The 111,548-nt window shown below is 34.8% G+C and overlaps 5 protein-coding genes and 1 non-coding gene across 8 annotated transcripts; 2 read left to right on the top strand and 4 right to left on the bottom strand.

Annotated features, from left to right (window-relative positions):
- Positions 1-9,382: 9,382 nt before the first annotated feature.
- LOC133881463 (uncharacterized) lies at positions 9,383-14,973 on the bottom strand. 2 transcript variants are annotated; one of them, XM_062320396.1, is made up of 8 exons: positions 12,540-12,685; positions 11,477-12,362; positions 11,053-11,297; positions 10,719-10,952; positions 10,517-10,609; positions 10,301-10,402; positions 9,788-10,208; positions 9,383-9,680 (listed from the first exon to the last, which is right to left on the bottom strand). In XM_062320396.1, the coding sequence occupies exons 1-8, from the start codon at positions 12,555-12,557 to the stop codon at positions 9,508-9,510; spliced, it is 2,172 nt and encodes a 723-aa protein (XP_062176380.1). In that variant the 5' UTR covers positions 12,558-12,685; the 3' UTR covers positions 9,383-9,507. The 2 variants fall into 2 exon arrangements, with proteins under 2 accessions (XP_062176380.1, XP_062176381.1); XM_062320397.1 differs by lacking the exons at positions 9,383-9,680; positions 9,788-10,208; positions 10,301-10,402; ... (1 more) ...; positions 10,719-10,952; positions 11,053-11,297 and adding exons at positions 13,282-13,387; positions 13,473-13,730; positions 13,823-14,973 and having other exon boundaries at positions 12,224-12,362; positions 12,540-13,186.
- A 13,764-nt stretch (positions 14,974-28,737) lies between these two features.
- On the top strand, positions 28,738-34,608 carry LOC133882790 (SH3 domain-containing protein 2-like). Of its 2 annotated transcripts, none has more exons than XM_062322012.1 (10): positions 28,738-28,988; positions 30,469-30,576; positions 30,704-30,773; positions 30,867-31,018; positions 32,005-32,106; positions 32,248-32,448; positions 32,575-32,637; positions 32,769-32,921; positions 33,763-33,837; positions 34,307-34,608. In XM_062322012.1, the coding sequence occupies exons 1-10, from the start codon at positions 28,929-28,931 to the stop codon at positions 34,421-34,423; spliced, it is 1,101 nt and encodes a 366-aa protein (XP_062177996.1). In that variant the 5' UTR covers positions 28,738-28,928; the 3' UTR covers positions 34,424-34,608. The 2 variants fall into 2 exon arrangements, with proteins under 2 accessions (XP_062177996.1, XP_062177995.1); XM_062322011.1 differs by having other exon boundaries at positions 28,739-28,988; positions 30,454-30,576.
- A 1,187-nt stretch (positions 34,609-35,795) lies between these two features.
- LOC133882789 (squalene synthase) lies at positions 35,796-44,742 on the bottom strand. The gene is made up of 14 exons (XM_062322010.1): positions 44,330-44,742; positions 43,199-43,241; positions 42,319-42,408; positions 41,727-41,802; positions 40,899-40,968; positions 39,836-39,979; positions 39,640-39,744; positions 39,289-39,435; positions 38,644-38,719; positions 36,982-37,070; positions 36,510-36,601; positions 36,370-36,415; positions 36,168-36,237; positions 35,796-36,056 (listed from the first exon to the last, which is right to left on the bottom strand). The coding sequence occupies exons 1-13, from the start codon at positions 44,522-44,524 to the stop codon at positions 36,169-36,171; spliced, it is 1,242 nt and encodes a 413-aa protein (XP_062177994.1). The 5' UTR covers positions 44,525-44,742; the 3' UTR covers positions 35,796-36,056; position 36,168.
- Positions 44,743-53,168: 8,426 nt separating this feature from the next.
- On the top strand, positions 53,169-59,336 carry LOC133881519 (protein DETOXIFICATION 46, chloroplastic-like). Its single transcript, XM_062320457.1, has 14 exons — positions 53,169-53,719; positions 54,018-54,112; positions 54,461-54,569; positions 54,761-54,816; positions 55,504-55,559; positions 56,178-56,316; positions 56,453-56,590; positions 56,669-56,737; positions 56,838-56,948; positions 57,252-57,380; positions 57,956-58,033; positions 58,550-58,621; positions 58,737-58,793; positions 58,878-59,336. Exons 1-14 carry the CDS (start codon positions 53,263-53,265, stop codon positions 58,977-58,979), a joined length of 1,668 nt encoding a protein of 555 aa, XP_062176441.1. The 5' UTR covers positions 53,169-53,262; the 3' UTR covers positions 58,980-59,336.
- Positions 59,337-60,439: 1,103 nt separating this feature from the next.
- On the bottom strand, positions 60,440-86,738 carry LOC133882068 (uncharacterized). Its single transcript, XM_062321172.1, has 15 exons — positions 85,305-86,738; positions 85,123-85,224; positions 84,416-84,582; positions 68,037-68,247; positions 67,701-67,938; positions 67,241-67,388; positions 66,848-67,129; positions 66,080-66,169; positions 62,739-64,086; positions 62,527-62,637; positions 62,124-62,338; positions 61,806-62,016; positions 61,442-61,679; positions 61,157-61,304; positions 60,440-61,050 (listed from the first exon to the last, which is right to left on the bottom strand). The coding sequence occupies exons 1-15, from the start codon at positions 86,620-86,622 to the stop codon at positions 60,745-60,747; spliced, it is 5,133 nt and encodes a 1,710-aa protein (XP_062177156.1). The 5' UTR covers positions 86,623-86,738; the 3' UTR covers positions 60,440-60,744.
- A 23,489-nt stretch (positions 86,739-110,227) lies between these two features.
- LOC133882946 (U4 spliceosomal RNA) lies at positions 110,228-110,382 on the bottom strand. Its single transcript, XR_009902763.1, has one exon. It is a non-coding gene; the product is annotated as a U4 spliceosomal RNA (small nuclear RNA).
- Between the last annotated feature and the right edge of the window lie 1,166 nt (positions 110,383-111,548).

The following is a 111,548-nucleotide window of genomic DNA, read 5'->3' as shown; positions in this document are numbered from 1 at the left end:
AAACTCATCAAAATTTTTTTATTTATTTTTTTTTTTCAACTGTGGGGTGGCCGAACCACCCCCTATGGGGTGGTTCGGCCACCCCAGACTGGTCAGACCGGCCAAGGGGGTGGCTGGGCCACCTCCTTGGCCAAAATAGGGGTGGCCGGCCACCCCCATGGTGGCCGGCCACCCCCATGGTGGCCAAGGGGGGTGGCTCAGCCACCCCTCTTCTTTTTTCTTTTTTTAATTTTTTTTTTAAATTTTATTATTTTTAATCATTTTCTAAAGATTTTAATTTTTAATTTTTTTTTATGTAGTGCCACGTGTCAACCTCAGCGGTTGACACGTGGCGAGTCGTTAAAATTTGGACGGAAAATCTAACAGAGGTACCAAATGGGTTTTTACCCTTAATTCAGGTACCACCTAGGATACAAAACAAAACTGAGGTACTAAATTTAAAAACACGTAAAACTCAGGTACCAATGGGGTATTTATCCCTAAAAAAAAAATAGAATCATTTACCTTATAGTATAATTAACCTTTTAAATATGACTAAGTAAGGTGCTTTAAGCTTAACTTATACGTAAAAGAACCAATTCAACCAAAGAAAAGGGAAATTGAGAGAGAGAGAGAGAATATTCGAAAAGTAGGTGGCATGCATGCCTCACATAGAATTTGAGGGATCCGGCTTCTGTGCTGTAGTGGGAACTACAGCACAGATGCTGTAAAAATAATGGAAGGCTTAGATTTAATCACATTTCTTTTGAGCCGCACGTTGTCGTTTTTTATTCATAGTCTTCTTCTTTTGTGTTTTTACCCAAATTCCTCTTCTTCCCTTACAGAGAAGACACATTTTCCTTCTCCCTCTCACATGTCTTTTTCTCTGAAACTCTTCCCCTCTCAAATGTCCTTTCCTCCTCAAACAAGAAGTCACTTACCGGCCATTCCTTCTCCAGCAAAAAAATTATGCTTCTATGAAATTTCAAAACGAAACTTTAGAGTAAGAAATCAATAAGGGACTGTATGGATTTGATGAAGTTTTCTCTCTCTTTCGATTCTCACTCTCTCTCCCTCTCTCTCTGAAATTCCCTCACCTGAGCACTCTTTGAGGAAAGTGGGTTGTTTATTCTCTTCTTTACAAATATAATTTTGCTAGAAGACAGATCAAAAGCACACAACGCTACTGTCCTCGTTCCACATCAAAGCCTTTAAGACATGGGTGCTTTCTGAAAGTTCTTCTTCCAGAAAGATTTCTCTATGTGCTTTATTTTGTAGCTTCCTCTTTAATGGGTATGTGTAAGTAAGCGCCGAATCGATCTCTGCCTTCTTTAACCCACCAAGGCATGTTGATTTCTTGGATAGAAAAAAGGAAAAGAAAAACAAAGTGCTCAGGGGAGGGAATTTCGACGAGAGAGATAGAGAGGGAGAGAACTACCTCAAATCCATTCGGTCCCTCACTCCCTTGTTGATTTTTTACTCTAAAGTTTTCTCTTGAAATTTCACTAGTCTCATAAGCATAATTTTTTAGCTGAAGAAGGAATGAGAAGTTGCTTCTAGTTTGAAGAGAGAGAGGAGACGTGAAAGATATGAGAAAGTGTTTCGTTTGCAAGGGAAGAAGAAGACTTTGAGTTAAAAATGACGACGCGTGGCTTCAAAAATTGTGATAAAATCTTAGCCGTCCAATATTTTTACAGCATCTGTGCTGTAGTTCCCTATTACAGCACTGAAGCCGGATCCGAATTTGAGGGAGGCCACGGTCCCCACCCAACTATGCAAGCTATACATTTATGATACTTGAATTTCTTAATTTGTAAATTTAATAATCATAATTAGGTGTTAACTAATTTGATAGTGTGAAATGGCTTAGAAATTAATTTCACATTGGGTTGGTGAATAGTCTATATTGAGTGTGGATTATAAAAGGTGTTCATCAGTGTTATTTTACATTAGTTCTTATTAAGTGATTAAATTGAGCATTATAAATGATTTTAGCGAGTTTCACTTGATTCACTATATATTTTTGGAGTGGTGGCACAAATGTGCCTACCACTTTCTCATAGTCGTTACAAAGAATCTCTCTTATGGTGAGGACCACCAAATTAAAAAAGATAAAAAGTTATTATTTCTTATTGTATAATTTGTTAATTAATTAACTTCAATTGAAAAAGAGGAAATAAAAAAAAAAATCTCAAATTCTAAACTTGTTATGAATTTTCGAGTATAAATAATGTTAGAACAATTAATCGTGTGATGAGATAACGATCAGAAGCACCTGCAAGGAAAGAACTTAGTAAAAGAGTTTATTGAAGTGGGCTGACGGGAGATAACTCTGATACTTAAATCGGTATATATAAGAACACAAAGGTAGCCTGTGAATAAATAAGATGAAAGGCCCATGGCCTAGGCCTGGAATTCGTCTTGCCTCAAGGCTGGGGAACATCCAAACCATAGTCGGATGCAATGTATTTGATCACTCCCGTCCATTTCATGTAACAACCTAGGACCCACATAGTCACCCCCTTGACATTCGTCTTGCCACGGCAGGTAACCAACTGAACCACACAATATGACCTCCCATGTTGTTACCGTGCAAAACAATAATGATGAATAATATGAAATCGAAAAGAGAGAAAGTAAGATAAAATCAAGACACAGATTTACGTGGTTCGGCAATGTGCCTACGTCCACAAGAGAGCGACTATATTTCAGTATATCATTAGGGTTACAGTATAACATATTTATAAGAAAACCATAATTGTACAGACGTATTTTGAAAAACTTCAAAATAACCTGTACCATACCGCGGCTCCGCCAATTGGCCACTATACTAGTATTTTAATGTTACTCTTTATGCCTGAAAGAATATGATCCATTTGTTCCAACATCCCCGATATTTCTCGGGGGGAATCTTTCACAGTTACAACATACATTAGATAGGAATTCCCAAAACCATATCAAGAAGCAGCGGGAACAAATAATCTATATAAGGAGATGAAAAGAGTACGCTCAACCTTTTCTTTATTTTCACAACCAAATTTTCATTTTCTTTTCTTACTAACTTAAGCATTGAAAGTGATTCCGCCAATAGCTTTGGTGAGCCTTTTTGATCCTTTGTCTTTCTCCCAAGATTCTTCTGCCAAGGTCACCATATCAACAAGACATAACAATTTATAGACTGAATTAGAATAACTTCCTCCCATCCATTTTAAAAGAGAATTTTGTCCAATTTCTAATACGTAAATATCTTAGACGTCCTGGGAAACAAATTGTTAAGTATTTTCAAAATTAGTATATATATATATATATATTGGATTTTGTGAGCGTTTTAAATGGGAGATATTAAAGAGCTTAAAAAAGAGAGAGTTTGACATGAAAAAAAAAGGAGAAAATCAATATAAAAAGTCTAACCTACTTCAAGCATTTGTTTTAAAGTAATGTTTAGGCGTATACACTTATGTAAGTTGTGTATATATTCTAGTATGATGTGAAGCACTGGACGTGCGCGTGTGCGTGTGCATGGCAATGGGCATTAGTAGCGCCTTGATGGCGCACTTGGCATCAGAACGCAAAAGCAATCAGATCATGATCATTAATTCTGGATGATGGATCATTTGATCTAGTGGTTTGATCTAACTGTTGAGATTAAATGATCATTACTAACATTACGATCTAACGGTTATAATTGAATAACCATTGTCTGATGGTCAAGATTAAGTGTTTGTTAAGATCTGATGCATGCCCGGATTTTAATATTGTTTGAATAACAATTTATTATTGTTCAAGTCCCTATCTTTTGATAGAATAAAAAATTTAAAAGTATTTAAGTTTAATTTCGTTTTTACAAAACGCAATAAAATAAAGAGAATTTATTGACTTCATTATATCCCCCAACAAATATTTATTGTAACACTTTATATACCAATTCTGGTAGAGTCAGGTAATTTATTTAAGAAAATGACTTTCTAACTCCCCTTTATGAGCAATTTCTTTTCCTGCTTTCCAAATTTTCCTTTCCTCTTCTTTTTCCTCATTCTCTCTCTATCTGCTTTTCTCTCTTCCCCACGTCTCCTTATTTACACACACAGACAGAATAGTGTAGCTTCCACCCTTCGTCGGTTTCTTTTTTCTTTCTTTTCCTTCTTTTCTCATAATAGCGGCCGCCATCAATTGCTTCCTGCTTGCTTGCTGGTGGAATTTTGGCCGTTAACTTGCTTATTTTTTTTTATATATATTTTTATTGTTTTCTACTTTTTCTTTTGCAGCCTTTTCTGGATTTTTTTTTTCTTGCTCTTTCCTCTTGTGCGTACCACTTTCTCATAGTCGTTACAAAGAATCTCTCTTAATTATGATGAGGACCACCAAATTAAAAAAAGATAAAAAGTTATTATTTCTTATTTTATAATTTGTAAATTAATTAACTTCAATTGAAAAAGAGGAAATTTAAAAAAAAAAAAAAAAATCTCAAATTCTAAAGTACTTGTTATGAATTTTCAAGTATAAACCATGTTAGAACGGTTAATCGTGTGGTGAGGTAATGATCATAAATACTTACAAGGTGAGAATTTAGCAAAAGATTTTGTCGAAGTAGGCTGATGGGGTATAACTCCGATACTTAAATCAGTATAAATAAGAGAGATTAAACCTAAGGAACACAAAGGTAGCCTGTGAAGAAAGAAGACGAAAGGCCCACGGCCTAAACCTGGAACCTATCTTGCCCCAAGATTGGAGAATATTCAAACCAGGGACGGAGTCAGAAGCTCTTATGGGCAGAGGCCAGTGGCCAATTTTTTTTTTTGGTAAGGGCTAGCAGACTAAATTTTTATATTTTACACTTATATATATATATATATATATATATATATATATTTTAAAAAAATAAAATAAAAATAAAAATTCTTTTGTCCAACTTTATAATTTTTTTTTTTTTTTAGAAATTAGGGGGTGGTTGCGTGGCCCCTACTTGCCCCCTCTCCCTCCATTCCTGATCCAAACCACAAAGAATATGAGTCACTTGTTTCAACATCCCCGATATTTCTCGGGAGAAATCACTCACAGATACAACATACATTAAATAGGATTTCCCAAAATCATATCAAGAAGTAGCGAGAACAAATAATCTATATAAGGAGATGAGAAGGGTACGCTCAACTTTTTCTTTATTTTCACAGCCAAATTTTCCTTTAAGCATCAAAAGTGGTTTCCCTGATAACTTTAGTGAGCCTTTTTGATCCTTTGTTTTTCTTCCAGGATTATTCTGCCAAGGTCACTGTATCAACAAGACATATGACAATTTATAGACAAAATTAGAATAACTTCCTCTCCTCCAATTTATAATATGTAAATATCTTAGACATCCTAAGAAACAAATTGTTAAAGCATTTCCAAAATTAGTATATATATATATTGGGTTTTGTGAACGTTTTAAATGGGAATATTAAAGAGCTTTAAAAAAAAGAGAGTCTAACATAAGAAAACGATAAAATCAATTTAAAAGGTCAAACTTACTTTAATCATTTGCTTTAAAGTAATTAATGCTTAAACATATGCACTTACGTAGGTTGTGTGTATATTCTAGTATGGTGCGAAATAATAGATGTGCGCGTGACAATGGGTGCTAGGGGGACCTTGATGGCACACTTGGCATTGGAACACAAAGCGATCAGATCATGATCATTAATTCTGGATAATAGATCATTTGATCTAGTGGTTTGATCTAATTGTTGAAATTAAATGATCGTTACTAACATTACAATCTAACGGTTATAATTAAAAAATCATTATTAATAATTTAATCTAATGATCATGATTAAGTGTTTGTTACGATTTGATGCCCAGATTTTAATATTGTTTGAATAACAATTTATTATTGTTAAAATAACAGTTAATTTCAAAATACCAGTTTTGATATATAGAAAGATTATCCATTCTTATTTCTCTAAAAAAAAACATAACCCAATTTGACTTTCAAAAAACCAGCTCTACTCTGTAACAGTTTGGTCTCCATGAGAAACACCAAACTAGGTGACTTCTCCTTCACCAAACGGCGAAGAGCTCGAACTGTCTGGGGGTTCCCAAGTCCCCGGCAGTTTCAGCCCAATATACTCATTTATGTGGGCGGGGCTGGGATCCAGCCGCCACCTTTCCACCCTGTGAAGGGCCATTCAAATCTCTGAGCTTCTTCTTCGAACTAGTTCTCTGCACACTACCTTCATCTCCCACAGCAGCATCTCCCTTGAACTCTTCCCCCATCGAGCCCGTCTCTTCATACTCACCTGTGGAACTGAGAGAACGTGACTGCTTCTTCCACTTTGTTACCACCTTCGCTAAGCAGTCTGCTATGACTTTCTGTTGCAGGATGAAACCAGTTGTCTCCTTAGAGGACTGATATGTCGCAATAGAAGAGTTTGGTGTCACTGTTTGAGATGAAGCAGTATGAGAAATGGTAGACCATCTTCTGGTGTTCTCCTAATGTTCTCCTGGAATGGTATAAATGTAATTAAAAAATTACATCTATGTCCTTTTGGATAGCATAATTGTAATTTTTTAATTAAAAAAATTATATTTATGCCATTTCAAAAAAACACAAGAAGATGCTCTAACATTCCTCATGCAGTATGAAGTTGAAAAAGTTCTCGAGGCTGAGTCTATCCACAACTCCCAACTCCACGCATGGAAAATAGGAGTATGAATTTGGGTCCCTAACTAACTGGATTTCCTGGGCCCCTAAAATGCTCCATACAATACGCCCCAGGCCCAAATCCCAACTTCCAAAATATTTTTTTGGCATGCTTCCAGAACTGCCCCTTCCAGAGGAATCCACTTTAACTTCCGCACGTGAACTATTTTCAGAAAGTTCCTGCATTTTGGAATAATCGCACATCTCTTGTGCGTTATCTTTGACAGAATCAGCCGTTTTTGGAACTTAATTCCTTTTGTAACGTATCTTCGCCATAATTCCGCGCCCGCACTTCATGGCAATTTTCCAAAAAAGGAGAACTTGTCTTTGTCGTCCCCATGCTAGGGTTTAGGGCAGAACCAGTGCTGTCACCATCGCTTGAGTGTTCTACCGTCTGCATTTTGCCATACCTCCGCCCACTGGAAAGACTTGTCGGCCGCTCCTGACTCCCCGTTCCTTGATCTCTAGGTGCCCAGCCCCATCCTGTCCTATCTTCGCCAGGACCATTGCGCCAAACCGGGTGAGACACTCGCAACCAGTGTCCATAGGGGTCCTCCTCTTCACTCCCCGGATTACTATACGTCGACCACAGTTGGCAGCACATCCCTAGACACAGGGGCGGAGCTAGAATTTTCAGTGAGGGGGGGGGGCCAACTTCAACTCTAACGGCAATGTCAAAGCCGTTTCCCAAAAACCCATTTCACTATTAATCTATGCCTCTTTCAGTGTATAGTTTAGCAATGCCTTCTTTCAGTATATAGTTTAGCAAGGTAGGCAAAGAATCGTGCTAAGCAAATGGTACTACGTACCAGCATTTGAAAAAATAGCAAAAAGAGCTATCTCTCTCTCTCTCTCTCTACCTCTAATCTCTCTTCTCTTCCTGTCTGATTTGAGGAAGGAAGAGGCTTTATGAAGAAAAAAATTTCAGTGAGAAAGTGAATTTTCAGTGAGAAATGAAGAAGAAGAAGATGCACACAGAAGGGTGGGGGAGAAAGGTAACAAAAAGAAAAAAGTGGTTAAATTTTAGTTTAAAAATTAAAATTTAATAAGTGGTTTACGTGGCATGTTCTTAGCCTTATGTGTTCAAAAATTTGTAACAAAATAAGCAACTTTTGTTGCAGTACGTACACCTTGAGCAGTGCACGCCTCAGACTGCAATCTTACTTAATGAACTAGAACCCTTGTCTCTAGGCACATAAAAAAGCGAGATAACCTCATATCGGACAAAAGAAATTTGTTTTGTTTTAAAAGTCTACTGCCTCTAGTAAATAATATATTTTGGGAGGGCCAAACACCAAAATTTGGGGGGGCCAAACACAAAAACTTGCAGGGCCTTATATAAAACTGTTAAAAGTAGGAAGAAGTTCACAAATTTTAGGGGGGGCCAGGGCCCCCCCACCTCACAACGTAGCTCCGCCTATGCCTAGACACCATGCTTGATAACTCCACATGTGAAGCAAACTTCTGGGAGCTTTTCATATTTGAAAGCTACCCAAGTAGATTTGTTTTGAAAATGCAGCTTGAGACCTCTGGCCAGGGGCTTTTGTAAGTCCAGGAGAACACAAATTCTCAAATATTCCCCCCAACCAACTTCATCGTCTAAAATATCGATTTCCTCCACCAAACCAACAGCTAGAACTTCCAATCTTTATACCAATCTCCTTCCCCATGCAAGCAAGGGGAAGGATATACATGCGCATCCAAAAAGAAGCCTTGTCGAACTCCATTTGGGAAGGAGGTGTAAGCCCATCATATTCACTAAGGGAGACCAAGTTGCCATCAAACAACCACGATCGCCCTTCCAGTATCCTAGATTTATCCCACTCATGTTCAACATCTGCCAGAAAAATATTGTCGCCCAAATCTCTAAAAGACACAGAACCCGTAGGTTAAATTTCCATGCCCTAAGTAAAGGTGCTCTGAGGACCTCTTTCGCAACAAAACGGTCTGCTATTAGTTTCCCTATCAACTAGGCTCGCCTGCGCGTCACCAAAGGATTCAGCTCATCAGCCTGAATGGAAACTCCTGAGTTTTCTTCTTCAAGTAAAGAGAATTTTCCCCACATCTGCTCTAGTTCTTCCGCCATACTACTCTTCCCACCACACGTCACTACAAAAATGTATGCAGTTTGACACGTGCATTTTGACACGTGTACAGTGCTGTACACGTGTCAAACATTTAGACACGTGCACTTTGACACGCGTAAGACGCGTGTCAAATGTGCACGACATTAAGTGTACAAGTTGACACGTGTATTGAGATACACGTGTCAAATTTGACACGTGTATCTCAATACACGTGTCAAAGTGTTTTGACACGTGTATTAAGATACACGTGTCAAACCGTTTGACACGAGTATTTTAAATACTCGTGTCAAAACACTTTGACACGTGTATTGAGATACACGTGTCAAATTTGACACGTGTATCTCAATACACGTGTCAACTTGTTTTGACACGTGTATTTAGATACACGTGTCAAATTGGTTATATTTTTTTAAAAAAAATCCAAATCGAATTTTTCATTTAAATAAAATTTTAATTTAATTATTTAATTGTATTTTTAAATTAAATTAAAAATACGATTAATTAATTAAATTAAAAATTTAATTAAATAAAAAACCCAATTTGGATTTTTTTTCTTCAATTTAGTTTTGGTATTGGTTATTTAAAATTATTTGGTATAATAATTTTAATAGTTATTTCAAATTTTATTATTTCCGACCACAAATAACAAAATATTGATTTTACAGAAAAACTACACAAAATAATATTACACAAATCATAAGTTAATAACGTATTCGTTAACTAAGCAAATATTTACACATAAAAATTAATTACACAAAATATCTACAAATCTGAAGGGCGTCCCTGCGAATGAGGAGGTACCGTCCCAGGCGTGTTATCGCCAACCGGCGATTGCTGAGCAAGGAATGGTGTAGCGGGCGAAGGTGTAGCGACAATGGAATGCTGGGTCAGCCGTCGTCCAACAGGCGACAACGTACCAACCGTTGTCGAATTACCTGCAAATCATATAGACAATTAAAGTATATAATATTACTTGCAAAATTAAAGGGGTAATTAAAATAAATTGAAATTAATTTTTTCCTACACACAGTATAAATCATACCTGCAGATGCACTACTAACAGACGACGTACTACCTACGTGTGCAGGTGAAGGCGTACCAAGACATGGTGCTGATGCTCCCATGGAGGACATGAAGACCTCAACCTGTCGCAGGCGCTGCTCCAACAGGTCATTCCTCGCTCGCTCAGCCTGTAGCTCCGCTTGCATCTCTTCCATCTTCCGAGTGTTTTCGGCCCAATCCCGAGACGTGCCCTGAGATGGTCCCCCTTGTGACCGAGGCCTATATGAGAAACATGTCCCCCGAACAGGTGTGACGTTCGGCCCAACCTGCCGAACCCTCCCTGCATACTCAGGCCTCCCAACCGCCTGTTCGTAAGCGTCGTTCGGTGCCCAACGCACCGTGTCTGCGGAGACGCTTTGCGTGGCGGCTGGATCACTGGATAAACTCTGCGTCATCCTCTCCTGTACGTCGTCAACATGAACAAGTCATATATTGAATAATGACAAATCACACATAATTTTAAAAATAATAGTAAATTAAATCAGTAGCATACGCATAGGACCCGTGTACGTTCGTTCACGTGAGTGCCGTCCTTCCTTGTGTGGGTCTTCACGAACGACGCGGCGCGAGTGGGGGGCGTGCCAGATGTACATGTCTGTCGTCATGCAGTTGACATATATAAGAAACAGATAGCGATAAAAATAGTATAAATAAAAATAAAAACAATTATCAACAAATATATATAACATAAACATATATATTTTCATACCTCCTCGTGATTAAATCTGGCATAACTTTTAGATCCCGTACAATGAGGAAGGTCATTCTGCTCACGCAGCCTCTTCATCCGTTCAGAGGTTGCCTACGCATTTAACATGAAAATAAAAATGTAAGCATTGACACACTTAAATTAAAACTAAAATTAAATAAACTGTTATTAAAAAACCACAACATTTTCTTGGCCAACATACGATTTTTTGCTCACGGCACCAATCTCTCAGCAGGAACTCTACATCTTCTGCGTCATAGTTGCCAAAAAAATTGTCCGGCATTCTCGCACGGATAATCTCGGGCGTGTCACCGTCTCTAATACGTAGTTTGGTTTTGAACCTCGACTTCCACGAGCGGTGCTTACGGCCAATATCACATAAAGCCTCCTGTTGTGCCCTGCGCGCGTCTACTGATACAGGTACATAGAACTCCTCCTGCACATTCAACACATTTTTATAGGTTTAAAAACTTCAAGAAATACATTAATCTCAAGTTTAATTCAAATAAATAATTAAATTATATTCATAGACATACCATCAGCGCGTCCCACATTGCCTGCTTAATCTGCCTATTTACCTTCGCCCATTCGTCCCGCATGTGTATGTAGGACCCACTCCTGATCATCTTGCCCTCAGCCCGCCGAAATCGATTGCAGGCCCGTCCTACAGGTTGTATAGCAGCATTGTACTGCAATACAACCTTCTTACCCCTCGGGAGGACCCAGTTTCTCGCTGGGTCGTCAATCACCTCATAATAAATGGTCCCGTCTGGGTTGTACCCTAATGAAAGAAATATTCAACATTAATGTTAAAAATTTAATCATAAGATTAAAGAACATATATATATATATATATAAACAATTTCTAATCAAATATTTATTTATTTAAAAACCAAAAAAAAAAAAAAAAAAATTTGGTAAGAGAATATGAGTTTTAAGGATGTCTAAATATGTACTTACCCATCAACCGAATCTGCTCAATCCGTATGTGCTGGGTCGCTGGGTCGCCCGCAACCTCCTCCCCAACCCCTCCGGCTTGTGGATTCTGCTGATCATCATCTGAATCCATATCCTGGGGACTACCGGGGGCCAACTGATCGGTACCCAACATCGCAACGTCCTCCTCATGGGTACTCTGGCTCCCCCCCACATCTGGCATCTGACTCTCACCGGAAAGTGGCATCTGACTCTCACCGGAAAGTGGCATCTGGCTCTCACCAGATAAAGGCATCTGGCTCTCTACATGCCTCGGGCCCTGACTCGCCCCCGATGCTGGCATCCGTCTCGGCCCCGGGCCCTGACTCGCCCCCGATGCTGGCATCTGTCTCGGGCCCGGGCCCTGACTCGCCCCCGATGCTGGCATCTGTCTCGGCCCCAAAATCTGGCCAGGCATCGCCGCCTGTGCCGGTATCTGTCCCAACCCCATAGCCGGCATCTGCATCTCCCCGGTCTGTGACAGTGGAAATCCTACATCCTGCGTCTCACTATCAGGGTTACACGTCATAGGTCCACTATACGTATACGGAAAGTACGGCGCATAACCCTGTGACCCCATCCCTTCTCGCAGCCACCATCGATATGCGTTACCCGGTTGGGTGAACCCTATCTGAGATAATGTCGGCAGCTCCGACAATGGAGAGCTGCAAGGTCCAGCTGTGCTGCTCTGTCCGTGATCTGACGTGGGCACGGCCACCGTACCCGGCAACAATGGTCTATAAGGCCCGTCTGGGTGGTGTGGCCACGCTGCAGAATACAATGCCGTCGAAACAGTGGGCGTGGTCATGGGGGGCACGGGTGGGCTAGGTGCCCGATACGCATAATGAGGGGGTCTCTGGTCCATCAATACCTGCGAACAAATGCAGACAAATTAATTAGAATATGTTTTTTTAATATATTTTTAATGAACATACTAAAGAACAGCGAAATTTATACAATTAATAAAAATTTGTATTCAGTACAAGCGAATTGTACAAGCAATATATATATCAGTCAAGTGTATTGAGTTCAAGCTAATTATACTCACAACAAATACATCAATCATTGTATCACGGGAGCTTCAATAGGATCTACGTCGGGCCTGTCGTACTCGAATTCGTCATTCGTATCTGGTAGGTCAGCAGTGGCTAGTACGAGCGGTACGCACTCATGGTAGGTTGTACCATCCTCATTACTCCCATCCCCCTGTCCAACGTCGTACACGTTGCGCGGTTTGGTCCTAACCGCACAAACCCAATTTGGGTTCCTTCCATCTTCTACGTAGAATACTTGATCCACCTGAGATGTAAGCACGTACGGCTCGTCCTGAATCTGTTCTCCCCTGTGGACGAGGTGATTGAAGTTGACAAACACTAGGCCATACTCGTCTATTGTGAATCCTCTGTCCATTGTGGGGTCTGCCCAATTGCACTTAAATAAGACGTACGTAGTCCTGTCATAGTACTCGACCTCAAATATATCGGTTAACTGTCCGTAGTACGTTTCGCCTTCAACGGTAGGAACACAGACGCCGCTATTCTGAGTCCTCCTTCCCACATCATGAGCAAGCGTGCGAAATAATTTTCCATTTACCACGTACCTGTTGTACTTCACCGCTGTCTCCTTTAGCCCTCTACAACGCATAACCAACTTGTGGCCCAATTCCTCCCTACGTTGATCGTCCAGGCCATCGACCTATGTTTTAATTACAAATAGTAAACATCACATTGGGTTATAATCCTGAACCCGCATAAATTTATCCAATTTAAAATTTACAACTATTTCCTTACATATGCACGGTACCATTCGCAGAACTGCTCATGATGTTGTGCTTCAATAAGAGCCTCCGTAATGCGACCCCTAGTGCATGATCGCCTAAGCGCGTCTTTGTGCATCCTACATTCAGCGTATACAATTATGTAATAATTGTTATTAATACTTTTACTCGAATTCTGCTAAATATAAGGTTAGGACTACTTACGTCCGCAAATTGTGAAACTCTTCAGAGTTGAACACAATATAACGATGAATCTGGTGCATTATCAACCGGTTCATGGTAACACGCGTGCCCGCTCCCTTGGATCCATCAGGATTCCTCTGAGGTCTGTTGTGGAATGTTGGTGCGTTATTCAGATACCTTGAACAGAACGTTACCAGCTCGGTCGCTATGTACCCCTCCGCAATGCACCCCTCAGGAGCTGCTTTATTGCGCACATTATTTTTGAAATTCCCCAGACTCCTGGTTTAAACACATACACGACAATTTAATTGTCGTCAATTAGGATTACAATTAAATAAAAATATTTATTTACATATTACGCCGAATTTTACCTCTCTGCCGGGTACATCCATCTATACTGCACGGGTCCGCCTAGTCTACACTCGCGCACAAGATGCACAACCAAGTGGACCATGCTGGTAAAAAACCCTGGAGGGAATATCTGTTCTAGCTTGCACAAAGTGATACAGACGTCACCCTGCAGTCGGTCCATATCTTCTTGTGATAGCTTTGTTGAGCATATGCCTCTAAAAAATGCAGAAATCTCCACAAGAGGTCTAACCACTTTATCAGGCAATGACTTACGCAGTGCAATTGGAAGAAGCTGTTGCATCAGTATGTGGCTATCATGGCTCTTCAAGCCAGAAATTGTACGGTCCTTGAGCCGAACACATCGTGAAATGTTCGAAGCGTATCCGTCCGGGACCCTAACATTTCGAAGAACCTTCAGAAAATTTTCTTTGTCCTCTCTAGACATTGTGTGACAGGCAGCGGGAATATACGTTTTACCGTTGGCGGCCGTGAACGGATGCAACTTAGGTCTCAACCCCATTTCCTGCAAGTCCAGCCGAGCTGCCAAGTTGTCCTTCGTTTTCCCTTTTATATCCAAAATAGTGCCAAGTATATTGTCCATGACATTTTTCTCTATGTGCATAACATCAAGATTGTGCCGAAGCAAATTGTCTTTCCAATACGGCAATCTGAAAAATATACTTTTCTTCTTCCATATAACATCGGAACTCCCTGCACCCTTCTTCCGCTTCTTCCGTTTCTTCTTCTTACCCGCGGTCTCATCTCCAAACGCAACTCCGTCCAACTGTTGGAGAACCTCGTATCCGCATGGCACAATCGGTGCGCTGGCAAATTCTTCGGTACCGTCAAATGTCCTCCTGTTAAGCCGCCACAGATGTTCAGGCGGCAGATATCTCCTGTGCCCCATATAGCAAAATTTGCACCCGTTCTTTAAGCGTATAGAACGCGTCGATTGCATACAGCAAGGACATGCCTTCGCACCCCTGTTAGGCCAACCTGATAAATCTGCATACGCTGGCAAGTCGTTTATCGTCCACATCAACTGAGATCGCATAATAAAATTTTCCTTCTTTGAAGCATCGAATGTTCGTACCCCTACATTCCACAGTTCCAGCAACTCATCAATCAATGGCTGAAGGTAAACATCAATATCCATACCTGGTGAGCTCGGTCCAGGGATAACCAAGGAAAGGATGAATGACGACTGTTTCATGCACATCCAAGGTGGCAAATTGTACGGCACAAGCATTACGGGCCATGTGCTGTGAGATGTGCTCATGTTCCCAAATGGATTAAATCCATCTGCTGTCAAACCAAGCCGGACGTTTCTACTCTCTGCCATAAAATTTGGATGTAAAATGTCGAACGATCTCCATGCCTCACCGTCGGCCGGGTGCCTCAATACGCCATCCCTAGTGCGGCCTTCTGCATGCCATCTCATATGGGGCGCAGTATGCTCAGACATGAATAACCTCTGCAACCGTGGGATGAGTGGAAACCACCTCAAGATCTTCACCGGGCGTTTTTTTCTCGCTGATATGATCTCACCATCATCATCTACATGTGTATCAGCCCTCCACTTAGACTCTCCACATACGGTACATGAATCTAATTCTTTATTGTCTTTCCAGAATAACATACAGTCGTTACGGCACGCCGGAATCTTCTCATACCCCAGACCCATGCCACTTAGGAACTTCTTCGCCTCGTACGTGTTATCTGGCAATGCCTCATCGCAAGGAGGCAACAACTGATTGATGAATTCCAGAATGTCTGAAAAAATCTTGTTACTAATACCTCCAACGCACTTCAAGTTGTACATGTGTACAGTAGCACTCAATTTACTGTGCTTTGTACCAGGGTGAAGGGGCTTCTCGGCAGTCTTTAACAGCTCTTGGTACTTCAATGCGTCCTCGCACGACGTATCTTCATCAACTTGTTGCGGAAGAGTACTTGCGGCTTCAGGAACATCGTGCACGCCGAAGGCGTCACGCAACATGGCGTGCATGTTATCATCCTGTTCCACGGCGACACCCTCCTGTTCTGTGACTTCACCATGTTCAGTGCTATGGTCAGCGGCCTCTGTGCCACTGTGATAACTCGAACACTGACCAGGAATAGCGGATCCAGTCGTAGTCTCACCGTGCATATACCACAAATGGTATCCCGGATTCATCCCCCGACCTCCAGTCAGGTGGGCAAGAACGTAATCAGGAGTGTGACGCTGGTTATTTCGACAATACTTGCATGGGCAGTAAATTTTTCCATCGACGGCCGTACAGTTACGAACGGCAAATGTCACAAACGCCCTACACCCGTCGTTATACGTTGTCGTACCCCTAGGTGCTGACATCCAAGACTTGTCCATATTCCTCTGTATAGGGTTAAGAGGACAAGACAAATCATACGTCAAACAAATAAACGTGTAAAAAAGTTGAGCATGTCACGCAACATGGGGTGTACGAATTTATTTCCCTTTTAAAGGGTTTATGGTTAGAGTTTAGGGTTTTAGTTTTTTTGTTAGAGTTTAGGGTTTAGGGTTTATGGTTTTTTAGGGTTTAGGGTTAGGGTTTGTAAGGGTTTAGGGTTTAGGGTTTAGGGTTAGGGTTTGTTAGGGTTTAGGAGGGTTTAGGTTTTTTTTTTTTTTTTTAGGGTTTAGGGTTAGGGTTTAGGGTTTAGGGTTTAGGGTTAGGGTTAGGGTATAAATTTAGAAAGTGTAAGATTTTTTTTTTTTTAAAGGGTTTAGGGTTAGGGTTTGTTAGGGTTTATGGTTAGGCTTTTTTTTTTTTTTTTTAAAAAAAAGTGTAGGATTTTGTTTTTTTTTTTTTTCTTTTCTTAAGGGTTTAGGGTTAGGGTTTGTAAGGGATTAGGGTTTAGGGTTAGGGTTTGTTAGGGTTTAGGAGGGTTTAGGTTTTTTTTTGGCGTTTTTTTTTAGGGTTTAGGGTTAGGGTTTGTTAGGGTTAGGGTTAGGGTATAAATTTAGAAAGTGTAGGATTTTTTTTTTTTTTAAAGGGTTTAGGGTTAGGGTTTGTTAGGGTTTAGGGTTAGGGTTTGTTAGGGTTAGGGTTTAGGGTTAGGGTTAGGTTATAAATTTAGAAAGTGTAGGAATTTTTTTTTTTTTAAAGGGTTTAGGGTTAGGGTTTGTTAGGGTTTAGGGTTAGGGTTTGTTAGGGTTAGGGTATAAATTTAGAAAGTGTAGGATTTTTTTTTATTATTTAAAGGGTTTAGGGTTAGGGTATAAATTTAGAAAGTGTAGGATTTTTTTTTTTTTTTAAAGGGTTTAGGGTTAGGGTTTGTTAGGGTTTAGGGTTAGGGTTTGTTAGGGTTAGGGTTTAGGGTTAGGGTTAGGGTATAAATTTAGAAAGTGTAGGATTTTTTTTTTTTAAAGGGTTTAGGGTTAGGGTTTGTTAGGGTTTAGGGTTAGGATTTGTTAGGGTTTAGGGTTAGGGTTTGTTAGGGTTAGGGTTTAGGGTTAGGGTTAGGGTATAAATTTAGAAAGTGTAGGATTTTTTTTTATTATTTAAAGGGTTTAGGGTTAGGGTATAAATTTAGAAAGTGTAGGATTTTTTTTTTTTTTTAAAGGGTTTAGGGTTAGGGTTTGTTAGGGTTTAGGGTTAGGGTTTGTTAGGGTTAGGGTTTAGGGTTAGGGTTAGGGTATAAATTTAGAAAGTGTAGGATTTTTTTTTTTTAAAGGGTTTAGGGTTAGGGTTTGTTAGGGTTTAGGGTTAGGGTTTGTTAGGGTTTAGGGTTAGGGTTTGTTAGGGTTAGGGTTTAGGGTTAGGGTTAGGGTATAAATTTAGAAAGTGTAGGATTTTTTTTTTTATTTTTTAAAGGGTTTAGGGTTAGGGTATAAATTTAGAAAGTGTAGGATTTTTTTTTTTTTTTTTAAAGGGTTTAGGGTTAGGGTTTGTTAGGGTTTAGGGTTAGGGTTTGTTAGGGTTAGGGTTTAGGGTTAGGGTTAGGGTATAAATTTAGAAAGTGTAGGATTTTTTTTTTTTTAAAGGGTTTAGGGTTAGGGTTTGTTAGGGTTTAGGGTTAGGGTTTGTTAGGGTTAGGGTTAGGGTATAAATTTAGAAAGTGTAGGATTTTTTTTTTTTTTTTTAAAGGGTTTAGGGTTAGGGTTTGTTAGGGTTTAGGGTTAGGGTTTGTTAGGGTTAGGGTTTAGGGTTAGGGTTAGGTTATAAATTTAGAAAGTGTAGGAATTTTTTCTTTTTTAAAGGGTTTAGGGTTAGGGTTTGTTAGGGTTTAGGGTTAGGGTTTGTTAGGGTTTAGGGTTAGGGTTTGTTAGGGTTTAGGGTTAGGGTTTGTTAGGGTTAGGGTTTAGGGTTAGGGTTAGGGTATAAATTTAGAAAGTGTAGGATTTTTTTTTTTTTAAAGGGTTTAGGGTTAGGGTTTGTTAGGGTTTAGGGTTAGGGTTTGTTAGGGTTAGGGTTAGGGTATAAATTTAGAAAGTGTAGGATTTTTTTTTTTTTTTTTAAAGGGTTTAGGGTTAGGGTTTGTTAGGGTTTAGGGTTAGGGTTTGTTAGGGTTAGGGTTTAGGGTTAGGGTTAGGTTATAAATTTAGAAAGTGTAGGAATTTTTTTTTTTTTAAAGGGTTTAGGGTTAGGGTTTGTTAGGGTTTAGGGTTAGGGTTTGTTAGGGTTTAGGGTTAGGGTTTGTTAGGGTTAGGGTTTAGGGTTAGGGTTAGGGTATAAATTTAGAAAGTGTAGGATTTTTTTTTTTATTTTTTAAAGGGTTTAGGGTTAGGGTATAAATTTAGAAAGTGTAGGATTTTTTTTTTTTTTTTTTAAAGGGTTTAGGGTTAGGGTTTGTTAGGGTTTAGGGTTAGGGTTTGTTAGGGTTAGGGTTTAGGGTTAGGGTTAGGGTATAAATTTAGAAAGTGTAGGATTTTTTTTTTTTTAAAGGGTTTAGGGTTAGGGTTTGTTAGGGTTTAGGGTTAGGGTTTGTTAGGGTTAGGGTTGGGGTATAAATTTAAAAAGTGTAGGATTTTTTTTTTTTTTTTTAAAGGGTTTAGGGTTAGGGTTTGTTAGGGTTAGGGTATAAATTTAGAAAGTGTAGGATTTTTTTTTTATTTTTTAAAGGGTTTAGGGTTAGGGTATAAATTTAGAAAGTGTAGGATTTTTTTTTTTTAAAAGGGTTTAGGGTTAGGGTTTGTTAGGGTTTAGGGTATAAATTTAGAAAGTGTAGGATTTTTTTTTTTTGTTAGGGTTTAGGATATAGGGTTCGTTATGGTTTAAGGTTAGGGTTTGGTTATAGAAAATGTAGGAATTTTTTTTTTTTTTAAAGGATCTAGGATTAGGGTTTAGGGTTTAGGGTTTTAGTTTCTTAGGGTTTAGGGTTTAAGGTTAGGATTTTTGTTTTTAGTGTTAGGAATTTTTTTTTTAGAAAGTGTAGGAAATTTTCTTTTTAAGGGTTTAAGGTTAGGATTTTTGTTTTTAGTGTTAGGGTTTCTTTTTTTAGAAAGTGTAGGATAATTTTTTTTTTTAGGGTTTAGGGTTTAGGGTTTAAGGATAGGACTTTTGTTTTTAGTGTTAGGGTTTCTTTTTTTAGAAAGTGTATGATATTTTTTTTTAGGCTTTAGGGTTTAGGGTTTGTTAGGGTTTAGGGTTTAGGGTTTAAGGTTTAGGGTTAGGGTTTTTAAGTGTAGGAATTTTTTTTTTAGGGTTTACGATTTAGGGTTTAGAGTTTAGGGTAAGGGTTTTTTTTAAGAACGTGTAGGATTCAAAGTTTATTTAAGGGTTTATTATTGTGTTGGTTTTATGGTTATGATTTGAAGATATAAAGTTTAGGGTTGGAGTTTAAGTATTTCTTAAAAAGTAGACGGTCAATTTCAATATTTTTTCTTTTTTTATTCAAACCCATTTTATTGGTTGTTCCCATTTATTATTTTCAAAAGTGTCATCGTTGGTTTATAACGTTAAACTAATATCGGACATTGTTTGATTTTGTTTGACTAACAAAAAAACATTGTAATCCATAATAACACATTCAAAATATATATATATATATAACCTCTCAAATAAAAAATTAGGATAGGAAAAATTAAAAACATAAAAAACACAACATGGCAAAAAAGAACATGGCTTTCAAAAAAATAAAAATACATATAACACTAAATGACACAAAAATACAAACGCCTACACAATTTCTAAATATCAAATCTGTACTAACACAAAAATACATGCAGCATTGTTAAAAAAAAAAACACAAACTATAGCAAAAATGAAATACCTACTCCAAGAAAACCCCCCAAAAAAAAAAAAAAAAAAACAGTAATTTAAGCTTACACTGATTCAGCAAAATTGAAAAAATAAAATATAACACAGTCCAAAAATTATTACAATTATCAATCAAGAACAAATGTCCAAATTATTACAATAAAAATTATTACAATATATATTCAATCAGTATTTCATTTACATGTTGAAAAAAAAAATGAAATACAAATTTAAGGGGAAATTACTCACTGTCGACGGTAGGTTGTGGATTTAGGGCTCCTTCTTTATATATATACCTGCATATTCGGATATACATTATGGAGAAAGGAAAAAAAAGTTAGCAAATGTATATATATATAACACTAAATTTATCTGCAATATATATTAAGAGCACCGGCGACTGAACAGAGAGAGAGAGAGAGAGAGCCACTGACCCGACCGGAGGAAAGGGAACCGACGGCCTAGCCAACCCCTGCCGGAGGGACGTCCCAGTAGAGAGAGAAAGAGAGAGAAAGAGAGAGAGAGAGAGAGAGAGAGAGAGAGAGAGAGAGAGAGAGAGAGAGAGAGAGAGAGAGAGCGAGAGAGCTAGAGGGAATCGGTGAGAGAGAGACAGTCGGTGAGAGGGAGACGTGACGACGCCGGAGCTCACCACACCGGCCGGCTGAGCTCGCCGGAGAGACAGAGAGAGAGAGAGAAGAAATGAGAGAGAGAGAGAGAGAGAGAGCGAGAGAGAAGAAATGGGTAGCTTCCTCTGGAAGCTACCCATTTCTTATATATAAATATAAGTATATAATTTATATAATATAATATATATTTATATTATTAATTAGTTTTACGTATATAATATATAATGTTTGGCCAGGTGGCGCGCGGGAGAATTCCCGCGCGGCATCCGGCCAAACAGTTGGAGACGTGTTTATAAATACACGTCTCCACATGCTATATATATTTAATATTTAATATATATATATATATATATATATATATATATATATATATATATATATATATATATATATATATATATATATATTAAATATTAAATATATTATATCTATTTTATATTAAATATATATTATATCTATTTTATATAAACCCATGCAACCCTAAGTTCATGCAATGCATGTACTGCATGTACATGCACTGCATGAACTCATGTTAATTATTATTATTATTTTTTTGGGTCTACATATATGCTTCACAAAGTTGGTTTAATTATGCATATAGTACAATATGTCAATTTAGGGTTAGGGTTTACGTACTTATAAGTACACCATATATATATATATATATATATATATATATATATATATATAACTCATCATATAAACCCTAATCATAAGTGTATGTATTTTGTATAGCAAACAACCATAACCCTAACTGTATGTACTATATATAGAAAAAAACCCTAACCCTAAAATACACGTCCCCCATAGTAGAAATTGTATTTAATTTAAAAAGTAATAAATATATCTATATATATAATAAAAAATAATTATATATAGAAATAAATATATTATTTAAAAAATAATAATTTAATGGTCCAAAAAATTAAACTATAACTCTAAGTGTATATACTATATATAGCTATAAACTATAACCTTAAGGGTACGTACTATACTAAAACCTAAAACCATAAAAAATAAAAACTAAAACCTAACCATAAAATTAAACTCTAACCCTAAGTGCTAGACTATATATAGCTATAAACTCTAATCATGAGGGTACGTACTATATCTAGTCATAAACCCTAACCCTAATCCTCTATCCAAAAGTATATAATATATATATACATATATATATATATATATATATATATATATATATATATATATATAGCTATAAAACTAAACCCTAAGTAAATGTACTATAACTATAACTATAACTATATATATATATCGGAACAATCTAATTTTGAACTGCTCATGATTTAACTTATATATATATATACTTAAAAGTGTACAATAATGACACGTGAAAAATATATTGACATTATTATTCATTAAACGTAAAATCAATAAAATTATAACACATAGCCCTAAGTGTATATATTATATATACCTATAAACCCTAAAACCCAAACCCTAAGTGTATATACTATATATATCGATAAACCATAATCCTAAGTATATATACTATATATAGGTATAAACCCTAGCCCTAAGTGTATATACTATATGCTATAAACCCTAACCCTAAGGGTATGTACTATATATAGCCATAAATTTACGAGGGACTAAACTATAAGTATTTAATTCATTATGTAGCGCAGAACTCTAAAAATAATTGCATTTACTATATATAGACATAAATAAAAAGGTTACTGTATATAGTTTCTAAACCGTTTACATGCATGCATATCTATATATATAGTATTAATTATAGGTTTTTTAACTTTGTTATGTTTAATTTTTTTTTTTTTTTTGGTTTCTAAACGTAGATGGTGTACAAAACTAAACCCTAATTTAAACTATTTAGTTTAATTATATATTTAGCATCAAATTTGTATAATTATGCATATAGTACAATATGTAAATTAGGTTAGGGTTTACGTGCTTAATAGTATACTATATATATATAAATAAGGAACCTAAAAAGTATAAATTCCAACCAACAAATTTACATATAGCATATAGTACAATATGTAAATTAGGTTAGGGTAATCTACACCGTATTTTTGGATTAGATTTGTATGATTAATAATGTAAGGAGTTTTTTTTTTGATTTTTTTTTTAAATAATTAATACAACACAGAATTTTTTTTTTAATATATATTTGGCGAATTAATAAATTTTTGACACGTGTATTAATACACGTGTCCATTTGGACACGCATATGGAATACACGTGTCCAATTGGACGCGTGTCTATATACACGCGTCCAAAATGGACACGTGTATTCCATATGCGTGTCCAAATGGACACGTGTATTAATACACGTGTCCATTTGGACACGTATATGAAATACACATGTCCAAATGGACACGTGTATTTCATATGCGTGTCCAAATGGACACGTGTATGTCATACACGTGTCCATTTTGGACGGCTTCACAAATTGACACGTGTCTAAAATGACACGTGTCAATTTGGACGCGTGTCTACAGTAACGGGTACTGTAGACACGCGTCAAAATGAAGGTGTTTTTGTAGTGCGTCAAAAGATCTGTCAATTCAGAGGAATTACAAGCCAAAACTCTTAGACCTAAAAAGGACAAGAGGGCGTAGACTTCACCCCGAAGTTTTTTGAGAGAAAATTGTAAGAGGATATATGTAATTGTAAGAGGTTTTTTGAGAGAACATTTTTATTTGTTGAGTTTTTATTTAAAAAATTCCAAAAATATTTTTATGAAGACTTGGGTCATAAATGGTCAACTTGGACCTTCTTTTAATTAGGCTAACCATCTAAGGCCCTTAACTCATTTAATAGGCCTAAACTAGCCTACCACACAAGGCCCACTTGGCTTAATAAGCTTAAAACACATCTACGACTTAACACTAGGGTGTGTTTGACATTACGATTTTGTAAATAAAAAGTACGAATTTAAACCAAATCACAAAAAATGAATCGTTTGAAATTGCGTAATTTTAAAAGCTAAACTGCGATTTTAAAGGTCAGAATGAAATTTTGTCAAACGCTTAACTGCATTTTTAAAAATCATGTTTTCAAATCGCACATTTTAAAATCATTATTTTTAAATCGCAAATCTAAACGAACCCTTAGTAAAATTTGGACCAAATAACCTCCCAAACAAGTTATGGACAAAAACTTTCCAAATATTTTCTTCTTCTTTTTTTTTTTTTTTTTTTTTTTTTTTTTTTTTTTTGTTTTTGTTTTGTATTTCTCATACAAAAGGGTTATTATTTAAAATTGCTTTAACAGTCAAAAGAACCTCTTAACATGTTACTTTTGGCTATAAATTTTTTTGACCCAAAATTCATGTTCATGACTAATTAAAAAAACATTTTTTTTAACATCATTTAAAAATTATTGACTAAAGACCACCACTAAATGGACCACAATGATGTTATTCTTTTTAAAATACAAATCTTTTTACGAAAACATGCATGCCTGGTAAACTTTAATCTAAATGATATCTAAGTTATAAAAGTACCATCTTATAAAATTATGAATTTTAGCTACTATATAAGTTTACAAGTTTTCATTAAAACATAGTAATGTTCATATTCACTTGGCTATTTATAAAACATATGATCATATAAGATAAACTAAAAAAGTGATTTAAGAAGATGATGCACAAGATACATAGGTTTGACTATATATTATAAATGTTTTTTTATGAAATTGCTTCACATGCATGTGTTCTTATGGATATGGAAAGATTTAACGCCATATGGACTTGGTCATTTAATAAAGCAACAGTCACATTTTCATGGCTTAAACAGATTTTTCAATGCTTAAGCAAAATAATCACATATAGGTTTAAGCATAACATAATATGTTTTTCAATATTGAAGTAAAACTATCACGCATAGGTTCAAGTATAACACAAACGATAACTTTGAAATTGGGAAGGATAGACTACTTACAATGGCGTGGTTATGAACAAGAGAAGAAGACTTGATAAGCTTTTCCCTTATCAAATTTTGTAGTGTTCCTATATATGGTTAGTGACTTAGTGATGGTTAGAACGTATTTTGGGCCTCTAAAGAGTTGGTGTTTGAAGGGAGGTCTGAGGGAGCTTGAGAGGAGTTGGGATAGAAGAGATGAGGAGGTCGTATGGCTCATCTCCTATTGTTTAGGCTTTTCAATATAAAGAAACTTCTCTCAAAACACTAGGTGGTTCATAGCATGAAAATGTTTGTGATTCCTAAATAATTACTAAGGTTTGACTTAGTTAATTAGGGTTAAGGATTTGTAAAAATCACTTCATTAAGATTTTAAATCATATTGCCCTATGTGTCATGTGTCATGAACTAAGCTATTTTATTTTATTTTTATTTTTTTAATTCGAACTAAACTATTAAATTAGACATATCATTAGGGTTTAAATTATGTAATAAATTAGACCATGTAATTATGAAATTCATTAGCTCCTATGGTCTCCTTGAAAAGGATTTGATATTAAATTTGACATTTGGATTGCAAGTAGACATATCACCAAATGTGAGGGTGTTACATAACCATCTTGTGTCAATTAAATTTATAAATAAAAAAGCTTGTAAAAAGAGCTCAATTTGGATTATTTATACCCATTTTAGGAAGACAGAAGAGTTCAATATTCTTGGATGAAAAAAGTACAACAAATCATTTTGTGGAATATAAAAAAGAAAGGTGTCAACTTGTAGAAACAAATAGTGATCATCCTCTAGAAAACTTTTTAAATGTCTAAAAATTCAAGAGTAGATGTTGTGGCGATAGCATGTACTTTAAAAGGGGCAAAGTTTTTTTTTTTTTTTTTTTAAAAAAGTTGGGTTTGAAAAATTATTTAAATTCAACTTATTAAACTTATACGTGTTCTTAGAGCATGTGAAAATCATGCTTTTAGGACACATGTTAATTAAATAAACTAAATAAGATTAATTTTTTCTAACCCAACTTAAAGAATTACATTATCTCGACAAATAGCCTATATAGAACTTTTGTTAATGCCCACATAATAAATGAGTTGCTTAAAAAAAAATGTTATGGCATTGCCAATAAAATTGTAAGTCGGATATGTGCCACCTCAAAAAACATTTTCAATAATCTAGTTGTAATATTGTTATGAAATGTAACTCTTAAGGCGATTTTTGTTTGTAATAAGGATGATGCCTCAGGGAAAGTTAATTTCATGAGTAATGCTAGGCCTATAATTGGTTTACAACAAAAAGAAAGACTACATTGGTATTAGAATTATTGTTCGGGACAATGTAGGCTATTTTTTTGGGAGCACGCAACCTCACCCAACAAATTGAAGTGGAGTCCTAAGGTAGCTGAAGCTATTGCAACCCCTTCTGCGGTGATATTTAGTAAGGAGGTAGATTTTTTTGATGTAATTTTTTAAGGTGATGCTTTGCAGATCGTCCGAGAGGTAAATGAAAGAACCACACCATGAATAGGAGTGGTCATTTCGTGGAAGTCATCAAACAAGAATTAAGTTTTTTTAGAACTTCAAGTATTATCCATATAAGAAGGAAAACAAAGTCAGCGGCTCATACTCTTATAAGAGAGGCAGCCAATCATTTCATAGATTTTGTTTGTTTGGAAGATATTCCAAATAGCATATGTGGTATTGTTAATAGGGAACACATTTGTCCTTAGATCTTGGTTTTTGGATCATTCAGTTTTATTCAATAAGATGAGAGTTTGTTAAAAAAAAAAATACAACAGTTTTATAATTTGTTGGCATGTGTAACTATGTTAATACGTGATTAGAGCTACATAAGCCATAAAAGAAAATTAACACCCTCCAAGAACATACTAATACGTATTAACAAGTTATAAAAGAGTTGCGTGTCTAGCATTATTCTAACGTAATAATTTTGCAATTTTAGAAGGCTATAACATTGTGCTCATTTAACGGGTTAAGATAATTTTCATGTATTTTATGTGAATAATGGAAAACCACATAAAGTAATTTGCCGACTCTTGATTGAAAAACATATTAATAAACATAATAGAACAATATTAAAGTATTACATAAAGTAATGATCAATCACTTTCAATAATATAAATGAAACACCTATATGCCTCATAATAATATATAAATTTAGCATGTAAAATAAAATGCAAATTATGTGGATGACTAGTTTTTTTTTTTTTTTTTTTTTTTTTGTAAGTACGAGTTGCATTCAATAAAAAAGATTACAAACAAAAAAACAAAGGGGTGGGTTCCCCAACAATAGACCCAAATCCGAAAAAAGTAATGCCAAAGTAAGAGGTAAAATAGTAACTAAGGAGGGAATGATGAGTTTTCAGTTCCAGAAGAACTAAAAAGGTTTCGGCCCTATCTACCTTGAACAAAGCCAAGGCTTGGTCCGCGCAAAGCGGATTAGAGACCAAATCAGTAGTGAACAGGGGCATGACCCATGCAGAGGCCTTCAACCGGATCCAAAACAACCCCTTTAAAGGGGATGGGCGAGCACTGATCTGGATGTGAAATAGAACTGGCACTACAAATAACATAACAAAAAATCCAGTGAAGGGGTCTTCAAGAGAGACCAGAACCTAGGAAAACAAATTACAGGAAAGAAAAAACAAAAAGCATAAAGTAATCACAAAGTATTGGTGGTGGAAAACCACAACTAATCGGTCCAGAAGACGGGTAACAGTGATAATCAGCACGCACGGCGACCAGATCTGGCGCGTGGGCTGCATGCTCCGGCGCGAGAGTGCCGGGCAACGAAGCGGCTGATGTTGGGTTGAAGGGGAAAGAACCGAAAATCCGATGGTGTGGAGTGTAAGGTGGAGAGGCCTCCTGAAGTTGGTAGATCTAAGTTGAAAAACATCAGATCTAAAAACTTCAAGATACCGGTGGATCAACGGCCATGAGAGAGAGGAGGCACACCAGTTCGATCTGGTTGTAGGAAATCTGCCAACGATGCTATAACCCAGAACACGAAATAAAAACAAAAAAAACACCCATAATAGTGTGGGAAATCAACAGAAAGCAACAAAAACACAAAAAATAACAAAAAACCACAACACAGTGGATCGTAAGAGACGGGAGCCAACTGTGATGGCGCGTGTAGTCCACGCACCAACACAGGAAGGGCTCTCCAAGGCTGGAAACGTCAAAGTCGACCGGAAACCACCGACGACGAAGGTGGATGAAGGCTGAGAGGAGAAGCAGGGCTAGCACCCGCCGACAGACGTGGAACCGTTACTGGCGTGTGCAAGCCACGCTTTAGTGAGGAATGGACCGGAGGCGAAGCGGATGGTGTCGGCAAGACCAGAGGATGACGACTGTCATGGTGAGAAGGAGCGTGTAGGACGTGATCTGGTAGAGTATAGTAGATCTAAGTTTAAAAACGTCGCCCTTTAATCCACAGAAAATTCAGCTATGTACACTATGGGTAGCACGGTAGACAGTGAAGGAGATCCAGGAGATCTGTGTTGAGAGGCAGATAATAAAGGATAAGGCTGGGGCAAGCTCCAACAATGCAAAAGCTAGAGCAAGTTTCAGCAAGATAAAGGCTAGAGCTAGCTCCAGCAGGATAAGGGCCTCAGTAGAGGCGGAAGCATGGGAAGTGAGGGGGGAAGAAGAAGGAAAAAAGGAAGAGAACGGGGAGGGAACTCCCATAGCTTTTGGTTCAGAGGTTTAGTCAGGAGAGAGAACAGAGAAAAATAAATGTTAATTTAAATTTTCCACCCACCAACTTTGGATGACTAGCTTTAGACACCATAGAATGTGAAAATTTACAAATTCTGTGATGCTTATGTTATTTAGGCAATAGTTGACATAATCTCTCTCTCATTTTCTTTCAAATATAAGTCAAATGAAATTGTTAAATTAATATATTATGGGATTTTAACTTTCATCTTTAAACTGAAAATAATTTAAAAAGGATATCTTGTTACTTATCTCTACACTTTAACTTTTTTTTTTCTTTTTTTTGAAGGTTAATCTATTAATTGTAGGAAACAAAACCATAAACAAATATGTAAACTCACTCATTTCTCATTTTATATAATTACAGCTCACAAAATTCCAATAAACTTTTTTTTTCCCCTCTCTCTCTCTCTCTCTTTCTCTCTCTCTCTCTCTGAGTAATAAACCCATTTTTTTCAATTTCGACCGTGTCTGCACGGAGGGACCAAAAGTTCGAACTGACTCCCCCAAACACACATTTGAAAGCCTCTCTCTCTCTCTCTCTCTGTTTTGGTCCTAAAAAACTCCGTGGCTGATTGTTTGTCGGAGACCGAAACTCTGGTTTGTGCAGGGCTTCGAATCCGTTCGCTCGGGAATGGAGGCTATTAGAAAGCAAGCCACCAAGCTCCGAGAACAGGTCGCTAGGCAACAGCAGGTTCTCTCTCTCTCTCTCAAACCCTATTTCATTTAGAAAACTTTTGATCAGATCCCCTACCATTTTCACCTCTCGGGTCATTACGATTAGATCCATTTTGATGCTGAAGATAGAACATTTTTCTTAATCCTTCATTTGGGTTTCCTTCCAATTCTAATTTTTTTTATGCGTTTTGGGGTTTTCTGGGTTTAATTAGACATCGTTTTAGTGAAAGTATTTACGTATTTTGGACTCGTTGGAATATGGTAATACGTACTTTAGCCCTGTTGATATTTGATTAGGCTATTATTGTTATGTAACAGCGAGTTTTAGATCTATCAAGTTATGATTTTGAATTCGGAAAGGGGAAGAGAATGCCACAAAATTTGTTACTTTATGTTATCGAATAAGACACCATTGCTGCTGATTGATGCTTAACAAGTAAACTTTATGGGGAAATGATAAGGTGGTGGGAAATTTGTTTCTTTCAGCTCTAATCAGACGTTGGTGACCAGATACGGAACCGTTGCATATGTGGGAGTTTGATTTCGTTAGTAAAAAAATGGGTTTATTGCAAATATAATGGTTGAGGAAGAAACATTGTCTAAATAAAATAGTTATAATCTTTAAGTTTAGATGTTGTTGTAAGCTATGGCATAGGGTTAGTTGCTCGTCTTGGATGATAAACCTAGTGTGCATTTGGTCATTTTTTGTGGGAGGCGAATGAGGCCATTGTATTTTGCATAGCAATGGAAGGAACAGCTCTATTCTACGGAATTAGGCCATAGAGGAAAACTGGTGCTATTGCTGCAAATAATGATTATTAGACACTAAAATTTGTTTGCTGTATCTGTTGATGGCTGTCATTACCCATAGCAAGCCTCATTTACTATGATGGGCTTGTACGTAAGGTCATATACAAAACACAATGGGGCAATTCAATTTCCATGAGACATCCAAGCACACCCTTGAAAGTGGAAATAGACATCCAAGAAAAGTAGTTTGCATTGTATGAGAGGTCGTTACGTGTTTCATGGTTGATCATATGTGTGTTTCAGTCTTTTAAGATAATTTAGTCCTGCTTTTACTGCCTTCATTCACTGCTTGTAGCCTTCTTTTCTTTTAGATTTATTAAGTAGGCTCACATCTCCGCTCCAGTCCCCATAAGAATGGGGTGGAGGCTGAGGTTGTGGGTTCAAGATTTATTGAGTGTGTGCATAACTTATTAATCAAGGAAAAAAGTAGGCCTGGGTGCTTACTTTGACATTGATTTGATGATCCACTTGCTTTGTTCTTTGTTTCTCTTACAGCTTCATATAATTTTTGATGAAAAAATGTTTGCATGCCTTAATTAGAGAGTGCTCTTGATTTAACCTTCGGTTTTATAATTTCATTTTGTTTTATTGTAATTTTTTTTTTTTTTTTTAAGTATGATGATAACAAGTGTGTTAATTACGTTGATTTTTTTATTTTTCCTCTTTTAAAGGCTGTCCTCAAACAGTTTGGTGCTGGGGGATATGGTGGTTCTGATAACTTAGTCACTGATGAGGCAGAGCTCCATCAGCATCAGAAACTTGAGAAGCTTTACATATCAACACGTGCTGGCAAGGTATGTCTTGTCCACCTCTGGCCGACTGGCCCATCTCTAATTTCTTGTTTTCTTCAGTTTGACATTTTATTGTAAAAACATCTCATTTGTTTTCTTCCACAATTACAATTCGCCATTCATTTTTCAGCATTATCAAAGGGATATTGTTCGTGGTGTAGAAGGATATATTGTCACTGGTTCCAAACAAGTAGAAATTGGTGAGTTGTTGAAGCTTTAATACCATTTTTCTTTATATATAAATTACAAGGACTGATCGTGGTTATTCTGTCTACTATATCTTGTACAAATAGGAACAAAGTTGTCAGAGGATAGCAGGAAATATGGTGCAGAACATACATGTACTAGTGGCAGTACTTTATCAAGAGCCGCGTTAAATTATGGGCGTGCTCGTGCTCATATGGAGAAGGAGAGGGGAAATCTGTTGAAAGCTCTTGGTACACAGGTTTGGCCAAGATTTTAATGCACCAAAATATGAAATTTCTGAGTTTAGGTTGCATGAGCATGATATCTGTTCCACCCTTCACAAATCCATGGCTGAAGTTCATTACATGAGCTATTACATTTAATAAGATTGAGTAGCATGGATGATATACTACCTCTCTAGATTGGGTTGTGCTGCTCCATTTAAAGTGAGCCTCAGCCTGGCCTCATACCCACAAAGATGGTTCCCCTGCTAACTTAACAACGAATAGGGAGTAGTTTGACCCAGATTGAAATATCAACAGGGTTTTACAGTAATTCCTAGATTCACAATTTTTTTCATCTGATGTGATTCTTCCTTTTTAGTAATTACTACAGTTTTCCTTTCCTTTACATATGGGTTTATACAGCTGCTAGTTCGAGGATATTTGCGAGTGTAAACTCTCAATTTGCATATAGAGGCTTGGGATGAAATGGAGTAAGTCATGCTTTTGGATGAACAAGTAGTGATCCAATTATTAGTTGCATATTACCAACTGCTCCAGCATTTTGCTGGGTTAACGCTGAATTATTTCTTGAAAAGTACAACTGGATGCAGCCTATGAACATGGGAAGCCTACAAGAGGATCCCTAAAGGGGAGAAATGAAAAGAGAAAAAAAAGGGCTAAAAAATACAGGCAAGATATAATCTAGATTTAGTCTACCGGTCAAAGAAATTAAATAAAAAAAAGGCAGTGTCTTGAAAAAGGTCTTTCAAGAATCAAGCGAATTTGTTCAGTCCATGGTCCTCTATTAATTAATTGTCCCATATAAATAATTTTCTTGGTACTTCATTGGAGTTATATTATCCTTTTCTGAGATTCTTGAAAATTGTTGAAACACCAATATTAGGTTCTGATTACTTGAGATACAATTCTTATAATTTCTGATTCATTATGTTCCTCGCCTTTCTCCCTATAATTTGCATTTTAATATGCTTGGTATCATGTTAAATGCTTCGATTTTTAGGTTGCAGAGCCATTAAGAGCAATGGTAATGGGAGCTCCATTGGAGGACGCTCGACATCTTGCTCAACGTTATGATAGAATGCGACAAGAAGCTGAAGCTCAGGTATTCATAAATTTGGCTTCTTGCTAGGGTTTTCGGTTTTGGTTATTAGAAATTTTTGAGTTATTGACTTGTTAAATGTACAGGAACAGTTAATATTCCTCTTACACGTTTGTAATTACACTTTGTGTTGAACTTAGACAGGCTATTGAAGTTTCAAAACGCCAAGCAAAAGTGAGGGAAACAGTAGGCAATATTGAGAATATTTCGAAACTGGAGGCTGCTGAAGCAAAGCTGCAAGATCTGAAGTCAAACATGGCAATATTAGGGAAGGAGGCGGCTGCAGCAATGGCTGCTGTTGAAGCTCAACAACAGAGGCTAACTCTCCAGCGACTTATTACTATGGTAGTGCAACTTCCCATCCATATTCTATCATAGGTTCAATCGGTATAATTTTGCACTATATATTTCAGGAAATCAGATTTGAAATTTTGCCTGCCTCTTTTTTTTTTTCCCTCCTGCATTGTGAAGGTCGAAGCTGAACGTACTTATCATCAGAGAGTCCTTCAGATACTTGATCAGCTTGAAGGCGAGGTATGCAATCATGTCACCATGTCCTTAACCATTATGCTTTTTACTACTAGAGTTGAATTTATGGTAAAATGGTTTCAGTTGTTTTCTGTATCAATTTAAAATTTTTTACTGTCAATTTTTGTTATTGATAGATGGTTTCCGAACGACAACGGATTGAAGCTCCCCCTAGTCCTAGTATGGATAACACCATGCCTCCACCTCCATCATATGAAGAAGTTAATGGCATATATGCTTCTGAAACAAATAATGGATCAACAGACTCCATGGGCTACTTTTTAGGGGAGGTTAGTGATTTTGTATATCTTGTTCTTACCCATGACTTTGACTTATGAATGGTCACCATAGTTATTAAACGCAGCCCAGACATTGATCTGATAAAGTGATTGGCTTGTTGGTTCACTAGTTCAACGAGTTGGTCATTGGTTGGGCCACATTGACGAAATATTATTTTCGTTTAATTTTTAATATAAGATATGTTAAGAGTGATGAGAAAGTTGAATAACATTTATTTTTCAGCTTTTGTATGTATTACATTTAAAAAATAATCAAAATAAAATATCAAAGGAATATTGTGTGGCGAAAAATATGTATATTTGATTCATGATATATGTTTACAATTGTGTATGTATATGTATTTTATGATTTGTTTGCATTTAATATGGTAATATCTAGATATTTTTTTTTAAATATACTAATTTCTAGATATAAGTTCCTTTTCTAAGTAAAATCCAAAAGTTTTATTTGAAAAGTTCCCAGAAATTGATATTGATATTGATTGAGCATATGTTTATATAATTATTTATTTCTTGCTACATATAGTTTTGGAAATATGATTAATGCTTAGTTAAGTATAGAAGATGCTAAATGAATACACGGGTGTTACCATCGCTCGATGGATATTGGTTTGGTTACCAAGTAAGCTAGTGTTCAATTCATGGGCATTTGGGTTAGTCAAAAACCTGGATGGTTCAAATGGGTTTGACTGGATTTTGACCACATCTGATCTTATTAAAGAATCATGTTGGCCTAGCCACTGGGGCACTGGGCAGACTTAGTTTAATAACACGGATAGTTACTTGCTTAATTTGTCCTTTTGTTGTGTGTTGATATGTCATTATCTTGCAGGTCGTGCATCCGTATCAAGCTGAATCTGATGTGGAGCTAAATCTGTCAGTTGGTGACTATATTGTTGTCCGAAAGGTTTACAACTTGCTTAAACATCTTTATGATCTAAAATAAAATTGATTCTGATTAGAACTGAGTTGGTGAATGCAAACCTGAGTGCAACCCATCTGGGTTTGGACCAGCCCACTAACCTGGTCATAAATGAATATATTTATTGAAATCATTTAAGTCTAACATTGTTTTTTGAAAGGATTAGTGCTAATTTTGTTTTGAACAACAATAAATTAGAATATAGTTTGTTAATCACAGTATTTGGATAAGTTTTTTTTGGTGGTTAGAGGAAACGTTACCTTGACTGGCCTGCTTATTTTGTGTTGGGTTTAAGTCTGCCCCATATCATGTTTGGAGATTGCATTTTCAATTTCATACAAAAAGATTATGCCCTGTGGTCTCATCCTAAAGCCCTTTTCTTGTCTGATTGCTAGTGTTGAATGTGTGCTAGATCCAGTCCAAACATAATTATCATGTTCTGCGCTCTTGACAGGTGACAAACAATGGGTGGGCTGAGGGTGAATGCAAAGGGAGAGCCGGTTGGTTTCCATTTGGATACGTTGAAAGAAGGGAACGTGTTCTTGCAAGCAAGGTAGCTGAAGTGTTTTGAGCTTTCCTGTTCTGTTGGCTTCCTCGCCAAAGGATTTTGTACGTGTGTATCTTTTTGCTCCAGCCTCCAAGGTGGATCTTGTGTTCTTGCAGATAGAAGGTCGCCCATTGTTACCTACTTTGATGTGAAATAGATGTTGACTTTCCCCTCTTTGTTCTATTTTTTGATATAAGCATTTCTGTCTACTTCTTTTCGTCTCTTTTCTTTTTAGTCCAAATATGTCCTTGTTTGTTGATACTTGTTGATGATGAGTGAAGTAATTTTTTTTTTAGTTAAAACTTTTAAACTTTCATTAATATCATGAAGAAAGAAATTGCTCAGCAGTGACAATATTTTGGATAAATGCAAGATAATCTTTCATTCAAATTTGTTCCAAGGATTGGTGAACAGTCACCTTAGCAATATGATGAGCTGCATTGTTTGCCCAACGGTCAACATGCCCCACATATCACGAGTGAAGACTATTAAGCACAATCTTTCCATCATCAATAAGTTGCCTCTACTAACTCCGACAGAGACCTTTTGGCAAAGCCTGCATTATCTCCAAAGCGTCTCCTTCAACTATGCCATTTTGAAGCCCCAAATTTCTGGATAATTGCACAACCTTCCAAATTGCATAAGCTTAAGCCACTGCCGGATCAGATATATAAGGCTTTGAGAAGCACATAAATGCCAACACATTCCCTTCATGTTCTCTAACGATCACACCTATGCCATTTTATGTTTTGATCTGCCTGTTGTTGCATCCCAATTTACCTTTACCAAACCAGACGGAGGTCCTTTCTATTTTGGGGTTACATCAATTCAATTTCTTGTTATGATTCCTCTTACTAAGTGCTGCTGTGTGAAATTTTTCCACCGACTCCTTTGCACTTCTAACTAGTGGGGTGAGATGGGTAAGCTCTTCTCCAAAAACTAATGTATTTATGTGAGTCCAAATTCTTCTTGCTATGGTAACCCATATTTCTTTTTCAAACGCGTAGTATACGGGGGAGCAACCAAACCTGCATATATCTTTTTTCACGAGTTGGCAACAACTACCTAGCCGGCCAGTATAGATATTTCTTTCAATTTATGTCCCAAGAATTTCAAATTGAGGCAGGCCGTGATGTGCCAAATAGTGGAGATATTCAACCATAGACTAATAATATTTATAGGTTTCTTGAAGCTCCTCAAAAAAGTCTTTGTTATTTGCTATTGTTTCGTCTGCTTCGGCAGAGTATCCGACTCCTGGTAAGTTTTTTACACAGGTTTTGATGGGTCATTTGAATTTGCACATTTTTATGTTTTTAATTTGCATGCTAGAGTGGAGTAACGAATAAAATTTCTTATTTTTCTTTAGAAACCTTCACTATAATAGTTTAATCTAAAATTTGATTCTAGAAAAACTACTAAACAGGAATTCATTTGATGTGTTAACAAGTCCAGAATTGCAAACAGTTTAAGAGTTTTCTATAAGAAGTTGGATACTTCAGGAACAGAATTTGACACCTGTATGGTAGATATACAACCTTCAAGCATAAGTATAAAAATAATACAAACATAAATCAAGTTTCATGGAACAAAGCATGCACTTGGTAACAGCCAGCCATGAACTCAAGTTCTCCAGGAAGTTCGAAGAAACCTTCAAGTTCTGCATAAACACAAAACAAGAAAAATCAGCTTGAGGCTGTTGAAGAAAATAACAATAATTTTCTTTTGATTGTGCTATCGAATCATCAATTTTACCATTAATGAAACTTACCTTAATTCTTTGGTCGTTTGGTAGAGAGATAAGCAAAAATGATGGACAGCATAATGAACAGTATAGCAATCTGCATTGAGATCAAAGGATAATCATTAGATCTTAACATTTTCTTTTTGGGGGTGGAGTGGGTGCGTTACCACAAAGCTAATCATCAAGTTTTTGGTTACAACATCAGGTTGATAAATTAGCAGATACTTACAAGAGCCGGATTGAATCTAGGCTCGCTCCTGATTATGTAAGATTTTCTGGTGAAATCCATAAAATAGTTATCAGAGATAAAATAATTAATGACGACAACAACAAAAACAGCAATGAAACATGCAAGATTATCAGGACAACCTCTTGTTAAGGACTCCTGAATCCCTGCAGGTTTTCTGTATTGCTTCCAGCCTGCTCAACGTTTTTGTTGCATTAGGGTCATTCTCGTCAACCTACAGTAGTCCATAATGTATCATAATTAGTGAGCAACACCCTTAAGGAAAATGCAGTAAGAAACAGAAACAATGCAACTGATTTAGCAGCCTACAACTACAAACATATCCTCCATTCCAAGTTACAAACATGTCCTCAGAGCTTGGAAGCATTGACTATTTTATTGCCACACACAATTCATGTCCAGAAAATTTATTTGGCATAAAAAAATGCAGGTCGTATCTAGGGATCTAGCAGACAAATCAACACATCCAAACAGGTGATGAAAAATCTAGAAGCATAGGATATGAAAAGATAATTCCACTATATAGGCTGAACAAAATAAATATCTTGTTGCGAGCAAATATATCTTGTTTAGTCTTGAAAAAAAGCATTGTACCTTTGACTTCAACATACAGGAGAAATCAAAGAAAGCACCATAGACATCTGCCATCGTTTTTGTACGATCAATGACTTTGGCAGTAAGACCTAGACAACAGTCACAACAAATAACAGTAAGTAAGAATTCGTCACAGAACGAAGCATGAAGACATCACAATCCTTCCTATTTTTCCAACAACACCATAATTTTCTTTTACTAATATGACAAAAGAGATCAAATGTTGTACCATGTTATAGCCTACACGTAGAGCCAGGATCACAATATACAAGAGAAAATAAACCCAAAAAAAAAGGAATTGAAAATTATATTATTTTCCCTTGTTTGGTTATAAAGAGAAAGTAGAGAGAAAATAAAGAAAGGAAAATCTATTCCATGCATCTTTTATTCCTTCCACCTAACTTGCCTTCCAAATCTCATCTATTTTAAAGAGAAATTTTGGTTGGATCAGAGAAGAAAATTTTGAAATATTGTCTTCAGAGTTTCTTTTCTTCTCTCTACCCCATCACAAATGAAACATTGGAAAAGAAGAGAATTTTTAAAAAAATCACCTTCCTTTCTTTTCTCTTGGGGCCAAACATAGTGTTAGATAGACTCTCTCTCCCTCTCTCTCCAAAAATGTACATGAGTGGGCATGTGATCAATTCTCTATTGCAAGAAACTTGCCCAGTCACGGCTAGAAAAACCTTCATTTTCTGCCATCAACCATCAGTGGATCTCCTTGAAAGAAAGGATCAAAGTAAATTATACACTGTTCTTTCAAGGGATAACACACAGTCCGGAAGATTCACCCTGTTTTCCATTTTGTTGGCTGTGCATCAGATGGTTTCAATTTCCACCGCCCAAAGGCTTGCATAACATTTCTTTTTATGAGAAGTTTTTAGAGTACTCTGAAGGGGCCAACCTAAATATAGGGGGAGTTTTGGAAAGTGCACTCTCAAAAACAAGAAAAGGAAGAGGAAATAATTACGAATTAAATCGCAAGCATGTATAAAATCTCAGTTTCTCAAATTGTATGATAGCCGAATATGGACCCAACAGCAGGAGGCACAACTATTCATATATAGGAGTCTCTCAGTGCACTAAGTTTCCTAAAGTCTCAAAATCCCAAAAGGAAATCACTGCTAGGTTCTAAGCCGAGTTGCAGTGACTATAAAACTGCTCTTTTTGGGCCACCACCTCTCCATGTAGGTGTCCTCCTCAAGGCACATCAAAATCATTTTTTTCCACAAGGCGTCACTTCATAAAGAACCACAATTTAGCACTAAGAATAATAGTAGAAAAGCTATAAAGAGTTGCTAACCAAAGCATGAGACCGACTAAGGGCACATTCGAATGTCTCATGAAATTGAATCGGTCCATTTTCTGCTATAAAACTACACATAAAACTTTACACTGGCACTGATACTCATAAATGATAGTGAAAATCTGGAATTGGTAAAACTTTTAGATAGCCTAAAATCAGAACAAAGATCACCTGCAATGGTAAGCCCTACTTTTTGCAATGATACTATTCCAGATGAAAAATCAATGTAAAAGAAAATAGATACATTTGCTTTCCATGGGATATCCACAACACAATAACTAAATTTTCAATTATCTAAAATGCGGCACATGCCCTCAGTTTCAGCTGTAAGAAATGTCCACAGATGATTCACTTACCACGCCTCATTTTGACTACACCTCTGAAGACTTCAATGTTGTTGTAGCATAATGCCAGTGTTCCAATGGCCATGATCTAGTAAAAGTAACACATGTCAAATGAGATGCTAAACAGGAACATTTCATAATTATTACCGTCTTAAAACATCATAACAAGCCTAAAACAACACGCCATAAAACCAAGAACTATTTGGGATTTTCTACCATGTGCAGATCAGAGAATACATTTTTTTTTTTTTTGATAAGTAGAGAATTTTATAAAAAGCGTAAAAGGCGCCCCTAAGCATACATGAAGTATACAAAGAGGAAACCAAAACAGGAGCGCAAGAGGAGAGAGGAAAAACACCCGAAAAACCCAAAGACCCCTACAAATAATACATTTATAATACATACATATCTATTATTTGCAAGTTGTGTGCACAGATAGATACCTATCTTCCTACCTATATGTCAAATTATCAGACACGAGACAATAACAGCTCAGAGTTAACTGATTAGTATTTTCTTTTCTTTTCTTCTCTTTCTTTCTTTCTTTCTTTCTTTCTTTCTTTTTTTTTTTTTTTTTTCTTTCTTTCTTTTTTTTTTTTTTTTTTTTCTAAATAGTTGTTAAAAAGAGCCTCAGAGTTTGTAGAGAAGATATCATACCTGGGGGATAGCACAAAATCGAAAAATTGAAGGATCTCGTAAAGCAGACATGTATTTCAAGCAATCTTCCGCATGCATCAAAGCATTAGTGACCATGTCATTCAAACATTGCACTGCCTTTTCAGAGTTTAACTCATATTTCAAGTCCTGGATTGCAAAGATCGAAAAATTATCAATCAGAAAAGAAAACACAATAAAATGATTGTGAAATACAAATTTTTATGAGACAGGAGTCCTACCCCTCTACTGAAGATCATTTTACAAGAGAGAGAGAGAGAGAGAGAGAGAGAGAGAGAGAGAGAGAGAGAAAGAGAGTAGCGAATTGAGAGTAAACAAGGAAAAGATGTGCACCTCAAGTTTGTTAACATATTTACTCCAGATCTGACGAGGCCAGAACATACGAGACTTTGGTATCTCATTAATATCCTCCAAATAATCTCGTATTATGTTTGTTTTCTGTGGTTGTAGAGTGTTTAGTATTGGACAAACTTCCAAACAAAAGAAAATGGAGTGAAATTGCAGTGGTTGCTTCATATCAAAGCATTACCTGAAGAAATAAACCCATTGAATTTGAGAGATGATCTGAAGCCAAATCTTCTGACCCAGAGGCATGGAAAAGCTTGGACAAACCTAGTCCAACAAGTCCTGCTACATAGTGGCAATATTCATCATAGTCATCAATTGTCTCTACCTGCAAGAAGAGGAAAAACATATAGGCATCACATAAAATACATATTATCTTTCTGCACTTTGTGCATGACCTATGACATAGATTCAGCTCTGAAGCTCATAAAGAGCAGTTGGCGGAACAATTTATGATGCAAACTTGCCCCAATTACTCCCTAGAGAACATGATTTTTCTATGATGCAAATATAGCTCACCACATAGTTGGCATTCAGACCCCAGTTACGTGGATGACTACATAAATTCATTGTTTTTAAGACTAATCATTAACTTCTGTCAAACTTTTTTTAAAGTAGCACGTCAAATTATATGCTAGTAACCAGTTGAAAAAGCAGGTCAGATAACTAAGCAGTAATCAACTACAAAGTTAAATCTTCACCATCAATAAAGAGAGAAGTTTGAACAATTTCCCTGGTAAAGAACTATTATTGAAAGAATCATCAGCTTTTTATGTTGGTAAAATATTAAGATCAGCTCTTCTTACTAACTCAGCTTATTTATTTGATAGTGGGGATTGTGGATCTCTGAGAAAGAGGTACAATTTGCTTTTGTTATTATTATCATACGTTTTTTTTTTGGTTGGGGAAGTCCAACACATACAATGAAATTCTGATGTAAGCTTTTGTTGAATCAAGCTAAGCATAACTTGTGAAATTGATGTAAACTTAAGGAAGCTTTTGTTGTAGGTTTGATGTAGCCTTTCTTCTGGCTTTTGGGTTTTTTCGGGTGTTTTCCTTTGTTTTCTGTTTTTCTCTTGTTTTGGTGTCCTTGTATACTTCGTGTATGCTTAGGGGCACCTTTGAGCTTTTTTAATGCTATTTCGTTTTTTACCTATCAAAAAACAAATTGACGTAAACTTAAGGAAACAAATATGAAAATCTCAAGCAATCTGAATCCCTCTCCAGCATTAATATGCATCACAAACCTCCTTGCATATAAATTTTGCCATTCCTGCACCCATTCTGTTGGTAATTTCCTCAATTGCCTCCTGATAACTGCAGAATTGACAGAGTATTGTGAGTAATTTATGAAAAGAAGGTAAAGCACAAATTCATTTAACATATTTACAGGTGAGATAAGCAAAGATGTCGCAAACTGTTAAATTATATAGCATATCCTATAGATCCTGTCTCAATTGCATAATTTATGAAGCCCAGAGGACCATTTATTCATTAAACATAGACTTAAAAAGGGCATACAATCATACAACATCGTCTATGACTTTTCTGGGACCCCACTGACTACTTCAGATTTTAGAGTATCTCAAACAACCACACTCTCTAAGCATCTCAACTATTATTCCAATTTTAAAACATTAACAACATTTGGGAGAAGCAATTGATAGTTCAATTTATCAGCGCATTGAACCAATCATACTAACTATGCATTAAATAAGATAAAAAAGAAAAAAAGATTCAATCTAGACAATAACCCAGTTGACACCTATACTTGCAGCATGGCGCATTAACTACTTGGGGAACATTCAGTTATACAGTGGAAATAAAAGGATAATTTAGAGATCACATATTCCATTGTATAAACTAACAACTAAAAGAAATAAGAGACAACCCTTATACTGACATCAGTAATCAGCAATAATATAACTATAGGTAGAGAGGTGGCAAAAGGGGACCAAGGATATAGATTCTGATCAGATCATGGTTAGAAAAGTTATAACAAGACTTATTAAGGATGAAAACAATATTCTCTACCCACTAAAATCATTTCAGTTATTTATAGAGGAAGAAGTAACCTCTTTCCAAGCTCCAGAAAAGCAGTCGACACATGATGAAATTGGTCCATAAGAACTTCGTAGTCCTTTGTACCACCTTTATACAGAAGAAAAGAACAAAAATCAGCAAATGGCCAAAGATTCAATTTTCTTTTATATGTTAATATATAAGATCATATAATCATGCCTTAAAAATTATTTCTAAGGACTTTTTACCTAATAAAAATCTTATAAAACTTTATCTTGTAAGAGATAACATGATTGTTATCTTATCAAAAAAAAAAAAAAAAAGAAGAGATAACATGATTGTTATAAGAAAGCTTAAATCCTTGGTTTAGAAACCTAAGGCATTAAATTGAGGCTGGATATCTTATGCATACAAAACTAAAATTGGATATATATAGGACAAGAAAAACAATTAAGGAAATTTAAAAACAAACAATAGAAATTGGTTAAATGGCTCTGCTTGAAACTGCAATTATATATATGCGTAAAAAAGATCTATCAAATTGGATTTTTATGGCAGAATGAAATAGATCAAAGGTTCTTCAGTCTATAGAATCTAGGAAAATTGGAAGTAAGAAAGACTGGTGACAAAATTTAGAACACTCACATGAAAAATGCCACTCGCAATCATATATGTGACGATGAAAAGCTTTCAGGATTGGCACTTTAACATCTGTAGCTATGCTTGTATCATCCTCTGTAAAGCAACCATCAAGATAAAGTTGATCAGTTGGGGGAGATCAATAATTATACATACTATTGAGGATTGGAAGAGTGGGAAAAAAAAAAACACTAAACTACAAGAAGAGTGCTGCAGGAAACCAATAATCCATTAGAACTGGAATTAATGCCAATTCAAAACCATCAGTTTTTTAATTGCTTTGTATGCAACAACCTAAAGGAGAATATTATGAAAATATTTCATCATTTATAGGAGTCATCAGTTTGTCATATTGAGTAGCTACAGAACATTAATTAGCGTTGAGATTATAAGTTAGAACTTGATCAAGTAAATCATGTATAGATCTGATTTAAAAATTCACTACATTTAGAATAAATTCCAACAGAGGCTAGACTATTGACATCAAGAAATGAAACCCACGGGGGATTAACTTGTTAAGAATAACTTGTATAATTGTATTCTTCAATAAATCCTTGAAAGAGGCTAACGTATTGCGACCATAAAAGCAAGGGCCTAAAGGGCAGCCATCAAGTACTCCCCTGTCAACCCAAACAAAAGTTGATACTCTTCATTCAAAACCTAATATTACTAATCAAAATATAACTAAAACTCCCTATATGTAAATGAAACCTGGCCGTATTGAACAGTCCAATTAATGTTTCAGTAAAGGGCACATCAAGCTTGCATGCATTTTACGCAATATGGCAATGCTACCGATCTGATATATAGACCTCAATTTCAATCTCTCAGACAACAAATAAATCAAGAAAAACCACAGAAAAGGTTATAGATAATAGGAACATACCAACAGTGTCCAGGGCTCGAAGAACCAAATAAAATATGCATATCTGCAAAACCATGAAAGATACTGCTGAGAAATTAAATATGCTATAGTATGGCTAGAAACTTAGAAAAAGGTAAATCTAACAAGATGGAACACAGTAGTCTGTGTCTTTTTAATAAGATAATAACAGCAGCATTTACAGGAAAATTTGAATTAATGGCCCACTTGCAGAGTTACAGCATTTGTGATATCATAAAAATGACCAAAAACATATCAAGCATGGAATTCGTTAGCAGTTCATGGCCTTCAATGAATACCATTACATTCAGCTGATATTTTGTGTTCCATAGATTGAATAATATAAGTTGTTTACATCACATTCTGGTCAACTTATAAAGTAGAAGGCCAAAAAGAAGGAATATGGAAGCTTTTCATCCAGCTAATACTCTACATCTTCCCACCCACTTGTTCTCTTGTTTCTAAAGCCATATATAAGACCTGCTGATGCTGCACTTTGTCCCCCAATCATAGGCAAAACACTCTGGTAACAACATTCTATCTGCTATTGCATGAATTCTAAGACTCCTTAATATGATACCGTATGGTCCAGTGCAGATTTCTTGTCTATATAAAATCAGTAAAAGTAAAGCAACGCTCAGAAGAGCAGTTCATGAAAATGTTTTCTCAGTGTTTTCACTGTTACTCCAAAAATATGTCGCCAACCAACAGAACTCTGCCTGTGATGGTTCAAAGTAGATCTCTTGTATGTTACTTTCTGCCAAAAAAAAAAATTTGATAGAATACATCATGACTTTCAAAGCGAGACATGATGTGAAAGCTTAACACCATAAAAAACCCACCAATATAGCCCACCTAAATAAATCCAAATATCAATCACAAATCCCAGAATAGTCGCATACCCGGATCATTCAAAATCCCACTAACCCATAAATTTCCGGACCAATAACATGACCCATCACAACCAAAACCATCATAATCATCCAAATCGCACTCCCACATACAAACTAAAACACCAACTACAACACCCACAAAAACCAAAACCAGATTCAATCAAAATCCTCAAAAACAAAACAATACACATATGGGCCAAAAAATAAAAAAGCGCAAAGAGCCTTGAACTGTGGGGCTTACAGCGTTGCGAAGCTCTGAATCGAGCTGCTGAATAACCATGGCGAAGCTGCGAGAGACCTTCTGGAGCATGGTGTAGCAGAAGGCCCAGTGCGGCTCCGGAGGGATCTGCTTCTCGGCGTGCCTCGCCGCCATCTTCAGCTTCAACAACGGGTAAAGGTCATCTGGGTTTTTCAGAATCGCACCTAAACTCCCCATTTCTCTTCTCAAATCCGACTTGGTGAAACTACGAAACACGCACACACTCTGTGTTCTGGTAGCCGGCTTTTTGTAGGTTGTTGTGTTGGGTCCTCTATTATGGCGTCTGATAATAGAGCGGGTTACAGCGCAAAAGTCGTTGAAGTGCGATTTTGTACTAAAGAATACGACTTCCCCAATATAATTTAATTCTCCAACGAATTCAGCGCAACCAAAAATTAATGGATCACAGTGTCCACGATGTTGATAATGATTTGATTTTACGTGAAGAGGAATTAAGAACGGGACGTCATCAAGGGGATTGGCGCTCGTTTTTTCTTTGTAATTTGTTCGGGGTTGGGTTTTTTTTTTTTTTTTTTTTTTTTTTTAATTTCTTTTCCTTTTTTTAAAAAACCTTACGCATTCAAATGGTTTAAAAATTTAATTTTTTGTCCCTTAAATTTTTATTTTTATCATAAGAGATATATGTACAATGAAAATAGACAAAAATAGTACCTCCGTTTATTTTTTCGTCCAAAACTAATCTCATGTCATATCATCGTACACATGTTGGCTTACCTGTGTGATACTTGTTCTCAGAGACATCTCAGCACTGACGTGGCTACTATTTTTTTTTTTATTATTATTTTAAGTACTTAAAAAAAAAATTTAAAAAATTTAAAATTCTAAGCCACCTCCAAGGCCATTTTTGGGGTAGCCGAACCACCCTAATGGCCCTTGGGAGTGGCTTTGGCCAACCCCAAACCGGCCGCGCTGACATGGTTCTAGAGACATGTGTCGCACAGATAAGCCAACACGTGTAGGATGACATGGCAAGACGTTAGTTTTGGACAGAAAAATGAACGGAGGTACTATTTTTATCTTTTCTCATAACATAGGTACCTCTTCTAATAAAAATTAAAATTTAAGAGACAAAAAAATAAAATTTGTAAATTACAAGAGACAATTAGGTATTTAACATTTTTTTTTCTTCTTTTCTGGTTTTTTAAGGGCCTCGTTGGTTTGACGGGGCATGTGAAAATACAGTGAAATGGAGGACCTGGTAGTAGCTGTCAAGTGTGGACTTTTTTGTTTGAACGTATCTTTCATGTCGACAAGAAATGGGATTTTGTGAACTCCTTTTTCTTTTTTGAATTGACTTTGTGATATAATTTGATGATCCAACAATAAAATTTAAGTGTATTTTTAAAAAAATTATCGGTTAATTTTTATTATCACATTAATCAAGTTATATAATAATTGTATATCTGTTTATTAAGTAGAATTGGTCTTTTTATCTTTTTGTTTTAAAAAAATATTTTTATGTGATATAAATTTGAAAATAATTTTGTATTTTCGAAAAAACTTTGTTCGGTTTCTAAAGCTTTTGTGCCTAGTGTTATTGTTTGTTCGAAGAAAAAAAAATTTAGATAAATGAATTTTATTTGATCCAAATACGTTGAAGTTTTTTTCTTCCTTTATAATTTTTTTTTTTTGTCTTTTTCTTTTGTGCTAATCAATTGAAAGAAAAAATTATTTGAAAAAAAAATGACTTAATTATTTGATTCAAATACGTAGAAGGTTTTTTTATTTTTTATTTTGGTTCTTTTGACTTTTTTGTTCTACAAAGTTGGTTTTGATTGATTTATTTCCATGCCAATTTGTTGGGTTTACCTACTTTTAAGTAAAGTATCAAATAAATTTATTATTATTATTATTATTATTGTTATTATTATTATTATTATTATTTGTCTTTGTGGTTGAAGTTTACTTGGTGGGATTAAAATAGAAACTTAAAATAGGTGCTTAATAGAACCATTTCGTACTCCATAGATTAATGAAAAATGCTAGAATTTCTTTTAACGTTTTTTTTAGTGTTCATCTAGATGACATAGATTTAATAAAAAAAAAAAATAGAATCATTTACTCAATAGCTTATAATACAATTAACCTTTTAAATATGACTAAGTAAGGTGCTTAAGCTTAACTTATACATAAAAAGAAAAGGGAAATTGAGAGAGAGAGAGAGAGAGAGAGAGAGAGAGAGAGAGAGAGAGAGAGAGAGAGAGAGAGAATATTCGAAAAGTAGGTGGCATGCATGCCTCGCATAGAATTTGAGGGAGGCCACGGTCCCCACCCAAGTATGCAAGCTATACATTTATGATACTTGAATTTCTTAATTTGTAAATTTCATAATCATAATTAGGTGTTAACTAATTTGATAGTGTGATATGGCTTAGAATTAATTTCACATTGGGTTGGTGAATTGTCTATTTTGATTGTGGATTATAAAAGGTGTTCATCAATGTCATCTTACATTGGTTCTTATTAGGTGATTAACTTGGGCTTTTTATAATGATTTTAGCGAGTTCTAGTACTTGTAATTTGACTAGTCATTTTAAAATAATAGTACGCTTGTTAATAACGTTTTTTCTTGAATTATTACAAATGGTGCTAAAGCAACCTAATAACACTCCCCGTCAGGGATTTGAATGGAGAAGATTGTGATACTTCAAAAAATTAGTCTCACGTTGGATATGTGGATTGTCCACATTGAGTTGATAGATAAAAGTGTTCATGAGTGCTAAATTTCACATTAATTCCTCTTGTGCTTTATAAATTATTTTTAAAAGATCCAATTACAACTTAATTAACTATATATTTTGGAGTGGTGGCACAAATGTGCCTACCACATTCTCATAATCGATCGTTACAAAGAATCTCTCTTAATTATGATGAGGACCACCAAATTAAAAAAGATAAAAAATTTATGATCTTTTATTGTATAATTTGTAAATTAATTAACATCAATTGAAAAAGAGGAAATAAAAAAAAAAAAAATTCAAATTCTAAACTTGTTATGAATTTTCAAGTATAAATCATGTTAGAACAGTTAATTGTGTGGTGAGGTAACGATTAGAAGCACCTGCAAGTAAAGAACTTATCAAAAGAGTTTGTTGAAGTCGGCTGACGAGAGATAACTTCGATACTCAAATCAGTATAGATAAGAGAGATTAAACTTAAGGAACACAAAGGTAGCCTGTGAAAAAAGAAGACGATAGGCCCACGGCCTAAGCCCGAAATCTATCTTGCCTCAAGACTAGGGAACATCCAAACCACAGAGAATATAAGCCACTTGTTCCAACATTCCCGATATTTCTCGGGGGGAATCTCTCACAGTTACAACATACATTATATAGGAATTCCCAAAACCATATCAAGAAGTAGCAGGAACAAATAATCTATATAAGGAGATGAGAAGGGTACACTCAATTTTTTTCTTTATTTTTACAGCCAAATTTTCCTTTAAGCATCGAAAGTGGTTTCGCAGATAGCTTTAGTGAGCCTTTTTGATCCTTTGTCTTTCTCCCATGATTATTCTGCCAAGGTCACCGTATCAACAAGACATGACAATTTATAGACTGAATTAAAATAACTTCCTCCCGTCCAGTTTATAATACGAAAATATCTTAGACGTCCTAGGAAACAAATTGTCAATGCATTTCCAAAATTAGTGTATATATATATATATATATATTGGGTTTTGTGAACGTTTTAAATGGGAGATATTAAAGAGCTTTAAAAAAAGAGAGTCTGACATGAGAAAATGAGAAAATCAATTTAAAAGGTCCAACCTACTTAAAGCATTTACTTTAAAGCAATGCTTAGGCGTATGTACTTGTGTAAGTTGTGTATATATTCTAGTATGGTGCAAAGCACTAGACGTGCGCGTGTGTGTGGCAATAGGAGCTAGTGGCGCCTTGATGACGCACTTGGCATTGGAACACAAAGCGATTAGATCATGATCGTTAATACTGGATGATGGATCATTTGATCTAGTGGTTTAATCTAACTGTTGCGATGAAATGATCATTACTAACATTACGATCTAACGGTTATAATTAAATAACCATTGTTTATAATTTAATCAAATTGTCAAAATTAAGTGTCCGTTAAGATCTGATGCCCAGATTTTAATACTGTCTGAATAACAATTTATTATAGTTAAAATAGCAGTTAATTTCAAAATTAGATGTCGGTTGGTGAACACATTGATATATGCCGTTAACACTTTTAAGTAGTCTACTACATACTTGTTTTGATATATAGAAAAATTATCCCTTCTTATTTCTCTAAAAAAACTTTTTGTACTTTAAAATTCGAGTCTGTCTCTTGTTATAATAAAAAATCTGAAGTTGTTCAAGTTTAATTTCGTTTGTATAAAACGCAACAAAATAAAGAGGATTTATTGGCTTCATTGTATCCTCAAATTAAAAATATTTATTGTAACCCTTTACATACCCATTCTAGTGGTGGCAGATAATTTCTTCAAGAAAATGACTTTTTAACGCACCTTTATGATTAATTAATTTATTTTCCTGCTTTTCATTATTTTGTCTAACACTTTTTTTTTTTTCTTTTTTTCTTTTTTTCAAGTTTGTCTAACACAAATTTTGTCTTAGATAACAGGCTTTTAATTGATGCGTTTTTGGCAAACGCTATTGAGTCCAAAATATTTTGTAAAATGTGAAGAATAATTTGTTAGATGGAAATCATGGAACAAAGTTTACTGCTTTTAGACATGTGAATCTTTAATGATCATTTAATCTGTTCACAAATGGAAGAGAAGTCCAATTTGCATTTGTTATGTACATAATTGGATCGACCGAAATTTTTAAAATTTTTATAAATTTTATACAATTTTGTATAAAGCTTAATTGTACTTGGTGACTACACAATATGAAATTCAGTACTTTATGATTATTTTTATAAACCAGCTACTCTATGTGGGTTACTCCTTATCTTCCTAATGTGGGATAATGATGTTACAAGCTCTTGACGCTCTCATCAGGGTCACATCATGCAGTGCTTCAGTACCACGCGATGTTACTAGGTGACTCTAATACTATATGTAATGACCTAAAGAAAAACGTTAACCACACTCTAAAATGACTAGTCAGAGTAGAGCTTTCCTATAGTATCTTATAAAGTTTAGTTTTACTTAGTAATTAAATAATGTGAAGCTTAACATTTATGACAATCTTTATAAAAATAAATTATATTTTTATTTTTAAATTAAAAAAAATTAAAAATTATTTTTCTCCAAAAGGGTTGCAGGCAGCCTCGCTCACATGGGCTGCCGGACCACCCCTCACCTGTTAAAGATGCCAATACAATGGACATGACAATGTGTAAAACAATGGTAAAAGAATCATGCAAAGAAACTAACAAAAGTAGCACAAGTTTTTTGGTCGGTCAGCACTCAGAAATGTCAAATATGATGGACATAAAGGAGAATGTGACTATCTGCTTTTTGAACATTATAGTCCTTAAATTTTTTTTTTCCCCTTTCTTTTTGGGCCTCATCAATCTTTGCTCAATTAACAAATGCACTGAGATATATTATATCATCATATAAAATGTGTTAGTATATAAAGGTTTAGAGCATTCGCACTTCAGTCAAACTTTTGGCTAGTCGGGATGTAAATTTGATAAAAATGTAGTTATATTCTGCTAGTTTTTTCAGTTTAGAAATTACGAGGGGTTATAATGAATCGTGACTCATCGAATGAAAAATAAATAAATGCTTTTTTATTCTTAATAAGAAATGTACATGATTTTGGAACGTAGATGCTTCTAAAATTAAAGAATATTTAAATGAAATAGTGAAAGAAAGTAAATAGTTAAAACAGAGAGTCCAAGTGTGATGTAGGTGAATTTTTTGAGTTAAAATAAAGAAAAAATTAGCTTGATTCCATCCTTGCTCACTCTTGCTAGGGTAAAATTTATCCTTTTATAGAGTAAACCTTCAAATTTGGTCAATGTATAATAGCTAAGAAGAATATTTGGTACGCGAAATGGCTATTTCATTAAAAAAATAAATAACTATATTAGGAAATATTCCCAACAGTGAATAAATGGGCTTGTATGGATTTAATAAGCCCATCAATATATGAACCACAAAGATTGACTAAACCTAAAGCCCATCAAGAGGCAAAGAATATTTCGGAAGTACTAAACTTGGGATACCAACAACAAGAGTATCAAATACTGAGATACTGGGATCTATGCGTTGAAGATATGGATCCCATATATGCTGGGAGGAGATCTCGAAATCAAGGAATCAATTCCCACCTAATCCAAAACAACAGTCGAAGCCTTGTCTATAAATAGATAGAAACTACCAGGTATGAGACAGATGAATTTTTAATAATTGACACTTAGATATAAATTTTCTTTCAAATACTGATTTAAGCATCGGAGAGGGTTTCAGTTGGCACCCCCGACTAGCTTATTTGTTGATATTTATTATTTTGTAGAGGTCGAAGAAGGATTTTGCAAAAGCTTGAGTCACTATATCGGAAACTGTATCAACAAACTATTATTAAAAATGAGAAAAAATAATATAATAGAATAGCTATTTTTATTCTTTAATTTGATAACAACACATGTATTATCATTAAAATTGTACCAAAATTACAAAATACACAAGATTGTCTCGATTGATAGGACCACCCACGGTGGTGTGATCTCGTCGATAAGCCCAGATAGGATTCCAAGGTTGCCGCTTGCCACCCATGTCCTTGAAGAAGCTCATCAAATTGAGTGTACGTTGTTTGGTCATAGCCTAAGAATGTTTTGTTGTTGTACGTGGAAGTATAGGCCGAAAATGTTCGTTGAACCAGAGACGGACATGATTGGTATTTGGTAACGACGCGAAGAGTCGAAGACCATGAACCATCGGCCTAGAATCGCGCGCAAGCCGAACATTTTCAGGCCCCCCTCCAACCCCCACCAGTACACATTGTCACCGCCGATGACACTGGGGTGGTTGCTGGATTAAGACCCATAATAATTAAGTGTTTAAATTGCTAGTATTTTGATAAACTTTTGTTAAAAAGCTTACGTGAGACCCAATTTATCGGACAACCAAAAATTTATTGAAGCAGCCGAATCCCATATAGCTTACCTCACAAAAGGCGCTCAAATTGTTAGGCTTCTCTCATAAAAGTTATATAAATTACTATCAATTTGAGCACCTAATTGTTATAACTTATAAATCCTAGTTCATGGTCACCACTCGTGATTCTGCCAGGGTGGCCGGTTACCAAGAATTTTTTTTTTCCTCTTTTTTTTTTTTTTTTTTTTTTTTTTAAATCAGGTTTGTATATAAAAAAAAAAAACTAAAAACATGTAAAAGGTAACAAAGATAAAATACGAGCTTGCTTTATAGCAATAGTAATTAATTGTTATTGTTTTAAGTTTAATCTATTCACCCGTTTGGATAATCTTTTCACGGGGAGATAATCTTTCCTTGTTCTAAATAAAAAGAAAAAATAAGGCCATTATATTTCGACAAACGACTCACACTCAAGTTCCATAGCTTTGGGTCCGCTATCCCGAACTGCATTTCATTCTTCAAGAAATAACTATTTCTTTCATTTTTTAGAGGAATGGGTATTCGGTATTCCTCTTCGTATGAGAATAGATACTCTTAGAAATAATGAGCAATTAAATAGAAGAATAGTTAGTCCATTTTAGGGATTTATTTCAGGTACGAAACGTGCCCTATAAGTCCTTAAAGACCATTTAGGTCTAGGTTGAAACCTTTCTTCAATAAGTAAAATTTAATTATTTAACAAATATTTCAAAGCTTTTTTTTACGCGTAAGCTCAAATTTTCATTCAATAATTTAAGTTCAATATAAATAATTTAATTAAAATGAGAGATAAATTATAAAAATAAAATTTGAATTTAAGACCTCTAATAATATCATATTAAATCACTGATTATGTTACCTTAATCCATTCTTAACCAGCCTAATCTAGGATGGCTTCATGTGTGATCTTTAATTTTTTATTTTTATTTAAAAAAAAATAATTGACATTGCAGAAACGAGGTGTGAAACAAAGAAGGTTGGTTACATTTTAAGATCCCAATATTGGTACAATTCAGAGTCAACCATGGCTTTTATGGGAGGTGGCTCAATATTTGGTCGGCAACGAAAGCCACGACCTGCGGATAGCAAATCCTTTATATTACTTTTTTTTTTTTTTAAAAAAAAACTATATATATATATATATATATTATTCCCTTTTCTGGGGTGATCAAAGAATTGGAAAGTGGTTGATAAGCTTAGGTTTGAAATTTTGTTACAGTTTCTATTAGATTATAGCACGGGCCAATGGAAAGTGACAGCGTGGATGTGAGAGATTTGTCATTGCATGAAATCATTGGTGGGTTTTCCATGTCAGCGTCTTTCTTGAGGTTGACCACTTGTAGATCCTATTGTCTCCGAGGAGTCCACTTGGAATTGCAGCTGGGCACGTGGGCATAAGATCGGAGCCCTACGTCTTTGGCAGTTAGATGAGCTGGGAGCGCGAGAGAGAAAGTAGTTGCACTTGTATTTGTGTAAATGGGCCGAGCAAGCCAAGCCGCGAGCCGTTACAATCTATCCGGTGATGTTTGGTCCATTTACTGCACAAGCAATCGCACGGTGCCATTTCGGAGTAATTCTATCCGGCGTACAATCGTCAATCAATTTTTCATCTCCAGCTGACGTGGCACCACGCCATGACCAAAACCAAGCCGCCAAACCTTTCAGTCGGCTTCAGCTCTTTCAAAATTTCAATTCAGAATCATATAAATTTATAAAACCGCCCATGTCCACTCAACTGTCTCTCTCTTTCCCAACCTGAACTTCCACTCAAGCTCTCTCACAGAGCCCACTCTTCTCCACCTCAATTACCAGCTACGAAATGCGGCTCCAAACCCTAGCTCGCCCTTCCCACACTCCCATCCCAAACCCCAATCTTCAACCACGACTCTCTAGCCCTTCAATATCCTTCAACACCCAACTCTCATCTCGCCGCCTCAGCAATCCCATCGCTCCGCCGAGCATTCGCATCTCTCCGACGAAGATTCGTCGCAATAGGTTGGTAACCGCTTGCGTTGGTGCTCATAGCAATGAACTCCTCGAAGATGAGCTCGAAGCTATTGCGAGCGAGAGTGATGGTGATGGCAATAGCAATGGCAATGGCAGTGTCGTGGTATCGAAGAGTGAGGAGTTGGCGAATCAGAGCATATGGAGCAAGATGAAGGAGATTATGATGTTCTCGGGGCCCGCCACGGGGCTCTGGATCTGTGCGCCTTTGATGAGTCTCATCTCCACAGCTGTGATCGGTCGGGGAAGCTCAACCGAGCTTGCTGCTTTAGGTAGGTTTTTTCAATTTGAAAGTTTCGAGAAAAGTTCTTAATTTTCTGTTTGGTTTCTGGGGAAAATGTAGGAAAAGAAACGAATTGAAGTTGAATTTTTGTTGCTTGGGGTTTAGCACAACAATACATGTAATTGGCTTAGTTCAGTTGAGATTTATATTGGTTTATTTGTGTTTTACTGTAGTATTTCGTTTCTATCCCATGGTTTTCCTTAGTGGCTGAATGGAGGATGATATTTATTTGTTTTTTGAGTGAGGGAGGTAGATCAATTTGATGGTGTTTTTGAATTAATGGGCAGGTCCTGGAACGGTCTTTTGCGATAATATGAATCTTTTGTTCATGTTCCTTTCAATTGCCACTTCAAATATGGTCGCCACTGCGCTTGCCAAACGGGTTAGTTCTCTGAGCTGTTAAAAGGTATTATTGTTTTTGCAGCGTAATATTGATAAGTGCATTGATTAATTAATGCATTTTATCACTATATGTATAGTGAGAATTTTTATATCCCAATATTCCAATATTGTGTAATTTGTGTTAGTATTACTTTGCGTTAAACTGCTGCTGTTGTTTTTTTGTTAGATTTTTCTCTGATTCATCAAATCACACTGCCTTGTTTCCACTCTCTTTTAGTTGCATACTCTCTGGTGGTTAAAACATGAAGGCGTATTGATGATGAAATCAGTTCCTTTTGACATTTTAGGTTCTATGATGCATTTTTTTTACTAGATGGTATTGCTGCAGGATAAAAATGAAGTGCAGCATCAAATATCGATCTTGCTCTTTGTTGGGCTGACTTGTGGGACTTTGATGCTTCTGTTTACACAGTTCCTGGGTTCATGGGCACTAACTGGTAATAAAGATTGGTGCATCTTTTAGTTACTTTGCATAACTGGACAGATGTAGTGCAGTAGGTCATAAATCTTTTTCACCACTTTATATAGTCAATAAGGACTGGCAATAGAGCAAATATCCAGAGCTAGGCCATCAAATGACTGAGGAATTTGCTGATATTGTTTTTTTTCCCTTTTTTAATTTTGTCAGCTTTTGCTGGGGCAAAGAATGCACATATTGTGCCTGCAGCAAGCAAATATGTCCAGGTTCATTTCCTTTTCCATGAAATTTATTTTTCTAATATAAAACTCGATTCTTCCTTTGCCTTATAAAATCAATTATATCTCTTTCTGCTGTCGATCTTTATTTTATGGAAGGTTGACATCCACATATTGGCTCTAAGTTGCTGCTTATTGTTTATTGTCCCACCATCAGTATTGGAAAGAAGTTGACACCAAAATTGATTTTCGTTTTCTTCTTCTTGAAAACAACTATATATTGAGAAAATTCTATCCTTGCAATTCTTTTTGTTCTGAACAAGTCTATCATCTGCTTGAGTACATGCTTCTTTTAAAATATTCTTCCGTATGGCATTTTTCCGTGACTTCTACTATTTATTGTTAGTATACTCTCTACTTGTTAAAGCATTGATTAAATGATTAAATTTATCCATTTTTATAAGTTTAAGTTTTTGTGATAAGTGTTGATTTAGCATAGTATCGGAGTAGAGATCTTGAGTTCGTCTCCGTCCTTCACCTCCCATTTCAATTAAATATTTCACGTGTTGGAAAATGGAGTTTGAGCCCATACGTGAGGGGGAGTGTTAAAGTATTAATTAAATGATTAAATTTATCATTTTCTATAAGCTTAAACTTTTGAGATAAGTGGTAATTTAACACTGCTTACTGCCTTTAAAGGGCTTTTTGACTGAATATTATCTTTTCTGTTGGTAGATTCGAGGATTGGCTTGGCCTGCAATTCTTTTTGGGTTGGTTGCTCAAAGTGCAAGGTGCAAATATATAATATTATATCAATATATTTATTTTCTGATGCATGATCTTCTTCTATGTTGGCAGTGTCTTAGTGTGATTGTTTTATAATAATTTCTGAGTTATTATTGCACATATTTGAGCTTCTATGTATTACCATATCAATCTTGTTACATATAAAATAGCTACTTAGTGCTGCATGTTTCTCTTTGCACAGAAAATTCTCCTGACATGGCCCACATGGGCAGATTTAATCTGTGTTTGTATGTTTTTGGGTCAACTTAATTAGTTCTCCTTTCTGTAAGTTTTTGAATAATTTGAACAACCAAGTGAGTGATAATCTTTAGGCTTGATTCGTAGGATTATGAAGATAGAGAAGTTAAAAAGGAAGAGAGAGAGAGAGAGAGAGAGAGAGAGAGAGAGAGAGAAGAGTTGATGTGTTCTCTCTAACAGTAAGTTTAACTTTTAGTATCCTATCCTGACAAGTAAGAAGCTCCTGTGGGGTGAAAGAAATAACAAGAGTAATAATAAGACGCATATAAAGCTTACAAGAGAAATGTCGTCCCTCTCAACCTCCAATGTGAACAATTCTTACTTTTATATATTGTGGTTTGATATTTTCTTCTTTTGATTCCCAGTCTTGGCATGAAAGATTCCGTGGGACCTCTGAAGGCTTTATTGGTAGCCAGTGCTGTTAATGGCTTGGGTCACGTAGTCCTGTGCAGTATGTTACGTTTTGGTATAACTGGTGCGGCATGGGCAACAATGGCATCACAAGTATGTTGAGTGGACATTTCAACAAGTAGTATATATGGCTGGCTTTATTTGTTATTTATAAGTTGACACATTCTTAATGTACTCAATACACAACATTTCTTTTAGAGTTTCCACTAACCAATGTAATATATTCCAGCTTATTGCAGCTTATATGATGATTGAAGCTCTGAACAAGAAAGGATTTAGTGCGTTTGCCATCTCTATTCCATCACCCAGTGAATTTATGCAGATATTTGCGATTGCTGCTCCAGTGTTTGTAACAATGTTCTCAAAGGTTTGTTATATTTTACTTGACTCTACTATCTGCGCACATGGGAATAAAATTATGCATCTGTGTGTTTCTGATGTTTAGGTGGCTTTCTATTCTCTCATGACATATTTTGCTACAGCTATGGGCACAAATACGGTTGCAGCTCATCAGGTTTGTTCTACTTAACATGGTAGTTACAGTTATTTAATCCTTATTGTGCTCCCTCTCTGTAGTGAACTGATGGGAATTTACAATGTTCAAACCATTCTAGGTCATGATTCAAATGTACGGCATGTGTGTGGTATGGGGTGAACCTCTCTCTCAAACTGCACAGTCATTCATGCCAGAGTTATTAAACGGAGTTAACCGAAGTTTGGAGAAGGTCAGTGATGTTCATCTTCTGCTGATGCTTCCGTTGTTGTACCTTATAACTTGTTGTATCACTTGCTACTACACCCATGTAACATCCAAGAAGTGTTTGGTCAGGATATATCATTATGAAAAGTTAGCTTTTTCTTTGCTTTGATGGATACACCGCATATATATATATATATATATATATATATATATATATATATATATATATATTTCATTACTACTGAATACAAATTTCTATTGCAATTTCTGCTTCTGTATGAAATTCTTTTTGTTGAAATTATTCTAAAAGGTTTATGATATCATACAGGCTCGGATGTTACTAAAGTCATTGGTGATTATTGGAGCTATACTTGGATTAACAATAGGGACTATTGGAATGTCTGTTCCTTGGTTGTTTCCCCAAATTTTTACACATGATCCTAATGTCATACAAGAGGTTAGTCCACAAATTTTGAACTTTTTTAAGTATATTTATTACATTTTTAAACAATTTGTTCTTATGCATAATAATCATGCTGTGCTTACAATTAGCAATGGAAGGTCATATGGAAGGTCACATTGCTTGGTTCCGAGTAGCACCAAATATATACTGCAAAAATGGGACGTGATAACTGCTTTATACACTCAATTGCCACTAGATAGTGTTGTCAGATAACCAAATTTTGTGCTACTTATACCTATGGTACTTGTGTCCCATTCAGTTAAATCTGGAGGTCATTTTGAGTGCCCTTGTTTCAAAAACTAAAATAATGGCCAGAAATGCTGATTAGATGACCCTTGTATTTCCTTAACTGTCTTTGGATGTATGATTGCATTTCTGTCGTCACCCACTGGTAGATGGATTTATTTATTTAGTCATGAGAAAGTATATACATTGTTTACAACAACAGAGCTAAATTTGGAGAAAACGACTATAAGAAGGTGAAATATTCTTAGATGCAGTCGTGTAGAAATAATTTTTTTTACGTAACTGACAGACTGTAATATTGTCTGGTTGTTGTGTCTATGCAGATGCACAAAGTGTTGATTCTATTCTTTTTTTCATTAGCTGTGACACCTTGTACTCATAGCCTTGAGGGGACATTGCTGGTATGTTTGATGATTTCAATTCAGTCATTTTCTTCAATTCAATTCAGTCTTTCACTTGCATGTCTGAATCTTGTGTTTGGACCAAGAATTTGCAACACTAAACACGAAGAACCACGTCTATGATGTACCTAAGGGGGAGTGTAGGCCTTTTAGCTCATTGTAATCATTCCTTTCGAGTCATACCCCTTAGGTTTGCAGGAATCTTGGTACCTTTGGAAGCCTTGTGCACTTTTTAATTAAGCTGTATTGGAGCTACCCAGGAAGGTATATAATATTGCCCTGGAAAAGAAGAAGTTTTTGCTATCCTCTGATTACCAGGAAAAAAGAAAAGCAGAGAACTCAAAATTTGATCACTATACGCTGCTTAGTTCTAACCTAATTTCCGGAATGTTCCGATTCCAATTAGTGCAGTGGAGCACTCAATTGCATAAGACAATGCTGAAACTTTTGATGTAGCGTCATTCTATCTTCTTCTTTCTTTTTTTGATGAATCATTCTATCTTTTTTATGATGCAGGCTGGACGGGATCTAAAATTTATTAGCTTATCAATGAGCGGATGCTTTTCTTTGGGTGCTCTTCTACTGCTGGTAGAGAGATCTATTTCTTGGTTCACTGAAGACCTTTCTTTTTTTTTTTTAAAAAAAAAAATCACTCCGGTTTTCCTTTTATGTCTTAACATTGCTGTCTTCTTCTTCTTATCAGCTTGTTAAAGGATTTGGTCTGACAGGTTGTTGGGCTGCACTTGTGGGATTTCAATGGGTAAGACTTAACTAACATCCTGACAACTCCTACATGCAAAAATCTTTGATTTGGACTTATCTACAAGAATATATCTTATTTCAGGCCCGGTTTTTCCTAGCTCTCCGGCGCCTTCTTTCTCCAAATGGCATGCTGCACACCGAAGATATGACCCCCTATGAACTGGGGAAGCTCAAAGCTGCTTAGTTTTTGGAATCCATATCTTGATACACGATAAAAGGAAAATTGATGGAGTTGACAAGGATGTTTGTCCAATATTCTTGCTTGCGAACTGCAGTCTATTATCCAGATTGGCAGATCATTTTGAGCTAGCTGCTAAGTGACAGGTTATATTCATTCTTCGATGCCTCTATGAGGCTCATAGCATAAGGGGCTAGAATCTAGATCATCTCTAGTGTTTGTTTCCCCAAAGCAAAAGGTGATAGATAATCTCTAGTATTTGTTTGTTACTCTATTCTTTAGCCCAACAGCGAACGTTTGATGATAAATAAATTCATAACATTATGCTGTTTGAAAAAAAAAAAAAAAAGAAGAAGAAAGGAGAAAAAAAAAAAACTCCTTGTTTCGGTTGAGAAAGTTGTTCTGCTTTTGGTTACAAATATTATTGAATATGAACAAAATTTTTATATAAACTGGTTTTCAGGAAATTTCTTTCAACCCGTCTTTAAAAGTGCCATGTGTCTCTTAACATGTAAGAAATACACGTTTATTTTAATAGCATATGCTTCTCACATGCCTTTTTAATAGTATTAATAAAAAAAATGTGTCTATTAGTATGTGAGAAACATGTTTTTTAAAATTGTATATGCTTATCACATGCTTAAGGGATACATGTCACTTTTAGAGACTGAGTTGGATGAAAACTTGTTCAACCCCATTTGTAAGAAATTTCTGTCCAAAAAGTTATAAATTCTCTCCTAATAGTATTATTGGTATACATTATTTGGTTCTTGTCATTATGTTAATTATCAAGAAACCAGAATAAGATCTTACATCACATGTGCTCACTGCTCAATATTACTTTAGAGGGGGTGACTCCCTTGGACCCCGTTTACTTTAGGGCTTTGTGAATTTTTCCAAACGACACCAAGTAACACCTAGAAGGGTGTGAATAAGTGTTTTATCAATGAATATGACAATAATCACTAATTCTAAATTAACTACCACACACAATATCACCAAAACCAATAAAAGCATAAACCAATCAAACACAAGGAGTGGTGACGAAGTGGAAACTTGTTGAAGAACTCACTAAGAGTAAAACCACTTAAGGGTAGCTAAACTCTCGAAACCGATCTACTATAGAGGATTAAAAATTACAAGTAGTTTATACTTATAAAACTTTTATAAACAAAACTTGGCTTGTTCCCCAACAAACTACCCCTTTGTAAAAGACTCTTGTTTGGACGATCACCGACTGAGACTCTGACTGTACTTCTCAGTTCTTCAATAATGATCAAGATTTTGAATTCCAACGTAAGTACCAACTAACTCTAGCCAAATTAAACTTAAAACACTAGTTTGTTTTAGACGCTAAATTAGCCAACATTAAACCTAACAGCTCGGAAGCACTATGAGGGAGCACAAGCCCCTTGGATTCATTTACCCAATACCCTTTCTAATGGAAGCTTATGACAAGCAAAAAATTACACAAGACAAATTCCAAAATATATTTTAACGAGTATTATCACAAATATTGTTCCTTACACAGCTGAGAATGATTCTAACACCACAAAGACTAAAAGTGTATGAAAGAAAAATTGACTCAACCCAAAGCTTATCCAGGGCCTCAAGCTTGGCTCCCGGCCACCAGCTCGGCCTTCGCCGCCTCCAACTGATTCTTAGCGGACCTTAGGCCTACTTGAGTCTTTCGCTTTGTAACTAGTATGAAGCATATTGATCATGTCCACACATATCACTATATCAGATAGAAACGTCTGTTCTACAGCATTCATCGAGCTTCCATTGTTGAAATAGTGATGTTGTTTAATGTGCAACTCCCTTCCCTGGCAGTTGTTGAATTTGTGTCCATCATATTATAGATGGTGGCAAATGCAGGTTGCTTGGGTGTAGGTAGAGGTGAAAGTTCGTTGCTAATAAATGAGAGTAGGTCTGGCATAGTAGGTCGATCCGCGGGGCTTTCTTGAACACAAAGAAGGCCAATGTTAATGAATCTCAATATAATAAAAGTGGAAGGACACCCTATTGTCGAATCCATCAACTCCAAACTTCGATCATCTCTCCACAACTCCCAAGCCTGTTATTTTAAATTATTGTAAATTTTACTAAAAAAAACTAAGTATTTCAATTTAAAAGATTACTCTAAAGCATAAAGAACTTGAGGAGGTATAAAAGCAACACACATATATAAGAAGATTGAGTGACTCGTTCTTGTTGAAGCCAGTATTCTTTTTGCCACTCACGATCTCGAGTAGCAGTACTCCAAAACTAAAGACATCAGACTTTATCGAGTATAGACCCTCCATAGCATATTCAGGAGACATGTAACCACTGCATTCAAAAGTTTAGTAAATGACTCTATTAGTAGCTTGGGTAATGAATTTGGCCGAGAATTGTAAATAGAGTGTTGTTAAGGGCACTACAACTTCCTTTGCAAATATTAGATGTGAAATAGATTGCATACTTACTAAGTTCCGACAATTCGATGTGTGTTTGCTTGTGTTTCATTGCCTCCAACTATTCGAGCCAAGCCAAAATCTGATATTTTTGGATTCATTTCACTATCCAAGAGAATATTACTAGGTTTCAGATCTCTATGTATGATTCGTAGTCTTGAATGTTGATGAAGATAAAGAAGCCCTTGAGCAACTCCTTCAATAATGCGTATGCGTGTATCCCAATCTAACATCTTTTTCTTGATAGGATCTGTTTAAACAACACAACTCAGAAAATTAATACTAAAAAAGCTAGAATTTTTTTAGAAGTTCAAAGTATATGCATGGACAAAAAAAAGAAAGAAAAGAGCAACAAGATGACGAAACATGCACACACCAAAAAGGTAGAAATCCAAACTTTTATTGGCCATGTATTCGTATATTAATATCTTCTCATCTCGCTCGATACAACAACCCAAGAGTCTGACAAGATTTCTGTGTTGGAGTTTTGCAATCAGTACTGTCTCATTTCTGAACTCCTCAAGCCCTTGTCCAGATCTTTTTGAAAGCATCTTTACTGCAATTTCCTGCCCCCTTAGTAATTTCCCCTATAAAGGAGAACCATAAGCTCTTTAAACTTTTTGTGAAGATTTACCATTAATGTCGGTTTTCTTAATGGTGTTCAAAGCACATTCATTAGGAAAATGAAACCCACCTTGTAAACAGGTCCAAAACCTCCTTCTCCAAGCTTATTCATAGCCGAGAAATTATTAGTTGCAGCTGATACACTCTCGTAACTGAATAGTGGCAACTCAACATCCTTCTCCCCTATTTTCTTCAGATTCTCTGTAGTGTTTGTTCCATCATTAATTGCATGAAGTTCAGTATTGAAATCAAATAACAGTAGATCATTGCCTGAGGCCTCCTCTCCTGTTTCATATACAATGATAAGACTTTGTCACTTTGGCGGAAATTCCAGAGCTCGTTCTGATAAAATCAATTAAGCAGGTGACAGCCTTACGTTCGACAAAGTTCAATCACAAGGGCAGATAAGTTTCTTCTGTCATTTTCGCAGATAAATATAAAAAAGTATTGTAATTCATTCCCATTTCACTTACCTTTGCGTTTGAGCTTTCTCCTTCTTGAAAAACAAATGGAGAAGAGGCATAAGACAAGCCCTGTTGCAGAGACCAGCACGGCTATAATCACCCATACTTTCAATTTGTTACCTGATTATGATGACAAGAATCAATATTAGCTCAACCATAGTCGAGAATTTTAAGTATTCAGATAACATAAATTTATGTAGAATTCATTTTTTTTATCCTGCCTTTGGTACTCTGATGCTGATAAGCGGCAATTTTGACATAGATATGTTGTCCGCCATCATATGAGAGTTGCTGTAAGTTCAAAAGAGCTCCTTCCCACATCATACACACGCTGCCATTATAAGCATAAGCTGTGCAAGAACAATTATTCAAGCAAACCGCTTCACAATTCCATCGACTCACTGTCATATATTCTTTGGCATTTACAGGCAATCTCATGTTCTTTATTTGCATGAACTCATCTTTTTTGCCGTTAGCATAAGTACTATTGCCACACTTTAGAGGGTATTTCCTCACACAACCACCTGACCAATCATCTAGTCTGGTGTCTTCAATCGAAAATGGTTCGAAAAATTCTAGACACTCACAGGGGTTTGGGGAACTCTCATGGTACACGCCAAACGCACCACAAAAAGAAAAGACATCAGAAAGTTGTGTCGGTTGAGACAAAAGTAAATTCCAAACCAAAGGGCCAGCCAACCACGCCAGTTGCTGGATCTCTCCTGAAGAGTTCACGATAAATTTAAATCTGAATGAGCTATTAGAAACAGAGTAAGTAAAGTAACTTTCATTTGCGTTTGACACAAAAATGAAGTTGAAGATTTTATTGTTCCCAATCTCAGGAAATAAGCTGAAATATTTTCCAGTCCAAAATCCAGAGCTCCAATACTTTTGGGATCTGTTCCACTCCAAGATAAGTTGACTGCTTCTATCCGAGTCTAACCCAAACGAGAACACACCAGGTGCAGGATCTTTTGAATTTTTCCATGAAATAAGCTGCTTCGATTTTCCAGTAATCTTATCGATTCCAAGCTTTCCACCCGGCAGCCATGTATCGGTTGGATGGTCGAAACTCTCCCAAAAGATAGTAGACTGGTTGGAACTATCTCTTAAAACAAAATTTCCATCATCGTGAAGTACTGCTTCAGTTGAGTTTTTCAGGGGATGTGGCAAATTTGTCGACCAAAATGGTATCTTGGAGGAACCTTCAAGCAGGACTAGGTTGCCATCTTCTGAGAGTTCAAGTCTTGATGAAGATGCCTCAGACAAAGGGTTCTCCCTATTTGCTACCCAAACAACATCTTTGACATCAAAATCATTATACCATATGCCCAGGTATATTTTTGAAGAAGTACCTGGTCTGAAGAAACCGAGCACAAAATTGCCACCTTCAGATACTATGGTTTTTCTCACTGAAAGAGGCTGACCTGTTGAAAGGGTATCTCCTGCAATGGAGAAGCATGCTCTGTAGAACGACAGGACAAGAAGCAGAACAAAGAAGAGCCATGGCTTACTCGTATAGGTAACCATCTCTCTCCAACCGGCAGCGCCGCAGATAGCCAGAGGAATAATTGTAACGATCCACCCCCAATGACACAATACTGTCCGCTTTTGGCTCCCCATACCAGACTTCCCAGGAGGTCACCCATCCTGAGATTGCTCTCGCAGCGGCTCGCTTAACTGCGGAGTTCTGATAGGTTCATTGCCATCACGGCTTTAAAACGCGTTGTGTCATATAGGGTGCATTTATACATATAAGCACATCCTCATTCCCAGGCGATGTGGGACGTCACAATAATGATGCTAGATATGAATGAGAGCAAGAAAAGCTGGACTTTTCTTATCAGAAAGCTTGCTCCCAGCTTGTTGCCTTGACTAATGGTCGATAATCCTTCTCGGAAACTCATCTAAGCACAGTGTGAATGCTGATTGATGCTGATTAAAGTCGAACACTCTCTTTCACCTTTCTCCTTTCCCCTTTCGAATAGGAAAAAAAGAAACAAAAGGCGAACACTTTCTGTCCTTTGTCTTTGACAGAATATCGGAAGACTTTCATTATGCTAAGATTCCACGAGTGTTTCATCACGTTGGATAATTACAATCTTAAGGATGAATTTTACCTCAGATTTGTTATAATTTGTTACAAGTTTGAATCACAAGGGCAACTTAATTATAGGCTGAATTACAATTTCTTCATGTTATGTATATGCGTAGTATTAAGCCATTGAATATAGTTGAATGAGTGAAAGTGCTAAAAGAGAAATGACTATCACTAAGTCAGTGTTGATAGAGTGAGCAGCTATGGATATCGAATTTCGAAAGGTACGGTGATGAAATGTTACGATCTTAAGTGTTACACATTAATTATTAAGTACAATCTTAATCATATAAGCTCACATTCTTCATTTGCAAGCCAATTTTTAATAATGAATTTTACTTAAAATTTGTGACACACTAGAGTCCACATGAGGATTATTAATATCATTTTTTTTTTTTTTTTGTAAGTATATCAACAAAGCAATTACAACAAATAAAAATATAGGGCTGGACAACCCAATAAAGAGCCCCAAATTAACCTCATCAATAGTAGTAAACATAAATTAATGCTCCGTTTGTTTCGGTGTAAATGGTTTCCGTCGTAAAATAGTTTCAGGGAAATTATTTTTCAGAAAAATATTTTCCGTTGAAATCATTTTTCGGTGTTTGGCGCGTACTGAAAATTACAAATATTTTTTATATTTTAATTTAATCATATTAATTTAAAAAAATTAAATTTTATTCACAAAATAAAAAATATTAATATAAAATAATATAAAAATATATATTTTTTTAAATTTGGCATATACAAATTCTGGCAAAAATTGCCGGAATCCGGCACAAAACGGCCGGATCCCGTCCAGTTGACCGGAAACCGGCCGTCCTGGCCTGTTTCCGGCCAGAACAGCCGGATCTGGCCAAATGCGGGGGGTCCGGCCGTTCTGGCCGGATCCGGCCTCTCCGGCCAGTATCCCGGCCAGACGGCCGGATCTGTCTAGGATTCTGGCCAGATGGCTGGATCTTCGGTGTTCGGGCTGGATCTGGACTGGAATCCGGCGAGATAGCGGAGATCCGGCCAGTTTGGCCGGAATCTTGCATGGTATCCCCGAAATCTAGCGACATCTGCCGGACGTCGCTGAATTCCGGCACCGACCGAAGTCGGAATCTGACTTGTCGAAATTCGGCAATAATTAACTGCTTGAACGTAAATGTCGACTGCATTGTTTAAAAAAGAATTGATTGCATCTACCATTTACGGAAAATGATTTACGCTTTTAAAAAGCATAAATCATTTTCCGAAATTTATTAAACATTTTTGGTCAAACGGAAATCATTTTCTGGTTGACCATTATTTTCGCTCTACCAAACACCGAAAAATACCGTAACCATTTTCCAGAAATCATTTTACGCCAAAACAAACGGGACATAAAAGGAAATGTATCAAATAAATGATGCGGCCCTATATATTTTTGGTACGAAGACTAAAAAAAGTGATCGCAAATTAAGGCGGTTTGGTAAAGCGCACCATGAATCGTGCAGCCGGCCTAGAGGCGCAAGAAGGGTCATAAACCTCAAAAGGTTCAATAACCCAATCAGTAGCCCAACAAAGAAACAACTGCAGTAGCATATCCAAAGATAAACCACTGCAGAAAAGATGACACCGATGAGGGTCAAAACGAAGCCTATGGTGGAGGTAGCTTTAACAGCCCCAAAAAAACTAAGAAAAGCAAAAAAAATCAAGGAACAAAATACTGATTGTTGACGTGGTGGCGGACATGTAGTTTTAGTTACAATGTTATGTATATCGCAATTTGAAGATATGGTTCAAAATATTCGAGAAGACCTAGTTTTAGTTACAATGTTAGGTTCACAAGTATAGTTTTGATGTGTAGTTCAAATTACTCATAGTCTGGGTCTAAAATATTGAGTAGACGTGTGCTTGAATTAATTGTTAAAAGAAGAGGAACGAGCCAAAGATTTGGGATTTCACCCATTTTTGGTATCCAATTAGTTTACTGAGGGCCGGAGGGGAAGGAAATTGGTTAGTGATAATCTTTTAAAGACATTACAGACTAGTGTTAACTAATGTGGGTAGTACATAAAAACTTATAAATTCTATCTGGATAGTATTATTGGTAACGAAACTAAAATATGAGGGAACAAAGACAACATTTAGAGACAAGTATGTAGCATATCAACGTGCATACAAATCAGCCAAAAAGATTAGTTTTACAACATTTTGTTTCTTTGATATAGGAATCAGTCATCGCGCTTCCATTGTTGAAATAGTTACGCTATTATTTGAGCCATTTTCTGCAGTACTGTCATTTGTTGAATTTGTGTCAATCACATTCCGGCCTCTGGTAAAAGCAGGTTGCTTGGGTGTAGGTAGAGGAGCATGTTCATTGCTAATCATTGAGACTACATCAGGCATGGTAGGTCGATCAGTCGGACTTTCTTGGACACAAAGAAGGCCAATGTTAATGAATCTCAATAGAACAGAAGTAGAAGAAGGATATCCTATTGTTGGCTCCATCAACTCCAAACTTCGATCATCTATCCATAGCTCCCAAGCCTAGTTACATTTCAAATCAGACTAAATTTAATTAAAAAAAACTAATAGCATTTTAATCTATAAGATTAATATAAAACAAAAAGAATTCAGGAGAGTATAGAAACTACATACGTATCTAAGAAGATTGAGTGACTCGCTATTATAGAAGCCAGTGTTCTTCTTGCCACTCACAATCTCTAGTACCAATACTCCAAAGCTAAACACATCTGACTTTATCGAGTACAAACCATCCATAGCATATTCAGGAGACATATAGCCACTGCATTTCAAAATTTAGGAAATGACTATTAGTAGCTTGTTTAGCGAATTTAGCTGAGAATTGCAAATATAGTGCTGTTAGGAGTAGTATAACTTTTACTACAAGTCCCTTACAAACTTGATGTGACAGTCTATAATTGGTAAAATGATTAAGCAAAAAAATTGTTAGTGATTGATTTGTCAACAATACACTTTTAGTTATTTTACCAATTGTGAACTATCACATCATATTGTAAAAATATTGTAATAAAAGTTGTAGTACTCCAATCGTTTTCTTTGGAGATATTAGATGTGAAATAGATTGCATACTTACTAAGTTCCGACAATTCGACGTGTGTTTGTTGGCGTTTCATTGTCTCCAACTATTCGAGCCATCCCAAAATCTGATATTTTTGGATTCATTTCACTATCCAAGAGAATGTTGCTGGGCTTAATATCTCTATGTATGATCCGTAACCTTGAATATTGATGAAGATAAAGAATTCCTTGTGCAATTCCTTCAATAATGTGTATGCGTGTCCCCCAATCTAACATGTTTTTCTTTGTTTGATCTGTTTAAATAGTACAACTAAGAAAATTAGTACTTAAGAACCTAGAAACATATTACAGGAAAATATATACACATATATACATAAATATGCGCACTTACCAAAAAGGTAGAAATCCAAACTTTGATTGAACATGTACTCATATATTAATATCTTTTCATTTCGCTCAATACAACAACCTAAGATTCTGACAAGATTTCTATGCTGGAGTTTTGCAATTAATATTGTCTCATTTTTGAACTCCTCGATTCCCTGCCCAGATCTTTTTGAAAGCATCTTCACTGCAATTTCTCGCCCTCTGAGTAATTTCCCCTACGAAGGAGAATGATAAGCTCCTTAAACTTTCACAATTCATGACAGTTTACCATTAATGTCGGTTTTCTCAATAATGTTCAAAGCAGATTCATTAGAAAAATGTAGTGTACCTTATAAACAGGTCCAAAACCTCCTTCTCCAAGCTTATTCAAATCTGAAAATTTATTAGTTGCAGCTGATACGCTTTCATAACTAAACAGTGGTAACTCAGCATCCTTCGCATGGAGTTCAGTATCAAAATCAAATGAGAGTAGATTATTGCTTGAGGCCTTCTCTCCTGTTTGATATAGAATGATAAGAATTGGATACGTACATGGAATTAAATCCAGTGGTTGGTCCAAGATAAGCAACTGAGGTGACATCATTAATTAGGTTCACCAAAGTTCAACCACAATGAGCAAGGCCAGTATCCAAGGTAAGTAAGTTTTTTTAGTCATTTCCGCAAGTACTAATAATATAGTAAATCATTCTCATTTCAGTGAAATGACCAAATAACTGCAAAGCTCCTTCCCGGAGACATGGTTAAGTTTGTAGGAGGACCCCCAAAAACTAGGTTCAGATAGTTTCGATCAAGAGCCTGAAACACTATCTTCACCAACCAATAATACAAACAGATTTTCATTGTTGGGCCATTAGGAAAGCGTGTTAAGTGACGTCCTAAGAACTAATTAATAGTCGGTATAAAATGAATGTAAAAAGTAATATTACTCTTTTTTGATTGATAGTGATTTCTATGTACCGTTAGAACGTTTACACTTACCTATGCATTTGAGCTTTCCTTTGGTTGAAAAACCAATGACGAGGCATAAGATAAGCCCTGTTGCAGGGACCAGCACAGCTACCCATACTCTCCATTTTTTGCCTGATTAAAATGACAAGAATCACTTTTAGCTCAACCCTAATTAAACATACTTTTCATTTCACTCATCCTACCTTTCGTACTTGGATCCAGATACTCATCAGCAGCAAGTTTGAGATAGATATCTTGCCCAATCTCGCGTTGCTGTAAGTTGAAAAGAGCTCCATCCCATATCATACACCCACTCCTATTATAAGCATAAGCAGTGCAAGAACAATTCTCCGTGCAAGCCAATTCACATCTACTAGCATTCACGGCCAAATATGCTCTCGAATGAACAGGCAATCGCATGTTTGGCATTTTCCAGAACCAATCTTTTTTTCCATTAGCATACGTATTATTCTTCTCACATTGCAAAGGGGATTTCCTCACGCAGCCACCTCGCCAATCGTTTAGTCTGGTGTAGTTCATCGAAAATGGTTCGAAACCTTTTAGACACTGACAAGGGGTTGAGTAATTCTCAGGGTACTGTACCACGCCAAACGCACCACACAAAGCAAAGACATCAGATAGATTCCTCGGTCCAGTCCAAAATGAACTCCATTCCCAAGGGCCAGACATCCACACTCGTAGCCTCCACTGTCCTCTGTAGTCAACCCGATATTTAGAAAGGTAAGAAGGGTTTTGAAGAGAGTAAGTTAAATATCCATCACTTCCATTTTTACTTGGCACAAAAGTGTAGGTGAAGATAGAACTAAACGGAACATTTTTCCTTGGCACAAATGCGTTCATTTCAGGAATTAAGCTGAAAATTTTTCCGTTCCAAACTCCAGAACTCCAATAGTTTTGGGATCTGTTCCACTCTAAGAAATACTGATTGCTTCCATTTGGGTCTAACCCCAACGAGAACACACCAGGTGCTGGATCCTCTGAATTTTTCCATGAAATGTGCTTATCGACCCCAAGCTTTGCACCTGGCAGCCATGTATCGGTTGGATGGTCGAAACTCTCCCAAAATATAGAAGACGTGTTCGAACTGTTTCTCAAAACAAAATTCCCATCATGACGAAGTACTGCTTCAGTTATATTTGACCCGCGAAATGTTAAATTTGTCGACCAAAATGGGATCTTGGAGGAACCCTCAAACAGGAGTAGATTGCCATCTTCTGAGAGGTGAAGTCTTGGGTCAGACAAAGGGTTTTCTCTATTTGCTACCCAAACAACTTCCCTCGGAACAAAACTTTTATACCATATGCCCAGGTAGATTTTTACTGGAGAGCCTGGAGTGAAGAAACCGAGCTCAAAAGTGCCACCTTGAGATAATATGGTCTCGTTCTTTGAAAAAGAAAGAGACTGACCTGCTGAAAGGGTATTACCAGCTATGGAGAAGCATGCTGTGCAACAAGACAGGATTAGAAGCAGAACAAATAAGAGCCATGGCTTAGTCTTCGTGGTACCCATCCCTCTCTAACTTGGAGCTAGAAAAATGGTAGAAGAAGAATGATGCCAGAATATGAATGAGTGAACAAGAAAACTTGGACTCTTCTTGTGACAGAGTTGATCACTTCCAGCCTACTCCTGAATATTCCACATTCCTTTCTTTTTCAGCCACCGGCTCAGACAATTAACCAAGCTACGAGTACGTACATGTACGCATTAATGGAGTTCCACAACAACGGAGGTAAAGCTTTTTATTGAATATTTATTAAAGTTACTGAATATATAATGGTACACATTACCCTAATATAGAGACATTTTTTAATAAATTTAAATAATGTAGCATCGTTATTACTGTTAAATATATTAATTTTAAATTATGACTAGTAGGGCTGATCAAATACCCACGGATCCGCCCCAACCCGCACGCCCCGCCCCAAAAATCACGGGTTTTAGTTGATTTTTTGTGGGTGCGGGTCAAAAACTGGTAAACCCGTGCGGGGCGGGTTGCGGGTTGGGGTTTTTAAAAACCCCGGGGACCCGCCCCGCACATTAAAAAAAAAAAAAAAAATTACACATTTACAGTGCCGCACGCCCACACCCCCCTCCCCCCTTCATATTTTTCCTTTCTTTTCTTCGTAAACCCTAGCGCCGCACATACCCTTTCGCATCTTCTTCTTCTTCTTCTTCTTCTTCTTCTTCACGATTTCCTACCGAATCATGCGTGCTACATCTGCTCAAATGGAATTATGGAAGTTGATTGGCCTCGTTGAGTCACCAGGAACAGCGAGAAGATCGTCGACGCTCCGAGGAGACCGGGAACGGCCGGCAGATCGTCGACGCTCGCCTCAAGAGGCCTCGCCGTCGTTGCCGAGTCACCGATCTTAAGGTCACTGACCTCTGAGTCTCAACCCTTTTTTGTGATTTGTTTGAATCTGGGTTTTGTGATTTGTTTGTGATTTTATTGTTTGAATCTGGTATAGTGGTATTGTTTGAATTTAATTTTCTTGTTTGGTTCCTGAGAAAATCTAGATGTTTCTAGACCTAGGTATAAAACCCGCATATACCCGCACAACCCGCACCCCCGCCCCGCATCACCCCACACCGCATCACCCCCGCACCGCACGGGTTCTCCCCATTTTGTGCGGTTTGCGGGTGCGATTTTCGCAACCCACAGGGGTGCGGGACGGTGCCAAAAAATGGGCATCCCCGCCCCCCCCACCCCATGCTCAACCCTAATGACTAGAAAATATATACTATTCATTTTATTTAACTTTAAATTTTGACTATAAAATATATACTTATCTATTTCATTCGCTTCAAAAGATATTTGTCAACCAAACTATGCTGTGTGAATTAAATGAGAATTAATTTGTTGCTTAATGCATCTAACAACTAACAATGAATATCCACTCTGTTGACTGAATTGAATGAGAATTCTTTTTCAGAAGCTTGAATGGGTCTAAGCATGGCGCTGATCAAAGTTGAACACCTTGTCTCCTTGTATCTGAAATGGTTTTCCTTTAATGTTAGATTGAGAATATTGCATTAGAGTGAATTGACTCTCTGCAAATTGTTGAATCATTATCATAGCATTTGGCCACATCCGACTGTTCAAATTTACTCTTTATTTTAGTTAAAAAAAAAAAGAAGAAAGTTTTTTCAATGTTAAAAACTCACTTTTTTCAAAGTACTTATTTCTGGAGCTATCCACTTTTACTATATATATATATATATATATATATATATATATATATATATATATTATATATATATATTCAAGTAATTAAAATGTTTTTCCAAAATTTAATTCAACAAAATACGTACCAAGACTAATAAAAGAAAGTGATCATCATGTTAAATAGGATTCTGTTTTACATTGATAATTATATTAAACTTTTTTTAAAATATAGAGTGCAGAGAGTGCGCGTATGTTAATGGTTTCTAATTCTCTCGCTTTCGTTTCATGCATTATAGTAACCAGAAGACACGCACAAAAATTAAGTGCATAAGATTTAACACCTTCATCGATTTTCGGTTGTTTGCTTCAGAATCAGACATTGCTTATGTTTGTCGGCACATTTAGTAAATAATTTACAAGTTATTAAGCTAATTAAATAATCGTATTCGCTGATTTTTATTTATTTTTTAATTGTTTTAATGTTGTTTTAACATTAGTTAGTAAATAGTGCTCCCCAAATGAGGAGAGCATTGTTTAGGATCTCCAAATTTTGAAAAAACTTCAATTACCACTCATGGTATTTCATCACTTTTGTAATCATACTTTTAAACTTTAAAAGTTGTCAATTTAGTATATCAATCTTTTAATTATTATTATTTTTTTCAATTTTAATCATCGGTTAGAATTTTCCATTAAATCCTAATGGAGGGGTGTCAAAATTCCTAAAATACTTGTCTTTTTTTTAGGGAAAAAAAATTGCAAGGATTTAGTTGTTGGTAAGGATTTAATGAAATTTTCAAAAATATACATACCTGAATCTTTCATATATATATATATATATATATATATATATATATATATATATAATTTTTTTTTATTTTAAAAAAAAATATTTTAAAAATTTTGACAGGATTTAATATTGAAAAATCCTAATGAATGGATAAAAATTAAAAGAAATTGAAAGATAAACACACTAAATTATTACTTCATAAATTTTAAAGATATGATTACAAAAGTAACAAGAGATCCATGTTAGTAATATTTTCTCCCAAATTTTGTATCAAACTCGGCAGGCAGATGCATAGCTAAAAAGAGTCATTGTAGCATTCTGGCTTCCTATAATAACTTTTTCAACAAATTAGGTAGTTGGACGTGAATGCTCATTAAGTGATACTGATGGCAAGATCCACTAGTGGCTGGTTCTACCACTTGACGAAGAAGTTATCTTATTTTAAGCAATGCACCTACCAAGCAAACAGGAAAAAAATAAAAAATAAAAAAATTTGAAGTTTTAATTTTTAATATATATATATATATATATATATATATATATATATATATATATATATATATATATATATATATATATATATATATATATATATATAATTATTGAGAAAGACACGCGTGCATTTTTATTAGACTGACATGGCAAATTAACGATTTTTGTTCAATTTGTGGACAAAAAAACAACTTAAAAAAGTAATTTGTAATTTGTAATTTTTGCCTATCACAAAAACTTTACAATTTTATTTTTTATACCACAAAAAATAATTTATAATTTAAACCGATCACGTGAAGCGGTACTAAAATTTCTCTGTAACAAAAATACAAACTAATAAAAAGTCCAATAATGATTAAGCTTTCAATCACGCAACGCAACGACAAGACCATGGGTTGGTGTAATCTATAGCTCGTGCCTTGTGCCCTGCATCAAATTGGTTCTACAACATTTATTTTCATATATCTGAAATTGTTCAAACCTATTTTGAATTGAAGAAATGGCTTGATCTACTATATATAATAAATAATCAATTATAAAAGATTCTTCAGCAGATTATGTTGCCTTGTCATTGGCAATCTCATCAAACTGTTTCTTCCACCTTGCCACATAGACAAGGTGGTAAAAAGTTGTAAATTTAGGTGGTAGTGAATCATTACTCTTCTTCAAATTATACGTTTTTCATGAAATACATATTCTATTTCCATTTTAGTTGCAATCTCTTTAGATAAAATCATAACAGATGTAAATTCATTTTCTCTATAATTTTTAAAATAAGAAATAAGACATTTAAATGATCTATAGCAACATCAATATTATGCATGTCTTTTGATTGTAAATTTTTACTAACAGTATTAACGGCAAATACTATATCATACCAAATAGTCATGCTTCATAAGAATTTAAAACTTTCAATCTCATAGGTTGCTAAACAATTAGCTTCACTTTTTGTTATAGAATCTTTACTTGTTTTTGCTAATTACAAAAAGCAACTATAATTTGTGGGGTTTGAAATTTTATGGCTTTAATGCTTTCAATCCGACTTTCTCAACATGTTTGTGAGAGAGGCTTAAGAGTTAAACCCGATACATTATCTTGTAAAATTTTCTATCTTTTTGTAGATGAAGGAAACAAAGAATATATACGTTGTACAATTCCAAAAAAAGTTATAGCTTTAGGACAAGAATTTGTCATATCACTTATTACAAGGTTAAGACTATAACAACCACATGGTGTGTAAAACGCTTTAGAATTAATAACAAGAAGTCTTTTTTTTACCACTCGTTCTTTTTCTTTCATGTTAGACCCATTATCGTATCCTTGTCCTCGTATATCATTAATATTCAGTTCAAGATTTTTAATTACGTCTATAATTTCATTAAAAAGACCTTTTCCAGTAGTATCATCTACTTTTATAAATTCTATAAAATGTTCATCTATTTTGATTGTATTTGTTGAAATATCAACACATCTTAGTATGAGAGACATTTGTTATTGATGACTTGCATTAGTGGTACAATCAAGCATAATTGAAAAATATTTTGCATCTTTAATTTTTTTAATAATATTATTTTTAATTTCAGTTGCTAACAAATGTATCAATTCATTTTGGATTTTATGTCCAAGATAATGATTATGAATTTCACCATCTTTAATACGCCGAATATGTTCTTGCATTATTGGATCAAATTTTGCTATCATTTCAATTAGACTTTAAAAATTTTCATTATTTTCTTGGTAAATCTTTTCATTATTTCCTCTAAATGCCAAATTATTTTTACCAAGATTCTTTACTACAACAATAATTATCAATAATATTTTTTTCCAATGATCTTTCTCTTTGTTAATTTGTTCTTGGATGTTTTTATCAATTGCTTTATTTTTTGACAATCACATTTCTAAATCAACCCAAGCATTCATGTTAGTAATATGTTCATTGGTTGTTTCATGACTTTTAAGCTTAGCACTAAGATTTTTCCAGTCATTAGTTCCTTCATCGATCGGCTAGTTGATTTATACTAGATTTTGAATTAAACAACTTGCAACAAAAAAAAAAATATTCTATCTAGATCTTTTGAATAGACTAGCCATTTTCTATCATGCTTCTCCCCATTTGATAATTTTTGTATATAAAATGTACTAGAAAAATGTCTAGAGTTTTCATCTTTAGGAAAGTTTATATTGTTGTCTCTTATTGGACCATTTTCTACTAATAAATCTCTTAATTTTACATCAATATTTTTTCATTGACATGGGTCATAAATATTTGTAACAATAGAATTAGATATATCATCAATATTTTTATTTTCTTCTAAATTTTCCTGAACTTCTTCACCAAGAGCTGTTATATTACATAATTGAATGTTACTATCATTATTTTTAATGTCATATTTTTGTTGTATTATTTCATTATCTTCTAACTCTTTTTCATGAATTTCTTGTTCATTTATGTGCTTTTCAACTAAATTATCATTTATATTTTGTTTATTGCTAATAACAAATTTATTTAAAGATCCTTTTTGAGATTCAATTAATTTTTCTACTATTTTTTTTTTTTTTTTTTTTTTTTTTTTTTAAGTTTTTCATATTCAGAAGCATATTTTCTAGTAGACATCTATAACTAAAAGTAATTACAAATTAAATAAACATGATTTATGTACAAAAAAATTATATATATATATATATATATATATATATATATAATAAAATAAATTAAAAAATAGAACAATAAAACTTGATTTGTCAAAGATTGAATTCTCTTTAATCTTTATGGTAGGATTATCTAACACTTTTAACCTGCACAAGGAAAGACAAATTAGTCATTAGTGTAAAAATATTTCCTAAAATCAAATAAAAAAGTTAATGCAATTGATTGATTGATTCTTTTTGGTAACTAACCCTTTTTCTTTTTTATCACTGAGTAGATATGGAATGATTTTAACTTATAGGGAAATAATGAGAATGAAGAAGAAGAGAGAAATTTAAATTCGAATAAGATCGACTTGAATAGAGAACTTGAAATAATAATAAAAAAAGAAACTTATATAGACTCTAATAGGAACGTTGGATGTAACTTAAAAAAAAAAAAAAAAAAAAAAATGAACGTTGGGCATATAGTGGACTTAATTAAGTATTATTTTTTAATGAGACTTCCCATCTTCAAAAAGACTTTCCATCTTCTTTCACTCTTAGCATTTAATTTTTTTTTTTTGTAATTGGAACTTGGGAGTTGGGACAGACAAGACAATCTATTTAATTATGTCTTTTTTCTATTTTTGTTTAATGAGACTTTGCATCTTCATTGATATTTGATAATTGGGGCCTTATTAATTTTATTTTTACCAGATTTTGGGGCCTTATTAATTTTATTTTTAGTTTTTTACCATATTTTAGAGCCTTATTAAAGTGTATTGATAACAATTAAAGTTCCTTTTTTTTTTTTTTTATATAAAAAAAATTATTAATATTTTTTATTGGGAGCCTTAGGCAACCGCCTAATTCGCCTAAGCTGGCAGGGCGGCCCTGTCTATTTGCTACCCAAACAACTTCCTTCGGAACAAACCATTTATACCATATGCCCAGGTGGATTTTTACTGAAGAGCCTGGGGTGAAGAAGCCGAGCTCAAAAGTGCCACCTTGGGATAATATGATCTCGTTCTTTGAAAAAGAAAGAGACTGACCTGCTGAAAGGGTATTACCAGCTATGGAGAAGCATGCTGTGTAACAAGACAGGATTAGAAGCAGAACAAATAATTAAGAGCCATGGCTTAGTCTTCGTGGTACCCATCCCTCTCTAACTTGCAGAAAAACGGTAGAAGAAGAATGATACCAGAATAGGACTCTTCTTGTGACAGAGTTGATCACTTCCAGCCTACTCCTGAATATTCCACATTCCTTTCTTTTTCAGCCACCGGCTCAGACAATTAATCAAGCTACGACTACGTACAAAACGCATTAATGAAGTTCCACAACAACGGAGGTAAAGCTTTTTATTAAATATTTATTTAAAGTTCCTGCATATATATATATATATATATATATATATCCGGCTACTATGCGGTAGAAAAGAGTACCGCATATCTGCGGTACTTTTTTCTACCGCTGAGATTAATTGGGAAAGTAAGAGTCTAACTATAGTAGAAAATGCTAAAAGGCCTACCATTTAACCTCTCCTTTATTTCCCTTTGCTGAATGAGTATGACCAAAATGCCCTCAACCCACCTCTTTCCCCAGCAGCTCGAACCAAACCCCAAAGTCCTTCGCCTGACATCTCCGCCGGAGATCGCCATGATCGGAACACCGACTCTGCGACCCTTCCGCAGAGGCTGCCGCAACATTACCAATATCTTCCAACTCCGTCTCCGGCGATACCCGCTCCGAGAAGGCCACGCCGGCACACTCCTCAGCCAGCCCCAGCCCCAGCCCCTTACCAATATCCTCCAACTCCGTCTCCGAGGATACCTCCTTCGGGAAGTCCACGCTGGCACACTCCTCTGCAACCCTTTCCCGAGCCCACTCCCATGATTGAGGATATGGTATACGTTGCTGTGGGAAAAGAAGTGAAAGAGTGCAGATTAATCCTGTTGTGGGCTTTACAGAATTCTAGTGGAAAGCAAATTTGCATCCTTCACGTTCATCAACCTGCACAGCTCATCCCCTGTAGTAAGTCCCAAATACTGACATGCATGTAATATTTTCGGCTAGCTGGGGTTCTATATCTGATGAAGTTGCACCTTTAATTTTTTTCCTCTAAGAATTTGGTTTTTCTACTGCCGGCTCTTTTACCAAATTTTTCTGTTTGTTTTATTCATGGCGATCCGGTGAAGAGGTCAGGCGAAGAACTTTGGTGTTCGAGCTTGGGAAAGAGGTGGGTCGAGGGCACTTTGGTCATACCTGTTCTACAAAGGGCAATAAAGGAGAATTAAAGAGTAGGCTGTGGCATTTTCTACCATAGTTACACTCTTACTTTCCTGTATCAATCTCAGCCGTAGAAAAAAGTACAGCAGATATGCGGTACTTTTTTCTACAGCATAGTAGCCGGATCCTATATATAATGGGATGCATTACGCTAATATTGAGACATTTTTAAAAAAATTTAAATAATGTAACATCATTATCACTATTAGATGTATTAATTAATTTTAAATTTTGACTATAAAATATATACTATCCATTTCATTCGCTTCAAAGGATATTTGTCAACCAAACTATGCTGTGTGAATTAAATGAGAATTAATTTGTCACTTAATACATCTAACAACTAACAACAAATAACCACTCTGTCTACTGAATTAAATGAGAATTCTTTTCCAGAAGCTTGAATGGGTCCAGGGGCGGTCCTACATTGGGGCTAGGGGGGGCCTGGCCCCCCCCCCAAGCCCCAAAATTTTCTCTTAAATTTTTTTTTTCACAAAAAAAAATAAAAAAATAAAAAAAATTAAAATTTTACCCCTTAATTTTTTAATTTTTTTAGTTTTACCCCCTCAATTTTTTTTTTTTCCGATTTGACCCTTCCATTTTTACAAGCCTGGGTCACTGAATGGGTCTAAGCATGGCGCTGATCAAAGTTGAACGTACACCTTGTTTTCCTTTAATGTTAGATTAAGAATATTGCATTAGAGTGAATTGACTCTCTGCAAATTGTCGAATCATTATCATAGCATTTGGCCACGTCGGACTGTTCAAATTTACTCTTTATTTTAGTTAAAAAAAAAAAAAAAAGTTTTTTCATTGTTAAAAACTTACATGCTCAAACCATTTATCTCCGGAGCTATCCACTCTCACTATTTTATTTTATATATATATATATATTCAAGTGATTAAAATGTTTTTCCAAAATTTAATTCAACAAAATAGGTACCAAGACTAATAAAATTAAAGAAAGTGATCATCATGTTAAATAGGATTCTGTTTTACATTGATCATTATATTAAACTTATTTTAAAATATAGAGAGCGGATCGAGAGTGCGCATATGTACATTAATGGTTTCTAATTCTCCCACTTTTGTTGCATGCATTATAGTAATTACCAGAAGACACGCACGAAAATTAAGTACGAAAGATTTAAAACCTTCGTTGCTTTTCGGTTGTTTGCTTCAGAATCAACCATTAATTGCATATGTTTGTCCGCACATTTAGTAAATAATTTACAAGTTATTAAGCTAATTAAATAATCGTATTCAATGTTTTTTTCAAAATTGTGAAGAGAGAGAATGGTCCAATTTTTTTTTAAAACATTAGTTAGTAAGCAGTGCCCCTAAGCCGCAAGGTTCTCCCAAAAAAAAAATTAAAAAAATTAAAATTTTACCCTAATTTTTGTTATTTTTTTTTTCTAATTTTGGCCCTCCGAAAACTTTTTTTTTTTTTTTTTTTTTTTTTTTTTTTTTTTTTTTTTTTTTTTTCAATTTGGCTCCCCAACTTGGGGAGGCTGGCTCCGCTCCTGTAAGCAGTGCTCCCCAAATGAGGAGAGCATTGTTTAGGATCTCCAAATTTTGAAAAAACTTCAATTATCACTTATGACATTTTATCATTTTTGCGATCATACTTTTAAACTTTAAAAATTGGCAATTTAGTGTATCAATCTTTCAATTTTTTTTTAATTTCATTATAATTTTTTCGTTAAATTTTAACGGAGGGGTGTCAAAATTCTTAAAATACTTATCGGTTTTTGTAGAAAAAAAAATTGCAAGTATTTAATTGTTGGTAAGAATTTAATGAAATTTGCAAAGGCACTGTTTCAGTTGAGTTTTTCAGGGGATGTGGCAAATTTGTTGACCAAAATGGTATCTTGGAGGAACCTTCAAGCGGGACTAGATTGCCATCTTCTGAGAGTTCAAGTCTTGATGAAGATGCCTCAGACAAAGGGTTCTCCCTATTTGCTACCCAAACAACATCTTTGACATCAAAATCATTATACCATATGCCCAGGTATATTTTTGAAGAAGTACCTGGTCTGAAGAAACCGAGCACAAAATTGCCACCTTCAGATACTATGGTTTTTCTCACTGAAAGAGGCTGACCTGTTGAAAGGGTATCTCCTGCAATGGAGAAGCATGCTCTGTAGTATGACAGGACAAGAAGCAGAACAAAGAAGAGCTGTGGCTTAGAGCACTTGCAGCAATTACGTTATATTTAGAAAAAGTTTCATAAAAAACATAAGAAAAACCTCACAAAGTAGATGCCTTATATTTAGATAAGAGGGTTGGGAATGAATAATAATTTTTTATATATACATGTTTACTATTCATTCTCTATGTATTATTTTAATATAAAAAAAGTATATTTAATTGATATAGAGAAGATAGAAAATGTAGGAAAGAGAGAAAAAGAATAAAATAAGAGTAAAAAAAAATATTTAATTGATATAGGAAGATGTAAGGGAATTTATTGTGATGTGTTTTTTTATAGGAAAATAAACAATAGTTTTGTTCTCTAAATATAGAAAAAATGATTGAAAATCTGCTGCTAGTACTCTTACTCGATCGTATAGGTAACCATCTCTCTCTAACGCACTGGTAGCGCCACATATAGCCAGAGGAATAATGATGCTAGATACGAAAAGCTGGACTTTTCTTATCAGAAAGCTTGCTCCCAGCTTGTTGCCTTGACTAATGGTCGATAATCCTTCTCGGAAACTTATGTAAGCACAGTGCTGATTGATGCTAATTAAAGTCGAACACTTTCTTTCCCCTTTCCCCCCATCGAATAGGAAAACAAGAAACAAAAGTCGAACACTTTCTGTCCTTTGTCTTTGACAGAAACTTATCGGAAGACTTTCATTATGCTAAGATTCCACGAGTGTTTCACGTTGGATAATTACAATCTTAAGGATGAATTTTACCTCAGATTTGTTATAATTTGTATCAGAGTAGACAACAAGTTACAAGTTTGAATCACAAGGGCAACTTAATTGTAGGCTGAATTACGATGTCTTCATATTATCTATATGCATAATATTAAGTCATTGAATATAGATAAATGAATGAATGTACCAAAAGAAAAATGACTATAATTAAGTTAGTGTCGATAGAGTGAGCTGTTGTGAATGTCGGATTCCGAAATATATGGTGATGAAATGTTACGATTTGAAGTGTCTCACATTAATTATTAAATACAATCTTAATCATATAAGCTCACATTCTTCATTTGCAAGCCAGCTTTTAATTATGAATTTTACTTAAAATTTGTGACACACTAGAGTCGACATGAGGATTATTATTATTATTATTATTATTATTATTATTATTATTATTATTATTATTATTATTATTATTTAATTATTTTTTTCCTAAGCACAAAAAATAAAATCCCAAATATTGTCGTTGTATTCCCAAATATTTTCCTAAGCATCGTCGTTGTATTCCCTAATTTAAATGTGGTTCCCTACATTAAAAAAAATAAAAAATAAAATCCCAAATATTGACGAATTTGACTGCATCGGGTTTTCTACTATCCCATATTTGGGGGTGGGGCTCACTTGTAACATTTTTTTTTCTTTTAATTTTTTTTTTTAAAATTTATTTTATAGTAAGTATATCAATAAAGCAATTACAACAAATAAAAATATAGAGTTGGACAACCCAACAAAGAGCCTCAAATTAACCTTATCAGTGGTGGTAAACAGAAATTAAAATGAAATGCATCAAATAAATGACGTGACCCTATATATTCTTGGTACGAAGATTAAAAAAAGTGGTCGCAAATTAAGGCTGTTTGGTAAGACGCACTATGAATCGTGCAGCCTAGGGGCGCAAAAAGGGATATAAACCTTAAAAGGTCCAATAACACAATTTGTAGCTCAACAAAGAAATAACTGTAGTAGCATACCCAAAGATAAACCACTGCAGCAAAGAAGACACCGGTGAGGGTCAAAACGAAGCCTATGGTAGGGGTAACTTTAACTGCCTGAATTAAGAAAACTAGGAAAAAGCAAAAAAAAAAATTCAAGGAACAAAACACTTATTGCTGACGTGGCGGCAGACATGTAGTTTTAATTACAATTAATGTTAGTTACAATGTTCTGTATATCGCATAATTTGAAGATATGGTTCAAAATATTCAAGAACATGTAGTTTTAGTTACAATGTTAGGTTCACAAGTATGGTTCAAATTACTCGGCTCATCGTCTGGGTCTAAAATATTGAGTAGACGTGTGCTTGAATTACTTGTTAAAAACCTGCTTTTTTCATGAATAAACATAAAGAGGAACAAGCCAAAGATTTGGGATTTCACCCATTTTTGGTATCCAATTAGTTTACTGATGAGGGAAGGGAAGGAAATTGGTTAGTGATAATCTTCTAAAGATATAATATAGGCTAGTGTTAACTAATGCAGGTACGTAGTACATGGAAGAAAAACATATTATACTTAGATCCCGTAAAAACTTATAAATTTTATATTTGGATAGTATTATTGGTAACGAAACTAAAATATGAGTGAACAAAGACAACATTTAGAGACAAGTATATATGTAGCATATCAACGTGCATACAAATCAGACAAAAAGCTTAGTTTTACAACATTTTTTTTTTCTTTGATATAGGAATCAGTCATCGCGCTTCCATTGTTGAAATAGTTATGCTATTTTTTGAGCCCTTTTCTACACTGTCATTTGTTGAATTTGTGTCAATCACATTCCGGCCTATGGTAAAAGCAGGTTGCTTGGGTGCAGGTAGAGGAGCATGTTCATTGCTAATCATTGAGACTACATCAGGCATGGCAGGTCGATCAGTTGGCCTTTCTTGGACACAAAGAAGGCCAATGTTAATGAATCTCAATAGAACATAAGTGGACGAAGGATATCCTATTGTTGGCTCCATCAACTCCAAACTTCGATCATCTATCCACAGCTCCCAAGCCTAGTTTCATTTCAAATTAGACTAAATTTAACTAAAAAAACTAATAGCATTTTAATTTATAAGATTAATATAAAACATAAAGAATTTGGGAGAGTATAGAAACTACATACGTATCTAAGAAGATTGAGTGACTCGCTGTTATAGAAACCAGTGTTCTTCTTGCCACTCACAATCTCTAGTACCAATACTCCAAAGCTAAACACATCTGACTTTATCGAGTACAAACCATCCATAGCATATTCAGGAGACATATAGCCACTGCATTTCAAAATTTAGGAAATGACTCTATTAGTAGTTTGTTCACCGAATTTAGCTGAGAATTGCGAATAGAGTGCTGATAGGAGTAATACAACTTTTACTACAAGTTTCTTACAAACTTGTAGTGCTCCAATCATTTTCTTTGGAGATATTAGATGTGAAATAGATTGCATACTTACTAAGTTCCGACAATTCGACGTGTGTTTGTTGCTGTTTCATTGTCTCCAACTATTCGAGCCATCCCAAAATCTGATATTTTCGGATTCATTTCACTATCCAAAAGAATGTTGCTGGGTTTTAGATCTCTATGTATGATCCGTAACCTTGAATATTGATGAAGATAAAGAATCCCTTGTGCAATTCCTTCAATAATGTGTATGCGTGTCCCCCAATCTAACATGTTTTTCTTTGTTTGATCTGTTTAAATAGTACAACTAAGAAAATTAGTACTTAAGAACCTAGAAACATATTAGAGGAAAATATATACACATTTATACATAAATATTCACTCACCAAAAAGGTACAAATCCAAACTTTGATTGAGCATGTACTCATATATCAACATCTTTTCATTTCGCTCAATACAACAACCTAAGATTCTGACAAGATTTCTATGCTGGAGTTTTGCAATTAGTATTGTCTCATTTTTGAACTCCTCAATTCCTTGTCCAGATTTTTTCGAAAGCATCTTCACTGCAATTTTTCGCCCTCTGAGTAATTTCCCCTATGAAGGAGAATGATAAGCTCTTTAAACTTTCACGATTTACAAAGGTTTACCATTAATGTCAATTTTCTCAATAATGTTCAAAGCAGATTAATTCATTAGATAAATGTATTATAATGTACGTACCTTGTAAACAGGTCCAAAGCCTCCTTCTCCAAGCTTATTCAAAGTTGAAAATTTATTGGTTGCAGCTGATATACTGTCATAACTGAATAGTGGTAACTCAACATCCTTTGCATGGAGTTCAATATCAAAATCGAATGAGAGTATATTATTGCTTGAGGCCTTCTCTCCTGTTTGATATAGAATGATAAGAATTGGTTACTATACATGGAATTAAATCCAGTGGTTGGTCCAAGATAACCAACTGAGGTGACATCATTAGGTTCACCAAAGTTCAACGTACCACAATGAACAATGCCAGTATCCAAAAGGTAAGTAAGTTTTTTTAATCATTTCACAAATAAGTACTACTAATATATATAGTAAATCATTCTCATATCAATGAAATGACCAAATAACTGCAAAACTCCTTCCCGGAGACATGGATAAATTTGTAGGAGGACCCCACAAACTAGGTCCAGATAGTTTCAAGAGCCTGAAATACTATCTTCACCGACTAATGATACAAATAGCTTTTCATTTTCGGCCATTAGAAAAGCTGTGTTATGATGTTCCTTAGAACTTAGACTTAAATCACGGTGTTAAGTTAGTTCTTAGACTTAAATCACGGCGTTATGTTAGTTGATGTAAAATGAGTGTAAAGAGTAACATTATATTATTTTTTATTTTTTATAGCGATTTCTATGTACGGTTAGAACGTTTATACTTACCTATGTATTTGAGCTTTCTTTTGGTTGAAAAACAAATGACGAGGCATAAGATAAGCCCTGTTGCAGGGACCAGCACAGCTACCCATACTGTCCATTTTTTGCCTGATTAAAATGACAAGAATCACTATTAGCTCAACCCTAAACATACTTTTCATTAATTTCACTCATGTGACTCATCCTACCTTTGGTTCTTGGATCTAGATAATCATGAGCAGCAAGTCTGAGATAGACATCTTGCCCAGTCCCGCGTTGCTGTAAGCTGAAAAGAGCTCCTTCCCATATCATACACCCACTCCTATTATAAGCATAAGCAGTGCAAGAACAATTCTCCATGCAAGCCAATTTACATCTACTAGCATCCACGGCCAAATATGCTTTCGAATAAGCAGGCAATTGCATGTTTGATATTTGCAGGAACCAATCTTTTTTTCCATTAGCATACGTATTATTCTCACATTGCAAAGGGGATTTCCTCACGCAGCCACCTCGCCATTCGTTTAGTCTGGTGTAGTTCATCGAAAATGGTTCGAAACCTTTTAGACACTGACAAGGGGTTGAGTTATCCTCAGGGTACTGTAACACGCCAAACGCACCACACAAAGCAAAGACATTAGATAGATTCTTCGGTGTAATCGAAAATGAACTCCATTCCGAAGTGCCAGACATCCACACTTGTCCCCTCCACTGTCCTCTGTAGTCAACCCGATATTTAGAAAGGGTAAAAAGGTAGGAAGGGTTTCGATGAGAGTAAGTTAAATATCCATCACTTCCATTTTTACTTGGCACAAAAGTGAAGTTGAAGATAGAATTCGATCTGTTCATTTCAGGAACTAAGCTGAAATATTTTCCGTTCCAAACTCCAGTACTATAATAGATTTGAGATCTGTTCCACTCTAAGAAATACTGATTGCTTCCATTTGGGTCTAACCCCATCGAGAACACACCAGGTGCTGGATCTTCTGAATTTTTCCATGAAATGAGCTTATCGACCCCAAGCTTTGCACCTGGCAGCCATGTATCGGTTGGATGGTCGAAACTCTCCCAGAATACAGAAGACCTGTTCGACCTGTTTCTCAAAACAAAATTCCCATCATCACGAAGTACTGCTTCAGTTATATTTGACCCGGGAAATGTCAAATTTGTCGACCAAAATGGGATCTTGGAGGAACCCTCAAACAGGAGTAGATTGCCATCTTCTGAGAGGTCAAGTCTTGACGAAGATGGGTCAGACAAAGGGTTTTCTCTATTTGCTATCCAAACAGTTTCCTTCGGACCAAACCATTTATGCCATATGCCCAGGTAGATTTTTCCTGAAGAGCCTGGAGTGAAGAAACCGAGCTCAAAAGTGCCACCTTGAGATAATATGATCTCTTTCTTTGAAAAGGAAAGAGACTGACCTGCTGAAAGGGTAATACCAGCTATGGAGAAGCATGCTCTGTAACAAGACAGGATTAGAAGCAGAACAAGTAAGAGCCATGGCTTAGTCTTCGTGGTACCCATCCCTCTCTAACTTGCAGCTAGAAAAATGGTAGAAGAAGAATGATGCCAGAATATGAATGAGTGAACAAGAAAACTTGGACTCCTCTTGTGAGAGAGTTGATCACTTCCAGCCTACTCCTGAATATTCCACATTCCTTTCTTTTTCAGCCACAGGCTCAGACAATTAATCAAGCTACGACTACGTACACAACGCATTAATGCCTTAATGGAGTTCCACAACAACGGAGGTAAAGCTTTTTATTGAATATATATAATGGTATGCATTACGCTAATATTGAGACATTTTTTTTTTAAAATTTAAATAATGTAGCTTCATGATTGCTGTTAGTTGTATTAATTTTAAATTCGGGCTATAAAACATATACTATCCATTTCATTTGCTTCAAAGGATATTGGTCAACCAAACTATGCTGTGTGAATTAAATGAGAATTTATTTGTTGATTAATACATTCAACAACTAACAACGAATAACCACTCTGTCGACTGAATTAAATGATAATTCATTTTCAGAAGCTTGAATGGGTCTAAGCATAATGGCGCTGATCAAAGTTGAACACCTTGTCTCCTTATCTGAAATGGTTTTTCTTTAATGTTAGATTAAGAATATTGCATTAGAGTGAATTAACTCTATGCAAATTGTCGAATCATTATCATAGCATTTGGCCACATCCGACTGTTCAAATTTACTCTTTATTTTGGTTAAAAAAATAGGAAAGTTTTTTCAATGTTAAAAACTCACTTTTTTCAAAGCATTTATTTCTGGAGCTATTCACTTTTACTATATATATATATATATATATATATATATATATATATATATATATATATATATATTCAAGTAATTAAAATGTTTTGCCAAAATTTAATTCAACAAAATACGTACCAAGACTAATAAAAGAAACTCATCGATCATCATGTTAAATTGGATTCTGTTTTACATTGATAATTATATTAAACTCTTTTTTTTGTAAATATAGAGTGCGGGGAGTGCGCATATGTTAATGGTTTCTAATTCTCCCACTTTCGTTGCATGCATTATAGTAACGCGTATGACCCTCATACACGTGGCTAATTGTATGTGACTAAATACCAAGTTTTTTTGTAGTGAGAAGACATGCACGAAAATTACGTGCATAAGATTTAAAACCTTCATCGCTTTTTGGTTGTTTGCTTCAAAATCAGACATTGCTTATGTTTGTCCACCCATTTAGTAAATAATTTACAAGTTATTAAGCTAAATAATCGTATTCACTATTTTTTAATTTTTAATTTAATTTAATTTTTTTTAATGTTGTTTTAACATTAGTTAGTAAATAGTGCTACCCAAAAGAGGAGAGCATTGTTTAGGATCTCCAAATTTTGAAAAAACTTCAATTACCGCTCATAGTATTTCATTACTTTTGCAATCATACTTTTAAACTTTAAAAATTGTCAATGTAGTGTATCAATCTATCTATTTTTTTTTTTCAATTTTAATCATCGGTTATAATTTTTCGTTAAATTCTAATGGAAGGGTGTCAAAATTTCAAAAATACCTGTCGTTTTTTTTAGAGAAAAAAAAATTGCAAGGATTTAGTTGTTGGTAAGGATTTAACAAAATTTTCAAAAATACTCATTCCTGAATCTTTCAAATATATATATATATATATATATATATATATATATATATATATATATATATATATATATATATATAATTTTTTTTTTATTTTTTAAAAAAGATATTTTAAAAATTTTGACAGGATTTAATATTGAAAAATCCTAATGGATGGGTGGAATTAAAAAAAAAAATTGAAAGATAGACACACTAAATTAACACTTTTTAAATTTTAAAGATATAATTACAAAAATAATAAAAGATCTAGGGTTAGTAATATTTTTTCCAAATTTTGTATCAAACTCGGCAGCCAAATGCGTAGCTAAAAAGAGTCATTGTAGCATTCTGGCTTCCTATAATAACTTTTTCAACAAATTAGGGAGTTGGATGTGAGTGCTCATTGAGTGATACTGATGGCAAGATCCACTAGTGGCTGGTCCTACCACCCGGAGAAGAAGTTATCTTATTATAAGCAATGCACCTACCAAGCAAAAAGGAAACAAATAAAAAAAATAAAAAATTGAAGTTTTTAATTTTTAATATATATATATAATTAATTGAGAATGACACGTGTGCATTTTTATTGGACTGACATGGCAAATTAACGATTTTTGTTCAATTTGTGGACAAAAAACAACTTAAAGAAATAATTTATAATTTGTAATTTGTAATTTTTACTTACCATAAAAACTTTACAATTTTATTTTTTATACCACAAAAAATAATTTATAATTTAAACCGATAACGTGAAGTAGTACTACAATTTCTCTGTAATAAAAATACAAACTAATAAAAAGTCCAATAATGATTAAGCTTTCAATCACTCAACACAAAGACAAGATTATGGGTTGGTGTAATCTGTACCTCGTGCCCCGCATCAAATTGGTTCTACAACATTTATTTTCATATATCTGAAATTATTCGACATTTATTTTCATATAGATCACACAAAAGCGTTGTACGTCTTTAAAGGTTGATTTGTGCATCCTAAAGTATATAACTCGGTGTGATCAGATCCCTTGATACACAACCTCCCAAGATTAGAGTATAGCGTTTACTTTCGTTAACGACACACTTTCAAGAACGAAGAGGCTAATAGAACAATCCTTTGATTTTTCTTTGTAAAAATAATCTCATAATCTTTTTGGAGCAATATCATGTAAAAAAAAAATAAAAGTATATAAAAGTGTATTTTTTTTTTTTTTCAAATACTCGTGGTGTATCTTATATATATACATGATAGATGGCTTAGTAAATCTACTATATTATCCATATGCATAGAAAACACTTTATCACCAAATGATTATATTTTGAAATTTTATGACTAACAATCAAAAAATCTTTAAGAAGAAAAAAAATAAACGGTCAAAACAACAAATGCCATAAAATACCATAAGGTTTAATAATGTCGAATGGTCAAAACAGTTAAACTAGTTAAAGCTGATTTCTCTTTTAAATTCTATGACCATTTTTCCATTTGTTAAAGACAATTAAAAACCGTATGAGAACAAGATTTCATAAAAAAAAAAAAAAAAAAAAAAAAAAAAAAAAAAAAAAAATCCTTAATTTGGACATAAAAATATTAATGACCAAACGGTCATAATAGATTTTTTCATTCTTAAAACTCGTGTTATGAAAAATGATAATAAATGGTTGGGTAAAAAAAAAAAAAAATGTTTGTAACATTACAACAACTATATATATATATATATATATATATATATATATATATATATATATATATATATATATAAAACTAACAACGAATAACCACTCTGTTGACTGAATTAAATCAGAGTTCTTTTTCAGAAGCTTGATTGGGTCTAACTTCTAAGGGTGGCGCTGATCAAATTAAAGTTGAACTCCTAGCTTGTCACCTTTTTTTTTTTTATTATTATTATTATTTTTTAGATAACTCCTTGTCACCTTGAATGCACCTAAATCAGATCTATTCTGTCAACTGACTTTAATTACCGGTCAACATAATGAATAGTTTTGAAATTAATGTTAAAGTCAATTGTCAACGAAAACTCTCAATACAATCTGCTTGTTTTCGTTGAAATTAATGTTAGATTAAGATTGCATTAGAGTGAATTGGATCCCCTCAAATTTTTTTGTCCGAATTTGATAAAATTCGGGCAGGTAGTTGTGAGTAAGCATTTATGGAATCCACCTTACCGGATAAGCAGTTGGGCAGCCCAACTTTTATTTGGTCAGGTGGATCCCATAAATGCTCACTCACAACTATCTGCCCGAATTCTATCAAATTTGGGCAAAGAATTTGAGGGGATCTTAATTCAGTGAATTGACTCTCCGTAAATTGTCGAGTCATTATCATAGCATTTGGCCACATCCAACTGTTCAAATTTAAGAAAAAGAAAATAGTTTTTTCAATTTTAAAAACTCACTTTTTCAAAGCATTTACCTTTTGAAGCTATTCATTCTCACTATATATATATATATTCAAGTAATTAAGATGTTTTTCCAAAATTTAATTCAACAAAATACCAAGACTAACAAAAGAAAGTGATGATCATGTTAAATAGGATTCTATTTTACATCAATCATTATATTTAACCTTTTTTAAAATATACAGTATTTGTGGCGAGTGCGCATTTGTTATCATAGTACTACAAATAATTAAAAGACTCTGACTTATATAATTATAATTATCTTTATTTAATTAAACTACAATTATTCTAAGGGTGCGTTTGGGATTGCGATTTCGTAGACAATAAGTGCGATTTTAAACCAAATCGCAGAACATTGATCGTTTGGGAACTGCGTTTTTAAAAATTGCGATTTGAAAACGCAAAAAATCTGCTTTTTCAAATCGCAGATAAGATGGTGCTTTTTTGAAAACGCAGAATTTTAAAGGTAAATTCGCGATTTTAAAGGCCAAACTACGATTTTGCCAAACGCTTAACTGCGTTTTTAAAAATCACTTTTTTCAAATCGCACATTTTAAAATCGTTATTTTAAATCGCACTTTTTGAAATCGCAAAACCAAACGAACCCTAAGATAGACTAATGCAAGTTATGTCAACATTTTCTACAAATTGTAGAATTTTATGTTCATATCAAAAACTTTGCTTCCCAAATGAGGATAGCATTGTTTAGGATCTCCAAATGGAAAGCATTGTTTAGGATCTCCAAATTTTGAAAAAACTTTAATTACTAGTACCTGATCTTTCATCACTTTTGTAATTATACTTTTAAACTATAAAAATTTTTAATTTAGTGTATCAACATTTTCTACAAATTGTAGAATTTTATGTTCATATCAAAAACTTTGCTTCCCAAATGAGGATAGCATTGTTTAGGATCTCCAAATGGATAGCATTGTTTAGGATCTCCAAATTTTGAAAAAACTTTAATTACCAGTACCTGATCTTTCATCACTTTTGTAATTATACTTTTAAACTATAAATTTTTTTAATTTAGTGTATCAATCTTTCAATTTTCTTCAATTTCAACAATCGGTTAGAATTTTTCGTTAAATCCTAATGGAGGGGTGCCAAAATTCCTAAAATATCTGTCCTTTTTTTTAGCAAAAAAATTGTAAGGATTTAGTTGTTGGTAAGGATTTAACAAGATTTGCAAAAAAAAAAAAAAAAAAACTAATGCATGAATCTTTCAAAAAAAAATTATATATATCTTTTTCTTTTTCTTTTTTTTTTTTTTAAAAAAAAAAAAATCACAAGGGTATTTTGAAAAATTTTTACAGTATCTAACGAAAAATCCTAACGGATGGATAAAATTTAAAAAAATTGAAAGATAAATATATTAAATTTACACTTTTTTTAATTTTAAAGGTTTAATTATAAAAATAATAAAAAGACCAAAGATGTTAAGTAAAGTCTTCTCCAAATATTTGACCAAACTCGGCAGCCAGATGCAGAGCTAAAGAGAGTCATTGTATCATGCTTCTCCCCATTTGATAATTTTTGTATATAAAATATACTAAAAAAATGTCTAGAGTTTTGATATTTGGGAAAATTTATATTGTTGTCTCTTATTGGACCATTTTCTACTAATAAAATCTCTTAAGTTTACATCAATATTTTTCCATTGACCTGGGCCATAAATATTTGTAACAATAGAATTAGATATATCATCAATATTTTTATTTTCTTCTAAATTTTCCTGAACTTCTTCATCAAGAGACAAGAGTTGTTATATTACATAATTGAACGTCACTATCATTATTTTTAATGTCATTTTTTTGTTGTATTATTTGATTATCTTCTAACTCTTTTTCATGAATTTCTTGTTCATTTATGTACTTTTCAACTAAATTATCATTTATATTTTGTTTATTGCTAATAACAAATTTATTTAAAGATCCTTTTTGAGATTCAATTAATTTTTCTACTTTCTTTCTTCTTCTTATTCTCTTCTTCTTCTTCTTTTTTTTTTTTATTTTTTTTTATTTTTATTTTATATTTTATTTTTAGTTTTAGTCTTTCATATCCAGAAGCATATTTTCTAGTAGACATCTATAACTAGAAGTAATTACAAATTAAAAAAACATGATTTATGTACAAAAAAATTATATATATTATGACTATAATAAAATAAATTAAAAAATAGAACAATAAAACCTGATTTGTCAAAGATTGAATTTTCTTTAATCTTTATGGTAGGATTATCTAACACTTTTAACCTGCACAAAGAAAGGCAAATTCGTCATTAATGTAAAAATATTTCCTAAAATCAAATAAAAAAATTAATGCAATTGATTGATTGGTTTTTTTGGTAACTAACCTTTTTTTTTTTTTTTTTTTTTAATGACCGAGTAGATATGGAATGATTTTTTTTTTTAGAGTAATGATTTATTGTCACATTTTTATACAACTTTTCACCACCTTACTTATGTGGCAAGGTGGTCCCTCATCTTATTTTATTTTTTAAACTAAAAAAGTAGTAGGAGATCACCTTACCACATAAGAAATGTGATGAAAAGTTGTATAAAAAGATGGCAATGAATCATTATTCAGTAGAGTAATGATTCACTACCACCTAAATATACAACTTTCCACCACCTTGTCTATGTGGTAAGGTGGTCCCCCACTTTAATTTATTTTTAAAAAATAAAAAAACTCAAAAAATAGTGGAGGATCACCTTGCCACATAGGGAAGGTGGTAAAAAGTTGTATATTTAGGTGGCATTGAATCATTATTCTATTCAGTAAGTTATAGGGAAGAGTAATGATTCATTACCACCTAAATATACAACTTTTCACCACCTTGCCTATGTGGCAAGGTGGTCCCTCACCTTAATTTATTTTAAAAAAATAAAAAAAACTCAAAAAGTAGTGGGGGACCACCTTGCCACATAAGCAAGGTAGTGAAAAGTTGGTGAAAAGTTGTATTTTTGGGTATCATTGAATCATTACTCTATTGGGAAAGAATGAGAATGAAGAAGAAGAGAGAAATTCAAATTCGAATAAGATCGACTTGAATAGGGAACTTGAAATAAAAAAAAAAAAAAAGAAGAAGGAAACTTATATAGACTCTAACAAGAACGTTGGATGTAACTTAAAAAAAATAAAATAAAAAAATGAACGTTGGGCATATAGTGGACTTAATTAATTCTTATTTTTTAATGAGAATTCCCATCTTAAAAAAGACTTTCCATCTTAATTCTTTCACTCTTAGCATTTAATTTTTTTTTTTTTTTTTTCGTAATTGGAACTTGGGAGTTGGGGCCTTATTAATTTTATATTTCATAATTAGGGCCTTAATAATTTTATTTTTACTAGATTTTGGGGCCTTATTAATTTTATTTTTAGTTTTTTACCATATTTTAGAGCCTTATTAAAGTGTATTAATAACAATTGAAGTCTTTTTCTTTTTTCTTTTTTAATAAAAATAAAATTATTAATATTTTTTATTGAGGGCCTTATGCGACAGCCTAATTCGCCTAAGGCAGGGCCAGCCCCGTCTATATGCTACCCAAACAACTTCCTTCGGAACAAACCATTTATACCATATGCCCAAGTAGATTTTTACCGAAGAGCCTGAAGTGAAGAAACCGAGCTCAAAAGTGCCACCTTGAGATAATATGATCTCGTTCTTTGAAAAAGAAAGAGACTGACCTGCTGAAAGGGTATTACCAGCTATGGAGAAGCATGCTGTGTAACAAGACAGGATTAGAAGCAGAACAAATAAGAGCCATGGCTTAGTCTTCGTGGTTCCCATCCCTCGATCTCTAACTTGCAGCTAGAAAAATGGTAGAAGAAGAATGATGCCAGAAGATGAATGAGTGAGCAAGAAAACTTGGACTCTTCTTGCGACAGAGTTCACTTCGAGCCTAATTTAAATAATGTAGCATAATGTACATTGTTAGATGTATTAATTTTAAATTTTGATCATAAAATGTATATTATCCACTTCATTCTTTTCAAAGGATATTTGTCCACCAAACTATTGTTGGAAATATTAATTTTAATGGTGCAAAATATTATTATTGATATTAAATTATATTAATCCGAAAAAATAATAAAAAATAAATAGAATAAAAGTAGAATAAAATTAGAGTAAGGAAAGAATTCACAATGTTATAGAATCACGCAAAAGCGTTGTCCTTAAAGGTTGATTTGTGCCTTCCGAAGTATATAACTCAGTGTGATCAGATCCCTTGATACACAACCTCCCAAGATTAGACTATAGCGTTTACTTTCGTTAACGACACACTTTCAAGAACGAAGAGGCTAATAGAACAACCCTTTGATTTTTCTCTGTGAAAATAATCTCATAATCTTTTTGGAGCAATATCATGTAAAAAAAAAAAAAAAAGAAGTATATAAAAGTATCTATATTTTTTTTCAAATATTCGTGGTGTATCTTATATATACATGATAGATGGCTTAGCAAATCTACTATATTATCCAAAGGCATAGAGAACACTTTATCACCAAATGGTTATATTTCGAGATTTTATGACTAACTATCAAAAATCTTTAAGAAGAAAAAAAATAAACGGTCAAAACAACAAATGCAATAAAATACCATAAGATTTAATAATGTCGAATGGTCAAAACAGTTAAACTAGTTAAAGTTGATTTCTCTTTTTAAATTCTGACCATTTTTCCATTTGTTAAAGACAATTAAAAACCGGATGAGAACAAGATTTCATTAAAAAAAAAAAAAAAAAAAAATCCTTAATTTGGACATAAAAATATTAATGACCAAACGGTCATAATAGATTCTTTTCATTCTTAAAACTCATGTAATGAAAAATGGTAATAAATGGTTGAGTAAAAAAAAAAAAAAAAACTAACAACGAATAACCACTCTGTTGACTGAATTAAACGAGAGTTATTTTTCAGAAGCTTGATCAAATTAAAATGAACTCCTAGCTTGTCACCTTTCTTTTTTATTTTTTATTTTTCATTTTTTTTTTAGATAACTCCTTATCACCTTGAATGCACCTAAATCAGATCTATTCTGTCAACTGAATTTAATTACCGGTCAACATAATGAATAGTTTTGAAATTAATGTTAGAGTGAATTGTCAACGGAAACTCTCAATACAATCTGCTTGTTTTCGTTGAAATTAATGTTAGATTAAGATTGCATTAGACTGAATTGACTCTCTGTAAATTGTCGAATCATTATCATAGCATTTGGCCACATCCGACTGTTCAAATTTACTCTTTATTTTGTTTTATTTTATTTTTTATTTTTTAAAAAAGAAAATAATTTTTTCAATTTTAAAAACGCATTTTTTCAAAGCATTTACCTTCGAAGGTATTCATTCTCACTATTTTATATATATATATATATATATATATATATATATATTCAAGTAATTAAGTTGTTTTTCCAAAATTTAATTCAACAAAATACCAAGACTAACAAAAGAAAGTGATGATCATGTTAAATAGGATTCTGTTTTACATTGATCATTATATTAAACTTTTTTTAAAATATATAGTATGTGCGGCGAGTGCGCATTTGTTATTATAGTGCTACAAATAATTAAAAGACTCTGACTTAGATAGATAACTATAATTATCTTTATTTAATTAAACTAAAATTACTCTAAGATAAACTAATGCAAGTTATGTTAACATTTTCTACAAATTGTAGAATTTTACGTTCATATCAAAAACTGTGCTTCCCAAATCAGGATAGCATTGTTTAGGATCTCCAAATTTTGAAAAACTTTAATTACCAGTACCCAATTTTTCATTACTTTTGTAATTATACTTTTAAACTATAAAAATTTTCAATTTAGTAAATAAATCTTTCAATTTTTTTCAATTTCAATAATCCGTTAGAATTTTTCATTAAATCCTAATAGAGGGGTGCCAAAATTCCTAAAAATATCCGTCCTTTTTTTTTAGGAAAAAAATTGTAAGGATTTAACAAGATTTGCAAAAAAAAAAAACTAATGCCCGAATCTTTCAAAAAATTATATATATATATATATATATATATATATATATATATATATATATATATATATATATATTTTCTTTTTTTTTTTAAAAAAAAATAAAAATCACAAGGGTATTTTGGAAATTTTGATAGTATTTAACGAAAAATCCTAACGGACGGGTGAAATTGAAAAAAATTGAAAAATAAATATATTAAATTTACACTATTTTAAATTTTAAAGGTATAATTATAAAAATAATAAAAAGACCAAAGATGTTAAGTAAAGTCTTCTCCCAAATTTTTGACCAACCTCGGCGGCCAGATGCAGAGCTAAAAAGAGAGACATTGTAGCATTCTGGCTTTCCTAGAATAACTTTTTCAACATCACTAGTGGCTGGTCCTATCACCCGACGAAGAAGTCATCTTATTTTAAGCAATGCATGCACCTACCGAGCAAACAGGAAATGTGACCCTCCATCCTTTGATGTGAACCCTCTATTGACTCAATCCTCTCAAAGGGTTCTTTTGTCTCGGCTTGGGAGGTCCTCGATCATTTGGTCTTGGAGATGTCCTAGTTGGCCTTGGATGACCTTCAATTGGTATTGCATTAATTTTCTTGCTAAGAGTGTCAAATTTTGTGGGTTCCATGATAGATTGAGACGTAGGTTGAACTACGTAACAGACAACCACTATGATCTTTTGGGTGTTTGATCATTTCAATCCATCCCGTACTTCCCAGTACCAAAATAACTTGAAATCAGAAGATAAACAAGTTGCAACCCATCACAACTTGATTCTGAATAATAGATATGGATTTTCTAACACCAACTTGAAATAAATCAATCTTCTCACGTCTTTGATCATTTACTTTCTCCAATTCATGCTCCATAAAAGTCTTCAAAGAATTATTAATTCTTTCTTGACCACAAAAATTAAAATATTCATCCAACACACTGAGACCAACATCCAACTTATTTCTAAGAGAATTTGATAGAAAATTTTTAACCCCAAGGAAATCAAAATAACTAATTTCCTAATTACTCAATTGAAATCCCTCGTCATGTGGACTTTCATCAAACACATGGTAGTCATTATTTTCTAAGTCTGAAGCCTAAGTCTCCATGCCGCTTATCTCAATCACGATGTTCACGAAATAGAACAGGGTTGTAATACAGGTTCTCAAAATTAGATTTTGAATTGTGATTGTCAATATCGCAATCCATCTCCATGTTTTGCATTGCTAGACGTTGGGTTAACTCTGTAACCCGCCTTTGCAAGTCTTCAATCATCGTGTCTTGTACACTCCGTTCATGGTAGGAGACTTCCTCATTCAGAACCTGTCTACGCCGACCACGATCACGATCACCAGTCTGTTAGAAATAATTAAATAACAATTATTTCTTTAACCTAACATGCGCAGTGGAAAATTAAATAGAACAGTTTTAGGCATACCTCTAGCCATATTTGCTCAAGCGTCTCCACGATCCATCTGAAGAACAAGAAAGATTATTTGAGGGATCTTCTAACCTATGCCTATTATCGAATTGCCGTACTGATGGTGTACACAGACTGTTTATTTATAGGCTAGGTCATCCTCCCTTTATAATAAAAAAATTGATTTTAAGGAAAAAGTTGTCTCTAATGTCACATCAGAGACAACTTTTTCCTTAAAACCATTTTTTTTAAGGAAAAGGGGATGAGGGGTGCATTTCTAGCATTTCTCGTCTCAGAGAGTCAAAAATATTCTGAAAAAGGTAATTGAAAAGGGCTTCCGGCCATTGCCACCCCAAAACCTCGCTCACCCATCAGAACACCGTCCATCCCTTGACCTGCTGCTGTGGTTCTCTCCCATGAAGCTGTAGGCCTAAGCGTTTCAAGTGCAGATGCAATACGGTCTTTACAAGTTTCAACCAGTTCCAAAGTGGCCGATCTTAGATAACCAAACTTAATTATTACCGTAGACATGCTTTTGGGTTTAGCTATGACAGTCTTATATTATTTTCAAATAATTATTGTGTTTGCCGTTTGGTGATACTTTAACTGAACACCGACGTATGTTTAGTTGATTATGTTATGGTGATAATATTGTGGTAAATCTATGCTATAGTTTTCCATTAGATTGCTTGGGTGTCATAGACTCAGGTATATTAGCTAGGTTAATAGGCCTATGGCCTTAATAGTTTAATGGGCTTTGAATGTAATAGGTACATTAAGTTAATGGGCCTATGGCTTTAATAGTTTAATAGGTTATGAGTAGGTTTGTAGTCTATATAAACAAGAATTGTAATAGTTATTAGGTATGAAATTTGTAATGTAGTCTTAGACCATAATGGAGGGTGAGCACTTGGAAATGCTCACGGAGGGATGGTAACCTTGAAATTGCCAACTATATGTATTTCTCATTTTATTAATCAATTACTTCGAATTTCTTCCTAAATTCATCCTTAATCTAGTAACTGAAATTACCTGTTACATTGGGTTAATAATTATGAGGTATATGATGACTGTCTTTTGACCAAAAAAAAAAAATCCAAGTATTTTTTGCTGCAAAACTCACCAAGGATGGTTTTTAGTAGCACCGAATTATATCTCATCTTCTTTTCAAATAAACGGTGAAGTTTGGAATATATTGGTTCTTACAATGCAAAGCACCAAACGACATCGTCTTGAACCAAAGAGAGGTTTAACAAACTAACATTGTTAACTTACAGATCCACGTACTCTTACCCTGGGCTGAGAAAGAGAGATTCAGAAAGCTAAGATGATAATGGTCTTTCTCTCACAAGCAATCTCTGGTCTTTCTCAGATCAGCTCAGATCAGGTGGGAGATATGATGGCCTTTCTCTTCCAAGTCTCGATTTTAGTTTCTCTCCCTAATCAGTTTATAGATGAAGTTTCGATTTTATGGCCGGTGCACACTTTTGATTTGTTCCTGGTTGTCAGGGAGGCAGTGCATGGCGTTCAACTACTACTTTTGGCACGTGTAAATTTGGAGGTTCTAATTAAGTAGAGGTGTACACCGCCTTAGACGGGTGGTTTTTGCTTCCGAACTGCCTTCGCCATCACCCTAGGTGCATGGTGGGCAGTTTTGAGGCACCTTCTGTCCTTGCCACGGGCGAACGGTTAGTTCTCTAGCTAGCTCCTAAATATCACTTGGAGGAGAGGCCATGCACTCTTAGATTTCTCTCTCTCTCTCTCTCCTTTTTTTTTTTTTTTTTTTTGAGTTGGTTTGAAAAAAGTTGAATTAAGTATAAAGAGTTGCCAAACATATATTCAAAAACAATATATATATATATATATATAGTTTACTTTGAAGCATTTGCTGGAGAGCTAAAAAGGCTCATATTAATTAAATATAGCTAACATGAGCCTTTTAAAGGCCGATGATAAGTTTAAGTAAGGAGGTTTATTTTTTATTTTTATTTTTTTTATTTTTTATTTTTTAATTTAATATATATATATATATATATATTTTTAATTTTTTAATTTATTTTATATATATATATATATATATATATATATATATATATATATATATATATATATATATATATATATATATATATATATATATATATATATATACATTAAAGTAAATCTTATTTAAGTTAGAGTAAAGCCTGCAATTTCATAAGAAGAGTACAAATATGTATATACTATAGTCATTTTTCTCGCTTTCTGAGATATAAAATTATTAATTAAATTTTTATATTCAAGACTTTTAATATTCTTTTTAGCATTCAATTCATATTGATGTTGGAGCATATTAGAGACATAATTTCTATGTTCTATTGACAATTTAATTGAAATTGACATTGCCTTATGCATGTTGAACTTTTACGAATGTGAAAATGGAAAAGTAAACAAATGGACATTCAAGAATTTATATATGTTGAAAAATTTAAGACTTTGGAGGCCTTAATTATTAACTTTCATGGAAAGCCTATTCTTTATGAATGTGAATTGTACACATTACAAGAAAAAGAATGACTACATGTATGTCTAGAGTCAATAAATCCTCATTTTCATGTCTAGAGATTTTGTTAGGCCTCAATATTGTAAAATTATTATTTTGTCATAATAGAAAGCCTCTTCAATGGTGACGTAGTGCAAGTGGATAAACGTGATTGAGAAGCTGCGTTCTCAAAGCATAAATTCAACAAACACGTTGAAAGAGATAAATTGAATTCTTATTGATAATAAAAAATTGTCTCCTCCGTTACAATGATTCTCAATTTATAGCAAAATCCTAATGACTGTAAAAGCAAATAAAATATCCCAAGGTGGGAAATAAATGAAATAAGGAAATAATGGGTGTCAAAAAATATTCCCTAATCAAAGGAGATACTTGGTGACAAAGAAAACCCATTTTAGAAAAAATACAATACTGAAATCAAATCTACACTAAAAGGGAAAATAACTAAATAGGCAAGAATCCGTCATTCAAGTCGGCAAATCGGCCAGTTACTCGTCTCGGCATTTAACCGACTTAGACTTCCCGTTTCGGCAACAAGCTCCTGATATTACCGAGGTTTCTCCTCAAATTGTCCTACATCAATTAGAGATTATTTACTTCCTAATGTATTCTAGGGTTTAGTCTAGGGTTTTTTGTCTACTACTCATAGCCTCTCTATATATAGAGGTCTCTTGTAATACAATATTATCAAGACTCAATACAATGTAGTCCATTATTCTATTCCGCTCCTTCTCTCTTCCATATAATTCTCCAATACATTTCACATGCATGGTATCAGAGCTATTTAACACCTAATGGAGAGGGTGTCAAAATTCCTAAAATATCATTTTTTTTTTTTTTTTTTAAGAAAAAAAATTGCAAGGATTTAGTTCTTAGTAAGGAATTAACGAAATTTGCAACAAAAAAAAAAAAAAAAAAACCTATGCATGAATCTTTCAAAAAATTTTATATATATATATTTTTTAAAATAAAAAAATAAAAAATCACAAGGGTATTTTGAAAATTTTGACAGTATTTAACGAAAAATCTTAACGGAAGGATGAAATTGAAAAAAATTGAAAGCTAAATATAATAAATTTACACTTTTTAAATTTTAAAGATATAATTATAAAAATAATAAAAAGATCAAAGATGTTAAGTAAAGTCTTCTACCAAATTTTTGATGGATGTGATGGCAAGATCACTAGTGGCTGGTCCTACAACCATTTGACTATTCTCGTGGACATGGAACTTTCCCGGGGTCATCATTGCAGTATATGCTTTTTGTGTCAAATCAAAGGGGCCCTGAATTTCAGAGTGTATTTGGTAAGTGATTGTGAATTGGAATATTTATTTGAGTAGTATTAAGAAATGATTGATGTGATATAAAATTTAAGAATATTTTATAGGAAAGTGAAAAAGTTTTGTTTTGGAGTGAATTTTTTTGGTTGAATAATAATAAAAAAATTATTGATGTGATATAAAAAGTGTAAGAAAGTAAGAATGTTTTTTATTTGATATTTTTGGGAGAAGTAAAATGAAAATAAAAATTGTTTGGATGAGTTACCAAACAAGTTCTCATGTATTTATAATATTTCCCATTTTTTTCGTGATGTATGAAAGCATTTGTAGGGAAAGCTTGGCATAGCGTGACTTAAGATTCATGTCGAAAGTAGGGGCCGCAGGGCAAACCGTAAAAATTGGCTGTTTGCCTTCCCTCAAGAGTACATTGAGAAGAAGAGAATATTAGGCAAGGTTTTATGTGGCGCACGTCATTAGAAGAGTAAACAGTATCTTCCAGAGGGCTTGAACTTGTTAAAGTAGTAGTACTTGTTAAAAAGCATTCATTTATCATTGGCCCTTTCACGAATATCTTCTAGGCTATCATCATGGAAAGCTAGTGACAGTGAAAACTTGATGCTAGTAGATCTAATCAGTCACACAGAATGAGTGAGACCAGTGGGGGTGGTTTTGTTGGTGCATGTCCGAAGATGGCAAGATCACTAGTGGCTGGTCCTACAACCCGGCGAAGAAGTCATCGATCTTATTTTAAGCAATGCATGCACCTACAGAGCAAACAGGAATTGTGACCCTCTATCCTTTGATGCGAACCCTCTATTGACTCAACCCTCTCAAAGGTTTCTTTTGTCTCGATCGGCTTGGGAGGTCCTCGATCATTTGGTCTTGGAGATTTCCTAGTTGGCCTTGGATGACCTTCAATTGGTCTTGCATTAATTGTCTTGCTAAGGGTGTCAAATTGGGTGCATGCATGGTTCCATGATAGATTGAGACATAGCTAGATCGACGAACTAGGTAACAGACGATCACTATGCAAATGCATGCAAGTTGCAACAAATGTCTATAAATGTAACTAAAGCCCAATACAAAATTTAAGCCCTCAATTAAAAACTTCTTTATTTTTTCAATCAAAATTCAAATAGACAAAATTACAACAACTAATTATGCCGATCCTCCAAGCGTAGAGGGTGACTACGGGAAAGTCACAACTTCCTAAATTCTACGGGTTTGCAAGCTCCACATTTATTTAAAAGGTTAGCTAGTGGGAATGAATTTTTTTTTTTTTTTTTTTTTTTTGGTTCAACAAAATATTAACGGGTGGCACAAACAAATTAAGCAAAAAAATGGGAGCGTTAGTCAAGACAATAGGTTTTGGGATAATTCACCAAGCACACAAGAAATATTGATGACAATTTTTGTAACACTCCGGTTCTATATTAAGAAGAGATGAATAGTTCACATAGAGTGAATGATTTATAAAGATATTTATGGGTGTTAAGTCTCACATTGCTTAGTTATTAGGTGAAACTGAGCTTTATAAGGGATTCTATTGAATTAAGCTTCAAATTGACTAGTCATTTTGGGGTGATAGCGCATATGTGGTTAGCACTTTTTCCTGAGTCGTTATAAATGGTATCAGAGTCACCTGGTAATGTCAAGTCATGTGGTACTAGAGCACCGCATGACGTGTCTCTTACGAAGACATTAGGGGTTTAAGGGGGGAGTTTGTCACACCCCACTCCCATATTAGGAAGAGATGAATAGCTCACATAGAGTGAGTGATTTATAAAGATATTCATGGGTGTTAAGTTTCACATTGCCTAGTTACTAGATGAAATTGAGCTTTAAAAAGGATTCTAAGAAAATTGACTAGTTCTTTTGGGATAATGGCGGCAGATATGGCTAGCACTTTTCCCTGGGTCATTACAATTTTAAATAGCAAGGATATAAATGTGATATTGTAGACTCTTTAGGCGATTCTCTATGTAACACTAAGAACAAGGACTTGTCACGTTTTTCTGGTCTTAGATTAAACTAGACTCTTCCATGTAACTTTTGAAAGTGATTTCCATGTATGCTTATAATATTTTAGTCATTGTTCTAAAATTGACTAGTTCTTTTGGAATTATGGCAGCAGATATAGCTAGCGCTTTTTCTTGGGTCATTACAATTCTAAATAGCAAGGATATAAATGTGATATTGTAGACTCTTTAGGCGATTCTCTATGTAACACTAAGAACAAGGACTTGTCACGTTTTTCTTGTCTTATATTAAACTAGACTCTTCCATGTAACTTTTGAAAGTGATTCCCATGTATGCTTATAATATTTACACTTACCTATGTGTTTGAGCTTTCCTTTGCTTGACAACAAATGAAGAGATCGACATAAGATAAGCCTTGTTGTTGGAACGAGCATAGCTACCCATACTTTCCATTTTTTACCTGATTATTATGACAAAAAACACTGTTAGCTCAATAATAGAGAATGAAGTATTAGTTCATAACGAAAGAGGACATAATTTTGTGGAGATTTAGATCATATGATCAAAACGAAAGACACTTTGATGCTCATCAGCAGCAAGTTTGAGATAGATATCTTGTCCAGTCTAGTTGCCATGTGAGAGTCGATTTAAGTTGAAAAGAGCTCCTTCTCAAATCATACACCAACTCCTATTATAAGCATAAGCTATGCAAGAGCAATTTTTCATGCAAGCCACTTCACAATTCTTAGCACTCGCTGCCGAATATGCTTTCAAATTAACAGGCAATCTCATGTTTGTTATTTTCATGAACCAATCTTTTGTGCCATTAGCATACATATTATTCTCACATTGTAAGGGGATTTCCTCACACAGCCACCTGAACAATCCTTTAGATTGATGTCTTCGATCGAAAATGGTTCAAAACCTTTTAGACACTTATAAGGGTTTAAGAAATTCTCACGGTAGAACACGCCAAATGTACCAAACAAAGCATAGACATGAGACTGGTCCCACGATACAAACCAAAATATATTCCATTCCAAAGGGCCAGACATCCACGTCCACATGTACAATTGTCCTGTAGACGACATCACTAATTTAGAACGGTGAGATGAATTATAAAGAAAATGAATAAGATATCTTCTTCATTTGAAAGAACACTGATGTTGTAAACAAAATTCAATCTCATCTTAAGAATTAAGCTTAATTAATTTCCATTCCAAACTCCAAAACTCCAATAGATTTGGGATATGTTCCACTATAAGCAAATTGATTGCTTCCATTTGGGTCTAACCCCCCCCCCCCCCCCCCCCCCCCCCCCCCCCCAGAACACACCAGGTGCTGGATCTTCTAAATTTTTCCATGAAACGAGTAGCTGCTATTTTCGAGTAACCTTATCAATCTAAAACTTTGCACCTTGGGGCCACGTATCGGTCTGATGGTCGAAACTCTCCCACAATATAGAAGACGCAATCGACCTATCTCTTAAAACAAAAATTCCCATCTTCCCCAAGCACTGCTTCAGTTGAGCGGCGAAATGTCAAATTTGTCAACCAAAATGGGATGTATCGGTCAGATGGTGGAAACTCTCCCAAAATATAGAAGACGCATTTGACCAATCTCTCAAAACAAAATTCCCATCTTCACCAAATAATGCTTCATGGTTTAGGCTTTATGGTATAGGGTTTAGGTTTTGGGGTTTAGGGTTTTGGATTTGGGATTTGGGGTTTGGAGTTTAGTGTTAAGGTTTTGGGTTTTGGGTTTGAGGTTTAGGGTTTTAGGATTTAAGGTTTAGGATTAGGGTTTGGATTTAGGATTTAGGGTTAGGGTTTATGGTTTTAGGATTTAAGGTTTAAGGTTTAAGGGTTTTTATGGTATAGGGTTTAGGGTTTTTAGGGTGTAGGGTTTAAGGTTTAGGGTTTAGGGTTTTAGGATTTAGGGTTTAGGGTTTAGGGTTTGGATTTAGGGTTTACGGTTTTAGAGTTTAGGGTTTAGGGTTTTGTATTTAGGTTTCGGGTTTAGGGTTTTACCTTTTTAGGGTTTTAGGGTTTAGGGTATTAATTATGGCGACAGGAAGAAGGGGTCTCTTCGTCTCCCTGCCTGGATTATGACATTTTCGGAGCAAAATGTTTATGGAAAAAGGGAGAATGCTAGGAACGCTAATTTTACCATTATTTCTTTACAAACTTAAAACTTATGTGACAACTTATAATCAATGTACGTATATGATTAGTCATTAATTAATTAAATTAATAAATTTATTTTTTATTTAATTGTTTTATCAATCACGAATTATTATGTCAATTTATAAAACAAAAAAATAATAATAATACCTAACAGCGTGCGCATATATATATATAGGGGTAATTACCTTTTCCCCCATGTACTACCAAAAAATGTGATATGCCCCCATGAACTACCAACTTGACCGAAAATGAGCATTCAACTTCCACTGTTACGCACTTTACCCCCTTCCGTCAGTCTTCCTGGTTAAAATAGACGGTCAAAGTCGGTCAACGGTCCCAGCCTTTTTTATTCCCCGTTTTGCCCTCAGCTGCAGTGAAATGAAGAAAAAAAGAAAAAGAACAAGAAAAAGAAAAAGAAAAATACTTATTTTTTTATAAAAAAAATTCAAAAAAAATTCAAAAAAAAAAACAAAAAAAAAAAAAAGCTGAAGGGGTGGCCCAGCCACCCCTTGGGGGTGGCCTGGCCGCCACCAGCCACTGGGGGTGGCCGCGCGCCACCCCCAGTGGCTGCAGGGGGTGGCGCGCGGCCACCCCCAGTGGCCGGGGGTGGCGCGCGGCCACCCCCAAGGCCCAGGGGGTGGCCTTCGGGCCACCCCTAAATCTACTAAGGGTGGCCCGATGGCCACCCCCGGCCACTGGGGTGGCCGCGCGCCACCCTAGGTGGCCTCTGGGGGTGGCGCGCGGCCACCCCCAGTGGCCTGGGGTGGCCATCGGGCCACCCTTAGTAGATCTAGGGGTGGCCCGAAGGCCACCCCCTGGGCCTTGGGGGTGGCCGCGCGCCACCCCCGGCCACTGGGGGTGGCCGCGCGCCACCCCCTGCAGCCACTGGGGGTGGCGCGCGGCCACCCCCAGTGGCTGGGGGCGGCCAGGCCACCCCCAAGGGGTGGCTGGGCCACCCCTTCAGCTTTTTTTTTTTTTGTTTTTTTTTTTGAATTTTTTTTGAATTTTTTTTGAATTTTTTTTATAAAAAAATAAGTATTTTTATTTTTCTTTTTCTTGTTATTTTTCTTTTTTTCTTCATTTCACTGCAGCTGAGGGCAAAACGGGGAATAAAAAAGGCTGGGACCGTTGACCGACTTTGACCGTCTATTTTAACCAGGAAGACTGACGGAAGGGGGTAAAGTGCGTAACAGTGGAAGTTGAATGCTCATTTTCGGTCAAGTTGGTAGTTCATGGGGGCATATCACATTTTTTGGTAGTACATGGGGGAAAAGGTAATTACCCCTATATATATATATATATATATAAGGACCACGTCAAGGCAGCAATGGTGTTTAATTTAAAAAAAAAATGAAAATGCATTGAATATTATAATTTTTACTACAATTTTTTATAAACTCACGTAGTTTTATATGAATAAGAAAATAAATTGACAGATAAATTTAATGGTTTAAAAGTTAGCTTGATAAACAACATGTGCACTGTGAAATAAATTTGTAAATGAAGGACTTTTATACTAAAAGTAATAATAACATAACGACACTCTTTAAAAGGAAAATAAATACAGACTTAATGAATATTTTTAGGGTATAGGGTTTAAGGTTTAGGGTTTTAGGATTTAGGGTTTGGATTTAGGATTTACAGTTTTAGGGTTTAGGGTTTAGGGTTTGAATTTAGGTTTAAGGTTTAGTGTTTTGGGTTTAAGGTTTAGGGTTTTGTGTTTAGGTTTCGGGTTTCGGGTTTCGGGTTTTAGGTTTTACCTTTTTGATATTTAAAAAGGAAAGAAGGGTTTTGAAGAGAGTAAGTAAAATATCCATCACTTCCATTTTTACTTGGCACAAAAGTGTAGTTGAAGATATATAGAACTCAATTCGTTCATTTCAGGAACTAAGCTGAATAATTTTCTGTTCCAAACTCCAAAACTCCAATAGATTTGGGATCTGTTCCACTCTTAAGAAATACTGATTGCTTCCATTTAGGTTGAACCCCAACAAGAATACACCAGGTGCTGGATCTTCTAAATTTTTATTGAATATTTATTTAAAGTTACTATACGTATACATTACACTAATGTCGAGACATTTATTTAAAAATTTAAATAATATAATATTATGAACTCTTTTAAATACATTAATTTTAAAATTTGACCATAAAATGTACTACTCATTTCGATCATTTACTTCAAAAGATATTTGTCAACCAAACTATGTTGCGTGAATTAAATGAGAATTTGTTGCATAATACATATCTAACAACTAACAACGAATAACCACTCGATCTGTTGACTGAATTAAATGAAAATTCTTTTTCAGAAGCTTGATTGGGTCTAAGGACGGCGCTAATGAAAGTTGAACACCTTGTCTTGACATGGTTTTCCTTTAATGTTAGATTAAGATTGCATTAGAGTGAATAGACCCTCTGCAAATTGTCGAATCATTATCATAGCATTTGGCCCCATCCGATTGTTCAAATTTACTCTTTATTTTAGTTAAAAAAAAATAGTTTATTCAATGTTAAAAAAAAAAAAAAAAAACTCACCTTTTAAAAGCATTTATCTTCGGACCTATTCACTTTTATTATTCTATTTAAATATATATAAATATTCAAGTAATTAAAATGTTTTTCCAAAATTTAATTTAATAAAATACTTACCAAGACTAAAAAAAGAAGAGAGCCCTTTCTATATGGACTATCTGTAAAACCCCATTTTTCAACCTCCAATCAAACTTTGCCACGTTAGCTAAATCCACTAGAAAGAATAAGGATGAAAGCAGCTAATCACTTCATGGATATGAACACCCACGGCCTTCATCCATCGGCGACTGCAGCGGCTGGCACCACCCTCAACCACGGCCGGCTCTTTCTTCTTTTCTTTGACCCCCAACCCACTGCGCCAGTCCACTGAACCATCTTGTCGGGCTGCCTTCCCTGTGATACCCAACCCCATACGACCCATCCGGCAACCACTGCTAATACGACCATATCCCCTCCATTAATTTTTCTTTTCCCCTAGATCTAGATTTTTAGTCCGCACAAATCTCGTCCACCACAAATCAAAACAAACACCCAAATCCATATAATATTCCACTCTAGCAAGCAGCAGCTGAACACACAAAGCTCATCAAACTTGAAAAAATTGAAAACAAACAAATTTGCTTGCAACTCTCATCAATTGGCCACGAACTTGGCATTTCCTCAAATCACAAACCAAATTCACCCATCCAAGCGGCCACCGACAAACCTCCAAGCCTCCAACCTGTCAATCATTCCACCACCCTCAATCCAACCAAGCCAATACCCAAATCCCAGCCACCTTTGATACCCGAACCGCAAAACCCACAAATAGAAACCTATAAACCCCTCACCACACCGCAATCCACCACCGCACATGAAGTGGTGTCCCTGCCTCCACCCAAAATTTCATCTTTGATGCTGGCGATCTGCGGCATCAACTGGTCCTTCGGTGAGGGAAAGAGAAACCGACGATAGAGAGAGATTCTGGGAGACTGAGAGGTGTGTAGCGTTTGGTTGGGAGAGGTGGGGCGGCGGCGTTAGACATGGGGTTGTTTGTAGGTTGTTGGTTCTTTGGGCAAGGGACCCATGAGAGATTAGAGAAGAACATAGATGAGTAGGGGAAAGATTGAGTATTTTCATGTTTATTGTATTTTTATTGTATTTTTGATTTTTTGATGAGTTATTTACTTATAATTAGTTGCTATAAAATGAGGGTTTTATAGCTGTGATCATCATGTTAAATATGATTCTGTTTTACATTGATCATTATATTCAGCTTATTTTAAAATGAGAGCACCTACTATAAAAATGTGGTGTAAACTAACTTATTTACAACATCCACTCAGATTTAGACACATCAACTTGATACACAAAATAGAATAAACGCAAAAACTCTGGATTACCCCATCCTTGTTGTGGTTCCAGAAACTAGCGATCCACGTCCACCTATACCCGACTCTTCTGCCAAATGCCACCGCTGAAATCAACGGAAGGCCACCGTACCGCCTCCTCCTATGCATAAAGCCCTCCGATCGTGATTTCTTTGAGAAGCCACACTCCTAAGAATTTTCTTGGCAACCAAAGAACTCGGCAAGCCATCCCCAAGGTCTCACCTCCTCTCTCTCCCCCCCTCTCTCTCTCTCTCTCTCTCTCTCTCTCAACATGTCTTTTTTTTTTTCAAGGGCTAAAGGGAGCCCTTCCAGAAATTCTCGAAGGCCAGGGCCAAACCCAGGCCTAAGAGGGGAGGCCTAAGAGGGGGGTTGGAAATAGTTTTCAACCAGCAATAGACATGCCTTGGTTAGAACCTCTCTCAACGTGTCCTAATCCTTTGTTTGATTCCAGAGAAACCGGAGGGAAAGAAGAACAAAAATAGGAAACGGGGAGGGTTTTGACTTGTGGAAGCTCGGTAAAGGATGTTGTTGCAAGCTTGCTGAGTAATGGTGGCGAGTTGACTTAGTGAGGGAATTGGGTGGGGGAAGAAGTGAGCTTCTGCTTGCACGAAGAGTGGGGTTGAGATTTTGATCGAGTTTTGAGTTTTGATGATGAATTAACAGTGATAACGAAATGTGATTGGTGTCATTATCTTGCACATTTATTTTGTATCATTTTTTCAAATCTATAACTAAATCTGTGGGACTCACATTTGAGTTCCACAAATTTAATGATAGATTTCTCATATGGAGATGGACAAGAAATGTGTAAAAGAATGAAAACAAACTTTTCTCTTGTTAGAAATATGAAATATGATACTTTTACAACTTTTGTACAACAACAACAATTTTTTATTTTTTTTTGTCAAACTAATCATTAAATCTGTTTTCCCACATATGGGTCCTAAATATCCAATTGTTGATTTTAAAAAAAGTTGGTGGAGTTATACTCGAGTCATATAGAAGTTATAAACGTAACGTATCTCTAGAGGTATTTTTCATATCTATTGTATTTTGTGTGTGTGTGTGTGTTTTTTTTCTTTTACTGGTCAACCTCTAATTAGACGCTGTACAATATAGACTTTACAGCCCATCCGAAAAAGAGGTATTCTCTTTTAAAATATAGAGTGCTGCGAGTGCGCATATGTACGTTAATGGTTTCTAATTCTCCCGCTTTCGTTGCATGCATTATGGTAACCAGAAGACACGCACGAAAAGTACATAAGATTTAAAACCTTCGTCATTTTTCGGTTGTTTGCTTCAGAATCAAACATTGCTTATGTTTGTCCGCACATTTAGTAAATAATTTACAAGTTATTAAGCTAAATAATTGTATTCAATGTTTTTTAATGTTTTTTTAAAATTGGGAGGAGACAGAATGATCGATTTTTTTTTTTTTTAGTAAACAGTGCTCCCCAAATGAGGAGAGCATTGTTTAGGATCTTTAAATTTTGAAAAAACTTCAATTACCACTCATGATATTTCATCACTTTTACAATCATACTTTTAGACTTTAAAAATTGTCAATTTAGTGTATCAATTTTTTATTTTTTATTTTTTTTTAAAAAAAAAA

Source organism: Alnus glutinosa, chromosome 11 (assembly GCF_958979055.1).
Source record: "Alnus glutinosa chromosome 11, dhAlnGlut1.1, whole genome shotgun sequence".
NCBI lineage: Eukaryota > Viridiplantae > Streptophyta > Magnoliopsida > Fagales > Betulaceae > Alnus > Alnus glutinosa.
Note: the sequence above shows the minus strand (reverse complement) of the source record. Positions and strands in the feature narration are given on the sequence as shown.

Bases quoted from the DNA above. Each gene is read 5' to 3' on its own strand.
- LOC133881463 (XM_062320396.1), bottom strand. The intron at 10,953-11,052 runs GTATGTCTATGA...TTGAATGTGCAG, and splicing joins CAATGTGGGACGCGCTGATG to GAGGAGTTCTATGTACCTGT. The intron at 9,681-9,787 runs GTATGATTTATA...TATGATTTGCAG, and splicing joins TGTTAGTAGTGCATCTGCAG to GTAATTCGACAACGGTTGGT.
- LOC133881519 (XM_062320457.1), top strand. From the start codon at position 53,263: ATGCGGCTCCAAACCCTAGCTCGCCCTTCCCACACTCCCATCCCAAAC. The intron at 56,591-56,668 runs GTTTGTTATATT...TCTGATGTTTAG, and splicing joins TTGTAACAATGTTCTCAAAG to GTGGCTTTCTATTCTCTCAT. The intron at 57,381-57,955 runs GTTAGTCCACAA...GTGTCTATGCAG, and splicing joins ATCCTAATGTCATACAAGAG to ATGCACAAAGTGTTGATTCT.
- LOC133882068 (XM_062321172.1), bottom strand. From the start codon at position 86,622: ATGGGTACCACGAAGACTAAGCCATGGCTCTTACTTGTTCTGCTTCTA. The intron at 66,170-66,847 runs GTAACTATTTCA...ATGCTACTGCAG, and splicing joins AAAATGGCTCAAATAATAGC to TTGTTTCTTTGTTGGGCTAC. The intron at 61,305-61,441 runs GTAAGTATGCAA...TTTTGAATGCAG, and splicing joins CATCGAATTGTCGGAACTTA to TGGTTACATGTCTCCTGAAT.
- LOC133882789 (XM_062322010.1), bottom strand. From the start codon at position 44,524: ATGGGGAGTTTAGGTGCGATTCTGAAAAACCCAGATGACCTTTACCCG. The intron at 43,242-44,329 runs GTAAGCCCCACA...ATGGTTTTGCAG, and splicing joins ATTCAGAGCTTCGCAACGCT to ATATGCATATTTTATTTGGT. The intron at 38,720-39,288 runs GTATGATATCTT...TACTTTTACTAG, and splicing joins GATTTTGTGCTATCCCCCAG to ATCATGGCCATTGGAACACT.
- LOC133882790 (XM_062322011.1), top strand. From the start codon at position 28,929: ATGGAGGCTATTAGAAAGCAAGCCACCAAGCTCCGAGAACAGGTCGCT. The intron at 28,989-30,453 runs GTTCTCTCTCTC...CCTCTTTTAAAG, and splicing joins AGGTCGCTAGGCAACAGCAG to GCTGTCCTCAAACAGTTTGG. The intron at 30,577-30,703 runs GTATGTCTTGTC...TTCATTTTTCAG, and splicing joins TATCAACACGTGCTGGCAAG to CATTATCAAAGGGATATTGT.